We start from the raw sequence: 144,179 nt of genomic DNA, 5'->3' as shown, positions 1-144,179 counted from the left end.
CCTCCCCTCCCCTCCCCTTTTCTGGGTATAGATTTCAACATTAAGTATTTCAGTATGCAGTCAAGTTTCTAAAGTTACCACCAGCTCTTCTTTCCTGTTTCTTCACACCAATAAATGCATGTTCCTGCTAAGCAACTACCATTGCATTTATTACATATTGCATTTTGCTATGTAATATATGACAGATTCAGTGACAGCACAAAATGTAACCCTTCACCTATGCTGCAGGCTGGTGAGGTCAAAAGTATCCCCTGCAGTCTTGATGACTGTATACTTGTATAGCCATACACCACCTGTGCTTATTAGTCCATCCAGCGTGGATGAACCATAATGTAACTTTTAAGGTGAATCTCTATTCATGTGGCTCCTGCTTTGAGTAAAGGGCTGGACCACAAGTTCCCTGAGGGGTCCCATACTATCTAAATAACTCACTGAGTCTATAATGCACTCCAAGAAAAACTACTGCAATGGACTATTGGAAGAGGCTGTGGATGTGGTCTACCTTGATTTCAGTAAGGTGTTTGACACTGTTTCCCACAACATTCTCTTCAGGAAACTGGCTGCTCTTAGCTTGGACTGGTGTACGCTTTGTTGGGTTAGACACAGTCTGGATAGCCAGGCCCAAAGAGTCGTGGTGAATGGAGTCAAATCCAGTTGGAGGCCAGTCACTAGTGGCATTCCCCAGGGCTCGGTACTGGGGCCGGTCCTCTTTAATATCTTCATCAGTGATCTGGACGAGGGCACCCTCAGTTAGTTTGCAGATGACACCAAGTTAGTTGTGTGTGTCAATCTGCTCGAGGGTAGGAAGGCTCTGCAGGAGGATCTGGATAGGCTGGAACGATGGGCTGAGGTCAACTGCATGAAGTTCAACAAGGCCAAGTGCCAGGTCCTGCACCTGGGGCTCAACAACCCCAAGCAGCGTTACAGGCTGGGAGATGAGTGGTTGGAAAGCTGCCTGGCGGAGAAGGACCTGGGAGTATTGGTTGATAGTTGAATATGAGCCAGCAGTGTGCTCAGGTGGCCAAGAAGGCCAATGGCATCCTGGCTTGTATAAGAAACAGCGTGGCCAGCAGGGCTAGGGAAGTGATTGTCCCCCTGTACTCGGCTCTGGTGAGGCCGCACCTTGAGTACTGTGTTCAGTTTTGGGCCCCTCACTACCTTAAAGGGGGCTGTAGCAAGGTGAGGGTTGGTCTGTTCTCCCACGTGCCTGGTGACAGGATGAGGGGGAATGGGCTAAAGTTGTGTCAGGGGAGTTTTAGGTTGGATGTTAGGAAGAACTTCTTTACCGAGAGGATTGTTAGGCATTGGAGTGGGCTGCCCAGGATAGTGGTGGAGTCACCATCCCTGGAGGTCTTTAAAAGACGTTTAGATGTTGAACTTAGAGATATGGTTTAGTGGAGGACTTGTTAGTGTTAGGTCCGAGGTTGGACTCAATGATCTTGAGGTCTCTTCCAACCTAAAAAATTCTGTGATTCTGTGAAAACAACCAGCAAAGCAGGGTTGCCATCAAAAACACTTTTTCAACAGTTGAGTCACAATCATGTGCACCTAGACAAAGTGCATTCAGTAGAAACACCCACCTCCATGGGGAATACTTCAGAGAGTATTTTGTCATTATAAATGCAGTGAGTGAAAAGATATGCCTCCTGTGCCTTTTCATAAAGTCAAAATCAAAATACTAAATATTCTCTAATGTGTTCAAATAGTTTTGACCATTTGATGCATGTACATGTAGAAATAATCTCTTCCCATACTATTGTATAAGAATCTTAAGGGGACATAAATATTTCTTTACATTATTTGATAAAAGGACACTGATGAAGCAAGCCTAAACAAGGTTTACTTGTTAAAGAAAAAAACATTTCTTCTTTTTTCCACCTTCCTCAGGCACAACATATATCAAATATATTTGAAAACAACATTTCATGTGTGCAGAGATAGCCAGAATGATTCTTAAAGAAGATTATTCTGTAGCTATTATCTTGACTCACTCTGCTACATCAACTAAGACAGGTATGGACTATAAATACATAAACATAGCCATATAGATTCATTATGACTGCAGTTCTTACAGAGTTCCCACATAATGCACATATGAATTCATATAGTAATGATTTTATTAAATATATACTGTGAGTTCAAATAAATATAAAAGAGATAGCACTTAGTGATTTACTTGATATCTTTTCAAACTTAATTTGCAATGTTTTCCTTAGATTGTAAACTTTACTGGCTAATTTGGAAGAGTTCTATTATGTTTTCTTGAACCACTGATAAGCAGGTTCTTGACCCTTCTTTCTATTTCTCAATTTAAAATAACTCACGTTTATGAATCATACCCTTGACAATTATAGATGCAAACCACTGACACTTAAGAAATATTGTAGAGCAGAAGTAATGAATGAAAATGGTAGAATATCTTTTGAATATCAATTATATACACAAAGTGTTGAAAAGTACAGATGTCCTCTTATTATACAGATGCTTCCATTGAAATGAGTCAAATATTTCCTCACTTTAAAGAAAAGAAAATGTGCCTAATAGTGACATTTGTAAAATAAATTGCTCCTTGATCTCTGTCTTCATATATGATTCATCTTTGGCTTTAATTTTGGCATACTTACTGAACAAGTGGCACTTAATGAAACAATTTGCTGTGCTGATACAGGATGTCAAAGGGAAAGCACATACTGTTTCTGCATGACCCAGGAAATCATGGCCCATAGCTGCAAAGGCAATCTTGTTCTTTGAAAAGGAAAAGTAACACTTAGTATCTGCACAGTGCTAAACACTTAAAAGGGCTATTTACTTATAAGCCAATGAACCTTTACACACAAAGAGTTATTTAGGGAAATTTTTACTCAGATTTACAGATGGGGAAACTAAGAAACAGAATGAAATAATTTAGTGCTGACAGTACACCAAGTTAGTATTTAAATAAATAAATAAATAAATCTTTTAGATGCCTTGATTTTCCTTTTTTTTTTAATTTTTAAATTCATTTTCCTATTGGACCTGCAGTGTGATCATAGAGTACACATGACAGAAAACTTTCAAGTTCATCTGAACTATGAATGAGATGAGAATTGAAATAACTCCTGTCCAGACTTTATAAATTTAGGATTTATCTCCAGCATTACTAGCCAAAAAGAGTTTAATTACAGATAATGTATTTGCAAAAATCCCCCGTATAAAAACTGCACCCATCACCTACTCAGGATTTAAACAACAAAACAAACAATAAAGCAAGCAAACAAACAAAGGAAAACCTTGTATAAGAAGAAAAATTCAAGTAAATGCTAATGAAATGCTGGTAAAACATCTCTGAATTCCAGCAATGTAAGGTCTTAAGGTTTAATTTTAATCCACAACTACTATTGTATTGACATTCTTCTGCCTGATAGCAGCCTCTTATTGCTCTTCCTCTCTTTAAACACTTGGATTTTCCATCTGATTAAATCCACAGTAGGTGAGAATAGCACAGTCATATTGGAGTCACCTCAGGTAAAAAAACAGGAATGAAGTTGAAAAAGCCAAAAGAAGTTGCTCTCTTCAGCCTAGACTGACAGGCCGTGAGGTCCGTAGAAGTGATTCCAGACAACTAATACATTCAACATTAATTAACCCTAGCACATATTAAGAAATATAAAAGATTACTCTTTCAGTAGAAAGCCCTATGCACTGAGAAAGCCCTCTTTGCACAATGCTGTGTTAGATACTACATACCCTTCCGTGCTAAGCCTATTCATTTTTCTGGGATGTAGACAGAAGTAGTCTATTAGCACTCTAATCCAAGTACTTTTTGGCTTTTATATTCATTATAAATCAATTGATTGCAAGGAAAAAAGAGTTTTTGACCTTTAGCAAACCTCTCAGATTCCTTACACATAAAGCCTGAGTTACGACATCAAGCTAGCCAAGGGATTATCCAATAGCAATAGGAAGTCAAGAGGAACCCTTACTAAATATCCATTCACTAAGCCTTCCATATCACAGATATGGAAGTAGCAACATTCCAGGGACTTTATGATTATTCATTCATTGGGCCATATTCATTTGTTTTGATCATTATCTTTAAAGGATTGATTCAAAAAGAGTTGGCCAAATTTCTGGAAACATAAACACTTATAACATGAATTAATGTTGTTATTACTATGACCCCATGGTCAATAAAACTTATCTTCCTTCTTGTCATGTAAAGAAGTCTCTCTGGAGGCAAGTTGTGTATGTGTGTGCGCTCGCATGTGTGTGTTTGCGTACACGCGTGTGTGTGCGCATGTGCGTGTGTGTGTGTGGTTACTAACCTTAGCTTTCATGACAATCTGAGGCCTGACTGGCTGGGGAGTAGCTTGGTTAGAATGATGAGTTCGTCTTTTTGGTAGAAAGTGAGTTTGGTAGAATGTAAGTCAGCAGCCCTGGCAGCAAAGGTGGCCAAAAACATATTAACACAATTAAAAAAGAGACATCAGTGTGAATTGAAGGTGACTATTCACTTTATTTTACATATAAGAAGGTGAAAGGGAAAAAAAGGCTAGAAGTCAAGGCAATGAAGTGGTGAGGTAGGTAGGAATTCTAGACTGTTTGCATAATTAAAAGCAAGGATCTACTGAACTGTACATCATGCCCCAAAATGTTAGACAGTTTTGATTTTCTTTATGTTGTTTCCTCCTACGGCCGTGGCCATGTAATTATATGTTAAAGAGTGTCTGAGTTCAGTTTCACAGAAGTAACTCAACCTAGTGTGGAGCCTCAGTTCACAGTAACTGTCTTGCAGCCACACCTGACTCATTCTCCTACCTAAATATAGATGGTAAAGTCTATTAGAAATATTCAGATATATCCTACATATAAACATGTGATCATGTTTCCAACAGGTACTTGTTTGTGCCTTTTGCTTACTTATATATTGGTAGCAATATTTATCTTTTATATAAAATCTCAGCCTTCAAGCACCAGTCCTCAAGGGACAGATTTAAAATTTCAGTGTTCTTGTTTATTCTGTGCTTCAAATTGCCCATGACAAGTCAACATGAATTTGATTTCAGCTAGGTCATTTAGACTGACTACCTTTCCAATTGTCAAATATAAAACTTCATTCTCCATTGATAAATTTGTATTTCTACTGTTTCAGTGGTAAACTCTTTTTGTCTTGAATGAATCCAGCTATGAATTTCAGTGACTTAAGTGTGTTGAACATGGACACTTGACCAAATTTTTGGAACTTATCTTGTACATGTACCAAGTTAAAACAATATAACATTCTTATTTCCTAATAACAAGATATGTGACACTGATCATTCTAGAGTCATTGTTACAGGCTAAATCGCTAGGGAGTCTTATACAGAACATCTTTCCCAAGTAAGAAAGTCTTACTGCGTCTGCAGTACTTAATCTAGAAACAATACAAATATGAAATCTTCTTCAGTGTTGAAGAAGATTTACAATGACAATGGCTTCCTTTCACTGTAAGGGTCCAGGCACCCAGCTGGAGTAATTTGGCATGGCCCTGGTGAAGTCAGTGTTGCAATATAAAATTGCATGAGCTTAGGATATGGTTCCTGAGAACAATAGAGAAAACCCAGCTGTACCATATGCAGACTTTTGCAATTGGTTAAGAATAAAATCCTTCACACATGCACAAAAAATAGCCACCCACTGGAAAAACACATTTGCAAGACTGAATTGATTTGTGAATACCATGTGTTACCAATCATAATAATTACATATGTTAGGTAAACTTAATGGGGAAACTCAGCCAATATTTTTTTCATTCATTTGACAAAATATACACTATCTCCTTCCAAAAAGCACTTTAGTATCTCTTGTGATTATTCATAATGATATTCTTTACAGGTTTTTGAATTTTCAAGTTTTTCTATTGTTCTGTCAAGGTGGAAAAAGGGTATATTTGTTTACTGTAAAACTTCGGAGGAAGTAAAATGTAAATAAACCGTGTAACTTCTGAAATAAACTTACTAATGCATTATTTTTTTGGAATGTTTCTCACAATCTGCTTTAGTGGACTAAGCAAAAGATTGGTTCTAAGTTTTACTGTTTATCCTGGCAGTGACTTGAAGAACTTCCATAAGTTATTTAATCAATGGCAGTCATGTGCTTTAAGATCATCAGAGAGGACAATCTTTTTAAGTGCAAAGCATTATTATTGTTCCTATACATGAAAAGGTTTGTTCATATCCATAACATATTAGTGATATCAGTATAAATGATTGTTTTCCTTTCTACTTAAACTTCACATTACATCCATGACCCAAGGAACTTAATGACATATTTTTAGTAATCATCATAATAATAAATCCTAATTTATATGTGTCCAGACCATAGAGCCTCCGAGCATCTCAGCAGAAATAAGAAAACATAAAGTTTCAATAAAAACCTCAAGTACTTGTACACAAAACCACCAATCCCACCCAATAATAAACGCACCCCCCCAAAAACCAACCAACCAAACAAAAAAAAAAAAAAAACACAATATAAAGTATTAAATATAACTCTAACAAAGAAAATAAACTGAAAGGACAGAAAATAGTATTAGAAAGTATATGTTGGATGAAACACTCAGTACATCATGTTGGCCCAAGACGTGATCAGTTTTAATCCAAACATCTCCTCTTTTTTTCTCCTTTTTTTTTTCTTTTTTTTTTTTTCCCTTTTTTGGGGGGTTCATTTTAATAATTAACATTTATATGGCAGTGTGAGTCTGAGCAAGGAAGTTGACAGGTAATATTTTAAGAGATTGTTATCTCAAACTCTATCTGGAACCATAAGCCAGTTTTCTAATATTCTTTCAAATAACAAATGGCTGAAGGATTACTCTGAAGTAAGATATGAACCTTCATATCCAGAGAAGTCCTCCATGTTTCTCAGTACTGCATTGAGATGGAATTAATAGACTTTCATTATTCTATTTGTGCCACATTTGATGGACAGGAAGAATAGTCATATCATAAAGCAACACTGCTGCTGCACACACTTTTATTAACAGTACAGGTATTGTAGCTGAAGAGCTGTAATTCAGGTTAGGCATCCTCTCTTTAAAATACGTGACCATCTTTAATAATAAGTCACCAGTGCTAAAACATACTTATTTAGCTTGCTATTTAGGCATAAGCCATGACTGTGTTTTTGACTGATTGTTCTGTGTGAATATTTGAAATAATTTCAAGGTCAACAGCAAAAATTCTAAGACTTTTAAATGTCTCTCTGTTTTGTATTGTACAAATACTGTGGAGCTAGTTTGGATAGCTTTCCCAAAGCTTGCATCAGGTGACACAAAATGAGAATATGGAAGAGAACAGTCTAAGTGCTTTGAGTCTCAACAATGTAGGTTAGCTCAGGTAGAAAAATGCTGCCATAATACAGCCACTAAATACTAACTAGTAAGGAATAAAAAATTAATATCTGACATAAATGAAAATGTAGCAATGTATAGTAAAAGCAGATACAATTCATTTCCCAATATCTAAGCCCACCATATTAAGTATTTACTTGTACTTTACTTTACTAGGTACAGTGAGTCTGAGTTTTGAATTAATTCACTTTGTAGTGAAGTTTAGACAAATGTGTTGGTGAAATGAGAAATCATTTAAATTTATTTACAAGTAATATACATATTTTGACAGCATCCTTCTGCACTACAATTTGTACAATACATTGCTCTCCCTGAAGAAAAAAATAGTGCACATTACAGAAGCTAATGAATCATTCAGAATCATTCTTCTCCTTTCATCTGTGTCTAATCTTTTCCATTCTGACTTCTTTGTAGCTAAAGTAGCCTTTCTAAAGTAGCCTTTCTCTGGGTGTCTCTAAAGGATGAAATGCAATACAAGCTCAAATTGTGAAACTTTTGACCATTACTGTAAAAGTCATGTTAAAATGTAAAAACTGATTGTCTCAGTTACATATCAAACAGTCCGTCAGCAGAATCAGTACTATAGTTTTTGATAGTTTTGATATATTATACCACTTTTAATTGTTTATTTATTTATTTATTTCCAGGTAGGAAAAGGGTTTTGAAACATCAATACCGAAATATACCATTTAAAGCATTTTGAGAGAAATACTGAAAACAACCATTTGACCTGACAATGATGTTGAAGTGCCTTAGTGACTACATTGCAGCTTGGGAAACTTCTGTGCTTGGCATTTAGCCATAGGTAAAATGCCACTTGCATCTTTTTCTTTGCTGAAATTGTGTTTCTTTGATGCTATATATATGTGTGTGTGTGTGCATGTATTATTTTTTTCTTCTGCATATTCTTTTTGAAATCACAAAGGACAAAAAAACGTGAGTAAAAGCTAAAACATGATGAAGGTTTCAAATGAAATTAAGAAATTTATGAAATAATGATTTGTATCCTCAAGATAATATCATAAACTGGATTAGGGCATGAATAATTGATTGTGTAAGTATACATTTTGTAACTGTTCTTTTTTTTTTCTTCTTGAAGACAGTTGAATCCTCAACTGTAGATTTTGTAAGAAAGCTTTGTTCCTGCAGTCAGATATTCTGACTGTAGTTATGTCATTTCAGTCTAAGTCCATTCATCTCAAATCAGATAAGGTGTTTTGCATTTATGATTACCCCAATTTTTTTCTGTTATAGACAGAAAGTCTATATGCATGCTTCACATACCTCTGACAGAAGCATAACTAGGAAAGCATGACAGGAACATAAAAAAATTGGGAGATAACTACCAAGTGAAGGTTAGGCGCTGCTTCTAGACTACTACAGTGCAGATATAGTAGGAGTAATTAGCTAGTTCTTTGCTTCTTTTCATGCATAGAAATATATGTTTAGTATTCACAGGAGAGGATTAAGATGTGGGGCAAAAATGTGTGGGATGGAAAATAATCTGTTCAGCTCTGATTCCGTCCTGCTTTATCAAAACAGAAAGGGCTGCCAGGAAAAAAGGGAAGAAGTTTATGCATGGATTAGGGATCCATTGGCAAATATCAAGCAATAAGCAAAACAAGATGCTGACTCTCAAAATATCTATTTATTGCCTGCATTTTTTGTGTTCCATTGGTAGTGCATTTATCCAGGTAAAATGGCTTCATCCAAGACTGCCCTGAATTTAAAGGGTAAAAGCAGTTAACAATCCCATCACTGGAAAGAACAGGTCTGATCCTCTCTTCTTCACCTTAAAGGGAAAAAAAAGTAAGAAACAGCCCCCCCACATACACACATTCCCCCCCACACACACATTTCTCTATACCTTGCAAATCCACATAGGAAACTTAGGAAACAATTCTTTGAAAGACAAAGGAAACCTTGCATCAAAATGAAAGAATCAGTATATCAAAACAAAACTGAAACCACAACACTAAATGCTTACCAGGCTCCCACATAGTTGCATGAGCTGTTAAAATCAAAGGTGAAATAAATAGAAGCATCTGGCATCTTCCTCCGAACCTAAAACACTCAGAGTATCCCACTTTAAGATATTCAGATGTTAAACTGTATGGTGACAGAGTATTCCTAGAAAAAGGACTGATAGCTATCTCTGGGGTAATACTGATTGCATCCCTTCTCCCATTAAGATTCCCTCTGAAAGTGGGGAGGGAGTATGTGAAACGGGAGGAAATACTTTGAATTACACTTGAGGCATTTTCTTCAATACATTTTTAGTAGGTAATGCTTTGTTTTGTTATTGGAATTCTTGAATTCTGAAATGTGTTCTATATTCCTTCTCTGGCAATCATAATTTCCAAAAATTGAGTTGTATATCTTGTGAAGACATACCCTTCTGGTCACTAGTCCCTCATTTACTCAGCAATCCCTGAGGTGGTTGACACTTGAATGTCTTTCAAGCTGCAGACCTTACTTTTGAGAGCAAGAGTGTCTTTGAGATTTCATTGTGAAAAAAATATCAGATTAACAGGACACTTAAATAACATAGTAACAACAACAACAACAGTAATAATAATAATAATAACAACAATAATAATGTCTTTAACTTCATTATAGTCATGCAACAACACTCTTTTACCTCCTTCAGCCTGCTGACCATCAGTCTTTGTGTGTCTGGACAAGTCTCCAGTGAACACTCATTTCTCATGAAAAGGCCTTCTTAAAATGCCATGAAGCAATTAGGGAAAACAACTGCCTTTGACTAGCCAGAGCCTGCCAGGATTGTGAGGGTGATGGTAGGAAATTAAGCAATGGGTGCTCCTGCCAGACGGGACATACTGTGAACACGTGGCTACTTTGGATTGCTAACAATGGGGAGAAACAAATGCAAAAGTGTGAGCTTTTATAGCAATTTATACATTATATATTTATTTTACTGGTAAATGAAACCTTATTAAAAAAAAAAAAAAAGGAAGAAAAGAAAATAGTAGGACTGGCGGGCATTGAACTACAACAGCATTAGAGGGGAAGGAAAATAAATATGAAACTGAAGTCTCAGTTACAAATGAAAGGGGAAAAAGTACTGAAATTTGCCAACTGAACCTGCTGGTAATAATTAGATTGAGGTTGCCGAGAAAATGAAACACTATTTTTTTTACTTCAATTTTTAATTCATAAAACAGTTACTAATCTTGTTCATTAGACCTGCCTGCTGGAGCCACGTGCCTGGCTCTTGGTTAGGAGTGCTGTGCTGTCTACATTATGTCTGGGGACTTTTAAAAGTGTCTTCTGGTTTGTGTTCTTAACAGGAGTGGAACTTGGTGTCAAATCACAGGCCAAGGCCAGGCAACTTTGGAAAAGCACAGCTATGGTTCCTGATCTAAGTATTGTAATTAAGTCTACTCCTTAGGATAGGGTTTTGTTGGTGGTAGGTTTTTTGTTTGTTTGTTTGTTTTTCAGATTTTTGATGGTGCAATGACTTTAAAAAGCAAATATTATAACAGTAGCATAGAGACCCATGGAAGAGAACTCTGTTGGAGCAGTTGTGCAACTCATTTAAGGGTTTTATTTGGTGTGAATGTTCAGACTACTCAGCTGGGAGGTTAAGGATCACTGAGATATATTCTAGTCCTTCTTTCAGACAGACTCTTGTTGCTGGTTGCCAAATTTGCTACCACATACTAGTGGCAAGATAGCAGGGTAAGAATTACTGGTCAGATTCAGTTTTTATTGCATTATCAATGTCGTGGTAAAGTATGACCACAGAAATAGAAAAAAAAAAAACAGAATAAAGAATAAATAATACTTAGAGTGGCCAATAATTTACATTTCCACAACATAAAGAATGAGATAATCAATTAGTCTCAAACTCATGGATTTTAATTGCAACATTTATTATGGCATAAGAATCTATTGCCAACAAAAATTTTAAAATTCTAATCACTTATGCTGTCTGTAGGACTGATTTGTCATTTAAGTCATTATTATTTTTTATTTCTTTTTAATTTGAGCCTTAATTTAGCCCCATGTATTTTCAGGAATCATTGAAAAAAAAAATAAAATTTGGAATTATTAAAGTACATTGGATTTAGAAACTACAGAAAGTAACTGCTTGCACTAAAACGAGTTTAAACAGCAGTGGCATTCACACAGGAAAACTGGCATGCAAACTATCCTACTGTTATAACTTGAGCATAAGCTGAAGAGACACCTCCTAGTGTAAGCTCTTTAACCTTTTGTTTCTTTTCACATTTAGGGGGAGATTATATATATATAAATATACATATATATATGAATTTATATGTATATGTATTATACAAATATATATATATAATTCAACTTCTACTGTCGACTTTTGTCTGCATTTCTTTTTACAGTACAAAGTCTTTGACTGATTTGACTGACATGTACTAAGGAGTCATTAGGAGCGGGATTGATTGTTCCTAAACGCAGTTGTCTAAAACAATAAACTATTTACCGAGATTCTATCTATAGTCACTGAAAAAGACATAGACACCTCCAGACTCTGACTCTTCTATCTTAATGTCCTGACTAACCTAACAGAAATGAATCACCTTCTTTGTGAGTTTGTCTCTCTTATTGAGCATAGAGAGTCTCAGAGCAAGCTTCAATCAGATGCTAAATGCAAAGATGGTTACTGGTAAGATTTTCAGAGTCCAAATTATCCTCCCTGGATAGCTGTACTAGGTCTCTTACATATTAGGGGTTTGTAATTTACAAAAGCTGTTTCAAATCCAAATCAATAACCTGGTGTCTAAATAGAGGTATAGTTAGTTAACATTATACAGTCAACGTGGAAAACAGGGCTGCAGTTTAATACCATCATGGGCTGGTTTCAAACTAATTATTCAAAATCAAGTGGATGAAATTCAGTTTAGATGTTCCAAGTCAATCTGTCCATGCCAAGAGTTTGATGTTTATTGTTTCAAAACTCCTGGAGGGCCTAAGACTTGAGGTATTTTCTAATATTACTTACTGAGGGGTAAGAAAACCAGTGCATTCAGTGACTTTGCTTCACATATAATAAATTAGCAAATATTAGATGCTCAGCACACTGGGAATATTGCCTCCATAGAACAAAGAACAATTGTTTGAAGGTTTGTTTGCTAATAAAATCAGTAAAATCCATCATCATTAATCACCTTGTAATTTTGGCTTTCTACTTTCCAGAAAAGACCTGTGGCTGCATTACATTGCTGACAGTTTCAGATATTGATTGAATATACAATATGTATGCATATACATGTGTGTGTCTGTTCGTATGTTTGTATTCCTCTATATATGAAAGTCACCATTTATATGTTGAATCACAAATCAGATTCTTAAAGGTATACACCATAATATTGTCTGCTAAACAATTCAGTCTGCTCTGCATTTAGGTTTACGCTAGATATAGTCCTGATGATATTGCAATTAAAAATCTAAGGCTAAAGAGAAAGGATCTATTTATCTAATATAAATTGAAGACACTTCTTTTGCCAATGGAGACAAAAGTATCTGCAGAGGATAATTAATCCTCACAATTTCTAAAGTGTCAGGAAAGAGAGAGAGCATTTTCTGCAGGTACCTGTCTCTTTTCACTAACTGTAGGGGGTCGCTTCACAGACACTTCAAGTTAGATTATCTGAGGTTGGACTAATTTTTTAAATTCCACAGAAACTGTTCCAGACTTAAAGATCTCAGACTTTTTTTTTTTTTTTAATTATTATTATTTTTCTTTTTTGAGCTTTCTTCTTCTAGCTCATCATTCTGTTTTCTCAGAATGGTAGCACAGGAAGTGTCTTCACATACATCCGTGTTCATCTAACAGAATGGGATCTAAGTTTTGCTGGTACCCCTGGTAGTTCTGGAAAATAAACAATGTTGGAAGGCATGGATCAAAAATCCTTGACCCTGCAGTCAGTGGTTGGTCACAGGACAGTTCCATTGCTGGCTGTTTTTGAGATTCTGGGGTAATGGTTCACAGTTGACTAAAATGGAGGAGTGAGACCTACAGAATGACTAACACTTGGTGTTTTGTTTGGAAATCTGCCAAGTAAACATTCAAGAACAGGCCAGACCTCATCCTGATTAGCTCCTCTGAGGTGGCACTTTAGTGATGCCACAGGCAAAACCAATACCTTTTCCAGCTGCAGCTTGAACATAGACTGCCAGGTAAGACTTCCAGTGCTGAAAACAAAGAATTTGAAAAAACAAAAAATTGCTTGACCCAAAGTAGACTCTTTGTGATAGTGGGTCTGTCAGACTGCAGCCAGTCATTAGAAAACAATCAAGTAGTACACAGACAGGGTAATCGTTCTGGACAGAGTTTCAAACAGGTCTAAGGAAGTGAGTCACTCAGCCTGCCTTGAAAGTGAATGGAAGCTGGAGACCTGTTTCCTGAGAAAACTTTGAAATCCTAGCTTACATTACAGCATGGCTGTTATCCAACCTTAACTTTGGACACGGAAAGCGTTTTCTTTCTCTCTCTCTTTTTTTTTTTTTTTCTTTCTTTCCTATTTATGCCAAATTAAAAGTATGAGGTCCTAAAGTGCATTTACACCAAAGCAACTTTCCACTGACTTAGCCATATAAAGCAGCCTTGTAGTAGGTATAAATATGATTTATAGTTACTTTAAGACTCCTTTCCACCACCTGAGTGGTGTGAAGCAATCTTTGTGAAAATGAGATTCAGCTATCCAATTTCCAGAAAGCAGCCAGTTTGTGTTGCTCAGACCTGCTGCTAAAGAAGCAGAAACTCCTTCTCCAGACACCAGAACTGCCCCACTACCCAAAATGAATAGTTCAGTCTCTCTACATTTTTCATCTTCTATTCTACCTGAAAACATTACTTCACTGTCCAGAAAAACCTTTCCAGTCTTGAAGAAAACTCTTCTGATTCTGATGAACGGAAAGAAATAGAAAAGAGATAGAAGGGACTAGAAAAGGTACTTGGGCAATCTTTCTCAAAAAGTGATAAAAAAAAAATAAAGGAAAGCATAACTCATATAACAGTTAACCTAATTTTCTTAAAATAGTATTTTAAAATGGTGGTAGACTTCTTTAGGAAAATATTCTCAATTCCCATATAATAATTCTTTTTAGGAACACAGGGTGTTTTAGGAAGCATAATAGATCCAAGTTGGGTATGTTACCTCTTCTAAAGGAATGCCATCTGGAATAAAGGAAAAAACTCAGGTTTTAGCTTTGTTTTTAATGGGAAATTACTTTATGTTATGACTCATCAGAACAAGTTAATTTTTTCTTTTATCATGCTTTACCTTTAAGCAATAATTTTATTTTAAAGCCCATAATGATACATCTGGGTTGCATTCTGGAAATGAAGCTGATCTGAAACTATAACCTAAGGCATTTGGACAACAACAACAACAACAAAAAAACCTTTCCCTTGTATTTGAAAGCAATAAACTTCTATGCACTGCCTTGGCCTGTGGTAGTATTATAGAATGCCTATAAGCCATCTCAATAGCATTATCTAATTAATTTTCCCGAAATTTCCAAGATATAGGTAGGAGGTTACTTATTTGACTTTTGCAATTGAATGGTAATTAGAAACAGCTTAAACAACTTCCCCAAAAGGTTGCAAAGCATCATTTGCAGAGACATACTTTAAAATATATATATATTTTTTCTTTTCCTCAGGTTCTAATATAATCACAGATTTTTCTTGTCTCTCTTACAATTATGAAGGAATGTGCCCTTTCAATTGACCTTCTTTCATGAATAAAAATAAATTCTGCAACCTCCTTATGTCTCTGCATCACGCAGATCTTGAAAGTTGTGAGAAAATCACTGTATCTCCACATTTTTTAAAAGATCTCAGCCTGTCACAAGCATGTTTGACCGTTGCCAGTAACCCAGGTACTCAGTGCATCACCTCACTGCCTTCCGGACACACATATAAAAGAGTGTGACTCTATATTTCCTTTTCCAATTACTCACAAACTAATTTAAACTGTTTTGCAAGCACTTTTTTTTATTATTATTTTCCCAAATGACAAGTGTATTAGCTAAGACTGTCAGACTGGCTGCCAGCTCCCCAAAGCAAGCCCAGCACACTGTGACCTCATGCACGCAGCATGCAGGATTGACTATGAGCAGGGGGCTCCTAGGAAATAGATGTGAAGCCTGGGCCCTGTCTCAGCTGCCTTGGTAAGCATGTTTTATGATAAACTTTATCTCATTAGGAGAGAGAAGGGGGAAGTCTTGGTCAAAGTCCAACTCTAGAGCTTATGTTGAGACTGAACTTTTCTGCTCTCCAAGTCTGCCATATCAAATTAGGGAGAATAAAGCCGGCTGCTTGCCTGATTATTTATAACATCACAGGAAACTTGGAATGACTTATTAAGGATGGAAATAGTTCTCTTTCCTCAGAAATGGATCTTTCTTTGCCAAGATACACAGTGACTGACTGTGTGTAAGAGTGGTGTACAAATACCTTCCACGTCGAAGGTTATTAAAATATACCTGGCCTCGTTTATCTGTACTTCCATGGTATGCACTCACCCACACTGTGATACCTAAAAAGAGCTCCAGGGAGCCCTGCTCAATGTTCTGAGGGTCAGGAATAGATTTGAAAATGGAAAAACAAAAATAAAATGAAAACACAGATCAGCATGCTTGTTGCATCATTGATAGAGTCAATGAACCTTTAGCATGGAGCTTGGCAAACATTTCAGTCCAAGTTAATACCCATTGACCACATAGGTTTTTCATTAAAAATAAATCTTTTAAGTCTTTCCCCTTGAATATTACAAGAATAGAACTTGGAAAAGCAGTCCAGCTTCAGGACGTTCAGGACGCAGGAAGTGTAATCTGATGGCCACAGCAGGAAAGTTCATGTTGGATTTCTTTTCTAACTCATTCAGTAACCATAGGGCTATTTATACTACCTCTCTGCACCTCTGTTTCAACACCCTGAAAATAAAGCTAACAAAACTGAAAGAATGTTGCCATGAATGAATCTTTTGCAAGGTTTTTGGTTCAGAGATCTTGAATGTCTCGTTTCTGGACAGGATTTTAAATAGGAAAATAGCACATAGTATTCAAAAGGGAGGTGTGCAGCATGAGTGAGGTGGATTAGAACCTGTGACCTCATGGCCCAGTAATTCCAGTTGCAGTAATTATGTCAGATAATTACAGGAAAAATCTGTGAGATAAAGATAGAAATACAATATAAAATTCATTGATGAAATGAAATACGTTCACCCCTTTCCAAAAATTTCTCACTATATTTTCACTGTTTGCATTTCAAAAACACTATTCCAAAAGACACAGATTTGGACCTATGCACAACTTTGGCCACATGTTAGACTGCAATATAAATTGCAATTTATTTGCAAGCCTATAGAGTTGTAAGGAAGTGAGAGAAAGCAGATACTGACTAGAATATTGGGAAACATATTAACTAAGGATTTTGTGTGTGTGTGTGTGTGTGTGTGTGTGTGTGTGTGTGTGTTACATGTAACTTACCTTTTCTGAGCCATCTGTATAAAATTAGTATTGTTGACTTGTCTTATAACTGCATCCCTTGCTTCATTTGCAGGTGGCTTTGTGAGACAGAAATATTTCTCAGAGATGTCAAGGTCATTGTAATCTTTGTGAATAAAATGAACAAAACTAGGTCTTCATGTTGCTTTGATTTTCCTGTTCCTGCTGAAGGCAGTACAGGCAGGGGAGGCTCACAGAATAGAAGAGGACTGATCCTCTATTTTTATGTTTCATTTGTTAAATGGATATTTTTCTGGGGCTACACAAACTGCTTATGGATGCAGTTCTTCAAAATTAGATGCAAGTCTCAGGAATAGAATTAATGGTGCAGTGTGGGACATCTAAACTTTCAGGTTTGGTGCAGCCCCCAAGCATGATTCATATCAGCCAATATGTTGGGATTGTGGTTGTCTAAGCTCCAGATCAGAAAATGTCAGAGAGAAGCTTTTAAATTTTGTCTTTCTCCTGAATTTAGGCATTTATCCACAGTCCAAATTAGGTTCTGTGGAACTAAGATTTGCAACCAAAATGCTTTGCCTGCACTTCTCTGCCTAAGTCATCTAAGTGTCAGCAAAGACAACTGTCTCCTGCTTCACTTTCAGAAGATCACCAGCAAGAAGGGGGAGGAGGAGGAGGAGGTGATATTGCTAAACACATTTTGCATAAATCTTGCTATGAAAGTACTTGCCGCCTTCTCTTGACCTATTTTCGAATGAAGTGTCTGTGGGAGCTATGCAATGTGCAGAAGTTGATGCTGTCATTATGCATGAAGTAAGCACAGAGCACAGGGCCATTGGGTGGACTTAGCACAAGAACACGTTGTTTTGCATCCCAGATGGACTGGGAGGGGAGGATGTGCATTTAGATATTCCATTCAGCTGAGAGGATGACATATTTGGATGTGTGCAGTGACATATGCAGTTAGGAAACTTAGATGCTTTAGGACCCTCAGATATGTGAGTGAGCAAATGGAGTATTTTAGATCACCCATCTGGATTTCAGTGTTTAAATTGCACTCTAATTGTATGTTAGATGCCTAAGTGCTGTTTTGGATCTCACCTTTGATTGTTATGTACATTACTTCTGCATAAGAGTTTCTGGTGATTTTACTTTTTTGAGTTTCTAAGTAATGTTCAGATGTAACAGAGAGGTAATAAAAAGTCTGATTGGAGAAAATTATTTTTACTCTGTGTTCTCAAGCAGATAAGAAATGTTAAATAAAAATAGATTTTACCCAAAACAACACTTGTGCCTTTTACTTTAAGTTGTTTCTTGTTTATTTTATCCTTTTATTTTTTTTTTTAAATATATTATCAGGAGCTGTACATCATTTGTCTCATTATGTCTTTTAAAAAGGCTATAAGCACAAAGGGTAAATCCATCAGGGTTAACAAGATGGATACCTGGGTAGTAAAAATGAGGCAGACATACATGTAAATCTCTTTCCTAGGAAAAGAATAAGTAATTCTCTTCACTGACAGGTTTCCTTAGTGTAATTGCTGTAATTGAATGAAGATAAACATCTTCATTCAACATGTAAATTCAGTCCATTTTTTAATTTCTGTTTTCTGATTTTCCTCTGTCTGATGTTGAAGTCTAAGCTGAAGCAATGCAATGTCATTAAATGCAATTTGAGTCCCTTGAATTCTTTGTCGTATGGAATTTTCATGTGTTAGATCTCAAAGATATCATTCTTCTCAGCTGATCCCTCGGTTCATGGTTGGTGGTGTCCAGCAGACAGAATACAGCAGATGCTGAGACAATAAGGTGAGAATATGTTATTACAAGCAATTGAGTTATCCTAGTTCAATGAGTCACATTACAAGTAGTAATCACTTGTGATTTTCTGTCTCCGTCATAAGGGAGCTGAATACTAAATACTCATAGGCATGAGGATTATAAAAAGCAGCGAACTAGCAGCTCTGTCCTCTTTGTTGCCTTTTTCTCTTTTTTTTTTTTTTTTTTTTTTTTTTTTTTTTAAGAAGTAGAAGACATGATACATCATAAGCAAGAGAATCAACCTCGAGCTTTTTTAAGGTGTGGCTCTAGTAATCCAATTTGTGGATAATGAGCAATAATCAATTAATCTACAGAAACAGGTGGGGGAGATGGATTGCTTCTGGATTTATTTAAAATTCCTCAAACTTGAAATGAAGACTTGTACAATTTCCTGGAGTTTTTAAGACAGTCTTTAACTGTTAAGAAATTATATAGTGATTTATATGCATATGCATAAATACATATTCATATTTGCTTTTAGTTTTGCATGTTTGAATTCCAGCTGGCCTTAACTTTACTATATCTTGTCCAAACAGAAGAAGTTTCAGAAAGATTTCAGAAAAGTCTGTTCTCACTGCCTTTTCTGAGCAAATCCCCCATGATTCTTTGAGGTACTGCTTGGGTTACAGGGATATTTCCCTTGGCGCACTTCTCTTTCTGCACGGATTATCAGCAGTCTTAATACTGACTCTTGATTACAGATCTTTTAAGATAAACAGCAGATTAGAAAAGCACCAGATTGAACTTAATTTTATTTTTCTTATTTACCATGTAATCCGTTTTTGTAGCCTGAAACTAATAAGTGAGTAGCTACACTGAGGAAATATAAGGAAACAGTATAAAGTTTGATGTTAATCAATACAGTGACACTTCTAAGAAGATTCTATCAATATTTCTATCTATTATATCTATAATATATTTTTTAAATAATAAAATAATGTTTTTATCTATAATATCTAAATATCTAAAATAATTTTTATTTATATTTTCTATTATATCTATACTCATATTTCTTGAAAAAATATATAAATTATTTTCTATCCACAAAATGCTCACTGTCAATAAAATATATATCTTTAAAATAATATATTTAATCACTGCCATTGCATTGCTTTCCAAATTTTTCCACCTTCTGTTGCAGTCATCACACTTTGGCTACTTCTAGAGACAGACAAAGTGAAGATAAACAAGAAGAGATGGAGATCTGTTGATGATGCTGTATGATGACACATTTACACCTTTGTAAGTGTCAAAAAACTTCTTTCTTATTGTCACATTTTTCTTAATAAAGGCAGTGGCTTTGTTGGGAACTGTGTGCATGCTATACCAGGGCTAAATTTGTTTCTAATTATCTGGCACAATTGCCACAGCAGAGCATGCTGCATATGCCAGCACTAGGGAGTTTGTGAGATTGGGAGTTTGTGAGAAGACACATTCTGGATTTAGAATGTGAAAAGCAGCTGAGGAGTTCACCACCAGGCAGGGGTGTGAAAACTTTACTTACAAGTTGTTTTTCCCCACTGTGTCCTCCCTGCAGCTGATAGAGTAATCAAGTTGTAATGGTTTGCTTACAGGCAGTCAATTAGGCACCTAGAGTTACTCCACAGGGTGTAGATTTTACATGAGTGGCTTATTCATAAATAAAAGGAATAACTTCATATTTTGCTCTAATGTTCTCTGTTCATAAACATCAGCACATTATTTATTTCAAATCTTGTCACTCTTATATGGAAAGTCTTTGTTCCCTTGGAACTGGTACAAGAAATACTGAATTGGTATTGTGAATCTTGCAATGTGTGCTTTTGAAGGGATGTCCCTCCCTACTGGAGGTACTTTTAAAGAGAGATCAATGCTTCTGACCATTTGTGAAAAAAGAAATTCAAATACCCTGATACTTTTTTTTTTTTTTTTCATATGTACAAAGAATCAACAATTTATTCAAAAGTAAGGAATGACAGTCAGTGTCCCTACTTTCCTTGGGCAGCTGAACTGAATTTATTTAGTCAGATGTAGTGAGAAAGCAGATACATGACTTACTGGAAACAGAATGTTAACTTTTCTGGTTTATGTACACATGGATACATATGTGAATGTATATATAAAACCATAGCAGTATAAAGATAAAGAACAGGTAAAATATTTAAATATGAAATGACAATCACAAAGAAAATTGGGAAATCACAAATCACTTAACTTCTTAAGTTCCTCCTGCTTTTTTTTTTTTTAATATAATTTTCTCCTGAGCCTCTAAGAAGATTCTTCACATAACAAGCATTAATCCCTCCACATCCCCTCCCACCAATCTATACATTCCAGTCATTGTAATCTCTTATCAACACTTTTTCCTCTTCTCCCCACCCCCATGTCCTTCCCCTCCTTTCTCTCACCCTTAAAGTCACTGTGGACTTTAAGTGGCACGTGGGAGGGATTAAGTTTAAGCGGCCAGCAGACAGACAGCAGGAAAAGGCTGTATATACAAATGTGTCCCAGGTGTCCTGACATGTCCTTGCCCTGCAAATGGTCACACTTGCTGTTGACAGGATGACGAACTTCAGCCCAGAATCAGTGTCCATAATAAGACAATGATGTCACTGACTCAGTCCCTTCGTAGACTGTTCTGGAAGAGTGAACACAGCTATGATGCTAATGCAAATAACTGCAAAAAGCATTTATTTTGTAGGAAGATCTTTTCATGTAAGAGACATATTAATTGTTCTTCTCGTTTTTTCAATATTTAATATATTCTTTCTAAATGGTGTCATTCACTTCTCTACCACCATGTAAATAAACGTGTATCAAAAGCATCTGTTAAATGTTTGATCTGTAAATCAAACGTGTAACAAAGCATCTGTTAATAGTCATTGGGGGATCTATTTAAGGAGTAATAAGCATCTCCAGGTCATAAAAGATTAAATGTCTGGCCAGAAAACTTGTTGGATGTTGACATTCTATGGCTATTGTTATTAGACCTACATTTGCCAGGTTTCATAAAACACTGCCCGTCACTGTACACTCACCCTGCAGTCAGCTTTCCCTCCAAGGATAAGTGAGATTTTATAGCATCCAGTGTACAGCATGGAATACTTATAAGAACTTTGATAAATAGAATTTTGAAAAAAATTCTCTAAATTATTAAAAAAATTATCTATTTATTCTATTAAAAATTTGGAAAGAGTAGTCAGGCATTGGAATGGGCTGCCCAGGGAGGTGGTAGGGTCACGGTCGCTGGGGATGTTTAAGGAAAGGTTGGACATGATGCCTAGAGATATGGTTTAGTGGGTGACATTGGTGGTAGAGAGTTGGTTGGACTAGATGATCTTGGAGGTCTTTTCCAACCTTAATGATTCTATGATTGCTTTTAATTAGTTTGAACACTATTTCATAAAGTTGTTTGTCTGTTTGGTTGTTTTTTTGACTGATCACCATTTATTAACTTCAGGATTCTGCAGCTGGAGAGTTCAGGAGACATGGAGTGGAAAAGGTTAATAGAGCCATACTCCAGTTCAGAAGGAGTAAGCTGGATGTAAGAATTAACATTATTAATGGCCTCCAGGGTCCTTTTGTCTGAGTAAGCTAAAAGAAGCTCAAAGTTGCATTTCATAGCAACTGTACTAGCTATTGTACATAATTTAAATGCACACCTATGATATAATAGCTTTGACTGAATCCCCATGCTATAGCTGCCTGGAATAGAGGGTTTTCATTTCCACAGGCTTCACTGACAAGAGTAGTCTCGTTTTCCTTACAAACATACTTTAAGGCTTTGATTCCTAAGACAGGTCAGTGCTCCTCTGGACCATGTAGAGTTGCTAGTATTTTGGCCACGTGATTCAGGCCAGCCTAGATAAAGATGGAACTGCTATGGCACTTTAAGCCTTTTCCAGAGAAAGGCTTATTATGTGTACCGGTAGCTTAGGAGTGCCATTTCAATAAGTACAGATGTAGCTGGAGCCTGGAAGAGCAAACAGTACTAGCAGGTAACAGGAGTTGTATGGAAAAATAAATTCACTAATCTGCAGAAAAGCAGCATGTAGAGAGATTGTCTGGACACAGCTCTGAACATAGTCACTTAAAGCTCAGAGTCTCTCAAGTGTCGGAGTGATAGGTTTAGAGATGCTATATATGAACAGCTTACATCTTGAAGGTCAGTGCCTTTTTAAGGGCAAAGAAGACAGCAGAATGTACTGGAAACATTTTTTTTTTTCCCCTACAGTAAGTCAAACAAACAAACAAAACAAGAACAAGAGAACAATACAACAAACATCCACCAAACCAAACCAAACTGCCTTTCTGACAGTGCATACTCTTTAAATGTATAGCCCATTCTGTTTTAATATGTAACAACCTTCTACAACTACTGTTGTAGACAGCTTAATACATCTGTACTTGAAGATGATTTACAATCTCAACAACCTTCTGAGCAACCCAGTCCAGCTTGCACAATCCAGAAGAACAGAACTAGCTGCAGTAAAAGGCTAAAGGGCAGTCCTTTCGGCATGTTTGAAATTATTTGCCAGAATTATTTTAGTGTTTAAAGTTATGATAAAATTTCTGTTATCTGTTTTGATAAAGTTTCCATTTTCTATATATTTTACCCACTCTTATAAAGCAACAATAGAATCAAGAATCAATCCAAAATATTTTAGATGAAAACAACCATACAAGCTAAAATTTATTGAATGAGAGGAAGGAATGAGGTTTACCAAAGGTCAGTTATTTATTTATTTATTTAGTTAGTTAGTTAGTTAGTTAGTTAGTTAGTTATATTTTATTGTTCTGTATTTTACTGAACTGGAAAACACATGGAAAGCACTGCTTAGACCACCTCTGTCTCTCAGAGGCGTTCTATATTGCCATCCACTGAAGAAATCATAAGGCAACAGACTGCCAATCTTAATGGATGGCTCTGAATCCAAACTTTTTCACAGAAAAGGAGCTGGACAACTGTGCGTTTTAGATCCAGATTCACTTATTCCATCTTCCCTTAAACTATTTTCCAGTCTATTGTGTTCTGATATAGGAAATCATAACAGATATCCTTTCTGGACAAAAGTCCAAGCAGAACCAGGCTGGCTGACATAATTCATGTTTCCAGTGTACACCAAGCCTTTTACACACCAGTTTCAGTAACAGTTTGGCATGCAGTCAGTGGTGGCATCATTTCAAGGGATGGAGAGTCATCGGAAAGTTTTTGTGCTCTATTCTCTCTCCTGAAATGGATTTGCTTAAGGGACCAGTGTACAGGCTCCCTGGAATTTCCTTTGTTTGTGAAGAGCTATGTTGCAGATACTGAACAGATCAGACCTCAGCAAGACACCAATAACTTTCGTGTTTACCGTGACATTACATTTTATAATTAATAACTTAGCCCACCCATTGTATTTGAATGCTGTGGCTGGGCTATGAGCAATACCTATTCTTAGGCTAAATACAGAGGATGATCAGCATGGACCAGTCAAAGCTCTTTGGCAGCTCAGTTAGCAGCAGCAGGTACTTATGAAACTGGGTGACTGTGGACACATCAGCTGCACCGCAGTTGTGGGTGAATTCAGAACGATCATTTCATTATTCTTCTGCCAATGCTCTAGGCTGACATTGAGCTGACTACTTTATTTATTTAAGTATTTAAACATTTGAGATTATGTTTCAAACCAAAGCTTTGCAATCTTTCTGCAACATTTTGTCAGCTGGCTTCTCTCAGTGCAGTATCATTGGGACAATAATTATGTCAACCAGCTTTAAAACTGCATAAAAGGAAAAGATAAAAAAGGTGAGACAAAAAATATATAAAACAAACAAACAAATAAAAAAGGTAAACCTTTCACCTCTTCAAAGAGCAGGTTTTCATAGAATCATTTCCTGCTCATAACATCATATCCCATTAATAATACCTCAATTGTTTGAGAGAGTTGGCATATATCCATACAAAGATAACCTATATTTACTAGCATCCAGTAGGTCAGATGTGAATTGAAGTACTCACTAGAGATGTAAGGCCCTAATCTTGCTTTTTTCCCCCTTTGATGATCCACCATTAAAGTACTTCAGAATGGTTCTTGTCATAGTTAACTTACCTTTTCCTCTCAAGAGCCCATCATCAGTCCCATGTTTCCAACAAGGTTTCCTCTTGAAAGAGAAAAATGAAGGGAAATACCTTCTTGAAGTTTAAATTCAGTCTGAAAGAGATGACAACAATAATTTTTGTTTTAAGTATTGCTATTTTAAAGACAAACAGTGTCTTTGCAGTATGATTGCTGAATTACACTGACAATGGATCTCTTTAAAACTGTAGAGAAAGCAGAAGGTGAAATGGTGCTATTTTGGCACTGTTAACTGCTCAGTTGTTCATGTGATCTTTCATTGTTCAGCCTAATAAGCAGGACAGAGCTGAAGTGGTGTAATGTTCTGTGGATCTAAAAATGAATTAACAAAATGATCATTGCATAAGTGTACACAGCTATTTGGACCACAGGGCAGGACACCAGAGGGAATTTCCACCTTAGCAGAGTATTGACCTCTTTCTAAAGGACTGCACAAGAGTAGTCTTAGAAAAGACAAACACGTAAGCTGCTACAGCTGCTATGACATCAGTAACACAAAGGCATTGTTGCTCTAATTCCTGTCCTGGGATTGTGCAAGTGACATATGTATTTATCCTAAATCTTAGGGAAACTGCTGTGGTGTAGTTCATATTCATATGCTGCTTTAATGCTTATAACATGGCACTCCCTTGATCTCATTTGCTATTTGTGTATGGATATTTACATGATTTATTTGAATTTACCAATCAGTTACACAAAAATAAGTATTCAGTCTCCCAAAGCAGCAAATCATTTTCAGTGATGTGTTTTTTGTTTGTTTCTTTGTTTGCGTTCTTGTTTTTAAGTAAGAAAAGCCTCAAGGGTTACATACCTATGTAGGAAATGTAATGCACAAACTCCAGTATTAATAATTTTTCTTCAATTCTGAGTTAGGAATATTTCTTCAATACTCTACTTACATATTTATTTTATTTTTATTTTATTTTTTATATATTATCTTTTTTCCTTAAGTAATCGTATGCAGCTCTGTTGGTTTTAGCCTGATTCACTGCTGTTTGGCAAAGCAGTGCCACTTTTAAAACAGACTCCTTCCTGATCAGTAGGATTATATTGTGATGGCTTGCATCAGCAGGAGGAGCTCTTACATTGAGCTGACAGCTGAAGCAGTCAGAAGTTGGCCAGTCATTCCTCTAATAGATGAAGGTGGGGTGGAGTCAGGTGGGGGGGGGGGGGGGGAGGGATGGGAAGTTCTCCAACTTAATATGTTACCTTTTATAATAACGCTATGTTAGTTTTAATCACCCAGAGTATTTGGGGTAGCAGGGTGGCTTTATTTCTGCTATGGCTTTTGTTAAGAGTTCACTCCTGAGAAAGGTTCAATCTGGGGAGCAGATACAGACATTATCTAGAATATGATAGAAAAAGTGATTACTTGTGACCTAATTTTGTTCTGGATATACACATGTGTAAACGAAACGAAAAATTAATGTCGAAGATATATAGCTTAAGGACCACTGTAAAAAAATGTTTCACGGTTAAGGTCACCTGCAAACCAAAAAGTTGTTTCCTGCCAAGAAGTGATATAAGGTTTACTTTGAAATAGTTTTTGCCTTTACAGCAAGTTTTTTTTTTTTTCATTTTTTTCCATTTTTTAATTTCTATATTGGATTAATGTTGGATGCAGCAGCTCTATAAAAGCTGGACATTTGCACTATGCTTAAATACAAAGCAGAAAAAGTGACAAATCTGTGACTTTCATTACACTGTATGTAAAGTTGTCTATAATTTGTTCAGACAAGACTATGCATAAATATGTGACTAGATCACACACCTTTACACATTGGACTTACTGTTTTAATTTGTGATGCAGAGCTATAAACATAAAAAAACTGCTTTTAAATTGTCATCTCATTTCACTTAAATTTAGATTTCTTTTGGTGTAGTAGTTCATTGGCTGCCTGATTTACATTACTGCTCAGATAAGTATTTAAAAGGTTTTCTATTCCCCTTTCAGTTCTGTGATATATGTTTCACATGCTCTCATTCTTTCATGGCTCTAGTGCATTATGGTCCTAACACCTAACACCTCCAAGGAACACCATAATTGACTTCCACTTTACAGAATCATTCCAACATCATCCTAGTGGTATCATTCTGTATCATCACTCACCTGGTTCATGACAAATCATAAAATAGCCATTATTATTACTAGAAGTTCTGTACCTCGTTGTTTGTTAAGCATTTTCCTTTTTCTCAAATTTCTTGTTATGCCCCAGTTAACATAATGCCTAGTATTCTGAACTAGGGTACACAACTTTAACAGAAAAAAAAAATATCTCACAGCAAGTTTTCTTAAATAATTAAATTTATAACAGCATATACAGTGGGAGCAGCCCTGCAGAGAAGGACTTAGGGGTTCTGGTAGAAAAAAACTTGGACATGAACCAGCAGTGCATGCTTGCAGGCCAGAAGGCCAACTGTGTCCTGGGTTGCATCAAAAGAGGAGTAGAGGGAGGTGATTGTCCCCCTCTACTCTGTCCTACTCTGTCTACTCTGTGAGGCCCCAGTTGGAATTCTGTGTCCAGGCCTGGCACACACCGCACAAGAAGGATGTGGATGGATTAGAACAAGTGGTGAACAAAGATGATCAGAGGGCTAGAGCACCACTCCTATGAAGAAAGACTGAGAGAACTGGGGATGTTTTTCCGAAGACACCACTGCAGCTTTTCAATACTTAAAGAGGGCTTATCAAAAAGATGGAGAGAGAGACATTTTGCTCAGGCAGATAATACAGGACAAGGGGGAATGGTTTTAAACTAGAAGAGGGGAGATTTAGATTAGAGGTTAGGAGGAAAAACTTCACTCAGAGGGTGGTGAAGCACTGGCATATGTTGCATGGAAAAGTTGTAGATGCCCCATCCCTGAAGGTGTTCAATACCAGGTTAGATGAGACCCTGTTTTTTTACAAGGTTTATAAGTTTTTTTGTTTGTTTGTTTGTTTTTTGTTTTTTTGTTTTTCCCTCTTTGCATTTTCTTTTACTTACTTCAGCAAAAGTACTTCTTTCAAGTCTGCCTTTATCTCATCATACATCTATGATATAGGCCAATATAGTTTGATCGACCAATTAGGTATAGGACATCTGAGTTTATACTTGCTTTTAAATAAGAGGTACCCCATGATTTCAACATGTCAGTTGATCTCTCTGTGCCTAACTTTTCCTCACTATAAATGTGGGTGATATTATTTACACACTGTAGTATGTTATAAAAGTTATTAATACTTCTAAAGGTATTAAATATTATACTTTTTCAGGTATTGCAGAAATATATTAATTTGCCACGTTTTCATGTGTGGGACATATGGTTCTGTTTAAAAAAAAAAAAAAAGACAAAAAACAACCTTGAGATCCAGCAGCAACGTGGATTCCACGTGTACAGGATCTCAGAACACTCTCTTCGTTGTTTGTTTCCCTGCCTCTAAGAATATGTAATGCCCATCTCTTGTTTAATGTCTCCTCTATTTGATACATTCCTGTTAGATCTGTTTCTACCAAAACGTGCCCCTCTCTTTGATTTGTTTTGTTTCTAGCTTTATTGTACCTTATCAGTAGCTGTGGGTTACCTATGGGCCTATTTTCAAGGAGCAATTATTTTAAAAGAGTTCAATTTATTTGAATGTGGGTTATTCACACAAAAAATTAGTAACTATTTATCCCCTTGACCTTTATCTTTCAATACCTCTGCTAAAACTCTGCATTATTGCTACCTAGGAACACCACAACTGACTTCCACTTTCCAATATCATTCCAAAATGATGTAGTAAAAATTGCTGCCTGTCAGTTCTAGACTGTCTTTCATTATTTTTATGACCTGCTTCAAGCTTTGAGCAGATTTATTATTGTTATTTATATTCAGTATCAGTTCCTTAGTATAATTCTCACATGAGAGGGACTGGAGATTCCTCTTTAGCAGGTCAAATTATTTTTCCTCATCTCCTAAGGGGAAAAAAAATAAAAAATAAAAAGATAAGAAAAGTTTAAACACAATGCTGATTTCTCTCTTTCTTTTCTCATCTACTGAGAATGTTCTCCTGGAATATGCCTATAAACAAACTTGTCATCCTCTTTTAAACTGAGTTTAAAATGTTCCTCTTTAACAAAAAAGAAGCTCAGTGAAGATCGACAAATGTTTTTATTTCAAATTATTTTAAATTTGTTATAAATGACATCTGAACTCAATTTGAATTTAGTAATATTTATAAAAGGAATATTTATAAAAGGAATGTTTATAAAAAGTATAAAAGCTATAAAAGGCAAGTAAATAGCGCTGGGTGTGCAGGGAGTCTACGCTCCACCAACACGCACACACGAACATCAAACATTCTAAATATATAGAACATTGCTTTTACATACTAAACCCGAGTATGCCTATACATACATAAAGTCATGAAAGGTAACAAACAATCCTTTAGGTTATACAATCAGAAAAAGTAACAAACAATCCTTTAAGTTCCATGACTTAACAGTCTCCATTTTTCTGATTACAAACAACAGTCTCCATTTTCCATAATTCCAGGGCTAGTCGTGTGAACAATATGTCTCGCTTTAAGTTGTCAAGCAACTCGGTCTTCGGGCCTTATGTATCCCGTTCTTCCCGGATCGAAGAAAAGCATATCCATCAAGGCCAGTAAGGCCTGGGTCAAAAGGCACGTCCAGGTCAGCAGGGGGCGTAACAGCAAAAGCCTTCGATGGCTGTAGCAGCAGAGGGGCCCATGGCGTAGCAGTCAGATCAGTAAAGGAGCCCGCAGCTCCCTCACTGTCTGGCAAACCACACGTTTCTGACTGTGGTCCCACAGGGCTCTTTAAGGCCTCAGAGACTGCTCGCCAGGTGCCGAGCAATCCCACTGCAACCTTGTCGTTTTTAGTTGCACAGTCCCACACCTTGACCTCAATTTGGTCCCATATTTCAGGATCATAAACTGTCCGATTGTTAAGAAGGAGAATAAGCTGTAAGGTTACCAGGACAGTCTTTATTCCTAAGGACGTATGATAACCCATAATGTGCAACTGCTTACCAGCAAGGGGCAGTTGTGTGCGCGGGTCCACTTAGCTTCTTCGCAGCTCCGGTGCACCTGTTTCCAGCGACTTTCTGTAAGAGCTTCTCTGAGCAGTTTGCTGAGTTTGGCCAAACCCATCTTCATGATGCAATCAATGTGCCTGTTCCCGTCCTGATCTCCGTTCTGCTAGCCTGTTCCTTTTCATTCCTTCTTTCTGCTTCTTTTATTGATGACATAACTTCATCGTGTTGCCTTTTTCTTTCATCTTGAGGGCAGGCTCCCCTCTTCTACCCTTCTCTCCACAGCAGTTCTTTTCAAAACAACTTTTCATTGGTCAAACAACTTTGAATATAGCAACAACAGCAAACACACAAAAACTTCCATGCCTTAACTGCTGGAGAACAAGAAACCTGAGACTGCACGGAGTCTCCTGAATCACCCTTCTTTGTTCCCTCTAAACTCTTTTACATTCCTGATGGCCTCATCGTTAAGAGTCTAATGTTATCATTAACCACGGGGCTTTCCAACCCCCATGGCCACACTCCCAAATCTCCCCCTTCTCTGTTAATATCAACCATTTTCTTGACACGAATTATCACTCCATATATAACAAATTCAAGTTGAGAATTTTCTAGTTGGAATAAGATCCATCTTTTTATCTTTCTCGACCCCTTCAGTAGCTGATAAAAATGTAAGTTTCCTTCAGTTCTCTCATGTCTTTGCATCTGTTGAATTTGCTGCAGTGATGGATTTGCAATTCGTTTTACAACTAGGGTAAGAAGCCATTGCAAAGAATTGGGGCAATCTCAATAGTAATGAAGAAGGGAATAGAGAGATTACCTTCTTCAGAGCCTTATCCTCTTTCTATAAAAGTTCCCTGTTCAGAGGTATGTGAAAGTGAATCTGTGATCTTATCTCAGGTCAGACATCTCAGAGCATGAAAACAGTGCAGATTTTAGACCCAAACAATCCTCTCAGATAATTGTAAATCGCTGATGTCAGGTACAAGTAGAGACTCTACTACTTTGATAAAGAATCAGGAAAATAATCGACAACACTTTCAAACATATTTTTTTTGTCTTTTTTTTTTTTTTTTTTTTTTTACTAGAAGATTTTACTAGTTGAAATTTGTGTCTTCTATATTAGTCTGTTTGCCTCGTGTCTATTAGGAAACAAACAGAAATAACAACTAATGTTACAGAGAAGGTTCAGAAGAACACCCTTGCCTCTCCCTCCCCCAATCCTTCTCTCCTCCCCCACCCCCCACTCCATCCCCCAAATAATTTAATTATTGAAAGGATATGTGGGAAGGGAGATTTGTATAGAAAATGATGAGGTCATGAACGGGAAAAAAAAAAAAAGAAAAAAGATTTCTAAAGTGAGGTCTGAACTGAAAGAAGTCAGAAGAATTCACATATACTGTGGAATGAATCATCCTTACTAATGCACTCTAAACATAACAGCAGCTGGCCCCCATGGATTTTTGGACAAGCTTGACTGACTGAGAGTTATTTCTACCTGCAACATCCTGGGCATTATGGTTACGGTGCACTTACCGAAGAGAAAATATATTTATTGCACAATGTGAAGCCATCTGTTGTAACAAGCCATAGTGCTGGTTTGACAGAGAGGGAAACACGTATGGGACATGTATGGGATGCTAGTATATCGTAATGAAGGACATGAGAGTTAAAACAGTTGAATCCCTAGGATGTACACACCAGATTATTGACTCCTCTTATGTCTGCAGTTAGAAGTATTAATACTGTCAAATTAAAACAAGCCCAGAAAATTTCTGGAAATGAAAGGAAGACAACTGGAGAATAATGGCCAAAACTGTAAAACTCTAAAAGTTAAAACACTTCAGCTATGCTCAGAAAACATCTGCAGGAGCTAAATCTTTTGGATTCCCCAGCTGTATTTTGTCCACTCCTGTCTCTGATAAGTGTTAATAGACATAAGTAGAAATAAAGAAATAAAGGGTGCCAGAAAGCTATCTTGACTTCACTTAGTAGTAAGAGCATCTCAATGGGAAGACAAGGTGATGTAAAAGAGATGTAAAAGGTATCTTGTGTCCAGAATTCTCTGCATACCTATTCCTATGCTAATATCTTCTCTTATCTTGGAAAATACCTACTTTTTTTTTTTTTTTTTTTCGATTTTCTAATTCCTTTCTGTGTAACACTCAGAAAATCTCAGAGTTAATCTGTGATTTAATTTAATTTATTTTTTTTTTCTACAGAGAGGACAGACATAAAAATGGAATCGCACTGACCAGCACATGTTGGATGACCATATCTAATACTTGTAAACTGCTGTGAATGAAAAAAAAAAAAAAGTTGAAAGGAAACTACAATGAACATGGTCCTGTGCCCACTGTACCCAAAGGAAAAATTACCATTTACTTTAATGACACAGAATTAGGTCCTATTTCTCACTGACAACCACTGTTTTAAATGTAAATTTTTTCCATTTTACTCACATGGAAAACTTAAGGGTGGGCTCAGTTACTAGTCATCAAGAAAAGCAAAATCCACACTTTATGTTTAAAATATATTTTTTTCTGTGATTATGTCCCTTTTTTATTCATTTGCCATGAATATTAGAGTTAATAAGTTTCATTAGGAAGAGCATAAATTCAGCACACATTGCAAATTATTTATGAAAAACAGATCTCATTTTCACAGTCTTGATTGTTTACATCATGATTTACATGCATGTGAACTCTTCACCAGAAAGACTGTGAACTTTTTCCAGCTGTATCATTATTCCTTAAGGCATTTTTTCTCCCTATTCTTTACTTATGGCTTTAGATTCCACAGGTAGTCAAATTAATGTGGAGGAGCAGCCTTTTGTCCTTCCAGACAAACAGTTTTGCAGATTGTTTAGAGCTCTGAAATGATCATCAGTTCATCAAAGTTCACTGACAAGTCTTTTGATGCTTCATCATTGATATTTCATGACAAGTTGTTATCATAGGTGTATCATAATAATCCAACTTATTCCATTACCATAGACCCTCTGAACAAGGACTGAAGAACATAGGAGCTTCTAGTATCAACAGGAGCCATTTCTTTGTGCTGAAGACTTGTATTTTCTCTTTAGTAGAATTGACTGTATCTTCTCATGGCTTAATATCTAGAACATGCAAAGAAGTCCAGTCTTATTTTGCTAGGAAAAAGTTTGAATTTGAATTTAAATAGCAGCAGTCACCTTGAAATGCCCTTATGAATGTCATAAAATAATTAATAATAAAAAATACCATTGTATACAGTGGTGAGTTGAGAACAAAAGAAAACAAGATTTAAAAGCTCATTTATAACCTCTGAAAAAAGTTAAAACAATTTACATTGGCTTCCTTGGACATAAGGGCTCTAGGTTGTTGTCCAGCCACATTTCTTGCTAAAAAGTCCTTACCTGAATTCTATAATTTGAGGCTTAGACATTGCTTTTATCACTCATCAGAGACATTCAAAATAATTAAAGTATTTCCAAGGAACCCTAGGCAGACAAACACCAAGTTGTGGAGAATTGAGAGGGAAACTGTTGGAAAATTCCAGTGATTTATCATCAAGTTAATGGGCAAGGGATTTGATTGGCAGTATCCCCAAAAGGTGAGAAATGCAAGAGAAAACAAATGTCATTGCGTGTTAAGTAACAAACATGAAAGTTGTCATATCATAATTTTTCACAGGGATGGGTTTGGCTGCTGCTTGGCATCTGGTATATAGTTAAATCTGCATGTTATTATATCTTAATCAAGCAAATCCAAATGGAAATAAACAAATAGAAATAAACCAATTCCAAATTCTTTAGAAGACTCATTTCACAGAGTTCTGTTTCTTCCTGAACTGAAGATGTCATATTCCTCACTTATTTCCTTGTCCTTACTGATTATTCCAGACCTTTGTATAACCCTCAAAGCCACACAGTTTATAAAACAGAAGTGGCATTACATATTACTCTGTGATGAAAAATATATATAATTTAAAAAAAAAAAAAAAAAAAAAAAGGAAGCAACAATGCTGAGACAATTATTATACCCCAAGAAAACAAAACCAAGTAGAAAGAAGTAATTGCCTAGAAATAACTCATATTTAAATTGTTGTATGCCAGGTATTCTCTGCAATCCTGAATCACACTTTCCATTCATTTTTGTGTTGGTGCAGCTCTCAAAGAAAAACAATATTTCACTTTTCCATGCTGTATTCAAAGTTCATATTGGAAACAAATGTGAACCATCTTTAGAATAACAACCTTCTGTTACTTTTTCCATAAGTTTTTTTTTTTTTTTTCCTTTTCCCTTTTAAGTATGTAATTCCTTCTGTCTGGTTTTATTAAGTGTGTGAAAAGGTAGGCAGGCTGCCCAGATTTTGGAAATGAAAGTTCTCTGAGTAGCTCAGGTGGTTGCATGAAATCCAGAAGCTGAATGGCTAAGAAAGAACATATGACAGTATGATCCCATTTTGTATAGGAAGAAAATGAGGACGTCCTATATGCTGATATCTCTGCAAACTCCATTCTGAGGTCCACTTACCATGGTGATAAAATAAGGAGCAAACTTCATGGCAAAAATTAGATAATCTGTTTAGCATGCAATGGAAAAAGAAAAAAATCATACAAAAATCACAGTATAGCTCTGTTTTCTAAAAATGAGGTTTCTTTGTATGACACTGGAAATATGAATTATGTACACACTATGTCTACATATGTAACATCATGTTCAGTTTCTTTGCTATTCCCAGATACTCTTAAAAATAAGATGGCAAATTAGATAACATTGGCTTAAATTGAAAACACTGGTGACAAAAATCAACAGACCAAACAAATACACCACCAAACTTCTTGTGCCAGGCAAAAGATATAGCACTTTGTGGCAATCAGCCAAAACCAGACCTGCCGTCTCTTCAGTCTACTGCAAACTTTTTGGAAGGAAGGCAATTTTATTTTATTAATTTACAATCATAGAATGTTTTGGATTGGAAGGGACCATTCTTTTTGAGACTGTTCTAATACATCTATGTCCTTTTTGCGCTGGGGCTCCAGAGCTGGCCACAGCTGGGGGTCTCACAGGAGCAGAGTAAATACGAAGTCACCTCCCTTGACATGCTGGCCATGCTTCTTTTGATACAGCCCAGGATACAGTTGGCTTTCTAAGCTGCAAGCACATATTACCTGCTCATGTTGATCTTCTCATAAAACACCACCTCCAAATCCTCTTCCTCAGGGCTGCTCACAATCCATTTTCTGCCCAGCCTGTATTTGTACTTGGGATTGTCATGACCCAGATGAAGGACCTTGCACTTGGCTGTGTTGAACTTTGAGGTTTTCCACAGGTTCGCTTCTCAAGCCTATCAAGGTCCCTCTGGCTGTCATCCCTTCCCTCCAGCATGTCGACCCCACCACACAGCTTGGCAACCTTTCTGAGGGTGCACTCAATCTGACTGTCTGTGTCACCAACGAAGACGTTAAACAGTGCCATTCCCAATACTGACCCCTGAGGAACACCACTTGTTACTGATTTCCACTGGGACATTGAGCCATTGACTGGAACTCTCTGAGTGTGACCATCTAGTCAATTCCTCACCCACTGAGTGGTCCATCTGTCAAATCTACATATCTCTAGTCTAGAGACAAGGATATCATGGGGAACAGTGTCAAAGGCTTTGCCCAAGTCTAGGCAGATGATGTCAGTTGCTCTTTTGTTATCCACCAACACTGTAACCTTATCATAGAAGGCCACCTGATTTGTCAGGCATGATTTGCCCTTACTGAAACCATGTTGGCTGTCACCAGTCACTTCCTTATTTTCTATTTGGTTTAGCATAATTTCCAGGAAGATCTGCTCCATGGTTTTGCCAGGCACAGAGATGAGACTGACTGGCCCGTAGTTCCCTGGGTCTTTTTTCTCTTTTTGAAAATATGGGTTATGTTTCCTCTCTTTGTCTCTCTCTCCATATATATTTACATGCACATATATATAATTGTTTTATTTTATTATCATTTTTTGCCTTTTTATTTCACTTAACTGAATCATAGATTCTAATAATGTTTAACATGTCAAAATTACAAAAGGATTTTTTTAACAAACCACACACACACACACACACAAAAGAAAAAAAAAAGAAAAAAGGAAAAAAAAGCAACACAGTTTAAATAAAACCAAATGCTTGATCAAAAATAATGAAAAATTACCACTTTTTCAGTTCATATTTCTGGGTTACTCTAGTTATTTCTATCTGATTTCTATATCTAAGTAGCTGGGCCATTCACATGTCCAGTTACAGAGTTCTCATAGCCTACATTCTACTGTCATTCTTTCTTGACTTTTGAGGTCTAAGCTGTGGCATTTTACTGGCTCCATCATTGAACTGCAGACCTATCCTGTATTTTTACCATTTCTGTCACAGACTCAGTTAATGAAACTGATGAATAGTATTGAGAATGAAGATAATGGCAACGCAGAATAGCAACACTACTATTGCATATATCATTGTTCATCATTCATCTTACTGAAGATTCTACATTTGAGTTATTTGCTTTTCAAAGATCCTAAAATCAATGAAAGGAATTTTAATTTGCTTCCTCCTCCATCCTTAACACCTTAATTCTATTTGTGATTCAAATAAAAGCTAGCACTATCACTTAACTTCATTTCTCTCCTTATCAAGGCATCCAGGTTCTGAGGTGATTATCCTTATGTAATCTTAATTCATGATATATGACAATGTAGATGTGGTGGATTATTATACAAGTGATTGATACTTTGGTATTCGTTACAGTCCTTCACAGAAACAGAATTAAGTGTTATATATCATCAGAGGAACAGCTGCAGAACTGACCCAAAGCTTCTCTAAGATATCATAATGAAGAGTACCCATCAATGTGGTGACTGAATCCAATGGGAATGAAACATCACCAGAATTTTAACATCATTCAAAGACAAATTTTTAATAGTAAGGGCTCTATGAAATTCATTGTGTTTGTTGTTATGTATTATGTATGGTTCCATAAGGCATGTTCATAGTTCATAAAGATATACCTATTCGTGTACATACATACTAGTCTGATTCTAATAAGACAATAAAACTAGAAACACAGATGTTTTTTGAAAACCTCATCCATGCACTTACAAAATTATTTCAGAAAACAAAACAATATAATCTCTTTATTGATTAATACCTCTCAGCAAGACTCATACATTCCACAGATTGTGAATTCTTGAGGCATTTAACAGACGTCTTTATGTCCACATATCCAGAACTAAAAAAAAACAACTTCATTAATTAACAGTAAGACAATAACAGTAAGTAAATAATAACATTTTTCACATAACTAGAGGTTTCATACTGATTTCTAAAAGAAATATTACAAAAGTTGTTAAAGACCTGAGAGTAATGGAAGAGAGCAACCTACCCCTGTCAGATCTGAAGGTTCAGCAAGGCTAGTGATAAATTTGGATTAAATTTGAAATTACTTTTGGTAGAATCATAATTTTTATGTCTTACAGAAATGTTGCAACAGTTCATTTTGACATTTCCTCAAAAAAGTGTATTGACATTTTTGAGACATTATTATTTTAAAGTCTTGTAACAACAGACAAGGCCAACCAAAGGGAAGATTCACAAACCAACTAGATGAATTAGCCCCTTTTCTATCCAGATACCCGAATCATTAAAGCCATGAGATACACAATGAGGTGGCTTGATGACTTTTTAAAAGATCCTGTCATCTATAAAGGAACATCATGAGTAAAAGTCCAAATATATAGGTTGAAAATCATTACTGGAAAATGATACTGGAATCTCACAGAAGCAAATGACCTAATACTGAGTAGGAGATGTTACACAGGCTGAGAGTTTATTATTAAGGGTTTTGAAAAGCAAAGAAAAATAGGCTGTGTTGGTTTGATAGCAAAATAGCAGCCAAGATACAAGGTGTGACACAGTTAAAACAGGAAGCAAAGATAATTGTCTTTGCAGAAGCCTTTGGATGGAATAATTGTCAATTATATCAGTACACACATACAACCAAAGATTCAACTGTAAAGTGACAGCAATAAGTGATAACTAGTAGAGGCGTGTATTTTCTTAATAAAAAAAGTTTAGTATGGACCGAGAATCATACACAAGCAACATAATTGCATAATTGCATGTTTTCCTCTATTATCAGTGACAGATAACTTTCTTTTCTATCCTTCCATCTTTTTCAGTACTAAATTTAAATACTACTTCCAATAAAACTTTGTGAAAGTGTTTTGAGATTAAATGCCAAAACATGCAATATATACTAAGTTTCAGTATCCATTTTCATTAATACCTACTAATCTGGTTTTAAAATATGTCAAAATTGCAGAAGGTTGGACTGGGATGAAATTACATGCCTTCTAAGTTTGGGGTATTTAAACTTAGTCATGTGCTTTGAGGCATTATATAAAGCCCTAGTGAAATTCAGACACAAGATTTTGTCTAAACTTAATTTCCAGCCCTTGTATCTACTTTCCTTGCTTGAGATCAAGTTAGGTAGAAATTTCCATTTCAGCATCAACAGTGTAGTTAATATGACCAGTTTATGCCACAATAATAATATAACTTCTCCAAACGAAAACTGCAAGCTTAATATTCTTTATTTTCACAGAGGCAAACTTGGCGATTTGCATGGAACTTCACTTACTGCTTTTGTTTGTTTAAGGTTCAAAGCTTGAAGCCAAACTCCAAAGTAGGAAATACCATATGAATCAAAACAAAAGGGAATTTTCATCCCTCCAGACAGAAAATATTGGCTTTTTGGTCAGGTATAATTACAAGGCCTCAATCTCTTTCATTCCCATGAACCGGGAGTAGACAGAAAGATACAGAAAGCTGACAACCTAGATGTATTAAATACTGAATCAGCATGGAGTACATTCAGATAGAAGCTATTTTTATTCCAATGATAATCTTGAAAAGGTAGAATTTCCTGAAAACATTTTTATAACATTTCCTCATAGCAGTACCATGAAATGAGAGAATTCTGTAATTGTAACAAGCTTATTACTTCTGTAAATCTCTTTGTTTTAACTCAAAGCAAGTAAAAATAGTAAATATCATACAGAGATGTTCTATTCTATTTGAAGTCGTGTAAAACTCACTGATCTCAGTAGATGAAAATAATCAAAAACCTTTCTCAATAAGCACAAGCTTTCATTATGAGCCCATTTTGTTAAGTCAATGTGACAATAAAGATTATAAATGGATAATAAAAGATATGGCAAAGCACACAAAAGTAGGCAGAACTTGTATCCAGCAAAACTAATCAATGTCTAACTATTCAGTAGATGAAGACTCGGTTCTTCAGTAAAAAAATAAAAATAAAAATAAATTCAAAAAAAATCAAAACAAAACTAAAAGCTCTCATAAATCCCATTAATAATACAACAGAGAAAACAGCTGATGGATTCCCTTGAAACCATATTAGAATGGGTCAACTCACTCTCCTGAACAAGGCAAGAAAATAGTCACCAGCTGAGTAAAGCCAAGGGTTGACATAATGATGGATGACCAGATGGTCTTACCACAAAAAGAATAACTTGTCCTCAACAGTAGAACACAGTTCTCAAGAATAAATATATTGACCCAGCCTGCAAAAGAAAATGGAGAACAAGCCAGTTTAAATTGAAGGCCCCCACTACTGATATATTCATATATATATACTGATATATTCAGTAATTCTCTCTGAAGAGGATAAAGAGGAAAGAGAATGTGAATAAAAATGAGAGCCATGTAAGTGCTTTTGGAAACATCATTTCCTTTGTTATTTTATTTTATTTTATTTTATTTTATTTTATTTTATTTTATTTTATTTTATTTTATTTTATTTTATTATTTTATTTTTTTCCCACAGATGTATTCATAAATATTCATTTATACTTTATATATTTTTTCTTACATTGACAAGTTTCGTACCAAGCAATGTTCGAGCATCTATCTCCTCTTGAAACAAACATTTTTGTTCCAAATGCAGTTTTGATATAGTTTTGTTTTCTTCTCTCAGGAATACAATCAGTTTTGGGGAAACCATTTTTTCATTAAAAATATATGTATTCCTATTTTGTAGTGAAATATTCTATTTGTGGCAAAGAGATCATCTGAAGTTGATTTCTTAAAGAAATGTTTTCTGCTCATTCCCAAGCCTATTCTTCCATCTATCTAATACTACCACCCTAACAATTTTCGAAACTTTAATTCAGTCCTTATCAAACATGCACAAGAATGGTTCCAGTCCTATGGATATTATGTTACTTATCAGTATAATTGGAATCAGTTAGATGGGTAAAGAAGATGAACATTTTATTTGAGAGAAAAAGTAGTCTGAGTTCAGAAGATCTGCTTAGAATACTGTATCATCAAAAGCAATACCAGAATGATCTGCTTCTTTCCCAGATGATGATTTGATGATGCACAAGGTAAGTCAGGGTGCTGTTGGGAGAGTTAATGGCCTTGTGGAAATGGACTTCAAATGGAGAGAATCAGAAGTTAGAATGAGTGAAGGCATTGAAACTGTCAAGTAGACTGTTTAAGTTATTGCAATAGAGAATTATGTTAAAAAACAAAACAAAACACAAATTCTTAGAAAAGAAGACTTAATTTATTCCTCTGCCCACAGCACATCTTGATCTTCATTATGTTCATTAAAAGAAATAGAAAATACGCAATCTTTTGATGTAATTTGATCTATTTTTACTTTTTTTTTCTGTTCTTTATGAGAATTGAGATGATCCTGAGACAAAAACAAAAACTAAAAAAATTATATGATTGAAATTATTTCACGTAAAAAAGTTAACACTTTTCTCTCTCTCTCTCTCTCTTTTTTTTTTTTTTTTGGTCAAAGTTCCTTTCTGAATTTAATTGTTTTAGACAGAATCCAATCTGAACTTATGTCATCAGAGTAACAGTAGGTTTCAAGTGTTAAATACATGCATATATTCACATAAACATGCATACAATAGACAGGTTTAAAAAATGTATTGAGTTATATTGCATGTCCATATAACTGTCTTCATTGGGCTTTGAAGCTTCTTTATACTATCTGGAATATACTTGTCATTTGAGGTTTTGCCAGGAATCATGAGAAAAGTTCACTAGAGTTCCCATTACCTTCTTGTATCAACCCCCCTTTTTTTTTTCTTTTCAGGTTCCCCAAAGTTCCTCTCCTCTGTCAAATGCTGTTCTCTGTTACTTACTGATTTTTTTTAATTTATTATTATTTTTTTTTTATTTTTCACCAACGGACTCCATTCAGTTTCTTTCATTTACTAATTTTTATCTGCCTGACTTTTTCTTGTGAGTATGCTTTCTAACACATTATGTAGAGATAGAAACTGTGACTAATCTTTATCTCATAGGCTTCACTTAAAACCATCATCGGTATATTCATATTTACGAAAGAACGAAAAGAAAGTGAACCAGGGACTGTTGAGCATGTCTGAGAAGAGGAATTGGCAGCCAGAAGGGAGGATGAAGAGACTACAATAAACTTTTTTTTTTTTTTTTCTCTAAACAAAATCTTTCTGGCAGCCCAGGATGAGAAGAATGTTCTTTAATTACCACAGAAGATGATTGCCTGCTTTAGTGAAGGGCAATTTGACACCATCCAGATAAGGTTTTGATTCCTCTCCCTGAAGCTACAGCAGGGAATTTGTATGCATCAGTCATAACTGGTGATGAAATAAAGCAGAGCATGTTACAGAAGTGTAAATTAGAAAAAGCTTTGTAGTACTTTCAACATGTGCTGAATGTATATTTTGTTTTCTAGGACACAATGGGAGAGAGTAATTAATTAGAACTGTAAGTACCAAATATATGGTAGCCCAACACTGAAACAGTTGCAACCATATCTCTTAATCAAAGACTTGAAGGTGGTTCTTAGACCTTTCTGAGGCCAAGAACAGGTTTTTGCATTGCTAGAAAATAGAGACATTGAAGATAAATTCTCCAAAGAGAAGTAAAGCAAGTTTAGAAAACTTATTTATTAGTTGTTAAATACTACTTATTCTCTGTGGCTGTATGATGAAGATGGCAATCTCCAAATAAATGGATAAAAACAAACAAACAAACAAACAAACAAACAAACAAAAACCTTTGAGATAGGTTACTCTGAAGTACTGCAAGTTTTCTCTGAATATTTCCTAAAATATACTTAGTATATAGACACATTCAGTTGATATTAGAATGCAATTTAGATTTTAATAATATGAACCTAAAGCTACTATTTATATTATTCACAAAATATTCTTTTGTCATCTTTCTTGGAGACATTCTGATTCTGTCTTGTAAAGTTTTCTTCTCAGAATTATCTGTAAGTGAATTACTGAAGTAAATTACTGCAGAGGAGTTGAATACACTCAGCAAGATGTAGAACTCATACCCACTGTCCATGGTTTTAGTAAGGTACACATATTAAATCACAATAGTTTAGAAACCAGAAGATATCTCTGATAGGTTTCAGCTAATGCAAGCTTGATTCCATGCCCATGTTTTTCTTCACTGAAGCAGTAAGCCACTGAACTTTGCTTGAACTCTGTCTCAGAACAGTGCAATACATATTTTATGCAATACATCCTGTTCAGATTTAATTTGTATTTATTTTAATTTTACAAAGTTTATTAACACTTACCACACAGCTAAGCAAGAAAGACTGTGTGTACTGTTGTTTCATCCACAATTTGAACTCTGTCAAGAAATATTCCAGGCGAAGTTATCCGCACAAAATACTCTTCCACCTCCTAGCATTTTCTTCCTACAAACTCTGAAAACCAAGACAAAGACTTCTAAAACGGAAATTTTGTGCAGTGATCAATAATTCATGACTGAAAGGTTATTTCAATAGCAAGACTCATGACATTAGCAAGTGCTAATAATAAGTGCAGTATATTCTTGAGTGTATTACATTTGAATATAACTCTTCATTTACAAATGGATCATATTTATTAAGATCTTAATTTTTTTTTTTTTTCAGAAAATGTATTTTCTGTTCTGATTAAACGATAAAAAGTACAAGGAAATTTGTTCTCATAAGTATCAACTTTATACTTGAACTAACTGGTAAACTCATGCTGCAGTAGGTGTTGACAAACACAACAAATTTGTTATGCAAATTAAAATCATGTGACCTTCTTCCAGGAATTGTATTTCAGGTCACTGAAATCATGCTAAATATGTTTTGCACCTTTAATTGCACTCCACTTTCTTCTTTAATTTCTCATAAGCCGGAGTTGTACAGCATTTTCATTTGTCTGCTGTATTTAGTTTTGTTGTTAATTTCAGTGAAGTGGCTTCCAAAATAAGGTTTTATTCAAACATACAAAATGATGTAGCAAAATGGCATCCATGTTCATCTCAGAAACATACATATGGAAAAAAACAAAAAAACAAAACAAACAAACAAACAAAAAAAACACAACAAAATCTTTGGTTATTGGTCATCACCTTTGATCAATATTTATGGAAGAGCATTGCTTCATACTTTTAGTACTACAGAGATTCAAAGTTCCAAAACCAAATGCAGTCTGGATTGTCCCAAATGCTTATTTGGGAGTGGGCAATAAAACAGCATTATCTGATGAGGTAAATCCATAGAGGAAAATACTTGAAAAAATATTTTATATTACTATATTACTACTTTGACTGGAATGAAATGATACTTTCCAGGAATGGAATTTTTTGTTTTGATTATATATATTGGAAAAAAAAAAAAAAAAAAGTATGTCCTGGCCACCAGGTGACATGATTTTTGCAGTTGATACTTTTTTTTTTTTCTTCCTCTGTGGAAATTTTTCTAGAAAATTACACTCTTTTGGAAGGCAGCAGACAGTCTGAGTTGGAAAACTAATCCATAAAAATAAGCTTAGTCTGACCATTGTCTCTGCTTTTTCCTCTACTGTTCACAGAAGTTGAGAAGCACTAAGTATTTTCACAGAAGTGAAAAAATACAACACTCTTCACCACATATGATTAGCTCTTAAAGTATTATCAGGAAAAATAAAATAATTCCTTTCACCCAATTTTGTAGGTTATTAAAGTGCGCAATTAATCATTTCTGTATTATCATATTAATCTGATATGAACCAGTGAAATACTGTTTCATGCCTTGTATTTGTTATTTTCTGCCATACAGTACGTGCTGCAAAGATCAATGAATAGTATATGCTTGTATTCACTAAATATGACTTTTAAATCTACTGAAAAACAATTCAGTCAAAGAAGCCTTTTAAAATCATGAAGAAGCCTGAGGGGATAAAGAAATTGTTGACACTGTGTTTGAAATGAAATTGGAGATTTTAAAAAGGTGAGTAAAATCAGTGTATGCCTCCTACCACATATTTACTAGGAAGAAAAAAAGTTTCTAATTTTCCAGACAGCGCTATACTTTTAGGCTGTATATAAAAAATCTAGAGTCCTCTACATCTTAAAGCACAGATTCATAGAATTTAAGGCCGGAGAGAACTACTATGATCTTCTTATCTGACCTACAAAATAACTTAACCTATTAAAGGTCACCTCTCATTCCTGCAATAGAGTAATTATTCTTTCCTGCTCTATAAGTGAAAGTCACTAAGCCAAATGTGAATTGCTTTGTTTGTCCTTGGAAAGACCCTCTAGAAAAGGTGTTACTATCTTGCTATAAACCAATTCAATTGATTAAATTCATCTGAGTTGCCTGCTTCCGCATAGAGATCGCTTTCAGCCCTATGAGAGAAAAGGAGCAAAAGGAGAATAGGACCAAAAGCCCTACGAGAGAATAGGAGTTACATCCCAGAAGAGAAAGAAAGCCCATGCAAAACTGGAAATTATCTATCCTATTTCCATCAGACTATCAGCTTGGTGTAGCAGAACCCTGAATCAGGCCTGCAATGTTAGGATTTATCTTCATGTTTTGTGATAGTTTGATGATACTAGGTTAGGAAAAGTTTTTTTCTATTTTTCTATTTTATTTTTCTATTTTCAGACTGCTACTTACAGCAGTTATAGAACTCTACAATACCATCCATAAGTTACACACATGCAAATACATGTATACATACATGCAAATATATGCATAGTTTGGAATACTATGGCAAAACTTTTTTTTTTTTTTTTTTTCTAAATATTTTTAATATCTTAAAACTTAAATATATAGAAGAGAGGACAGAAAGTCCTCGTTATTGCTACATTTATCTTTCTGGAGGAAAAACAAACAAACAAACAAACAAAAACTGTTTAGTCAATTTACCATGTGCTTGGAATATTTGTTCCAGCAAAAACAAGAATCTCAGACTGATAGAACACAAAGTATTTATAAAGGTTGTTGAATTTCCTCAAAGGTTGCTGAGCTTGCATGATGGGCTTGGAAATTAGGAAGAGCTCAATTTTCTTCTTAGAGATTTGAAATTTAACATTCCTGGGTTTACTGTTGAATGTGATAATTTACTTTTTAATGCTACCTTTTAATAAGATGCTCTGGCATATGTATTTTTTCAAGCATGTGAAAGGTGTTACTGATGTCCATGAAAACCTCTGTGCCCTTAAATTCACATTTATGCCACACTGCTTTGCAGCACCAAACTAGATAATTTGGCACAGGATAAGAAGAAGACAAAGGATGATACAGACACTTGATAAACTATTGATATGACATGCTTATTTGTATGGCATGTACGTAAACCCAACCATGTTCCATACACAGACAAAGGGAATTTCCTTTATCTGTTGGCTGTGGTCACTCTACTATAATCTCCTAGCTGAGCTTTCCCAGACAGGACTCTCCAAGGCTGGACACTTACACCATTAACTAACTTGGCCCTGATCCCAAACAGCCAAACTCCCAGGATGCCCTAGTTTCCAACTTAAAAACAAACAAACAAACAAACAAAAAAACATCTCTATAACATATTACGATTGACGATTTCTCTGTTGTAGTGCAGGCAGATGGATATGCAAAATGGTAGCCAAATTTTGTTAATTAGGGAAAAAATGAGTGATCCTAAGAATCCTGATTCATCTTGTATTAACCATCTGTCTCCATTTGGATTTTCTACAGTCTTCTCCTTCATCCTGTAACTGGACCAGCCAACATATTCACCCAGTCAGTCCAAGAAGAACTCTAAGAGTTGTTTTGTACCTGTACTTAGCAGCTTAAAATTTGTGGTGCTGAGAACAATAAATAATCTTCATTTAATGTCTTTCTTTGCTGCACACTAGCTGCAGCACCACAGAATTGTATCATATGGTTTTGTCTAATTTTAAGCTATCCATGTTTTCAGCAATTAATGAAAGAATTTATAATTATGAAGAAGTAATGGTGATTTAAAAACAAAACAAAACAAACAAACAAAAAACAAACAAACATCCAGTGAAAAACCTATTGCAAAGACAAAGGACTATTACTTATTTTTGTCATTTTTGATTGCTGTATGCCACAGAATCCATTTGCCTCACTCAGTAAATAACCTTTTTCACTCTGAATGACAATTACAGTCCAAGTAGGTAAATACCAAATCATTTTGGAATTATAAGTGTTGGCTAAAGAAAACTGAATGATCAGATTAATATAATTTCCACAGTTACAGTTTATCATGGCTGAAGAATAAATAAACTAATGATCTTGTCACCAACCTATCAGCTTTGCCCTCTTAGCTGGTGAAGGGTGAAACAAATCATGTCACTACATACCTTGATTAAAATAAAAGCTCACAAAAATAATATGGTTTATGAAATCAGAGATATATTTGACAGCAACTAGCAATAACATTTTTTATTACATTTATGTTATTTGCAATATTTAGTATTGCTCAAATTTATGTAAAGAATGATTAAACATGAATAACGCAGATGTCTAATTTGATCTCATTTATTTATTTATTGATAACTTACAGTTCCAAAAAACCCTCATATATTGCATGTAGCCACTTACAAAAAGTACTTTGTATTGCAGTGCGAATAGTACCAATAATTATTTTGCACATTAAAAAAACTGGAAGGATGTTTCAGTAATCTGCAATTAATAAAGATGAGTTTAATCCTTCAAATACACTGAAAATAAAGATGACTCTTCTGTTGTTCACAAAAACTTCAATACACATTTTTGTCTGTTCTACTATTGTTTTTCTCACTTTGCTTGTGTCTTTGTCTGGAACACTGACGGAAATTAGCATAGGTCTCTTATTCTATTTCTAAATAATAAAAATGTAGAGGTGTTGGGAAACTGTCTTTAATTTGAAAGATTCAGGCTGATTTTTACACAAAATTTTGAGCGAGTTAGGAATAAATCCAAACTTGGGGTGCTTATCTCTATAGAGCTTCTGCTGGTGCACATTGATACACTTTCAGCTACGAAATTCAATATACTGGAAAAAATACTTCTGAAACTTTTGTTTAAGTAGTCAAAATGTGCATTACTAATCTGTTTGTCAGAAAGTAAAATTATAATTATGATAAATTCAAAAGGACCTGAAACGTGCACAGCTGTCCACAAGCTGGGCTACTCTTGCAAAGTTTTGTTGAATCTTTTTGAAGCAAAAAACCTTAAAAATGGAAAAAAACTGGAAAGGAAAAAAAACTTTCCTAAAAACTGGAAAGGAAAAAAAAATCCTAACTTTGGAAGTACAGCATGAAGTTAGCTCTTACCTCTAATAAGGTATGCTAAGGAGCATACCTCTAATTTTGAAGTGGTGTATATATTCTCTAGAAATGCTGATTACGTAATGTAGCTAAGCAAAATTAATACAATGAAGATGCATTAGAAAAAAATATCATTTCAAATATGAAGTTTCTGAAAATTTTACCTTGTTACAGCAGCTGGGAAAAGTTATAGGAAATTAGAATTTGAGTGACTCCATGACAAAGTTAGTTTTACACTTTCTCCTACACGTTGTTTATTGGAAAAAGATAAAGACTTGCCACTGTAACTCAGGTGATTTCTGGTTTTGTTCCTTAATATAAACTTCCTTTTTGACTTCAAGAGAAGACTTTGATTTCTTTGTGCATCACTTCTCTCTCTGCACAAGCGTACCAAAATTTTGTTTCCTCTAGCCATTGTCTACCTTATTTTTCCTTTTCACCTAGGAAATATTTTGAACAGAGACTCTTACCTACTTTATGAAAAGATACTTGTTTTTCACTTTGAACCTCTATTTCCTTCAACAAGAACAACAACAACCATAATATTAATAATATATCAGGATCTATTATCTTGGTCAGGAGCCAAAGAAGAAAAAGCCTTTTATTCAGTTAATTATCTCCAGAAGGATTTATTCAGTTATTATCTCCAGAAGGATTTCTCCCTGAACTAATTTTTAATAAATTTTGATATATATGTATACACACACACACACACATATATATATATATAAATCATTTCTCTCAGGGATTTTTTTTTTTTTTAAATGAAAAACAATCTGTTTTCTCCCCTACTTTTATACATTTATATAATAATAGTAATAATAAAAGATGTCTTCAGCATCCAAGCTTGCATACAAGTGTGGATAGAATAGATTATCCATTTTTTAGGCTATTATTACACAAACAAACAATCATTCAGCCTGAAGTATTCCACAGCAATTATTTATCATTATAATACCTTCTGGGGAAGCTTCTCCTTCTTTAATAACTTAATTTTTTACACCCTTTCTTATTTGGAAATACTTTTTGACCAACTTAAAAAAAAAAAAAAAAATTAGAAACCAAAATACTATGCCATTGAACTACAGTGTTTAAAAATCTCTGAATAACTAACTCCCTAGATTAAGGCAAGAGTACACAGCTAACAAAGGCCACCAAATAAAAACAAATGACTATCTATACTGTTTCTCAGACACCCCTCTGAAGTTTTTAGTTGGTATTTGGCCATCATGCTTGTTAGGAAGGTGAGCGGGCCTAACAGCACAGGTGCCCCCCATCTGCAAGAGAAATTAGCAGCAGGCACCCAGTTTTAGTTCTGGAAAAGAGCAGAGGAGGTGAGGATGCTGGCTCTAGGAGAGGAGGTGAGGTGAGTGTTGTAGCTGACAGAGGATGATGTAAGGGGCGGGGGACAGTGCAGAGCTGCAGAGCATGGCAGGCCCATCTATGTGCTTTTGTGCTGAGGCTGACTGGGGTCTGTTACTGTGGGGCTGTGTGGTGGCAGGGGGTCCTCCTTGAGGAGGTGCCTGTGCATGCCTGTAGTTTTCAGGAAAAGGGAAATTCTGCTAGCTTTAACGATTTTTTTTTTTTTTGGTGCATTTAGAAAGCTTGTTTGTATGCTAATATTTATCTCTAATATCTACCAATAAAGGTATTTGCTCTGTCTTCTGAATGTAATTTAATGTAGCAATAAACTTTTGCACTTTTGTATAATGTGCAAGGTTATACTGTGTTTTGCTTGGTGTACTTTGTTTTTACTTACAAGTAAGCAAGTTTTCTGGCCTGGTGTTTGTGCCCATAGTGATCACAGTAATTCCTGGAGCAAATTCCTGTGGGTTGCTGTAGGTTTACAAAGGCTGAACTATATTTAAACTGTGGTAGAACACTTCCTTTCTAATCTAAGTCAGTAAAATCATATTTAGAAGTCATATATATATATAAATATATATATATATATATATAATATAATATTATAATATAATATATTTTATATTATAATATACAATATATACATTTAATAATAATATATATTTTAATAATATATATATATATAGAGAGAGAATTCCTTCTCTCTAAATGTTGTGGTTACAATGTCAGTAAGGCTATAATGACAATAATATTAGTAAAGAATCCTCCCACCCACTTTTCATTTTTCTTCATTACCTGTCTTTGAGTAATCCATGCCTCAGCTTCTCTTTCTAAAGCTCCCTCCCTGCCTCGGCTTGGGCAGCATGGCTGTACTGTGGGGCTGTTGATGAGAGAGTTTGCAGGGGCCTCCTATTGTTTGAATAATGGAGGAGACTTGTTAGCATAGCTGTTTCTTGTAGAAATGCTAAGGATGGTTGAGGGCCTGTGAAATATTCTCTGAACAGTCACATAACGTGGGAGGATTGTGTTTTTTGACAGACCTGGTATAACACCACTGAGGTGATGGGGATTTTTGCTACTGGTTAAGGAGAGAAAGCCTTGCATTTCCATGTGAAACAGAACAGTCTATTCAGAAAAGTTCATGTTTGTTGTCTCTAACATATCTGCATCATTGCCCCTTCATTAATTACATAATAATAAGATTTTCTTATTCTAGTATTTGCTTTAATTCTTAAATAATGCTTTCTTTAAGAGCAGTGCTATTTTTGAAACAAATATAATTAATAAAATACAGACAGCATTGAAGTACGATTACATTTATTGGTAAGATTAACTAGTGTAGTATTCTCACAGACTGTAGTTTATGTGTATCAGCATTGTATATACTAAAACAAATTTTGTATACACAATGTTCAAATTATGTATGTATTAAAACAAATTTTAGCAAGATTTCAATGTTGGAATTAAGAGATCTGCTGAAAGCAAGGAAGTCAGCTGTATTTAAGTGGTGTGGATATCTATTTGTATGAATATTTCCCTTCATATGCTTAGCTATTTTTAATATATATTTTCAAAGTACCTTTTCACGAGTCATGTATTTCAAGGACAATGAATCAAAATGAGACAGCTTGAGAAATTAGGTGAATTATTGTTTGTAATGGTGTGTTATGTCTTTTCGCTTGAGACTTTTTTCCTTTTTTTTTTTTTTCTCATATTATAAGCCAGACCAATAGTATAGATATTAAAGAAGGGCCATATGCATAGCTAAAACATATGCCACAGAGGGTTGCACAAAAATAAATGAATGCATCTGCTTACATACCCTTGCAGCAGGCAAGTTGCAATGTACCTAAAGCCATTAATTAAGGAGTTAGGTGTTTTCTCTGAAAAGCATACAAAGTGTTCTCTCTGGATCAAAAGATGCAGGAATTTCAGATTCAATTGCCTTATTATTAGCTTAGAAGCACGATCCCTGGGGTACAGCACTATTTATTAGCCTCCAGTTAGACTTTGTGCCATTGATCACCGCCTTCTGGACCTAGCTGTTTAGCCAGTTTTTAATCTACCTCACTGACTATTCATCCAACCTGTATTTCATCAGCTTCTCTATGAGGCTCTCCTCGAAGAGAGTGGTAAAAGCCTTACTGAAGCTGACCATATCTGTTGCCCTCCCCTCATGTACCAGGCCGGTCATTTTACTGTAGAAGTTTATCAAGTTGCTTAATCATGACTTCCCTTCGGTGCATCTTTGCTGGTCATGTCAGTTTCCCCTTGTTCATATGCCTATAAATGGTTTCCAGCATCAGCTGCTCTATCACCTGCCTGTGGATCAAGGTGAGGCTGATGGCCTGTAGTTTCCTGGGTCTTCCCTCTTGCCCTATCTGAAGATACTGCTTTTGTCCTCAGCCACCTTTCAATCACCAGTTTTTCAAAGATCAAGGGCAGCTATGCAATGAAAGCAGCCTTGGCACTTGTGGATGTATTCCCAGTGTTTTTGCTGCAGTAGGCTTACATACCTATAGTTCTATATGTTTTGATGTGAATTCCTCAGTCTTGCTTCAAACAAGGAAACTATTTGGACATATATTTCTTGTTCCATGACTTAAGTAATTTTTAGATTGTGCAATGGGCTTCACTTACACAATTCTGAGCTGTTAAGCTACCATTGCATGACAGGCTATTCTTAGATGTGCTGAGGCCTGAAACCATTCATCTCTCCCAACTTCAGGTAGTTAGCTGAGGTTCTTAAATTGCGATGGTTGCCACAGTTCTCTCTCTAGATGGTGGAAGCAGGGGAAACGAGCAACCATAGTATGGATCATAATTTCCTCTATTTCTGCCTGTGTCATAGAGAATCTGAGATGACCTGGTTGTAGTTATCCCAGGTGAACATTAATAGGATAGTGTGCTAGTGCAGTTCTTGGTTGACTCTTCAGATCAAAAAGCAGGAATATACTGAAAGAACACGTAGGACACTTGTCCATATTACCAAAGGTGGAATTCATATTTATTTTAATGAAAAATTTGTGGCTAATAACTTAGTCAATAGAGACAAAGTATCTTAACAATGAAGTGAGCCATCCCATCTTGATGGTTCACTGCAGTCCTGATGCTCTTCTGTGAAAAGCAATGAATGCAACATCCTTAATTTCAGTAGGAGTAAAGTTAAGCTTTTAACAACGAATATAGGAAGCAAGAAGCAGTATAATGGTACTCTTACAAAAGAACAAAAATGGAAGGCTAAGAGTAATGCGACTTATTAGGGAAACTGATTAGATTCAGTGAGAAGAATATTAGAAATGTCACCCACTTCAGTTTAGGAAGAAAAAACAATGAGCAGATGGAAGATTTTTTTATTATTATTATTTTTTTTTTTTATGCGTTATTTTCAAACGTAAAGGATATTGCTTTTTTTCTCAATATTTATGGAAAATATATGTAGTCCTGACTGCAAAGGTGTAAGAATCTGAAAATATAATATAAACAATCCTGAGTCTGCTGTATCAGCAAGAATGTACACATGTGAATGCTCATCTTTTTAGAGTGTAATGTCTTTGGCATTACAGATATGACTTGAATGCAAGTACAGGCTTCTGAAGTGTATTCAGAATGGCTACATCAGCATTCAGTGAAGTTCAAGGAAGAGGACTTTGTCAACATGTTTAATGCTGGAGAGCAACACATTTCATTCATGTGATGGGGAGCAAGGCATTGTGCTGTTAATGTGTAAAAGTGAGAAAAGTAATCATTTATGTTAATTAGTTTACACTGATGGGATGTGAACGTAGCTGAAAGAAAAACATGACCATGGCATCAAAGATCTGCTGTAACAATACTCAGCAGATGGATATGAAGCAAATGCATTAGCTGAAACTGGAATTTAGAAACTTGACTGGGGGTTCTGGGACTTCCTCTTTGCCATCCTTAGTTTCTTCTTAAAATTTTTCAGTGGTATGCTGAAAAATAAGAGCTCTACTGGAAATGTAGCCTATCAGTAGTTCATGGCATGTGGTAGAAACTCAATTTAAATTAATACTCTTTGAAAATATTGCAACTGCAGTAAGGGAAGCATGAAATATAGGGAATCTATTAAGGTTGTGTTTATCATACTTACGTTCTTGTAAAAAATATGAAGTATAAATCAAGCAAGGTGTGGTAGGAATCTACTCCAAATTGAAAGGTGTATTTTAAATCTCTAAACTTAGTTTGGTGGTGACACAAGTCCTATCTTAAATCAGAAGACATTTGATTAGGTAGTATCTGCAAAATCCACATCTAATCCAGGTATTCAATGGTCCCATCTGGACCTTATCAAAGCTGATCCCCTTACCTGCTATGTCCACAGCCTTAGCCCAATGACATCCCCTTAATGACGGTGTAAAACCATGTTCTATAACCAGCCAAGCCTGGTCCCATATTCTGACTTATATAATAGCTATCTAATCAGTTTATTCTGAAAAGAACCCTAACACTGGTGAAGTCCTGGTATAATAAGACTCTGGACTATGTTTAAAATTATACTTCCATTTGAAAAGGGACTGAATTTTAGCTAGAATCAGGCTGCATAAACCTCTAGCTTTTGGAATATTAAAAAAAAATAGAGGAAAAAATACATTGTGTTCTAATGCTGTTTTTACTTTTTTTGTTGTTGTTCTTACAATTTACTATATTTTAGTATAATTTTATTTTCCCTACTGAAAAACTATTTAATGTTTTAGGAAGCTCCAAGTCCATAAAAGACCTTATTTTATTGTCAATCTTTAGAGAGAATGACCTAAACTAATTCCTTCTGGTATTTTCATCAGTGGCTTAGTTTTTGGTATATACTTTTCATTTTTATTTCTATATTCAGTCCTCACCTTTATCTTATTCAGGTATCAGGTATATGCTTAGCTAACAGGTACCCTTTGAGAATTTACTTAGTACAAGGCTTCTTTGCATCATATGTCATGTAGAATCCTGAATTAATGCTGTTGGCATACTTCAAAACTAACTAATTTTAACTAATTTTTTAAGTAAGAGAAGCTGACCTTTGTGCTGTTATGCTTTCTTTTCCCTGACACAGTGTCAGAAAGATTCCCCCCACACACAAAAAAAACAAAAACAAAAACACAAAAACAAAACAAAAAAAAAAATCACCAGACAGATAAAAACCTTGCCCCTCCAACCTTCTTGCTTCTTATTTACATGAAGATACTTTCACACCGCATATTGACAACTTTATTTTCCTTCTTTGAGTTGGGCAATAGTCCAGAGGCTCAGACACATCATATGTGAACTTCAATTACTAATGTGGTGAGAAAAGTAAGTAAATGAGTAAAAAATAGTGAGTGGATAGAAGAAATAGTTGTTTGGCATTGGCTCATCTGGCAAGTGTTCATATAATTTGGATATCTGGATGTTTTATTTGGAGTGATACATGTGTAATTACTTAAGCAACAGAGAAATTTTACTGAAGCACAGCTTAAACTTTGTTCATTATGTATTTCAACAAATGACAGGAGATAACTCAAAGGCCTGGGTGAATGCTTCAGACTTGGATACTCACAAAAATCTTCTCTTGTCTGAACTTGCAGAGTTGTTTAAGTGTACTGAGTGCTCATCCTCATGTGCCTGCTGCCTGCTAGGCAAAAAACACTAAGTGCAGGAGTACACCATGCAAGACCACGCGGGGCGGTTTTTTTTTTTTTTTTTTTTTCACAGATATTTAGGATCCTTCATTAAACTCAGTGGGGGCCGGAATTTATGAACATTTAATACTACTCCCAGTTGCTGTTTGATTCCCATATGTTCATGTTTTTTTTCTACAAAAGTCGTTTTGCTCATTACAATGTTTGAGGAATACCTTATTATTCTTCCAATAGTCAGCTTTACAAACAAGCAAGGGTATTCATGTAAATGAAAATATTATTCATGGCTTAGATACTAAAGCAATATGATTTATGTGTTCAATAACAATAAGAAAGTAACTTCTAACAGATTACCTAAATCTTTAATACTTACTTTCAAGGCTGAAATCTGTGTAAAAGGTGCATAAATATTTTCTCTAAACAGCTTTGAGTATGAAGTGGATAAGCAGTAAATAGATTTTAAAACAAAAGTTGATTGGCTATGGTATCAATGATATTCTACCCTAACATTTTCCTTTTGCCTCTGAAAATATCTAGAATTCTCACTATAGTCTGTAGGAGATAACACACAATTACTAAGAAGCAGGTTAATGCTTTAAAAAATGATGATGTCCAGTGAGTTTTATGCCTTCCACAGCATGTGCTGTCTTGGTTGCTCTGATGTTTTCAGAAATTTGTTGACCCTTGGTGAGCATCTTGCCCTGATATCCTGGTATTTGTCCAGTACTTAGTGTAGTATAACAGTAATGATCTTTCTGTTCTGTTCAGTGCATTGCCATCTCTTTGAAATTTCCTTTTTTTTTTGATAGATAGCTGAACAGTAACTCTCCCTGCCCCTCCTCCCCTCCCCCCCCCCCAAAAAAAAAAAAAAATCTCACTTGCATTGTACATGTTTGCTGTCCTCCTACTTCATGATCTTAAACAGTCTACCTAAATCTAGGAAGCAATTTTCTGTATGCCTAAAGTATTTAACTGTCTGCTGAAGTTGCTTTCTGTACAGTATGTGGTGTTAATAAAGAAAAGGTGTGAATCAATCTGACAGTTTTCTAAAATGGCACTGCAGGATTTTATGCTGAAGGGTAAATTTTTGGATCACAGAGGATCTGTGAAGCATTATGTCCTACTCCTCAGGCAGTTCTCCATTGAGTATGTCCCAAAATTAGGGTCACGGGTGACTCAAACAACTTGCCTGGTGAGCTGACTCTAGGGACAAGGAACATGACTTAGATTCTGAAAAAGGCTGTCAAATCCAAAACGTTTTTAAAGAAAACATTTGGGCTCGAAGAATAGTCCTTTGTTTCACTTGGAAGTTTCCAAGGGGTCCAAACAGATACTGACTTATTATGTAATAACTTTAAAAAATGTTCTGAAGACAAGGAAATAAGAACAGTGTCTTAGATTTGTCTTCTCCACTGTGTAATTAAATGACATAGATAATGACTTCAAATAGTAGTAACGAAGGTCAGTGGAACAGGCTGTCTTTTTATGCATTTTTTTGTGTAATGGACAGATGTGCAGCAGACTCAAAACACATACAAAAACAAACAAACAAACAAAAAACACAACGCAACAAAAAAAGAAACAAACCTGTTTAAATGAAAACCCGGCTGGAGAAGTCACAAGAGAAGACTTCCTTGCTGTATCTTTCTTTTTCAGATACAAACTTAAGCGTATGTATTATGAAATACATAATAGAGAAGAACAGTCTGCAAAAAGTGTTGTTCTTATTCTGATGAAAGAAGATGTATGTTACAGCTGCACCTCGCTGTGGCTAAGTTTGCTTGGCAGTGTGTAAGACATAAACCATTATAGCCTCAGTGTGCAGTGCTGTTACCAATAGTATTAGTAAAACGGTAGAGGTTAGGATGTTTGCTTCTAAATTTTATGCAGGTGACCTATATATTTTCAGTCTATTCTGGTTAAATCTGTGGTAACCTGTAACATCCTTTACAGTTGCTCTAGAAAATAGTGGAAATTGGTTCATGAGTCTGACTTCTTGTCCCTTTCTTTGCAACTAGTTGCTCTCACTTGTGTTCTCTCCCTCCACTTTTACTTAAGGAAGTAGGAGACTCTACTTTTTTTTAATCTGGATTGTTTATTTCATTGAGAGGTTAGAACATTGCATACAAAATAGTTAGTAATTAATAGTGATTCTGCAGGCCATACATATATTGTTTGTTTTATGAGGTCTCACCATCGGACTAAGTCTAATGATAATAAATAAATACTTTTAATTTTGCATGCATGGCAGCAGTGAGAATACTGTGATAACCAATTGCACTAGCAGAGAACTCTGATTTTGTAAAATCTTTTAATGCTGTGCTAGCTTTGAAGGGTAAATCAAACTGACAGTTATACTCTGCAAAAGTTTATTACCATTTGTAAACCAAATATTTTATTAGAATCTTTTATCTTTTTTCCTTCCTCGTATTTGATTCAATTGGTCATTCATCAGCAGAGGTGAACATTTCTACCCAGGAGTTAATGACACTGAAAATCTCCTGTGGTGGCTCTGGATGTAATAATTTGAAAGATATTTACATTACTGTGAAAACAAGCAGAAAGAAACCAATGTAAAAAGATGGAGAAGACATGTTTTCTCATCATCTCTACCAGTACTGTGCTGTCTGTCAACTGGAGAAATCTGAAAGCCCTAGCAGTAGTATTAATTTAATCCAGTGGTAATTTATGTGCCATTCAAGGGGTCTTTTTTTTAACATGAAGAAATTACTCTGATTATATAATTGAATGGCAGAATTCATTACTGGGAAATGCCACCTGTGGAGAAAGATTTGCTCTAAATCCATTTCTACTATGGAGTAGCAGATTAGTGCAGCATAAGTCACTCAAGAAGCCATCATGGAAATTATAGATGGAATAGACCCAATAAGCTATGCAATCCATCCCCATCAGGGCATGATTGTTCCCTATAATGTATTTTGTATTGCCAAGGCAAGTTGAAGTGGCTCAGATGATGGGTATTTAGCCACTTTCAAAGGAAATAAATGAAATGACACTATACTGATCACAGGTGCTGACTGTGGCTGCTAGAAAAGTTTTATTAACATTAGCTGGTATTTCTGCGATGTATGGAAGTGCAAGGTATGTTTCAAGTATTCTGTATAATGTTTTCTTAGCCAAAAGGACAAAAGTATTCACTTCTGGATCTTTTCAGGCCAAGTCCACAATTTGAAATGCGAGATCTAGAGACAGGTAAGCATCTGTTTCTACTTGAACTGACAATGCAATTGGACTAGATACCTGTATTCTGCCTGTCCCTTCTCTTATTTATCCTAGACTCCATCCAAAATTGTAAGTAATAGTCATCTGTAGGTGAAATTAGTTACTGTACACAACAATCTAGTGTTGAAAGTACTTGCTTAAAAAGTGTTGGGCGATAAGCTTTGCTTGGTTTAAAAATTATTCTCTGTATCCCCATTGAAAAAAACAAACAGTGAATTACCAAAACCTATATTATAGGTAAGGGCATTTTCGATACTATTTTTTTTGAATAGACTCTATCCCATTAGAAATGTGGGCATCATGGGACAATGACAAGTTGCAAATATGAATTTATTTGCCAAGCTGGCTTGTATACTCACAGGAGGAGATAGGGTGTGTGAGTTTGGGGGTGGTGATGGGGGGAATGATGACAAGAACCAATTATCTAGATTCTTCTTTCTAAGATGTTTGCGTCTTTAACACTGTTATGGTTTCATTGCTGTGTTTTGGATTTTGATGAAAATAGCAGTGATGTAACACACGGTTTTAGCTGTTGCAGAGCAGTGCTTGTTGCAGAGCCAAGGACATTACTGCTTCTCCTGCTACCCTGCCAGTGAGGGGGCTGGGGATGCACCAGGAGCTAGGAGGGGACACAGCCAGGATAGCTGGCTCAGACTGACCAGAGGGATATCCCAAACCATGTGTGTCATCCTCAGCAATAGAAGCTGGGGTAAAGGAAGAGAAAGGGATGGGGATGTTAGGGGTGATGGTGTTTGTCTTCCCAAGAAACCACTGCTTGTGATGAGCCCTGCTTTCCTGGAAGTGACTGAATGTCTTCCTGCTGATGGGAAGTAGAGAACCAATTCTTTGGTTTGCTTTGTTTGTGTGTGTGGCATTTGCTTTACCCAGCAAACTGTCTTTATCTTAGCCCATGAGTTCTTGTATTTTACCTTTCTGATTCTCCCCATTTCAAACAGAGAGAGTGAGTGAGTGGCTGCGTGGTACTGAGCTGTCTGCTGGGGTTAAACCACAACACACACCAGTCCATTAAATGACAGGAGATGAAGAGAAGTCTTACAAGCAAAGAATTTCCAGGTTTCACTATACCTTTTAGCACAAGAGGGCAGATAGGGTTAAAAGCCCCCAAAATGTCATGATAAATAAACATTCCTTGTTTTTTTGGTGCCTCTGCAGTTAGAAATATGGTCAAGTAGGTAGGTTGGATGGTTATCTGTCACGAAGATGTGTTGCAGATGTCTAAACCAAAAATTTGGTCTGATTTGGTTGAGTGGGATTATACCTAAAATGTGCAGAGAACATGTCTACTTAAAAACAAAATAAGCAATTTTTTCCTTTGTTGCCTGTTCTGCTCATCTGATTAAAAACATTCTTCCTGTAAAATTCAATGTATTGATATTTTCATCCAGTTCAGATATCCTGAGAAATGTTAAAAATATTTCTGTATGTATAGTCCAAATACAAAGTAGTACTGCTGCTGTGGGGCTGAGCCAACAAAGCGGAGAAGAGGAGAAAAGAGTATCAGTTTGGTGTACCAAACAGTGCAGACATGGATTTGGCTTAAGGAAAACAAACAAATAAACAAAACAAAACAAAACCATAAAGTGGGAAGACAATGGGAGTATTATGGTATTAATTTTGGACAATAAATTACCTTTACCAAGAGTAGAAGGTAGCAAGAAACAGAAGTAGTTGTGGTTGCAAATTTAAAAAAAATAAAAAATAAAAAAATTCCTCTGTCACTAGGCTTGTTTGTGTGTGGGGATTTACAACTGTTCTATTGTCAGTGCTTTATTTTTCCAACATAACATTAACATTCTAAGGGTATACAAATGTGGGTATTGGCGCAATTTATGAGCATTTATCAGTAGCTGGTAGCTTGCTTGGGAATATTCAGGCAAGTTTTTTCACTACCATATTTGAAAGAAAAACAAACCCCAAAGTAACAAAATACTCTATAGTTGTACCATTGAACAAATACTTCTCCAGCTAGGAATATTATATCTATTAATGTCATTTAAATCTAAAAACTGAAATATCATCTTGAGGTAGTGTGAGCTAACATCTTTCATTTAAAAAAAATAAATGTAAATCTCACTGTAAATCAAAAGTTTGTTCTAAAAATGAAATGTAAGAAACGACAGGAGCTACTTTTGCCAGGGATTAACTTGACTTACTTGACCAAACTGGTTGACAGTTGTTGCCGACGGAAGGAAGACACAGACGCTCAATATGAGTGAACAGTGAACTTCAACTTTAATGGATAGCTCAGTCGCCTTTTATCTAGATCGAACATAATCAACTCATACATATTGCAGAAACTAAGCTCAGGATTGGCTAACATTTCCCGGGCTTTTCAGTCTGGTCCTCCTTCTTTTAGCTACCTGTCCCGCCTTAGGGACTTTCCCGATGGCCCAAGGGCATCGTGTCCTTGAGCCTGATTGGCTCTCAGCCAGCTGTGTACCTGCCCAGGCTCATGTGAGTTGAGTACAGTACTTCACTAGCCCATTGTCTCCCAACTGCTCAACATCCACATGTCCTACTTCACTTAACCATTCCTCCACAGTCTAGCATAATATCCTGTAAGACAGATCATGTCCACGTTAAAATTTTAATTCTGATCAGGAGCGTGTTTTTAAATCTATTTACTGACTATACTTTAGTTCACATCATGACATGATCAAAGAACTTCCACAGCATTCCTATAAATGAAGCCAAGCTGGAAGATGAAGAGGGTACTTCATGCATGCCAACAGCTGACAGGCATTTTGGGACCAGACTAAGGCTAGCACACAGTATGATCTTGGGAATACGTATCATGTAGACACTGGGTCCTCATCACTAGCTGTTTTCAGCCTGAGTCATACTACACTCTGGGGTAAAATGTTAGCTGTAGTCAGTGATCAATATCTTGGTTAAAAAAAAAAAAAAAAAGAAACAAGGCATCTATAGAAGAATGCTTTCCTATGTCCTTTGAATCCATAGGCCTCTCCCAGCAAATTATTGAGCACATACCCATAAACATCCTCAGCCACAATGTTTGTGATATTCTTGAAGTCTATGATGAGATGAGGATTAGTGTGGAGGAATCATTAAGTGAGGCAGGACATGTGAATGTTGAGCAGTTGGGAGACAATGGGCTGGTGAAGCACCGTACTCAACTCACATGAGCCTTGGCATGTACACCGCTGGCTGAGAGCCAATCAGGCTCAAGGACACGATGCCCTTGGGCCATCGGGGAAAGTCCCTAAGGTGGGACAGGTAGCCAAAAGAAGGAGGACCAGACTGAAAAGCCCGGGAAGTGTTAACCAATCCTGAGCTTAGTTTCTGCAATATGTATGAGTTGATTATGTTCAAACTAGATAAAAGACGACTGAGCTATCCATTAAAGTTGAAGTTCACTGATCACTCATATTGAGCGTCTGGGTCTTCCTTCCGTCGGCAACAGATTAGTGTGATCCTTTCTCTTAAGAAGGAAAACAGGTACCTTCACTGATTTTTCCCTTCCAGACTATTAAAATACATTTGGGGGAGATAAACCTTTTTCTTAGTGTAATTGCTGTATTCCTAAACCAGTATAAACTGTTAGTGTATCAAGGAGGAGAGTCTGAACCAATATTTCCCTTGTTTAACTTTATACTTTTATTTATCCTGTTGGACTGAGCCAAAAAAAAAAGTGTGTAGTACCTATGCATAAAAAAATAAAAGCTTGATGGGAAGAAGTGGCATCTTGTGAATAATTTCAGTTAGAAAAACAAAGGAAATGTAGAAATATTGTAGAAATATTGTTTTAACATATGTTGGAATGCTTCATTTAAAAATCATGTTACGTAGTTGTACTCTTCAGTTTAAGTGTGACCCGAATTAAAAAGGAGGCTAAAAAATATTTTGTTCTACATGAAACAAAATTTTTCTGTTTGGAATACTATAAAGCTTCTGTGATACATCTAAAATACTTGTCTGATAGTGTTGTCGTTTGCCCACCTTTGCATAAGCCCTGGTAATTTCAGTTCAGTCCAAAACAAGTTGCTTGTTTGGTCCCTAGTGCTCTTTAACCAGACTGTATAACCCATTAAGAAGCCAACTGTGTAAGTAATTATTTGTTAAACCTTGGCATGTTTTATAAAGATAGTTATCTTGAGTCATGCTGCTTACTCAGAATGGAGGAAAAACGTGATGCATTTTATTGCTTTTCCCTAAATCCCATAACTCTAAGGTACTAATCATTCAAACCCTGCTGTTAAATGCTATTTGTACATTTTACAGATGGGAAAACTGAGGCAGAAGGAAGCAGAGGTTATAGCCTTGTACAGATCAGTGTATATCTTATCTTTGTATAGTGTGAATATACTCCTTAATTTCTTCAGTTTTCCACTGCACATGGGGTGAAAAAAAGTATCAGTCTAAAGCTGCAAACTGTGGCATGAAGCAAAGACAGTAATAGAGGTCAGGTCTCATCAGTCTTGTTACTTTTAAATACTAGATTAAACTACAAAATAAACATTCTTATTTTAAACTGTGTTGCAATGGACAGCTTGAGTCATGAATAAAAAGTTAGGTTTGCTCTTGAGGGTTATATATTGAAAGACTTAAGAAAAGCATCTTGGCAGACAGTTGTATTTTGAATACATTTGCTTATATTATGAGGTGTACAGCCTCAAAACTTGAGATAAATTCAGTAAGGGAAGCAAGTAGTAATGAAAGCCAGTACAGAAAAGTCTGCAAGTTAAAAGCCTTGTTGATTTAAAAATAAATAAATAAATATAAATTATTCTCATCTAGAAATGCAAGAACAATACAATTCTCTTAGTTTGGCTTATGGTAATACCGAGTTTTGGAAACTCACCTGACTTCCCCTCTTTCCTACAAATAGTCATAAAATTTTAGGAATGAAGGAAAGGGAAAGAAGATATTTCTGCTAAAAAATATGCATTTTTTTTTTCTAAAATGGAAGATTTTATAGTGGAAAATAGTTTTATTTTATTCATGAACTTATTTATTTTTAGAAGCCTGATGGAAACTACGAGACCCAAATAAAAGTTTTCAACCTTCTGAAGTTTTGCCTATTACTAGTAAAATGTTGTTCTTTACTTTTGTTGTTGTCACCATGGTAAAAGTTCATATTGCTGACTGTTATGATCATTCAGATCACTTCAGCAATCAAGAAACATTGCTGTAATCTATACCATCAGCTAGTGGAAAAGTCTATGTATTTAATTAGGACCAGGCACTTCAAGTCTTTTTAAAAATAGATTTTTGGCTCATTATCTTCTGCTATGTTTTTGGCAAATGAAACAAACCCACACAAACATTACCTGAAAATCTCTTCATCTGAGAAGAAAGCCACTAAGCTTTCTTAGTTGTTAATTAGTCCAGAAAAGTTTTTTAAAATTTGAGAAGTGCTGGACCCCCACCCAACTCAGATGGTTTGCTAGAATTAAAGGCACTTCCCCAAAGAACCAGATGCTAGGGCTGTCCCTACTCCCAGAATGTGTTACTTGACATAGCAGCAGGGGCACCTGAATTAGGCACTCTCACAGTGTTCCTATGAAGGAGATGCTGGACAATATGCACTCAAAAAGGATGCTTGCAACATTAGGTGGCTTTATAGTCTAAGAATGGTGCCTTTAACAGTAAGGCATACGCACACTCTAATATGCCTACATATATGTGTATGCATATATAAAATTACTGGTACAAAGTAGGCTTCTTCACTTTTTCTAGTGTTACATTAGTCTGATAGTTTATCTTCCTATAGTAAATAGCACTATATAAAACTATTTTTTTTTTTCCTGGCGTAGGTCCATTTTACTGCTTCAAATACTTCCTAGACTTGAAAAACCTTGGTTATGGTGTTGGACAGAGGTGACACCAGCTCCTGATGCAGAAATCTAGCCATGGCTCACTGTTCTTTACAAACCTGAAAGGGGTGAAAGAAAATGGGAATGAAAGGCTGAGACAGACAGAAAATGCAAGGAAACATCAGAAATTGAAAAGACTGGCAAACTTCTGAGGGAATTTGTTGCCTTGTAGTTCTGAATTTAAACAAGTGGAACGAGTGGTTTTAAGGACACTTCAGTGGCTTTCATTGGATGTTTATCGTTTTGTGTCGGGGGGGAGGAAGCATCTGGATTCCCTGTAGAATATTGGCTTCCAGTTGCTTAAAAACGTGTCATTAAAATAATGCCCAGATTCTGAAGCTTAAACTGTAGAAGTTACATATGAAAATTGGCTTTATTTTGCCTTTATTTCACCTTTGAACATAATGAGGGAGTAGTTAGTGTTATGTTGAGGGCAATGAAACCGATTGGGGACCTGAAAGAGGCCCAATCTATATATACATGTATTTATAGATATAATATGCATACATACAGACCTTGTAGAGATGATCTGAACACAGGGTGGCCCTTTAGTGGTTTTGAAGGAACTACTTGCATGTTGGGATTAGAGTAAAAGATAAAGAAAAACAAGAGTGTTTACAGGCTCTAATGGAAAGCTTTCCCACTTGATCAATTTCCAAACCACTATCTACCACTCACTCTGAAGGCTGTGTCTCCCGGAAAATCTGTCAACAAAAGCCAAACATGACGCTACTTTCTCAATTCAGAAGTCCTATTTTTAGTTACTTAAATTTGATATCAATGGAGATAATGGACTGTCTCTGCCTAGCAGATGTCATTAGAGGGGAAAAAGCAAAACAAAACAAAAAAGAACAAGGGAAAGATCTGTAAAACATATAAAAGTTTCCTCCACCCTATCCAGCATGTGTTTATTCTTTCCCCATTGTTTCTTAAGATACTAGTTTTCTAGCTCCTTAGAAGAGGTTTCCTCTTGAGATGTAGATGAAAAATACCCTTTATGGAGAACATAACATGTTTTGTTTATATTTTAAGTTTATAAATATCTATGTACAAAAATGTCTGTTGAAATGAAAATAATTAAAGGTGACTCATGGTTATTCCTGTACTTGACTTGTACTATTGTCCATCAGGATAATTTATATAACTGGAACAGTCTTCTATTTACTTTGATTCTGGATCAGGATTTTGTTTCAGTATTGCCTTCTGTACAAGCTTCCACACTTCTAATATGATCAATTGTTTACTCTCATATTTGTTGATGTCTGTTTGGAGACCAAATTCATTTGTAAATGGTATTAATCTGTAGTAAGTTATGGGGTTATTTTTGGACTCTCTGGGAGTGTTCCCCAGATCAAAATGAAAAGCTTCCTGACTGTGACTTCTCTAGGTCAGCTAGGGGCTGAATGGTTTATCCAGCAGCAGAAGCCACGTGTGGGTTGGTGTTGGAAAGAGACCAATGCTAAGTGGTATTCCAAGTGTGCTCTTAGTCCAAGATCGTACTGACTTGGGATCAGGTTTGGGATCATCCAGCAATGACTCCCTTTCTTTTCTCTCAGTATCCACTTTTCCTTCTTCCAGTCATATTGACAAGTGCTTTTTTTTTTTTTTTTTTTTTTTTTTTTTAATCAATCCACTGCTTCAAACTGACTCAGTTCTCTTGCTTATTATTGCTTTCTCAGTTTTGTAAGGTCCCTGGCTACCCAGTTCTGTTGTCTGATTTTTGGCTTGAAAATATTTCAAATTCTGAGGACAAAGTTAATTTAGTCTAAGTCTGGCCTAAATATATTGCAAAATTTTCCTCACATGTATAGTTTGTCAGACTTGGGTGATCTCATGCCTCTCAGCTATGAACTGCATGAAACTTCAGTCTGTTGCTTCAATGCACAGGAAAAAACAGAATCCATCCTGGGAAAAAAAGGCATTTCCTTAATTCTACTGTAAGAATTAAGACTATACATTTTTAATTGTAGTTTTTCGACAGAGTGTTTTTCCTTGATCAGTGAGGGAAGGCTAGGCATGTTTTTCATCAGAGCAACTGATGAAATTACAGATTGTGCTGTTCCGTAGATCTTGCTTTCCTGTTACACAGTTTTATTCTTTCAAAGTCTTATCTCAGAACACATTCAAGACATAATAAGAGGTCAAGAGAGTGAGAGCCTTCAATCGATGGAGATGTACAGCAGCAACAAGATAAAGTAACACCTTCCTAGCTACTTTAAAAAAATATACAGGAAGTGGTCTCTGAGACCTTTGTTCCTCTGATTGATATGATGCAGGAAGACAAGAGCAGCAGGTCCTGTGAAGTATATATTTTCAAATACTTCTAATGGAAACATTTCATTCAATCTACATAATATTAAGAATGAACTTCCATGAAAGAGTGATGGGAACTCAAACTGTAGTCAGCTTTAGGTCAGGGAGCAAGACTCTAAACAAGTCTCTGTAGGTTTTCATAAACAATACAAGCCTAAGGTTTCAAGTCTGTTTTAGGCTAAGGTGAGGACAGATAACTTCTCAAAGATGCAGAAGCACATTGTATTGTAGCATGGTTTTAACCACTTAGGATGAGTTAACTTTGGTTTTGGACTAAAAATCCTTCACTTTCCAGTTACAAAATGTTAATGAGTATTTTCAGATCTCAGCCACAATTTACATATATCCACAAACTTAAGTATTTATGGAGTGATCTGTCATTTGCACATGAGGGAGAAAGGAAATTAATTCTGTAAATTGGTCTTTTATTTTCTTGTCTTAAGTGTGATTCTGACACCACAATGCTGACCACAGACTCCAGAGAAATGGGTTCTGTGAAGTTATCAATGCAAAAAAGACAGTGCACCAAAGAAAGTGATTGGAAGCAATGATTTTGTGCATGGAGGTAAGACTCTGAAATGAAATTGGGCTGTGGAGGTTGAATCCACCATCTTCCCCTGACCTTGCAGAGGTGTATGGGAGCTACAAATAGACAAGTTATTACTGCAGCCAGTTCAGGAAGAACACTGGTTTCCTGTGATCTGAGGGTAGATGTTAATTGTAGCCTACCAGAGCTCTGTCACGGTTCTGAAGTGTGTGGCTTCACAGCACCGTATTGGAAGCAGTTCACAACCTGGCATGTGTGGAGTGTAAGAAGAAATGCACTGTTTACCTTGCAGATTAGTTTACGTACCTCAGGCAGACTAAATGTAGGGGTACTGTAGCTTGTACAGCTTTTGAGGGGCAGAAAATAAGTCCAGTCCATGCTACTATTCTTTCTTCCACACCTAAACGATTAATATTTAATCCTTTGTCAGTCCTTTAGGTCAAGTATCAGACTTGACTTCTTAGCTGCTGCTGGTCCTGCCAGTCCCACAAGGTAGTAGGGTGTTTGGTCTTCCCTTACATGGGAAAGGATGTGTATGCACACATGAAGAACTAAACTGCTGATTGTTTCATGTTGACCGCAAGGAGATGGTATCAGATTCATAAGAGCTTATACCGGCTTCCTATTTCCTATAGGAGAGGAGAGTTCATGGCAATTTGAAGGATGAGGAAATCATAGGAAAGGACAGGGAGCAAATTATAGCGATTTGATCAGGGTTTGTGTTTAAAAGCACAAAATCAGAATTTTAGTGTCAAATGCAGTCTTTGCCATCTATGCTACCTCATATTGTTTGTGTCAGTGAATACTGAAGTACTCTATGTTTTGGGATTTTCAGCTTAGATGTTTAAGCAAGATAGTCTGAAAGTTATTTCTTGTTTACCTTTTGATAATTCACAAGAGAACTTGGTGGCATAAATACCTGTAGAAAATGGAGACCAAAAAAAGTGCAAATCCTTAAGTGAATTATTTGTACATTCAAATATGTGTAGAAAGATCTTTGCACTGTCACCTACTTCATCTGATTTTCTGGTGCTTATCCAAAGCATGTATAAGGTCATGGAAAGAATTTGGTTGAATTCAGCTGGCATGGCATCAGGGTTTTTAGTTATTATCCTTATCCTTTGAAGCTCGTAAGAAATTCTTCTCTGTGTGGAACTTTGAAGTCTTTTTTAATTGAACAAGGACCTCTATGCATTCCTAACAAAGCCTACAAGTCTGCATGTAGCAGGATGTGAACTGATTTCCTGTCTCTCAGGTTCAGGCCCTCAGACTGTCAGTGTCACAAGAGAAACCACTACTCAACAGCTGCCAACAGGAAGCTCTGAATACCAGCTTTAATTAACTTCATTTTTAAGCCCAGTGTAAAGATTATGTACATAGTAAATAATTCTTTTCGCTGACTTCTGTATCAGAAGATGTATATTTGTTTTCTATACTGAAGTCTTAAGAGAATGTAAGTTTTTGATGCAGGTGCAGTGTTAGAACTCTCCAAAATAGTAAATTCAGCCAAGACCCCTTCATTAAGACAACGAACAATGCTGTAAGTAATTTCTTAGAAAAGTTATGTCTAAGAGCACTAAAAAATGCATTGCTTTCTAGTAGTGATAATCTAAGCTGAAAATGCCTAAAGCACAGGATCTCATCAGAAAGAAGCTACAGAAAGCACTAATGAGTTTTGGGACTTGTACAACAGCAAGCAGCTTAATGAATCATGTGGACAAAGATGTAGTTAAGTACATTGCAAGTCAACTGCTGTGTGAACAACATGAGGATCTGTCAGACACAGTGCAAAGCTACCTGAAATTGAGAACACTTCCCGGGGAACCAGGAACAATGGTAGCTTTTGAGACAGCTTATGACATTCATATGACATAATACCTTCTTATGGAGTTCTGGCTTGCAGTAAGATGATTCTCATATTTCCCCTACTCCTTTTGTCTGCTATTGAGTGAGAATTGTTATGACTGCAACTACTTTCTCAGGTTTCATCTCTGTTTGAATATAAAACATGAAATAATAACCATAAGATGAAAAAAACAATTATTTTTCTAATTGGCATTTTTGACAGTGTATACCTGATTCACTTACAGGAAACCTTACAGATGTTTCATTGATTCCATCACTGATTGGTGCTAGTCTGTAGGAAATTGGATGTCTCATAGTCCATGCTTTTCTTTTTATGTCTTAATTTATTTAAAATATTTCAGGGAATAGAAAAACAATCTTAAAGTATTTGCTAACTGTGTTTATTAACCATGTAATATGTGTAAATGTTGGGGCATGCTATGACAGCCAAATTTTAAAGGTAGATTTTTCAGTATAACTGCAGTGGAGTGAAAAGCTGGAACATATGAATACTGTAATAGAGTTTAAAATGTTAGGTAACCACTAATTTTGTTCATGCATCCAATATTTCTGCATGAAGTGATTGGAACCTCTTAAGCAAAAAAACTTAAATCCACTGATAATTAGCTCTTTGCTTTCAAAACATGAGTGCTTTGATGTAGTCATATCTTCCTGGAACTTCAGTAAAGAACTGTATGACTATAAAGTCATATCAGGCTGATTGGGCTAAGCTGATATAATTGTTTGATCATACTGAGAAGAAGCAATATGGTTTATTGATATAAAGCAGTGATTTAACAAGGCTTAATGTACATTGCCATCATCAAATCTTTTAAGTCACACTTGTTATTTACTGCATAGAGGATAGGGTAAGTCTGGTGCATCAGGGAGACCTTCCTGTGGAGTCACGAGGTTCAGAGAGGACTCCCTTGCTTTCTAAACTCCTCCTTAGAGGAGTCACAAAGAATTGTATCGTATGAATTTTGGCGAATATCAAGGGTTATGCGTTCTAGCAGTTTTAAAAGCTGCAGTCTATCTTTGTTCTGCAGTAACTGCATTAATGGAGTACCAGAAATGAGTGCTGCATCAGGACTGGGGCCTCATTGCAACATCAATGAGAAATACATTGTTCCACTGACTTCAGGGCTGGGGCTGAGAGAGGAGTAAATCAGCAATGTCAGAGCAGTAACAACTGTAGGAGGTTGGGAGTCAAGAGTTATATTCTTCTTACTCCTTCCTGGCCTATCAAAAAAAAGCATTTGGTGCTGTCTTATGCTAGCAAATTAGTTTGTCACTAGGTTGCTTTTGCTCTCTAAGGAATGAATCTGGGAACCAGAGCACACACCAGTATGCTATTTGCTCTTGTTTCTACTGTGTGCTCCAAGCTCTGTGCATTTAAGGCGGGTGCTTTGTGGCAGCTTTCCCTTGTCACAGAATCAAGTGACTGTTCAGTATAGCAGCAAACGTGATCCTACGGTACCTCATATGTCTGCTGCAGACTTGCGCATTCTCACATCCCAGCATCCCGCTTAAGTTAATGCCTAATAAATCTTAGAGAAATATCCCCACACATTCTGTTTATAGTTTAATGCCCACATCTTTGGTAGTAATCTCCAGGCAAACATCTGTATTCTAAGTGGCAGACAATGAATAGTTTTTTAGGAACAGATTGCTCTCTTTTCACACATTTGTGAACACTTTTCCCTTAGGTTAATATCTTGTCAACACTTCTTTAGATACCTGCCAAGACTCTTTACCCAACAGTGATCTTCATATTTATTTTTAATTTCCTTTAAAACTAAATTCCCTTCACCTGTCAACAGATTCACATATTGTTCTTTTAATTGAGTTTCACTTGTGTTATGAGATTATTAATAGTTTTCTTAGACACTAGCTGTTGAATACTTTCTCTTTTCCTTTTCTCTTTTTTTTGTCAAAACAAGAAAAAATATTCAGAATCTCCTGCTGCCACTGTATTACTTCCCATACACTACTCAGTCTGCTGAAAATGTTATTTTCTTTTGGTATTTATCACTCCAGGAGTAGTGTTCTGTCCCTAAGCCACCAAAAAAAAAAAATTATGAGAAGGAAACTGGGATATGTCTTAAACACTAAAGAAGTGTAAACACATCTCATACAACTAGTTTGGATCAGCAAGATGGAATTCTGGAACTTCATGATAAACATCTAGAAAACTCAATCCATTTTTGGTGTGTAAACTGACTTTTTCAATCTTCTCAAAGACCTTGCTATACAAAGCCAGGTAAAACATAAATCTGTTCTCATCTTTCCTGCAAAAAATACCATTTTTCTATGTCCAAAATTCCTTTGCCTTAACTGAAATGTATAACAGAAGTTCAGATAAAGAGCTTGTGGACCAAGGCTTTTGGTAGCAGATCTTGCTACTTTCATTCATCGGGCACTTTGTAGTCAGTAGAGACTGAGATTAGATACTGGGCTGGCTGAGTCTAGATATGCCTCCTGCTAATACCCAGATAAATGCTTTTTGGACAAGCAACTTTTATAAAACTGTACCAGACTCTTCAAGGCACTGGCTATTTCTATTGAAAGAGCTCTTGAAGCTCTCTGCTATTAAAGTGCATGACTGTGAATGCGGGGGGGGGGGGGGGAGGAGGAATGAATGTTATCAAAATAAATGCATACACTAAATCAGAAGTATTAAAGTTCACATTTTTAAATTTTGGCATGTGCTTAAGGAGTCTACTGCTTTGTGACTATTACAGTTGTCATCCTTTCTCCTGTCTTATTCTCCTACAGATTCTGAAATGTCAGCGTACTCTTATCTGTAAGAGGAAACATAAGGATGCAAACCTGTAAGCGTGGGCTGGACATTCTCAGCTCTAGCTTCATCTGTACACTTCACACACGTGTGTGCACAAAGAAACAACGCAATTATATATTACCAGTCCTCAGAGAGATGGGAAATGCGAAATCTTGTCTTTTCACAGAAGCCTTTATCATATTTTAATAATTTTTTTTTTACTTTAGACCAAAGTTAAGATGCATTTACAGTGCTCTCAGAAGGAAGTTGCTGTGCAGCCTCCGCTCTGTCATATTGCACGGAGTGCATGTCTCATGTGCTGCATGGTTGATGGAAGGGCTGCATCTCTCAACCATTTCCAACACATGCACTTCCCTGAATTCAAATTTGCAGTTCACCGGGACCAAATAAGTTGTGTGTGTATGTATATTTAAAAAAAAATAAAAAGGAATAAAGTATTAGTGGAAAACACTTAAAAATATTTATTTTGACTATGATTTTCCTTTTCCAACTTCTACCACTTAAGTATGTAGAAGGAACATAGTATAATATATATGAACTTACATTCTTGTGTTAGTAGGGTTTTTAAACTTAAAATTAATTTTGTTAATGATATATGACATTTGTTCATGATATAGCTGAAATAAGTAAAAGTGTTGTCATTTTCTATTACATTCACTAGACCAGCTGCATCTTCAGCAAAGACAATCATACATATTAAAAACATCACAAGAATTTTTAAAATCAATTTGAGCAGCTAGTATGTTGTGAATCAGAAATACTAGTCTAATAAGAATTCATAATATGTCTAAAAATATAAAATATGTCTAAAAATAAATATAAAATATGTCTAAAAATAAAAATATTTCAGGGGGGTGAAAATTCAGTCTCATAAAGCTAATTTCACATGTAATTTCTTCAAAATCTTTTTTTGTCTGAAATCCAAACCAAGCCTTTTTATATGTTTTATCTTTTATCTATGTTTTTATCTTCACTGAAAAGTTGTCTGAAACTATTGGTTAAAAAATAGAAATAAGATTATACGTTTGTCAAAACGCATACCAAATCCCTTACCGCTGTTTAGTGCTATGTTATATAGTGAGCTGTAAATTAGCATGTAGATGCTGGTGTTACCGTGACTCTCCAGTTAAGACCAAAGATACATTTCTTGAGTCTTCTATTACTTTTGTACAAGTTTGCAGTAATTTGCCAATAGTAGACAAAGTCTCACAGATATACTAGCTAAAAAATTTAATATGAGAACAAAAGTTTTCCAAGTGCTTATCTCCTAGTTCCAATTTACAGGTCCAGTAAAGATATAGGTAATTTAGTTACAGTGTTTCAGAGTATTTGTTTGCACCTAAAATATCACAGATGCTTAAATTCAAATATTCCTTTCCATAGTCTTTTTAGTGACATCCAGCTGGAGGCAGAGAGTACATCTGTTCTCTGAGAGCATCCTTCACCTCTCCATTTCTTACTTGAATAGTGTGTTGTTTTAGAAAATACCTATATGCTGATCTTTCCAGAAATCTGATTATCCACAATACTGTACTTATTCTTAAAGTCAGACAGCAGGAGTATTATTTGGGTTTAGTTCAGCTAAGCTTAGAAGAGCTTTAAGAGCATACAGTGTATGACAAAGATGATGCAGTCTTTGGACAGGAACAGTGAGTTCTTGGTAAGCTTCTGTTCAACATTCATCTCCTGCTATCCATTCCAGCAAGGCTTTTCTCCACTCCTTCCTTACTCATTTTTATTTTCTGAAATGCCCTAGATGTTGAAAAGGTAAATAAATTAAAAAAAGAGTTTTTACAGATGTGTGAAAGCCTGTGAAAAGGAAAAAAAAGGTGAAAAATTGGAAGGGAAATAGGCTTCAGTGTTAAAAAGAGAATTGGAAACTGACACTGAGAAATTGAGACAGGAGATGTGGGACTGTAACAGGAGGGTTGAAACAGGGCATTAGTCATATTTTCCCTTTGTGTACTCTGTGTATGAACAGATGCCTTTGCTCTTCAGGACTATGTTTCAAGTATTAATCCCATCAGTTTGGATGGATTCTGTCTGGACTTGCAAATTATGTTACTGGAGAGCATTCCTCTGTTTTTCTTGCTTATTTACTTTGCAATTTACTCTTTGAAAGATGCATACAGATTCCCTTGTGCAATCTTCTAGCTAAAATCGAAGGCAGCCCTAAAGTAGTGCAAAGATGCAATAAAGCTTTGCTCAACAATTCCTGTTCTCACAATTACAGTGCATTTTCATTAAACGGTTCTCCTGAGACAACTTCTCCAGGTGCAAGATTGCTGTAGGTTTCTGGCTCTCAGAGGTACTGAAAGTCTGTACCTCTTTATTGTTCTCTGCATCACATTACACTGTACAGCAATTCTGACTCATCTTCCAAGTCAGCCTCAGGAAGGAAGGAGCCGCCAGTTTAACAAGAATACTAACCACACACGGGAAAATGAATAGCTTACATTCCTGAGGCATTGAAATATTTTTATTATGAATGTTCCAGTATAGAATAATCATCCTTAGAGAGAAAACGACTTTTCCTGAAAAGACAATGAGGCATAATACCTATTATGTTCATTAAGTTAGGGAGTTGAAGTAGTCTCTGAAGAAAAAGGAAACCTTTCTGAAAAGCATAGAGGTCTCTTGCAACCTGAACTATTCTAAGATGATCTGGTCCAACCTTTAACCTACTACTGAAGTACACCACTAAACCATACTACTAAGATCTAAATCTACACATTTATTGAAGGCCTCTAGAGATGGTGACTCAACCATTTCTCTGAGTAGTCTGTTCCAGTATTTACAACTCCTCCAGCAAATAAATTCTCCTAATATCCAACCTAAACCTCCTCTGATGTAACTTGAGGCCATTTCCCCTCATCTTACCGCTTGGTGCTTGGAAGAACAGCCCAATCCCCACCTTGCTACAACCTCCTTTAAGGTAATTGTAAAGGACAATAAGGTCTCCACTGAGCCTTAATTATCTAAGCTGAACAACCCCAGCTCCCTCAGCTGCTCCTCATAAGACTTGTTTTCCAGACCCGTCATCAACTTCTTTACCCTTCTTCAGACATGCTCCATTGCCTGAATGTCCTTGTAGGGAAGGGCCCAAAACTGAACACACATTTAAGGTGTGGCCTCACCAGAGTGCAGTACAGGGGGACAGTCACTTTTCTAGTCCTGCTGATCACACTTTCTGATACAAGCCAGGATGCTTGGCTCATATTCAGATGGCTATTGAACAACAGCCCCAGGCCCTTTCTGCTAGGTGGCTTTCCAACCACTCACTCTTCTGCCAACTTTCTTCTGTAGAGTTGTGTTGGGGTTCTTGTGCCCCAAGTGTTTGACCTGGTACTTAGGCGTGTTGAACTTCATACAGATGGTATGAGATACCCCATATATCGGTCCAGCCTATCCAGATCCCTCTTCAGAACCCTTCTGCCTGTGAGCAGATCAACACTCACACCTAACTTGGTGCTTTATGCAGGCTTACTAATGGTGCAAATTTTCATTGTCTAACTCAGAATAAGAATGAATGGGGGCAAGTGAATAAACTGTCATTTTCTGATCTGAAGCCCATTTCCAACACAAACCAAAGTAACCATACTGTCATGCTGTACGTAAGGATTTGACATTTATGCCAGTAAACGTGTTCCACTGTAGAATTCTGTTGTTACAGTGGCCTGATAAAAAAAGGAATGTTTACCAGAGAATGGATTTGCTCTTCCAGTGACACAATTTAACTATCTTGGCTTCAGCTTGTGTCCCTTCTAAAATTCATTTCATGCTCAATAAGTGCAGTGAGTGGTTTTAATTTACTCTTTTTGTTTGTTTTTGTGGAGATTGAGCAAAGCTTTTTTCATTCAGGACTGAACAACAGTGTGAGGTGGTGACTTAACTTTATTTTTCTCCCAGGCAAGAGCATCAGAATTATACTTTGGCAAATATTGATTCTATTTGTATGTGTGTTAAAGGCTTAAATGGAATTTGCAAGCAGATGTATGTAAAACTTTAAACCTCCCAACTTTTGCAGGGTGTCTTTAAAATAATAAAGAGAAGGCATTTCAGGCAATAGTTTTTAGTATGGGCTAATAATTTTGACTTAGTGTTGTTTTCTTCTGCAGTAGTTTTTTAATAGGTTAAATACTTATTTCAATACTAGATAGTGTGCATTCTTTTCTTAACTTGTGGTTAGATAAATCACTATTTTTACAGACTTTTACGTTCATATATCAGTGTCAAAAATGCATGAGGAAAAGGGATCTAACTAATCTGCCTCTTCTTCATAACTAGACCAATCTTGAGTTTCAGATATCAGAACAATGTAAATGTTTGGAGACAACTTACTGGCTGACACAAATTTGGGAATTATTTAGTGTCATACTGTAATCAGTATCTATGTAGTTAGCAATATAAGTAAGTTTACTAATTTACTTTGTCCAGATCAAACAGCAAGCCTTCATAGGTACACTGAATGCAAGATAAAATTACCTTTAATTTATTTTATGGAGAGGATTGTGCCCATAGAATAAAGAAAGACACCCTGATTCCTGAACTAAGCAAATGCTGCGTGTCAGTAAATATACAGTAGTAACAATGTGTTTTTTTGTTTGTTTGTTTGTTTGTTTGTTTTTTTTTAAAAAAAAGCCACTTATAAATCTTTGTTTTTTGAACAGATGGAACAAGGAAGAAGAACTAAAACTGTAAGATAGGTTTAGAGTGGCTCTTGGAGTCGTCATCTTACTTAAGGAAAGTTCATAATTTTGGCTTACAGTGGTTTTATGTGGTTTTATCATGGAGTACAGGGGTGTATAGTCCAAAAATAACTATAGGAAAGGTGTGTAATCTGTTCATTGATACCTTTATGCAGGATATTAGAAGATAACTGTTCATCAGAACACTGTTCCCGTAATAGTCTCTTAGTAGGAACAGTGGGGACAAAACTTCTCCAGCTTTAAGGCCTGTGATTAGCATGGGTGAACCTGGTGATCCCTGAGGTTCCTGCTATGGTTTGGCTAGTACACCAATGAGCTGGCTTGTGTTTAGGGACAAAATAATGAAATTACACAGAATGCTGTCGCTTAATCACCCAAATTAGCACAACAGATATCAGCAAATATTTGTGTTTAGCACTTCATTAACAGCATCATGGAGGAAGTTAAAGTATTGTCAGTGACTTTTCCTCTGGTCAATCCTGAAGAGGCTTAAGGTCTTAAATGACAAGAACAAGACACCTTCTGCCAGCCTGTGATATACGAAGTGTCATAAATGTTCTCTCCAAGTGCTATATTTCTACATGTGTGAAATACATGTAGAAATTAGGAATGTGTGAATTCCTAAAAAATACAGAAACAATCCCAAAGGAAGAGGGATCCTAGATTCTTTTTCAATTATTTGCTGCATGATTGGAAGGAACAGATAGGCCTTGTAGAAATCACAGAATCACAGAATCACAGAATCACAGAATTTCTAGGTTGGAAGAGACCTCAAGATCATCGAGTCCAACCTCTAACCTAACACGAACAGTCCCCACTAAACCATATCCCTAAGCTCTACATCTAAACGCCTTTTGAAGACTTCCAGGGATGGTGACTCTACCACCTCCCTGTGCAGCCTGTTCCAATGCCTCACAACCCTTTCAGTAAAGAAGTTCTTCCTAACATCCAACCTAAAACTCCCCTGGCGCAACTTTAGCCCGTTCCCCCTCGTCCTGTCACCAGGCACGTGGAAGAACAGGCCAACCCCCACCTCGCTACAGCCTCCTTTAAGGTATCTGTAGAGAGCAATAAGGTCTCCCCTGAGCCTCCTCTTCTCCAGGCTGAACAAGCCCAGCTCCCTCAGCCGCTCCTCGTAGGACTTGTTCTCCAGACCCCTCACCAGCTTCGTTGCCCTTCTCTGGACCCGCTCAAGCACCTCGATGTCCTTCTTGTAGCGAGGGGCCCAAAACTGAACACAGTACTCGAGGTGCGGCCTCACCAGAGCCGAGTACAGGGGGACGCTCACCTCCCTAGCCCTGCTGGTCACACTGTTTCTGATACAAGCCAGGATGCCGTTGGCCTTCTTGGCCACCTGAGCACACTGCTGGCTCATATTCAGCCGACTGTCTAGAGCGTTGCCCAGTCCTGTATGAATATGGGAGATGCCAAGAGCTTTCAAAAGAACAGCCTTGAGAAGGAGAAGAAGAGTCAGTGTACATAGAGACACAGGGCAAAAAATTATTTAAATGATCTAAGTGTGTGAATTTAAAATACGTTAGTTTAAAAATAACATGAAGAGACTCTCTGAAAATAAAGATCACCTACATCTGATTTGACATAATTTACTTCCAAGATAAATTAAGATAAACTCAATTAAGGTTGTAATTCTGAACTATGGTGTTTACACAGCTATATAATAAGATACAAGTAGTCTAGTTAATTGTGATTAATTTCCTGAAGTACCCTGATGTAAAAAGTCCAAAAACTCTGTGTTTTGTGGGATGTGTTGAACTAAGCTTTTCTTTCTAACACTGTCTTAAGGACCTATAATGTATTCAGCACACACAGAAGACCCAGTATGTTAAGGAAGACAAGGAGGGTAGACTAAGAATGTAATATATTAGCAAAGGTTTTTCTCCTCCAAAACAAAACAAACAAACAAAATAAAAAAGATTAAAAAACCACAAACAAACAATGAACAAACAAACAAACAAACAAACAAAAAGGCAAGCAAGCAAAAGGACACCAACCAGTTCCAACCAGTTATTTCTTTTAATATAGGTGTGCAAAAACTGAGGTAGAAAAAAGATGGAAAAGGAGACATTAATTTCCAAGACAATCACAGAACCAAAACCAGATAGTTATGATAAAGATAAGAAAAATAAGAAAAATGATTTGACCAGTTAAGACTTGTGAGTTATTCTTAAGCAGTTAGATTTTTCCAAACTGTGTATGGTAAGAAGGGCACAAATCTCAAAGAATGTGTATTACAGTGATCAATATGGAAAGATACTTCCATTCAGCTTCATGCATTCCTGAAGGATAGAATAAATCCCTTAATCTCATTCAGGTATTAATAGCCTATTAAGATCACATTGCAAAAGCTTTTCTAAATTATATCAATGTGAGAAGGAAACTCTAATTATGAATTGTTTTAAAACATTACAGCAGGATTTTGTCAGTTATGAATTTTATCATGCAAGAGAACTTGTTCTGATCTCTTCTAAACCTTCCTCTATCGCTAAATACTGTATTAAATCAATGAGACTTGGAGCCTCAAATTATTGTATAATTTGGGCTTGTGAGATTAGTGTTATGTGTTTATATTATTATTTCTCAAGACAGTCCATTATTTCTGATTAATTTTAATTAAGCCAGCAAATGGCCTTTTATTGCTGTACTTTCAGTAGCTGCTCTGTGCTAACATTTGTTTGAGTTTACATTTAATAAATATCTCCTGCTTAACCCTTCAGCAGCAGCTTGAACCGGAGTGCTGGTAATGAAGATGTATGGAAATAAAGACAGGAGAAAAGCATTAGAATGAAATGGATTAAGTTGGCTCTGAGAAGTCTGAAAGGCTTACATAACAAATGATACTATAAGCACGTCAAGGCTGAATAAATATCAGATAGGTTTAATTGGGTTACTTCTTCAAGGTCACACCTAAGAGATTATATATTTGTGTTAGGCCACACAACTTGTATGCTTCACTAATACAAATAAAAGCAATGCACTGGAGGAAAAGGGAAGGTACTGCTAACCTTCCACACAATGGTATCACTTACTATTGGGCATTATGCGACTTATGTTTTAAAAAAACAATAGATTTTCAAAATCCTGTGTTAAGTGACTAAACTCTTGTAATACCCTGCAGGAATTACACATCAGCCACCATCTGTCCCCCAGATAAATGTCTGGAAGAAAGCCATTTGTTGAAGTCTAGCTACTGATGACCCAAGTTTATGCATTGTGTAGTGGCATGATGAGTTGCTTCAATTGACTCTGAAAAGTGATTTGAAAGTAGGAGCAGTTTAATAATAAGGATGTCATCTTCCTTATTTTTGACTGATATTTTACATTTCCTGTAGTCACAACTGTAGCCCAATGAGAATCAGTGCAGCTACTTTATAAAGGTTTGGTTTCTTGGATACTGAAAAGTGTAATGCTCAGCAGTACTTAACTATTTCTTCAAAATTTGTCTAACTGATTAGTAACTGATTAGTATTTTTATTAGTAAAATGATTTTGATACTCAATTGTTGCATCTAAAACTATCATGTGACTTTAAGTTATAGTTGATTACAATACTTAAGAAGTGCATAAATTAAGTATACTGGAAATTGTATGCAAGCTTTGGGCTTTGATTTTTTTTTTTTTTTTTTTTTTTTTTTTTTTGTAGGAAGTAGTGTTTCAAATGGAAAAAGTTTTAACCTAGCCTTAAAATTCACTGGGAGATATCTTAAATTCAAAGGAATTTAACTTCAGCCAAAGTACTTCCTCAGATTAGAACTACTTTACTAGATGTAAGTAAACAATATCTTCTTCACTGCTCATTTTATTAGCAGGGGCCATTTATGATGAGAGTACAGTATCTGGTATCCTTGATCAAATGCCTGTTCAGTATCTCCTTGGTTGTTTGAACCTTTGAAAATGTGTGGAGTTCAGTGAAAGTCATCCCTTGGAGTACAACATTTTTTTAAAGTTGTGTAGATAATCGGAATGCGTTTAAACAAATACCGTTTTTCCGTGTTTTTTTTTTTTTTTTTTTCCACTTAAGAGGTTTAATGCACCCAGTGGTGTTTTGCTGGCATTGTGAAAATATTCAAAGTCTGAATATACAGAAACTTTTACTTACTGGTTATGTTTGATAGGTGGTGATTTTGTGGTTTGGTTGTATTTGATGGTGGAAAACAGAATGGATACTTGTGTAAAACGTCTGATTAGACTGAAAAGAGAGATTGATTTATGTGGCAAATACAGTGGGCTTTTCTGTATGAGTTGCAAGTATATGCTGTTTTCTTTGTAACTATTTTTACCCATGCAAAGGCAGCTACAGATGTCTTGAAATGAGTGAAGGGATACAATATTTCACAGCATGTAGTGAGGATTATTCAGCCAATAGTGAGGTAAGGGGCAGGAATTAAACTACCTTCTAGAAAAGACTGCATGTTTAACTCTTTGAAAGAATTGCTCCCTTGCTCATTACCTAAATATTCTTTTTACTGCAGCTATGAAGCTAGCAGGTGTTTACAGGTCCCTTTTTCTTAAAAGATCAAAATATTTATTTTCAAATTTGATAAGCAAAACAGTGCTTGAAATCTCAGTCACAAGGCAAACTTGCATTTGAGATAAACTGATCTGACTCGGTTGATGTCCATGGAGTTAAATCAATTATCACTCAATACAAACATGTCAGTGGTTCATCTAGTCTTATGTTTGCATAACTGGTTAATAATATATTGGTAAGAGCCACAATAAGATTTTTATGTTGGTAATTAGAAGTGAAGTCCACAAGATACTAATAAAACATCAAGATTATTAATGAGTTTCTTACCTTATTAAGATTTTGACATATGCCTCATTTAGGTAGTTATGTCTGTTTAAGACAAACAAACAAAAAAAACCCACACCATGCCATGATATAAGTTTGTGTATTTTTTTGTTGTATAATGTGGTGGTTTCACACTGATAATCATCTAAGCTCCATCTGGATCTCACCCTATACGGGCTTCCAACAGGCAGCAGCTCTTCAAGAACTGCTCCGTACTATGGGGTCCGTCTGTCAGGAGCAAACTCCTCCAGGACAGGTCCCCTACATCCCCACATGTGGGCGTCAGCTCCTCCCAGACCCCCTGCTCCTGCATGGACTCCTCTCCACGGGCTGCAGCTCTGGCCCAGGGGCTCTCCATGGGCTGCAGCTGCTTCCAGGCCACATCCACCTGCTCCACCAGGGGCTCCTCCATGGGCTACAGTGTGGAGATCTGCTCTGTGTGGGACCCATGAACTGCAGGTGGACAGCCTGGTCCATGATGGGCCTCTCTACAGGCCACAGGGGAATTTCTGCTCTGACATCTGGATCACCTCCTGCCCTCCTTCTGCACTGGCCTTGGTGTCTTCAGGGCTGTTTCTTGCCCCTTGCTCTCCCAGCTGCTGTTGCACTACACTTTTTTTTTTTTTTCCCCTTTCTTAAATCTGCTCTCACAACCAGCGTCGCTCACTGGTTCGACTTTGGCCAGCAGCAGGTCCCTTTGGAGCCAGCTGAAATTGGCCCTTATCTAACATGGGGCAGCTGCTGGGCTCTTCTCACAGAGGCCACCCCTGCACCTCCCCCACCCCCCACTACCAAAACCTTCCCATGCAAACCCAATGTGTATATTATATATAACCAGTGAACCCTAGAAAAAAAAGGTTTTGCTATCAGTATTCCTCCTCAGCAATGGGAACTGTTACTAGGTGGTGGGTAGATGTCAGTGCTGTCAGCTGTATAATGAGCAAGAATGCCTTGATGATCCTTATAGGTCCCTTCCAACTCAGGATATTCTATTATTCTATGACACAAGGATGCTCCAGCAATCTGTCTCCTGCCAGTCAAGGAAAGCATTCCTTTCCTCTCTGGTTCTTCTGTGACTCTGTGCTAAAAGTTTCTATTACAATGGGTCATTGGATGACTGGAATCAGATGATGATAACAATAATGGACATTTGCCTTGAACAGACTGCAATTATGAATCCTTTTTTTTTTTTTTTTTTTTTTTTTTTTCCATTAAAAAAAAATAATTGTGGTGCCTTGGTTCTTTAATGTATATCTATCTTGTAGGGTCTAAACAGGATTGCAGACTCGGAAAGCTTAGGCAAGTGTGACAAAACATAGGACAGAAGGGGGAATAACTTTTGTTACCATGTAAGTCCATCTGGTATATGAATTCAATGACGAAAATGTAGTTTGAAGTCTGCTTTATTTAAAAAGAAGGGATTGTTTCTGGTGCTGATAACAATTTAGTTAGAAATTCACAGTTTGTTTCACATTTCATACAATACCTTTGTTGTTTTATGGTTTTGTTTTTTAAATTTAAAAAAAAACACTTGACTTCTCCTGACAGTTTTTGCTTTGGAAGCTGTGCTGTGTAGAAACATGCTAGAGAGATCACCTGTCCCACATATGACAAAACTTAAAACTAAGATAAGATGCTACTGCAATTGATTGCATTAACTGCCATTAACTCAACTGCATTCCTCCATAAAGTTTTCCAGTTTCGGTCCAATCTGCTTTCACTCATTAAAGGTTCTTTGATTTTTCCAGAAGCAAAATTCTAAGCGTCATGGCACTCACTGTCAGATTTCTTTTCCATAATGTTTAGTTTGTATTTTTGAAACTTCTCTCACAAAACTTCTTTCACGTGACCCCTGGAACTGCTGTATTTTAATTTCTTCCTTACCCAGTCCTCTTAGATATTGCCTATGTTACTAACATACTGTCAATGTTAGTACAGAAATACTGTAGTTGAGAAAGGATTTTTTGTACTTCATAACAACCACGTGTGTGTATATTATTTACTATGATATTACTATTTAATATGATTTACTATGCTGATGCATCTTATATTGTGACTGAGGACTTCTGAAGTGAAGTGTAAGAACTTAGCTTTCTATACGAGCCTTTAATTGCCCTGTACATTTACTGTATGCCTGGGAATTGGTAGGCAAAGGCAGAACATCATTTGTGAGACTAGAAGGCAAACTTTTTTTTCCTGAATTAATGAAGTCTTGCCACCGTGTTCACACTCCGGAAAAGAAAAAATTCTTCACAAGCCTGCAAGGATTTCTGAACTGCATTTGTTACACTGCAAACGGTGCTTGTGCCATTTGGCACTGAAAATGTTTCCTTCTTTAGCTCTATGCCAGTTATAATCAATAATTAGCATAGGTTGCCCTGCAAAGTTGTTATACCTATTAAGACTTTTATAAAGGAATTTAATAAGTAAGATAGATTTTACCACTTCTTGCTTGAAGCCAGTAGGCTGTAGAGTTCAAATGGTCACAAATATGTATGTCCTCAGAGCTGTTTCATCTGTCATGCAAATTATCCTGTCATACAATACTCTAGGGAATATTGGAATAGGTATAATTTCTATAATAATTCTAGAAAGTACTTTGTGATTGTGACTATGGAATTTGTACTCTGCTGGGCTCTTCAGCACTAACTAGAGCTTAGAACATATCATGGGTGATGGAATGCGTTCATAAATACCATGTATTAAAATGCAGATGCATGGTTTTTTATTCACAATGTATCAGGATCCAGCCACATTTACTAAGGCCATGATATGGATGTTAATTTCTCTTTTTGATTATATATGCCAAAAAAAATGTATATAGAAGAGAAAATATGATCCCTTTCACACAAGTAAAACAGAGGCTTCACTGAGAAATCCAAGTGTCAATGGGGCACCAGTCCTGTTAATGATTTCAAGCATTTGGAATGTCAACTTCCAGGCTGTTAGAATCAGATCTCAAGTTTTTCAAGTATCTGTATCAGTCCCAAAGATCCCAGAAGAATAATGTTAATTGTAATTATGCCTCTGTTAACGCTCATTTGCTCTTGCTGTAGCAATGAAGTGAGATACGAATACAATTCATTCATTTCCAGCCAAATATGACTCTGTGTGTCTACTTTCAACTTGTTATTCTTTTGTTGTAAAAGTCACAGCATGAGTACATGTAGTGGTAGTACATGACCAGCTAGGACAATCATGGGGCCTGAACTACAGGAAAACAGTTCAGGTTTGTAACGACAACAGCATTGTGCTTTTTGATAGCAGAGTTTATGGTTAGTTCTGACATTCTGTCCTGTTTGAGCATGGAAGAGGAGGAAAAACTTAAAAAGCAGTGAGGGCAAAGGAGAGAGGTGGTGTCATATTACCAGAAAGCCTTGGGCAGAAACCTCTTTCACCAAAATCAATGAGTACTTGCACCAAGTCCTTTGATCTGAGGATCAGATACCTCAGCACTTGTTTGAGCACACCACCCCACTTGCATCTGAACTTCATGAAACAGGATTACAAAAAAGTGTATTCCTTTTATAAATGAGCATTTTGTTGTATTAAGCCTATCACATATAAATACACGAATATATAGCAGCATTAGAAAATAATCAAAGGAGCTATGGCTTTTGGTTGACTTTTCCTACTTTTAAAAATTGCTATTTTAAGATAGGTTCTTTTCTGTTTTAGTTTGCAAGTATCCCCCTATAGCTGCTCTTTCTCTCAATATCATTACAGAGCAGCGTCTTCTGAACATTTAACAGCCAGCAGCTTCAGCATTAAAATTCTTGCTTAATGTCCTGATCGGTGAAAGCTCTATTTGGTTTACACGAACACAGGTATGTCTTGGCTTTTTGGGTGTGTTAGGATACTAGAGTCATCCTAGGGGGCTGACGGATGCCACGTGATGAGATGTAGGGAAGGTCCACGCATTTCTTAAGTGGTAGCTGAAGTCGAGTGAGACACTCCTGGGCCATTCAAATGACACTTGACACAAGCTCTCCAAGAATCTGTTCCTTTGCACAGAAAGTGTGGGGGCTGGTTTCCAGTTTCTAGAAACAATGGTATACATAGTTTCTGGTTTGGTGCTCTCCCTACTCAGTACTGTTTTGCTATGCCCTGTTGTAATGGGAGTGGAGGTGGTGATGACAAAGGTGCCTCATTCTGCCACAAAATTCAATTTTCTATATGTTGTCCAAAAGCCTTGAGAAACATCTTATAGCTGTTTTATAGAGACATGGTATTTGCTGTTGGTAGAGAACAACTATCAGACTCCTACAAAGTAGATGTTGCTATATAGGGCATATAACATTTCAAAAGAATTATTATTTTTAGAATAAGCATATTTTTCTAGAGCTAGTCTGTTAAAATTACTAAAATTATTAGTTCTATCATAGATTAAAATAGTCTCAGCCTGAAATAAAACCCTGAATCCCAAACCCCATTTGTATCCTGCTGAAAGCTCTTCTACTATACAAAGTTACAGCCAGAGCACAGTTTTGTGTTTGAGTAACCACAAAAACCCTTTAGTACAATTTAAAACACTGCTGATGCTACTGCACAGTCCTGAATCCAATGTCCAGGCATTTCCATAATAGTAAATAATCCCAGATGTAAAACCAGTTAGGTCATCATTATTGTTATCACCCTACAACAAATACCAGAAGAATTAGTAATGACCAGCCACTTGCTGTAAAGTGTTAGAGAAATATGTCTTCTATACTATGCATGCAATAAATGATGTGGCTGGAATGTAGGGGAACATTGGTTTGATTCCCTGCACCTGGAGGCTTGGGGCTGTTTATGTCTTTCTCCTTTCAGGTCAAATGTGGGTGTCCTGATTCAGTTTCTTTTTTATTTATTTATTTTTACGATGTGTGCTTTTTCAGTTTTTATTTAGCCTTTGCATAGGCGAGGGCATTTAAAGTAATACCTCATTCTCTTTGCGCTTATTTATGCGTATGACATACACTTACACCATAGCTGTGACTGTCTGGAGAATAACGATTCAATGCATGAAAGCTCTCAATGTCTGACATTTGCTTTTAGTCTGCATGGGAACTAAACCAAAACAATCCTGATTTTTTTTTTTCTAAGAAAAATGTCAAAACAGATGTTTTAAGGGCAGGGTGGGGAATGTTTTTAGCTTTTCTTTGTTTCTATTTGTATCGGCAAAAACTATTGGAGAAATATGCATACATGAAGGATTGTCTCCATAAAAGATCACTGAAATTAAAGCAATTCCAGTAAAATATGCTGGTTTTAGGAATCAATAGGTCAATAACAGTATTATCTCAGTGTCCCTATTAGCTATGTCTATAAACGTTTCAGAACACACCTTCATACGTTTCCCCTACAGCAGATCTAACGCGTATCTATTTCAGAATAAACACATTAAGCCGTTCACAGAAACATAAATATATTTGTGAGCACAAGACAGTCATTTACACTTTAGTTTACATACAACTTTAACACACACATAATAGCAGCTATAAAGCAATTCATCACTTTACTTTCTTTTTCCCAACAGACATGTTTTTCACACCTTGTGTGGCTGGAATAGGAATCAGCTCAAGGGTGTAAGGCAGAGGTACAATAGCAATATGGAGGTCAGCAAAAACAAAGAGCAGCAAAATATATCCCAGTATTTCATGAGTACTTAATCTGATCAATACCATAAGTGAGAATCATATAAAAGACATCTGTTATTTTAATAAACTATAGACTTTGAAGAGATCCATTTCTTCATTACCGCCCCATATCCAGATCATGTCTTTATGAAACAGTATTCAGACACATTCTCTGCAAGGATTTTACTATCTCATTTTTTCCATATAACTAGAGAGTTTGTCATCTGTAGCAAAAACTAGAGGGGTAGGTCAGGTTTATAGCTAGTCTACAATGTTTTTAAGGACACTATTCTTCCCTGGAGCTTGCTCTTAAGGAGCTGCCTTTCTACAGAAGTGGTGGGAAAGAGAATGGTATCCTATTTTGGTAGTTTGGGGTAACTAGAAACGAGCCTTCTCATGCACAGCTGAACAACAGACTGCTCAAACAGCAGTCTGAGCAGTTAAAAATTAAAAAATCGCACTGTCTATGGTGAACTAGAGTTCCTGGTTGGGGTAGAAGTAAAATATTAAAGGAAATTCCACAAGAAAATTGTTGTATTTGGAAGTTAAAATCTGTTCTAAATGAAACTTTTGTGCTGGTAAAAATGCAGTTGGCTATGATTTTTTTTTTTTTTTTTTTTTTAATCTTTTAAACTGAGATGTATGCAATTATGTGCTTACTTATATCGGTTCTACTCTATGGAGAAGAATAAATGAACTATACCAGTGACAGCAATTTCATACCATTATGCCAGCAAATCATAGCCACACTTAAGGGATTGCACTACATAAGTCTTCTGATATAGTCATAACAGTTCAACTCTTGTGTGTAAACAGATCCTTTTAGAATATGGAAAGTATCCTGCTGATCTGTGCTTCTTACTAGAATTACTGGCCTCCTGTGAAAGAGCCAGAATATTTCTAATATTTCTACTTGCATTTTATTGCTTCCTGTTCCCATCGCAGCTAAGTAGAGAAGTTTAAGGAAGAAGGCTTTATAAATAATGAAATTAATTATCTAGTAAGCATACTTTAACTTTATAAATGCTGATTTGCTTTTTGTTGAAGATTTTGGTGAATAGTGAAGGAATTAGTTGTATAAACAGGGAGGCAGACTCTAGACATAGCTGAAACAGTTCACACGTTACTCCTCTGTACTTTTACGAGCAGAGGAAATTCTTTCATTTTTGTATTGCTTGAGTTCCCCTCTTTAATCTTCTTCTGTGTAGTCTATAATTTATTTGCTTTTATGGGGAAGACAAAAGATGTATGTTCTTCTGCCTAATAAACTGAGCATAAATTCAAATCTAGTTTCCACAGTGATGTAAGAAAAAAAAATTAAAAAAATCACACTTTACAGAGCATACTTGACTATTTCATAAATGTCTAAACAGACTGTTTATTATTATGGACACACAGACTTGTCTGCGTAAAAGTCAATTATGACAGAAGCACCATTCCACCACTTGTTTTTTCCATCTGTCTTTTGACTTCTACCCCTTAAGCAATGGTAAAGGCATCACATTCAACACTGTTTATAACAGTTGGGTCTTTCTGTCAATCAGTTTAAGTAAAAAAATAAAAATAAAATAAAATGAAATTGACATTATAAAAAGCAGGCGCTTGATAACGTTAACCAGTACAGGAACCTAAACCTTTGTGATCTGTTGTAGCAATTAATTATACTGTATTCTCAGGCTGCATATACTCAAAACACAAGCTAGTAAATTGACAAGTTGTCTGGGACTTCTTTGTGTGTGTTAATGTACTTTGTATCGACCTTTTATTAAGCAGAATTACTGTTTTTTTTTTTTTTTTTTTTTTTTTTTTTGTAAGAGATTCTTTGATTTGTACGTAATTTTTTTGAATTATCATGCTGCTTCCAAGGCTCCCATTTAAAGCCAACAAGCAAAGTCACAACTAAGCTTGATGGCACCTCAAGCTTGATGGCTAAAAGTAAAGAAAAAAGGATGCACAGTGGAAAGGCTAGACAATGTTTTATACCTCAAGCATCTTGAGCCTGGGTGCTTCATTTCTGATGAAGGCTAGTTATGAATAACTGAAAACTGGTACCAGTTTTGTAGTCTTCATGTTGCATGGAATGAAGAGGTTTAAGGTTCTGTTTCTTTGTTTGTTAATCTCATCAGAGAAGCAAAAAATTATGTAGACTGTTGAGAGTTGCAGGTTCTTAGTGGTAAGGTACAGTTTGAGTTGCCTTTGTGAATAAATCCAACATGATCACTGCCAGAAAAAAAAAAAAAGTGTAGCCTGCATGGCAACTTTTAAGATCATGTACTTTTGTTTCAACATTGTAAAAGTCTAGGAGATTTTATATGGAAAGATGGAATACCGTAGCAGTTGAAGAGAGGATGTAAGCAGTGCATTTTTAAAAACAAAAAAAAACAAAACAAAAAAAAAAACAAAAAAAAAACAAAAAAACCAACACTGTTGTCTGACTACCTGCCATTCTGGAGAGTTAAAAAAATAAGTGTTCTATATAGAGAAAACAATAAAGACAAAAATAAACTTGATTTCTTTCTTGGAAACGAAAGCAGACAAATACAGTTTCTTCTGAATTACCACGTTAAAAAAAAAAGGAAAACTCTTTTTTCTCATCCTTATGAAGGAGAAAATTTCCATGAGAAATTGAACTTATAATCTGGGTGGTATCCTAGAATTTTCATCAGTAACTTATTAGAAGCAGGTTTTCACCTCTAGTAAGAAAATGACATTTTCCTGTAGTAGTGCTAATGAAAAATAATTGTTTCCATTGCAAATTTTATGATTTTGAGAGATATACAACACTGTTGAAATATGAGTGTTTTTAGCTGTCCTTAAATGTTTCATGATGGTGTTTGGTTTTGGATTTTGTGAGACTGGAAGGTTCGAAGCTTTTTATTTTGTCATAAATACAATTAAAAATGTTTCTCTGTGTAGTAAGAGCTCTTTGTTCTGCACTTTCTGCAACTTAGAGTGGTCTTCTGTTCTCTTTCTCCTTAGCAGGCTCCTCATCGTGTTGTAGAACAAAGAGTTTTGACTAAATTTTTATGAAAGTCCAAAAGCAAAACAAAAGCAGCTATTAAAAAAACAAGAGTTTGCAGATGGATAAAATAATCAATAACATTCCCCACAATGTGAATAAAATTCCTAGTAGAGTCAAGTAAATGAAACTACTAGGATAAAAAACATTGCTTTAGGTGCAAGGGAAAAAAAGTGCATTTAAAAGTATTAGCTGAAAAAGAAAACAATAAGAGAAAGTAAAACATATTAAACAATGAAAAAGGTAGCGTTTAATAAATCTCTCTCATACTTGTTTTGAAAGCATAGAAGTGATAGAGTGATGAACTACTCTACGTTAGCAGTTGACGACTGATGGTCTTCTTGAACAGGGAATTGACTGAATGTCTCGCCCATTCGTGGTAATTACCAATGTGTTTTATAATACCAAGGACATTGTAGAAACTTAAGTATTTGTTACAATTTTCCAAATGGGCAGTCAAGTCGACCAAAGCAACTGTAGGCTCATTAGACAAACTTCAGGCTGACACAGCCTTCTACCAATTACAAGAAAAGAATTAACGTTGGTCAGTGTACAGTGTGTAAATAAATCTTACCAAATAAGCCCGAATCATTCTGTAATCAAATTACGGATTTGTTTCATATGTGAGTTGATAAAATATGCTTAGACATGCTTAGGTATGCATTTGATATCATATCATATATGATCCTTTACCTGCAAGGATAAAGCATAGAATATATGCTGTCTAGCTGAGGCACCTTAGAACATAGATAAGGTATAACAATTGAGTGCAGGTGTTTTAACAGGGCTGTCATAGAAGCAGTAATAGTAGGGTTGACCCGCTTCAATATTTTTATCAGTGACCTTGGGGTAAAGTTAAAATAACAACTGATAAAATTAAATCATGATTGAACTAAAGCAACTAAATAATTACGGTTGCTATAGTACTTATATGGGTCCATCTGGAGCCATTGTCTGATAAATTGGAACTATTCAGACAAAATCGATTTTAATGGAGTTTAGTGTGTAAATTTAAATTGAGAAATTCATAGCGCTGCTGTAGTTGTTGACTAATTTTTTCAAGCTAAGTTCCTTAGAAGAGTGTTGAGAACGGTAAAAGCTTCTCATGAACTCCTGTGCTATGTGTCTACTAGCGAACTAACCAGGACTAAGGTTTTGCCTTAAACATATCATTTAATTGTGAAGTGATTGCCTAGAACATCTATGTTATGGCACCATCTGAGGTAAAGCTTAGTCTTAGCTACCTTTTCAGTTGAATTCATAATATATGTGACGCCATACTAAATATTTTTGAAAGCCAGATAATATAGATCTGTTGCATTTTGTTTGTGTAATGATCAGTCAGATTAAAGGAACTCCACATACACAGGTAATTTTTTTTCCAGCAGAACCTCTAATACTGTAGCTGTTGTTCTTTACATCAGCAGAGTAACTGACTGAAATCATATGTGAAGCACCCTTCAAAAAGATGTTAAATAAGGCCTTTCTACAGTGGGAGGGGAAAGTGAAATGGGTGTTGGCCTAAAGATGTACTGCTGCAGCATTACAAGCTAAATGTTTTATATGATTTGAAAGGAGTGACATGCTATTTCAGCCTTTTCAGTAACCACTTTGGAGTATCTGTACTATTTCCTTTGGGTAATGTTCTGAGCTGCAATGAGTTCCTTAAAGTGCTGTTCCTGCTGATTTGTGCAGGAGGTCAGTGAAGGCAGAAACCACCTTTTAAAAGCCTATCAAGTTTCATTAGTGCTAGTTCTTTCCTTACTCTTAACTGTTTGGAAACCTGTTCAGTGGATTTTGAATCACAGATATGTAGTTTGAAGATGTTCTAATGTATCATTTAATGTCCCTTTAAGAAGACAAAAATTAAGTACTGAAAGCATAGGTGATATTTGCAGTTTGTAAAGCGTAGCTCAGCATTAATGGCTTACTGGAGAAAGTTGACTTCAAGTTACAACCAGTAATTCTCCAAAGTACAGTGAAATGAACTTCATTTAAAACTTCTCTTGTGTATGCAGGCAAAAGTGAACCGTGGTTTACAATCAAGATTAGTACAGCCCTCTACAGACGAGGCAAGGAAATCATGTACATTTGTATCCCTGAAGATGTTGGGTCAACAGAGACCTTTCTCAAGAATCTCTCATTTCTTAAATGAAATAAGATCTAATCTACCTTCATATTGCTGTCTTCTTTTATCTATCGCCACCCTGGATAGAAGATTTTTTCAGTCATTTGATAAAAATGTAAGAGTTGCTTGTTCTATTTTTATATTTTTAATGATACAATAATTCAAAAATTTTTTTAATTTTGACTCAAAAAATGGGGAGGAGGAATGAAGTAAATTTGTAAAGCTCACGTCTTTTATCATGCAAAGATTTGGTCAGTTCGTTTAGATCCCTGAAATTTGCAAAGTTTTAAATCAAGGGCTTTATCTTAAATTAACCTCAATAGCAAGTTTTCATTGGAATGGTTGAGATTTGGCTATTCTTCAATACTAAAAGGTCAGTATTCAATTAAAATAATTCAACTTGAGCAACTATATCAAAATAACTTTTATTGGGGTATTTTAAGAATTGCTTGCAATTTCTGTTTGGATGGATTTTTTTCTTTAAATATAGGTTCTCTATATTTTTGACATACTGGCATCAAAATTCAATCTAAATCAAGGGATTTACAAATGAATACACAGTGTAAAAAAAAAAAAAAAAGCCTATGGATATGTTCATAACTATTGACTTTTAAAACTCAATGAAAATTTTACGTGTTTTGGAATAAACAGTTCTGGATTCACTTTGTCCCCAGTTACAGGTCAAGAATTGTCTACTTTACTTAAATCAGTTATTCATTCCTACAAAATAGCATGAGTGCAAATTAATTCTGGGCGTTACATATTTCTCTTTATGCATGCCGCAAGTAATGGAAATGGTTCTGTGAATTTAAAAGCACTGTTGTCCTCACAGGGAGTGATTCTGTGCAGGTCTCTTGATGCTGAATAGCTCAGAGGAGGTTGTTATAATACATTTCAAGAGCAGCCTGGATTTAAGCTTTGGACTCAAAGACTTGGAGGTATTTTAGCCATCTTTACCCAATTACCAACATCTGATCTTACGATCAGACATCTTTTTTGAACCAGCTTTATACACAGATACTATATAGTTATACTGATGTAACTTCTAATGTAAACAATGTTCTACTGATTTTACAGGGCTTTTACATACTAATATTACATTATATCCTCACATAAAGAAGCTATATTCCAGCCTGTTTTACCACAACATGGACATTGTGTTGTTTAAATTACACAGGTAGAATTAAAATAATATTAAAACAGTAGAAATTTTAATGTACCTGAGCTCAGAAGAAAAAGGTCAGAACATTTAACTTTTTTTTTTTTTTTTCTTCCTACATCTGCTAGTAATATGTTGAAGGACTCAGGACAAATCATTTTTACCAAATCATCTAAAGTCTGAATGCAATTATTTTTAATTTTTATTAAAAAGTAAGAGAAGTAAGATTTTGCATTATTTACTTAAAGATTACAAATCATTAGGAGAGACAGCTTTTGAAATGGTAAAATTAACATTGATTTTTCTTTTTGACATTATTCACCGGAATTAACAGAAACATGACATGTCAAAATGCAAAATCATAAAATAGTGAAATTTATCTTCAATTTCAAGCATATTTCTTTTATCATTTTTATTATTAAAATTAGCTCAGCTTGGAATGTGCTTGTTCAAAGGCCAACATATCCGTTAGTTGAACAGATAAGCAGTAACAAGCATAAGGAATTCAAGGTGGATTTATTGGGACAGCTGGAAAGTGAGAACCATCTTAAAATACTTTAAAAAATGACAAAGTTATATGAGTGAAAGGTGGGAGGTGAGAGTGGAGAAAAAAAAGAGACTGCAATTGGCCCCGGGTAAAGACAGGAAAATGGAATCATAAATCATGTAAGACAGCTGTGTTCTTTTATCCATGCATCCAGATGTTCTCACTAAATGTGTAACAACTTCAGAATTATTTTACAAGGAGGAGAGGGACTGTGAATATTCCATTTCTCTCTTTCTTAAACAATACTTGCTGGGAATGTTTGATGCCAAGTAGAAACTTTGACCTATGTTTGCAGGAGACCAAAATCTGAACAGCGTTCATAAACATAATTCCTAATTGACCTGGATTATGATATGATTTAAGCAGTCAGTGCTGAAAGGCTGAAGTTGTATTTAATCTTTAGTTAATCTTTTTGAAAACAGAGACTAGAATCTCTGTGTGGAGTATCTGGATATACAAGGCCAGATACCCTCACTCACTAGGAATTTCGAAATGCTAACCAGTGTCTTTGAATGATGGAGTTCTTTTAGAATTAGAATCAGTTGCATATTGAATTTGGAAGTAGATGAATTTTAGGTAGCAAAAAAATGAAATTATGAGTTACTTCAGATACGTTTTGAGATGGCAGCACTGGAGTAAGCATGACAAAAGATATCGAAATAACTCCCAAATGGAAATTGATTTTCCTCCCTCCTCTCTGATTCATCTTTAAAACATAATAGTTGGTCATAAAACAACTTTCTATTTTGCTTGGGAAAAAAAAAAAAAAGAAAAAGTAAAACATTTCCCATTCTTGCAAATGTTTCTTTATAACCTAGAAGTAATAGGTAATCATATTTTTTTTTCTTTATGTTTATTTTCCCTTTACAATCTAGTTTTGAAGCTTAAAGATGACTCCTTGGAGCTATTCTATAGCCATCTGGAAAGATACTTTATGCTCGTAATTTAAAAAAAAAGGCAATCTACTGGGTATTATTAGGTTATTTCTGTAATTACAACTCCATGACTGAAGGCAGCTATTAAGTGATTATCACACCGTTGTTTGCTACAGAGGGGAGAGGAGGATGAGTCTCCATTAAATTGTCAAAGATCTGTGAATGTTCTTAAAAAGGTGCAGATATTATATTTTCTTTTTAATTTGGTTCACAGGGACCTGAACCACTATTCTTAATTTAGCTCAGTGCAGAAATATAGAGAAAAAGGCAGATTACCTCTGCATTCAGAATTTACTATTGAAGTCACAGATAAATAACTGCATCTCCAGTGAAAAATACAGAAGCTGATTCTTTGTATTGAAGAAACATGATCTTTTGCTTAAAAATTATATGACTTGCCTAGTGTTACATTCCACAAAAACCTGAGTCCCCATAAACTAGAGTATTTTTCTCAACTTTGTTCTCTATAGTTAAGAGCATGATAAAATTGAAGGTGATATTTGGTCTCTATAGATTATTTCTGTGTCTTTACATAAAAGCAGCCACTTCACAGTAGTAGAGATTCTTGCAAGATTTATCATGGACTGAGATGTGAGCATTTTAAAATATGTTAGAAGACACTAGGGTCCATCGTGCATTCTTTGGCAGATTTTTCTTTTTTATTATTATTTTCTTTCAGTGAAAATAGTTGTTTCTCAATTTGACAGGTCTCTACTATATAGAATATTCTGCACTTTGTGCTGTTACATAAACCTAGTTAAGAAAACATTTTTACATTTTTAAGGTTATTTTTTTTCCTCTCCCTCCCTCTCCTCTCCTTTCCTTGTCTATGAAACGGTTTACAAATTCTCCCTCAGCTTGTATGTTGCATTCCATTCTTATGTGGAAAGGACTTAAAATTCATCATCTTCAGTCTTTAATCACATTTTTGTTGCCTTTTCAAGGTATGATCAACGTGCCAGTGATTACTTGATGCATCTTGTGAAAAGGCATTGGATTACTCCAAAGAAAAAAACAGATGTGGTAATTAGGAAAGTTAATGAGTATCTCCAAAAGCTGAGGCAACTTGCTTAGTCTTGAGTGAGTAGTGGAGAGGTAAAGACCTTTCCTATGGGAAAGATGGGAAATGCAAAAGGTAATGCACAGGAAGAATGTACAGTGGGAGGAGTGAACCAGGGTGCAATATTTTAAAAATAAAATGTGCTTATGTAATTGAGAGGATGAAATAGCTTAAATCAGTCTAACGAGGATGTAGCCACCTGTTTTACTACCATCCATAATACAAACAATATATGATGGAGATGAAAAAACAAATATACTTAAATATAAATGAGTTCGGCTTGAGATGATTCTCTTTCTCTAATGTAAGATGAACACTTTGAGAAGGAAAAAAAAGTTCAATAATTTGAAGTGCTAGTTACTGGCGAGTTATGGGAATAAAAGACAACATTGAGGAACCACTAAGAGTACATAAAACAAACTTGAAAATTAGAGGGAAAGAAGTCTAGAACAGAAATAATACTAAAAAGGTAGAGAAAAACTCATTAAACCTAAGGTGGGGGAGGCTGATGGAGACAACAGAAAACTGTTGGAAAGAGTCTTTAATAAAACAAGGACCCTGAGATTAAGTTGCACAATGACATGTGAGGTTCATTTACTTCATTCAGATTTAGGACTATCCAAAAATTGACACACTTTCAGGAACAGATGTTGCTAATAAACGAAATTTCATACACAAAAGTGCAGGGTATCAAAGGAATACCTTTCATGGGCAGTGACTCATGGTATGACTAAACTGAATATACTCGACAAGATCTTAGATGGTACAAATCAGTGTAATTCAATTGACTATTTTAGTAGTCCCTGCAGTAGCTAAAATCTGCCTATACATGTCATATTTGAAACTTATCTAATTTTTCTCCCATAAAAAGATCTGTCTTTCCCAGAATTGGTTGTACTATGACAATTATTCCTAAGCTGGTGATGCCAAAGATTGACCCATATTCATCAAAAAAAAAAAAAAAAAAAGAATTAGATGCATTTGAAGGAATTTGTGTAATTGTAATTAATTGCTCTGCTACAATTACACTTTTTTAAAAAAAAAAAGTGAAATCTTCCTGAAAACAGCAGTGTCATATGGAATCACCCCTGAAGTGACCTTTGGTCACTGACCTTCAGTGACCAAATTTCACTGAAGCTGTCAGGCTTTAACTTTGAAAGATTTAGCATAAATATGGGTAAAATCTTCTGAAAATCTGGAACCAGCTTTTTTACCCTGTTTCCAGTACTTGGCTTTGAATTTCTAGAATATATGACAAACGTCTGCTGTTTCAACCTTTGCTGACTCACACTGCTGATGAACAAAAAGATGAGGGACTTTTTACCTCTAGGCAACGCATGTTTTTCTGATTGAAGTTGGCAATCAATCAAACAGCTGTGGAAGGCATTCCATATGGACAGAATGATGACTGGTTGCTGAATGTGAAACTGTCACAGTGTTTTCTTAAGCAATGAATGAATGTTATACTTTTTTTAAACCTCACAAAAACATGATTTACTAGAGTTTGAAATGATCTTGGATGAAAACATGACCATACTGAGACTATCTAAGAATTCTGTTAATGCCTGTGGTCTCACAATTTACACTTTTGATAAAAGGAATCTCAAAGATCTTTGAGATTTTTGGCGGCCTTTTTTGTTTGTTTTTCTTCCAAAATTCCTCATAAACTCTTCATAGTATTTGGTGAAGTTTAAATGCTAACGGGACAAATTCATTTGTTCAGAATATAAATAGTCATCTTTGGGGAATAGCCCGTCTATATTTTCCGTTTTGGAAGCACCAAACTTCATGGGTTTCTATATTGGGAATGCCAGGCTGCAGCTGTGTTGGTGGCTTGGGAGAATCGGGAAAGTAAATCTAATTCTTTGCTGCCTTAAGTATCATAATTGTCCTTAGGAGAATGAAGGGACTTAGCACCTCTGAGGCTTCCAGTTTAATGCTACTGTATTGTTCTAATTTTTATTAAGAAAGCAAACAAAATTGTTGCCAAAATATGTATTCTATGAGAATGAGAAAACAAAAAAGATTTTTTTTTTTTTTTTAATCCTTGGATTCCATTCAATACATTTATTTTCCTCTAGCAAGGACCAGGTGTTGGGACCCATTTCATTAGTCCTTTCATGCAAATGCAGGAAACTTCTGACCCTGCTGTATATAATTGGCAAGCTGAGTAATTACATGTTATATAATTATATGTTTAGTTCTTTGGAAATGGACCCAGGCAACAGCTTTCAAGCAAAAAAAAAAATAAAAAAAAATCCAAAGCAACCAAACAAAAAAAAAAATCTCATGTACTCAGCGATATTTCTTTCCTCTGTTTGTATTTTATGTATGAATGAGTCTCTTTTATTTATTTTTTTCTGCTTTTTTGTATTGTATGCAAATATTACAAATATTTGTATACAAAATTTTTTGTATACAAATTATTTGTAATTATTTATATTACAAATATTTGTATACAAAAATATACAAATATTGGAGAGTGAGGCTTTAAAATAAGACCATCAGGAACCTAAATATTTTCTGCTGTTGTCAGTATCACCAGCCCAGGAGAAACATATTTTATTTCCTCTCCCTTCTCTTTCCTCCCCCCTGCCCAGTCCCTTGACTGATCTCCATGTTGCTTACCCGTTGCACTCTTTTGCATGCTTTAGAATGATTTATTAAAATCTGGAACAGTAGTTTTTAATTAAGATCTTGGAAACACATGAAATGTAGGGCTGATGAAGGACAGTATTATCTGAAGAAAAATAATATGCAAAGACAGGGGCAGTGGAGACAAAAGACATTGGCATATTGAGTTAAGTGGTGGTGTAGCTATGCAAAAAGAAGAGGGTGAATATACTGCAGTTTTGGTTCAATCTGGGAGCAGTTTTCTTTTGTGTGTGTTTTGGTTCTAAATGCAAATTACTAGTACTTTATTATTCCAGGGTTTCCTAGTGGCATCAGAAATTCAAAAAATTTCTTCTACATACAACAGTACCTCCTTCTGTCTCCACATCACACAGTGCAAATATGATATTCAGATAGCGACCAGAAGAAGTTGGTTATATGGACTTCCTTGTGACGTGAATCCTTAGCCTCTCCTTCAGGGTAGATGTAGATTTGTCGTGGATCACATTGCCAACAGAGTGAGAGAGAGAGAGAGAAAAAAAAAAAAAAAAAAAAGGAGGAAAATAGGGTGTGCCCCAAGGGGTGAGAAGACATGGCTAATCAGATCAAATCTGAATATAAATAGGATGTAAAGAGACGCTATAGGGCACTTTAGAGTGCAAGTATGTAGAAAAAAACTACACACACACGCAAAACACACAAAAAAACAACCAACTGACCAAACAAAAAAACACTTTCCCACGCAGGAGCAGATATAGCTTGTGTACGTGGTATTGATTGCATGACCACTTAATGGAAAATCTGCTTCACCAGTATCAGGTGGTAGAACTGAAGTTTTTGAACTCTCACTATGTTTCTTAGTATGAAATGCTGAGTAGAGAATACAGTCAAATACTGGATGACTCTGCAGGGACCAGATTTCTTCCATTGTTACCATGGAAAGTTTAGAAGAATTCCTTCAGTTCACAGGCTTAATTATTGTACTTTTTTTTTTTTTAACTGTTACTTTTTTGACCTGAGGCAGGTCTCATAATTGCCATGTTTGGAAAAGGTTAATTGTCTGTTTAGACACGGAATAGAAAGAGAATATTTAATTCTACAGTTACATCATTCACTGTAAATATTCTGGATCAAGGACTTTGTGGGTTTCATTTGTTCAGTGCCCAGCACAATAGTTCCCTTGATTGAGCTCCTGAAGTATTACTGAAATAGAATGAATTGATGAATAAATGAATAAATAAATACCTAACCCAATGTTTCAGAGGCATGAAATCCTTTTTATACATCTGAATGTGTATAGTATCATCTATATAGAGAAAAAAATCTTGCTAATACCATATGACAATCATTTCAAAATAGGAAGCTTTGTAATCCTCACAGGCTTCATCTTAATGTATAATTGCAAATGCCACCAAAATACAATAATAATAAATAATTATTGTATTAAAAAAAATTTGTCAAATTCATTTTAATTGTATCTCATAAGCAGTAATTCCACAGGTTAATGGAGTAGGGGATAAAATAAGAAGAAAGAAGGAACAGTTAAACAAAAGCAGGCGAAACAAATTGGAGTGAGAGAAATAATGATTAGTGTGTATAATAACTCCCTGCATTTTTTCCCTGAATTTTCTCAATTATCTCAATATGTTCATAGTGTTTCCTATTCCTGTGGGATCTTTGCTAAATTAGACCTATTTGAGAATCCAGAACCACATGCAAATGAAGCCTGCTGATTTTGCAGTTTTCAGATATACCTTTGAATAGTAACACAGCTGTGCTGCATCAAAGCAGCGGATGTTATTCCTTTGGCAACAGGAGCTGGTACACCATCAGAAATTTGGGATGATTTTCTGAAGTCATTCCAAACTTTCTGGTCCAGATTCTTAGTCTTTCTGTGACTGCTTAGGGCTATTCTGGCAGTTCAAAGCAAATGTAAGTTCAGCATTTCCATCCCCTTAGGAAGAATGAACATTTTAGCCTTCACAACTAGTCTGATTATTTGAAGAGAACAGGTCTTTTGTGAGTTTTTTGACACTCTGTTTATGGCTCCATAAAGAGACTGAGCCAGAGAAAAGAAAATACCTGAACAGTAGTTAAATACGCGTGCATCTTGGCAAATATTCTGTATTCTGTCAATTGAAGATATGAGGGAAGGGTTGGTAGAGCAATGCCTACATATTTCTAAATCATTTGATACACTACACAGTCGTCAATGCATAAGCTGCTTTGAAATTCAAATGGCAACCATAGGTATTTGGAAAAGGTTCCCTGAGTAGCTTGATTCTACTTGAACTATAGGCATGGTGAAAGTAAGCAGAAACCTCTCATAAATTACTACTAGGGATTCCCTGCAGCATGGTAGTTCTGAATGTCAGCCCACTCACATGCTATGACTTTTTCCCTGAGCACAGGAGATGAATTGGCTGTGGGAAAGGTGAAAGTATGGCACGTTTTGCTTCACCTATTCCCAAAGATTCCTTTGGAACCACTGCTACGTAATAAAATAATTCCCCATTTGCTTAACTGTAGATAGGGATGAACATGCACTCGAGTGTCACTTTCTACTTTTAGCTCTTACACTCTGTTGTGTCCTGACTGGTGAAAAAAGAGTTTTCATTATAGTTGATCACACTCCCATCACAGTCTGGGGTTTCCAAACCTATAATGGAAGAAAGCAACAGATCCTTTCTTACGGTTTTAATTCATGGTGTCTAGGCTGCAGGCTGAACATCTCTCATTCAGAACATTAATGGCAAAATGCCTTCTTCCTGTCTGCTTTTTAATCCCACAAAAAGCATGTTCTGGCAAAAAGGAAGCTTGGGGGTGGTGGCAGTGGAAGGGGTAGAGATTCTAAATGTGCAGTGTAGCAGCCTGCCTTCAGCAAGTGACACAGCACATGGAAGCAGGATAGGAATCATAGACCTTGGATATGACCCTGAATGGACCTTTTTCTTCACCTTATATTTCCCTATTGGATGTATTTATTGTTTTTTTTTGTTGTTGTTGTTTGTTTTGTTTTGTTTTAACTTTCTCTTGAGACATACATTTAAGTTAGTTATTTTTGACCATATTGCTGTTTAATCCTATGAGGGATGGAAAGGAAAACAATTTATAAGGTTTTTAGTGACCTTGAAAGCAGAAACAGCTGTCAAGGTCATGTTCAGCCTGTTAACTGAGTTCAGCAGGGATCTTTCAGGTTGACCAGTTTTGCCCCTGCTAAAGGTATCACATCAGTCAATGGAAATCCCAGAGAGAAAATGGGCTAGACAATTCTCCCTTTTAAGACAAAGATATGTTTATACATACTGTCCTGGTTTCAGTTAGGACAGAGTTAATTTTCTTCCTAGTAGCTGGTAGAATGCTATGTTTTGGCTTAGGATGAGAAGAGTGCTGATAACACGCCGATGTTTTAATTGTTGCAGAGCAGTGCTTATGCCAAGCCAAGGACGTCTCAGCTTCTTGCTCTGTCCTGCCAACGGGCAGGCTAGGGGTGCAGCAGGAGCTGTGAGGGGACAGACCCTGGACAGCAGACCCAAACTAGCTAAAGGGGTATTCCATACCATCTGATGTCATCCTGAACAGTATATAGGGGTGGCTAGCCGGGGGAGGGGGGCCAGACTGCTCGGGGTTAGGCTGGGCATCGGTCAGCGGGTGGTGAGCAATTGCATTGTGCATCACTTGTTTGTACACATTATTAGTAGTAGTGCTATTATTGTCATTATTGTTATTATTATTATTGTTATTATTATTTTCCTGTCTTAATAAACAGTTTTTATCTCAACTCACGGGCTTCACTTTCCTGTTTCTCTCCCCCATCCCAGAGAGGGAGTGGGGAGGGTGAGCGAATGGCTGTGTGGTGTTTAGCTGCCGGCTAGGTTAAACCACAACACATACATATATTTGAATCTACATATGATGTATGTTGCAAATCATGAGGGATATGTGGATTGCAAATACATTCTTACCTTTAAAAGTTGGCTTTTAAAGCAGCTTTGATCAGCTATGTATTTCTGGGAGAGGGCAGTAAGCTTATTTCTTTCTCTAATCCAGAGATTGACAGCACAAAAGAATCAGGAAAAATGCTTTATAAAATGGCGCCATGGGAGTTCTTTCAGTCTCTTTGCTATCAAATTTGTTCTTTTTTTTTTTTTTTTTAGGGAAAAATCAAGGGGGTTCCAGCTCCCCACCTCCCAATTCCTTTCACATCTTGAGCCTTGAAACTTAATTGAGATTGTGAAAAGTGTCAGTGTTCTTTGTGATTGGTCGTTCTTGCAGTTAGAATGCAAATGATTATTTTTCTGGTGATGAATAATCCAGTTTATCCTTCTGTTTGTCTTATTAGGTCTGTAGTAGAAAAAAAATAATTCAGTGTGCCAGAAAAGGAAGATGACACGTCTATAAGAAAAACACAAAATATTGTTCAAATTTTCTTTTCTCACTATGTTTTGCATTCATGAATAATTCCAAGCTATATTTTTTCAATCTTGTGTGCTGCTCTACATAATTAAGATTTGGACTGTAAGGGCAGGAAAAATGGAATGTGTGGAAGGTTTGTGCAGAAGGTTTACAAATTTATTGTATACAGAAATAACCAGTTCAGAGAGAGCTCTTTATTTAACAGTGCACAGTGTCTGGGAACAAAAGGACAAGGGTAGGCAGTGGAAGAAAAACTCAGAAAAAGTCTATTTTCAAGCATTTAATATTTTTGTGGCTCTTGGATGATTTACATCTTTAGGATCTCCTGTGATCTCCTTGTTACTCCTTCACCCTAGTGGTTGGGTCATGACCTAACTCCAGGTATAAAACTGTTATTTGATCATTCTTGGTTCCAGCTGAGACTTTTCTTTATCCAGAATAAAATGTAAAAGGAAGTCATGAAAAAAGCAGTCATCTGCTGATTAGTATACAGTGTCATAAACATATTTAATGAAAAAGTGTCTTTTTAGGCTTTAGAACTGCTGTTGCTGTTATGTTTGTCAGAGCTCTGGTGACTGAGCAATTTGGAGGTAGTTGTATATTTGCTATAGTTTTGTTTCTCTTGTGAGATTGTAGTTTCTGCATTTACATGTGGCTAAACTGAGCCTTTTCCTTCTTTCCAGATAAAAAGCAGTAAGATCTTTTTTCTGTAATAAAATAGAATCTCTAAAACCATAACATTCTTTCAAATTTTCACATTTATTTCAGGAAATCTATATTATAAAAACTGCAACCATCATAATGCCTCTCTGATTAATACATCACAGCCCTTTATCTTCTCTGTCTGTAACTCTGTACTTTCAAGGCTGAATTACTTCAAGCTTCCAAATTATTTTACACACTCTAAGTCTTTACACAGATTTTAGCAGTTAAAGTTTCATAAGGCTTATAAATGTGGTTTGCTCTGATGGGAACCAAACATAAATTCCTCACAGTATTGATTTCTAAGTCATGGTTTGTAGTTGAAGGCTAATACAAGAATATTGACTTAAATGTTTCAGTCTTTGGTAATAGAGACTCACATCATCCAGCCTGGACGTTCTTTCCTTTATGTCCTTTAAACCACTATGGACACCCACTAGACAGCTCTCTTCTAGCTTAAATGCTTTGGCAAGTCTCAGAACACCTCTGGTGAATATAGCATTGGTCTTGAACTTGAATCATTCTGCCTAAAGTCTGTATGAGCTTGGAAAGCCAATTAGTATCTCTGTATCTGTAAAACATAGATATTATCTTCACTTCCAATCTACAGAATTGAAGTTAAGTACCTTCAAGACATTAAGGAGTTCAATAAAGAAAAAGAGGGGGGGGAGGGGGGGGGGGAGTGTTTAAGTAGCAAAGACAGATACAATGAATAGGTAGTCTTCCCATGAAGAAAATAAAACAAGGGTGCAAAATTGCCCCTTCCCAAAGAAGACAGTTTAAATACTCAACAAACATTGATCTTTTCTCTTAAACACTCTCTTTAAAAATATTTATAGTTTAAAAGACATGGAAGACAATAAACAGGAGCAACAGAAGAAAGTATTCATTATTATTTTGATGCTCTACCTGGGGATTTTATTCTTCAGGCAATTAAATCAATTATAGCTTCTAAAGAAAGTTCATTTTCACTTCATAAACAGTTTGTGGCTTGTATTCTGCTTAAAAAATATAGAAGAATATTAACACTAGACATTTTAACTATGATTGAAAACAATAAAGGCTATGTAGCCTCAGAAACACAAGGTAACTGCAGCAGTAAGTTATCCTTTGGATAAAAATTCACATCCTACCACTGTACACCTGAAATATCTATTGGCCACAACTGTCATTAACTAGCCTAAGAGGTGCAACTTTATGTATGTAGGTAGCTGCCAAATAATTGTTCTAGTTTCTCTCTGTGCCTGAACTGGAGGCAGTGTTGTCCAGCCTTTGAGACCAGAGTAAATCCTACATTTCTAACAAATGGAATTTGTGGTGTACAGCCTTATCAGTCACTTTATTACACCTCCAGTCGTATGGTGGATATGTGAATATTCCACATTTTGATCTGTCAAGAATACCTTCTTCTATTACGTGAGTAGAATGAACTCAGTGTTAGAGTGGATATGTGTATTTTGGCTGTATAATAATACATCTGTTCATATGTTGAGAGAGATAATTCAAATTTCCAAAAAACCTCAAACTTAAAAAAAAAAAAAAAAAAAAGGAGAGACCAGGGATAAAATCACCTGTCTTGTGATTTGCTCCATACTTACCACGTCCCTGGAGAGCAATGGAAGAATTATACTGATGGAGGAGATTGAACTTGCATGTCCTAGCATGATGGAAAGGTTATAGCTTTATCTCTCTCTAGGCACTCAAGTCAGGTTATAACTGTTCTAAACATCCCTCATGCATTGGCCAAGATAGAAACCACAGTCCTCAAGTACTTGGTGGAGTCAATCATATATGAGGCCTACTGAATATATTGTGTCTATACCTATGAATTATACCTAGTCATAATATGTCACGGATGAAATTTTCTCATGAAGACTAGGAAAATAAACACACATGCTGAACAGCTTTGAAAAATGTACTCAAACTTTTGATGAGTAGTACATTGCTATAAGTTCATTCTAAACCTATTCCTTTCCTCGTGTGTATCCAGTGAAACCAGAGATGATATTTGATAATATGTGTTGGTGTATACTTATTTTATGCACAATTGCTGTCAATAACATAATTGTTTTTCTTATCTATTAAAATGCTTTAGTAGCATGGGATATATTTGTAACTTGTAGTGAGAGGAAATTAATTAAAAATAGTGTATCCACATAGACTTGTTTTATTTTGCAATAGTTCATACCTTCTCATTCTAACTTTCCACAATAATTCTACAAAGTAAGATCTTTTGAGACATTTAAGTGATGTAAACTGATTAAACTGATAATGACTTTATCAAAGATTTAAATCGTAGTCCACTGTGAAATAGAATAATCACAGCTTATATATGACAAATTAATTTGAAGATCATTTCAATAAATGAATATTTACAAAGTGTGAGAATTTCCTGATTTGTGTTTTTATGTATCCAAGTTGGCCTTACAGCTCAATTGTCTTCCTCAGTAGGGGTGTTTTTTTCACAATTTAAAAGTGGGCCACAGAATAGTTTGTTGTTAATTTCTTAGATATATGCAGCTTTGATCAATTGGATATGCTGCTATTCAAGTCATCTGGATTCACAGAAGCAATGTCCTTGCTGAAAACTAAACTAAGAGGACATGCTGCAACTTTTGGAAGTGATAGAGAAATTTTAAGACATTAAATGTACTCTCTAAGTGTTTAGGAAGTACTTTGAAAGGGATTCAGTAACAAATACTGCAATAAATCCTTTTTATGAGGTCAAGAGGTTGTATCAGAGGAACAGAAGTTGGAAAATAAGACAGTTATGCTTCCCTGTTTAAAGCACCAAGGCAGTCAGTGCAGTATGATTGTGGAACAATTGCAGTGCATGCTTTCTCAGCTCTGGATTCCCCAGAGGTCAAATTCTAAAAATAAGAATATCTTAGTAAGTGTCACAGCCAGAATAGTTTAAAGTTTTTGAGAGACTCTGATATGCATTCCAAATTATGAAATGGAGCAGTTACCCTCTTTTACATCTCTTGCATAGAGAAAAGGAATATGGACATCAATTGCTTGTGTAAACTCTCAGTGTTTCATTCATTTCATTCTTTCTGTATTCCATTCACTGTGCATATCTGGAGGACCAGCTGAGTACTAGTTCTATATTGAATGTGACTGTGCTACAGCTTTTAGCAGGATAACAGAAATTAACCCTGGCTAAGACTAGCATTTGCAAGTTTTCAGAAACTCACCAGGACCATCTCTCAGAAGAGTAATTGTTCTTTTTGCTCCCAATGAACTCTCTTCAGCCACCCTTCTAATAGCAGAGAGCTCTTAGTCTACATTTCTACATTTCTTCTTCCTATTCCTGTTCTTATTTCAGGGCAGGAGAGGTAGTGTGTGGTATTGGATTGTTTCATGCTGAAGCCAGTTCTTGTTCCATCACTGCTGTGCTTCTCTGGTTTCGTCAAAATTCATTCGTCATCCTTCTGGGTGATTCTTACTGTCATACCATTGATATGGCATATAGTAACCACAGTAGGGATGATATACAGCATTATATAGCAATTAGCATCACACAATTCAAATTCTGGGCTATTCTCACCCAATATCAAATCCCCTTGAGGTACATACTGAACTTCCCAAACCTTCCACATTACCCAAGTACACCCAGATCCTTGAGCAAAAACAATCCCTCAGATGGGTTTACCTTTGTCTGAGGCAGGAATAACTCAGAATGTCTTTCTCAGCTTGTTTTAACTTTGTGCTTACTAACCAGGTGGCCTATATTAAATGTGTATCCCAGCATCCATCGCTCTCAGTATAGAATTTAAGTCTATTACATTTAATTTTCCCAGAGGCTGGTGCGTGATAGGGAATGTGATATATCCAATCAATTACATGTTTTTTGGCCCAGGTGTCTATGAGGTTGTTTTGGAAATGAGACCTGTTGTCTGATTCAGTTCTTTTCAGGGTGCCGTAAGACTTGCTTTTCAAGGTGGCATGGGGCACAAGATATGTTTCCAGCCATCCAGTGGTTGTTTCCACCATTACAAGTACGTGGTGCTTGCTGTGGCAGGTTTGTGGGAGCACAATATCATCAATCTGCTAGGCCTCACCATGTTTATATTCCAGACATTTTCTTGCATCATCATTTTCCTGCATACCAGAGAGGCTTAACCATTTGACTTGCTTGATTGCAAGTTTCACAGTCCTGGATAACCTGTGCAATAGAGTCCATTGTCGCGTCCACTTATTGATCATGAGGGCACATTGCTGGCTCATGGTTAACCTGCTGTTCACCAGCACTCCCTGGTCTTTCTCCATAGAGCTGCTTTCCAGCAGGAAACCCCCAGCCTGTACTAGTACATGGGGTTATTCCTCCATAGGTGCAGGACCCTGCACTTGCCGTTGTTGCTCTTCATGAGGTTCCATTCTGCCCAGGTCCCTCTGAATGGCAGTGCAGCTGCCAGGGGTATCAGCCACTCCTCCTAGTTTTGTATCATCACCAAACTTGCAGAGGGTGCACTCTGTCCTTTCATCCAGGTCACTGATGAGTAAGTTGAACAAGACTGGACCCAGTACTGACCCACTACTGATTACAACCTCTGAGTTCTGCCATTCAGCCGTGCTAATCACAAATGATAAGTATAGCTCCGTATCAAATACTTCTAAGATGTGTGAAGTCCTTGTTCAGGAGAGTGCAGTGAAACAACTTTTATCAAAGGCAAGTTAAGCCAAACTGCCTTTCTTAGGAATAAAGTGTAGTCCTTGATTTTACTATAGTTAGACATTTTTTTGCAACAGGATAAAACATAGTTATAGTGAAAATAAGATCTCCATATTGACCTCTAGCTGGGAGAATTTGTGTTTTCCCTTTTTTTAGTGTTGTGTTAACAACAGTAAAAATATCCAAGCACAGAAATCTGAGGCATATTCTACTAAACACAAAAATGTTTCCAGATTCATCTAATTTTTTTTTTTGACTCATCTAATTTTTTTTATTTTTTTTTTTTTCTTGTGGAATGGTACTTTTGTATCTGAATAAGACAGAATGTAATTTCAGGAATTAGTTCAGATAAGAATTTTGATTAATCTATAAAATAACTTGCTGGCCTAGACTTCAAATGCTAAAAGTTCCAGGCTGGATAGTAACAAGAATTTTGTAACAAGATAAAAACAAAAACAAACAAACAAAACAGAAGACTCAACATGAAAAAGCAGCATCTCCATTTTGAATTATTCATTATTTTCCAAGTTGTGTAGATGAGATGATACCTGCCATGAAAGATTTTCAATTCAGTAAAGTGGTTTTGTTTTGTTTTGTTTTGTTTTGAGGGAGGTCTAGATATGATGACAAGATTATGTTCAAAGCGTCCTCTTTTGGGGCTATGAAGAAGAGTGTGATAGGTGGTATATTTTTGTTTACTGTTTCCTGCATGGTTTCTGCATGCAGCATGATACAGTCTGTTAGAAAGGCCATTCCAGAGCACTGGAGCAGAAGGTGGACTGTTTGCTTTATCCTGGCTGCAAAGTGGATGAGCAACTACATTTTCCTAAGAGCAATTCGTCAACAGTGTTCAGCTGTGGGGGAGCCTTATGGACAGGGATAGAAAGGGAGATAATGAGATGAGACAAAAGAGGTACATGGTTGCAAATCTGAGGTAATGAAAGATACCCTAGAAATTTTGTTGATGTACTGGGTCTGGCTGGGATAGAGCTAACATTTTTCAGGGAGGCACTGATCTCTTCACTCTGGTGACCAGTGGTAGGACCTGAGGAAACAGTATGAAGCTGTATCAGTGGAGGTTCAGGATGGGTCTTAAGAAAAGATAAGGGTGGTTGAGCACTGGACCAGGGTCCCCAGGTCACAGCACTGAGCCTTCTGGTGTTCAAGAAGTGTTTGGACAACTCTGTCATACATAGGGTCTGATTTTTGGGTGGTGCTGCGTGGAGCCAGGATTTGGACACAATGAGCCTTGTGAGTCCCTTCCAAGTCAGGATATTCTGTGATTATTTGACACTATGTATGGAGCTGTGTTTCCCAGCTATTGCTGACCAGTGCTTGCACAGCTTTCTCTTTCCCACTCTGCACTGCCCCTCTCCCACTGCTCAGCAGGTAATATGGGATTGGGTGAGGGGTTGTGATGGCACACAGACAGGACAACTAACCTGAATTGACAAGAGACATTTCATACCATGTGATGTCCTGCTCAGCAATAAAAGCTCATAAAAAGGAGGTTGTGGGGACGCTCATGGTTATGGTGTCTGTTTCTCCAAGCAGCTATTACATGTGCTGAGGCCCTGCTTTCAGAAAGTAGCTAAACATCTGCCTGCACATGAGAATTAGCGAATAAATTCCTTCTTTGCTTTGCTTGCATGCACAGTTTTTGCTTCTATTAAACAGTCTTCATCTCAGTCCACAACTCTTCTCGTCTTCCTTCTATTTTCTCCCTGTCCCAGGGGGAAGGAGAGTGAATAAGAGACAGTGAGTATTCAGATGCTATCTGGAGTTAACCCACAACAATGGATCATATTACAGTAAAAAAACAACAACAACAACAAAACAAACAAAAAAAACAGCAGTGACATGTCCTGCATGGATTTTGATTCTGGAAGAAAGATATACAGCATCATCTTTCATGTGGTGGTTGTTTCTGTTTCTTTGTTTTTTAAATCTCTGCTGGACACAATATTATAGCATATTCTCTTTAAAAGTTTATATTCCAATAAAATCTGCTTCAGATATTCAAAGTTATTTTGATCTTTGTAGCATGCTCACTTAAGGGAAAGATCAAGGCAGGCACATCTCAAGTCCATGACCAAACTGCAGGATGGCAGAAAAAAATAACTACTGGTTCCAGGAAAAAGGTAGAAAATCAAGGAATACCAGCCCTTATGTTCTAGGCCAGGAGCATTCCAACCTCTGTACTGCCCCACTGGAGCTGACAGCTTTTGATATCTTCAAGGGGGATTCTCTGAACAAAATATACGACCATTTATATCACACAGTCCATGCTAAGTGCTGATCTTCCGACGATGGTTAAGTGGCTGACCATACAGTTCTCTTTCATTGTCCCAGTTCTGACAGCACTAATTCATCTTGCCAGGTAACCTGGCAAGAACTGTACAGAGCATGGATCCTGGACCAGATTTTCATCCTGGAAGTGGCTAGTGTGAACTGAATTTATTGGTGCCTCAGTACAGAGGATGTATTATAGGCCCTGCTAACGTTCCATCTACCTTCTGGAAAGGTAGGTGGCCCACTATCTTCCGTGTTTTCAATGTGGTCTGTTTTACTGACTTTTAAAATTCAGATTGGCTGAGAGAATGTAGCTGACTTGATTTGCCTTGATTTGTATCAATCCCTAGGACAAAGTAGATACTCAAGTGTGTTCTTTGTGACTGACTTTTTAAAACTCAGGCTTTTTAAAACTCAGGGAAGTGTTTGCTAACTTTTATGTTATGAAGAGTGAAGACTGCCTTAAGACATAGCAAGCTTGTGAAAAATCATTTGGTGGAATGCCCTAATTATCTAAAACAACATTAACAAGACCTCAATAATAATATTAATAATAATAAAATAATAATGACAGAGAGGGAGAAGAGGGGAAGGAGGGGTAAAGGAGGGAAGAAGGGATGGTGGGAAGAAGGGAGAGAGAGAGTTTATGGGAAGGAGGTTCAGAAGGACAGAGAAAATGGTCAGCTACGGGTACAACTGAATCTTGTATCTGTCTAGTGATAGCACTTCACGTGTGTAAACACATCCCTGCCATGAGGTAGAACTTATTTAGAACTATTCACAGTCAAATATAAGATGAGACAAATTATTACAGGAGAATTTGACACACAGACTGAAAGAGTGCCTAGTATGGCAGGATAATGTCCATAAAGTATGTAATCATTGATGCTTTTTTGTTTTGTTTTGTTTTGTTTGTTTCTTTCTTTTTGTTTGTTTGTTTTTACACTTTTAAAAATATTCTCTTTGTGTCTAGTTGATCAGTGCTCTTTTTCTTGCTTTACTTCTCTTCACCTGTTCACTGTCTAATTAAACACTGATAAAATGGAATCTTGGTGTATAGATATAGCCTGTTGGGATGGGAAATCAATAAGGAGCTATGCTTTTAAAATTTGCACATGTACCAATGCTGTAGAAAATCAAACAGAATACATGATGGGATTGCCATTCCATCAGAGAGAAAGCAAACCAAAATAAAAAAGCAACCCATAAATGAAAGCAACTTACTTTCAGCTTAGATTTCCATATTATGCTTGACTGAGAATAGCAGCCCTTCTCTCTTCCATAAATGGCCCAGAATCACAGAATCTCTAGGTTGGAAGAGACCTCAAGATCATCAAGTCCAACCTCTGACCTAACACTAACAGTCCCCACTAAACCATATCCCTAAGCTCTACATCTAAATGTCTTTTAAAGACTTCCAGGGATGGTGGAACAAACAGCATAAATTCCAGGAGCTGTCTCAACCACCCAGGGAGCAGGGTTCAAAGGCAGGAGTGACAGAGTGAGCAGCAAGGATCCATAACAGGAGCTATAGTCAGTGGCTATATTCATTAGATCTAAATAATGACATCACAAGACAAGAGAACTTCGTGGTTCAGCACTTTGAATATTCCTTCTTTCGCAAACATTGGTTAGCAGCATTTTTCTTAGAAAAACTGAGTTTATTAATATTGAGTATAGTAATATACATAAATAATATAATAAATGTTATATGCATGATGGACTGAAGAGATGTTCTATTTGCCACTCCTTTTGTTTATATTTGGGAAACAGTAATCAGTAGATTTAGAGTCAGTTTCAATGTAAGAATGATAAACTCATCAAGAGCTTTCTCGTAATGGTATTCCCTCTAGAAATACGATTTATCCAGGAGCATCCATCCAGTAGGCATGAATATCACAAAACAAAAACTGAAGACTTGTGTTTGTTTTTTCTTTTTTCCTATAAATGCTTTAGGGCAAGAAAAATGACACAGTGAACCCAATGTTTTTCTTCATTGTATGATTCTATACATGTATCTTGGAGGTTTATAATTTCCAATTACAATAAAAGACGACTTCACTTTTGTCAGTTTTGAAAAGCTTTGAAATTTTTCTGTCTGCATGGTATAATATTTGTATTGTATTTCCTGCTAAAGTCCAGAAAACATGATTACTGGAAACGAAATCAGGTATTCAATATCAAATATTTAAATGCATTTCTTCAGTTTCCTGAAAAACTGCTTAGACTTACAGAAAATTACTAACAAATTTTACATCTAGCAGCAAGAAAACATCTTTTTCCTTTATACCATGGCAATGAGCCTCAAATCAACCTCAGAGTATAGCAAAGGATAGGTGAATAAGTCATAACATACAGTTGAAGTAGAAATATAAAATAAAAGTGTGTTAATTTATAAATTCAATGAGATACCATAATATTTGTCTGTATGATAATTGAGCTTCAGCTTTTATTTGTTTTTAGGCAGGAGTAGTGGAAATTAAAATTGGCTGACCAAATCATTCAAGTTCTTAGAGAAGCTATTTGCAACAGATTGCATCTTCAGCTTTCTATTTTTTTTTTTTCTTTTTTTTTCTTTTAAATTCAACAATGGGAAAAGTGTTTTATACCATAACTGAGTTTAAAAGACTTGTTACTGAGGTTATTATTGACTATTTTGAAAAGTAAATCTCCATATCTCCTGTAGTGTAATCATCCAGCACCTCAGTAGGGTAGTAGGTTTACTATGCAAATATATTTAGAGTGTAGGCACTCCACAAAATAATCTTTTTATTATTGAAAAGTGAGTATTAAGAACGGACACCCACTGATAATGTTACTAGCTGTTAACTGTTTGCAAGATATTTGTTAGAGTTGGAGGCAATTTCATTCAGTTGAATGGCTGTTTAGATCACGGCTAGTTGTTGAACCTGTGGTTAAAATTTTCCTGTAAATTGTTTCCACCTCTGTGAAAATGATCCTCCAGACACTTTTTCATCCTCTCTGAAAGCCATGCTACCTTAGCTATAGTGTGCATATGGTACCCTGTGCTCAGTTTGTCAGAAAGCTATGCGTGTAGGGTGGGTGGCTATTCCTTCCTGGCTCTGCAGCCCTAGCCTGCCCACACATTCCTTGGCTTCTGCCCCAAACTAAGCAACAGCAAAAAAAGAAACTCTGGCATTTGATATGGTAAAATAATCTTTGTAGGGCAGATCTGGATGTAAGCCAAGCTGACACATCCCGAAATACTGAATGCTGTGAAGCAGTTTCAGTTCAAAATCCACAATACTTACATTCATCTCAGCATCATAGCAAAAAATAAACTTACTTGAAATAAGATTTTTTTCTAAAATGCCTTAGTGAAAAAGTCCAGTCAGATCACTGCAGAAACTTCTGTGTTTTTCTTGATTTCAAACCAATCTACAATTCTGCCTCCCTTCTTACTGTAGGAAACAGTTACTCTTAGATCTAAGAAGTCATTCTTAGAAGAGCTTCAGTTAGGGCTTCACAGAATCATAGAATGGTTTGGGTTAGAGGGGGCCATAAAGATCATCTAGTTCCAACCCCCCTGCCATGGGCAGGGACACCTTCCACTAGACCAGGTTGCTCAAAGCCCCATCCAGCCTGGCCACAGGCACAATCCTCCAGGCACAATCTGCAATATAACAGCCTAAACAAAGCCCGTACAATAAATCCTATTTAAAGCTAACATGGTAATAGAATTTACACCTGATTAATCTTTACAGAATCCATCCTTTCCTTAATCTCTTTTGAAAAGAGATTAGGAAACTCTTCCTTTCATTTTTAACAAGCTGCTATCAGGGACCTCAGTAAACTAAAGCCATTTATATGCACCAAGGGTGTCCTTTGAATTTTAGGGTGACGATTAGCCAAAAGTGCCTATTAGTCATATTGGTAACTAGACCCATCTCCTTGCTTTCTGTTTCCCCTCCTCCTAAACTCTTTTTCCAGGCTACTTGAACATGATATCCTATCTCATCATATGATTAGAATGTTTAAAATTTTAATTAAAGTGACATTTATGGACTGATTTCACTCAATAAATATTCAGTTAACACTTGCTTGTGTTTGCTTATGTCAAAATGAATATTGACACCTGTGTCTAGTTTCTTTCTTACCTTATTCTTTCTTACACTTATTCTAAAGCAAATGAAAGATGCATGACTAAACATGAAGAAAGCAAGAGCAGTTCTATGTTGAAGTTTATTCATACAAATTCCATCTCTAGGGTTTCTACTTTCCACTTCTTAGTTATATTAAAACCTTCATCCCAGACTAGTTTAGACTTTACTTAGTTAAATGTATTTTCTTACTCCTGTAGTCTCTCTTGCAATATAGTATTGATGTCTTCACACTCTGTATGCGTTATTGGCAATTAAGTAAACATCTTGAATTATTGATGAAATCTAGGCCTAGGTATAACCAATTAAAGGTATCGTTAGCCCACAACTGACATCCTTCCCCTACAAACACTACTGACTTCTAAAGTACTGTGTCAGTTCAAAAACATCAGCAATGTTCCTTCTTGATCCCTAGTACATATCTTTTTACACCCTGAAGCATGAAATTCACTTACACTTTTTCCCTTTTTTTTTTTCCTTTTTTTTTTTTTCAGTGCTTGGGAGCTACAAACAGAAGTACTATAATGAACAACATTGTGTTCCAATTCCTTCTTAAATCCATGCTTTCTGACATATTCTTGCAATGAATTCCAAAGGTATAGTCTGATGCCCAGAAATATAATTGCTAATACATAAAGCTGTAGACCACCACAACAACTTTTGCTCCATGTGCAAATTAATAGCAAAACAGCAGTTGACCTCAATGGCAAACTGCTGATACACAGTGGAAAACATTTACTGTTGCTGTAAAATCATTAGAGACCAATAGGATATAATTGGTTCAGAAAAAAAAAATCTCTATATGGGTTAAGTGAAGAATGTAGGTTTATTAACATTAACCAAAACATTGAAGATTGTTGTATTAATAATTACTGGAATGCTGATATGTTTCAGGAGCAAAAGCCTATGTCTGGAAAAGATGTTAAACATTTAGAAACAATTCTTGCTGCATTACTCTCTGTAAATAAATTCTACTGAGGTATCATTTTTGTATAATATTATTCATTCTCCTTGTCTAAACATTTGTTTAGTGTTGTCATGTACTGCTAAACAGCTGCCACGTTTGATTTTGGGCATAGCTTTGTTTCAGTGATGAGTGAAAAGACTTATTTAAAAGCCACAAAATTTGGCATGTTTTATTTTATACAGCCCTGCAATACAATTTCCAGGGCTGTATAGACATACAATTTCAATTATTACTATTAACAAAGAGCTTGGGAATGGCTGCCTAAGCATTGGAAACTTCTCATTTTGTGTTTTATAAACTTTTACTATGAGATGTTAAACCTGATAGTAATTTTCAAGCAGACCTCTATGATACACAAACAGTTCATTTGTATCACTTGTCAGAGTTTTAAGACACTTTTTCAGGAGCTCTTTTTTACTCTCAACAGGTGTTCTTAAGGTGTTCAGTCTCTAAGGTCAGCTCCAGACCTATGAGGCTTCTGGGTCGGAAGAAAGAAACCAACCCTTCTGTCATGAAGAGGAACGGCACTCTCTTCTGCTTCAGATTTTCCTGTCATGGATTTTCCTTTTTCATATTTAGAAAAAAGCCATTTTCACTTCTTACAGAGTAGTCCTGCATAACCTGTCTAACAGTGCAAAGGAAATATATGTGTATGAGAAAATGCATACCCTCTCTCTCTTCAAATAAATACAAAGTATACGTCATAGCTGCACTAGTACTCCAACATAAAACCATGGGATATTTAGTTTTTCAACACTTATTTCTTTTTAGATGAATTCGTCACTAGGAATCTTGACTAAGTAAGAAATGCGATACTGAAGGAGAGGATTAAGTCAAAATGTGTTTGAAAATGAATGTAGAAGTAGATGTGAGAGTTGTTCTTAGGGACCCTCATCTAGATCACATCTGGGTTTTTAAACAGTGTGACCTCTTGATAACCACCTTTTACTTCACTGCTAGTATGATATTGTATGTTTATACAGGGGATCATTAACAGTACAGCTGCAATGTAATTGAATGCAGAATTCAATAACAACATTGAAGTTAAAATACCATAGGAATATAAAATTCCTTTTCTATCTTTCTCAGCCTAATTGGGGGCTTTTCGCTATTCTCTCTTTCTCTCTCTATCTCTTTCTCTCTCTATCTCTCTTTCTCTCTCTTTTTCTTTCTTTCTCTTTCTCTCTCTATCTCTCTTTCTTTCTCTCTCTATCTCTCTTTCTCTCTCTATCTCTCTCTTTCTTTCTTTCTTTCTTTTCAGTAGTCTACTATTTCACTTAGCCTAATGGCAGGGAAGAGGGGCAGCAGAAAAGGTTTATTTTGATAGCAGTCTTGTTCACATGGAAGAAGATTGCATTACATGCAGCTCCATCCCCAGATAAGAAAGTGCTCAAAGAAACAGCAGCAGACCCCAATTATAATGAGCTTCCAGCCTTCAATCTAAAATGGAGTGGGACTGTTTATTTAAGGTGAGGGCTTTTTTGTAAATGAGTCATGTTAGGGGAATGATGCCCAATTAACTAATTGCTCTGAAAGGAACCTGAACCCTCTCATAAAAGGAAGAGGTCACTTTGGAAATTCGTGCCTTTTCCTGTTATGATCATCCTAATTAGCTTGTGATAAAACTGAGAAGTGAGGTGGGGAGTAGAAGTGAAAGATTTTTGTTCTTGATGAACTCATGTGGGAAATAAAGAAGCACTAGGGACATGATTAGTTGGAACATGTCAAATGTTTGAACCCAAGGTGTGTCTGCTTTTATTTCATATAAGTGTCATGATTTGGGCAGGTATTTTAATGGAAATATACCAAATATATCCAGGATCCTCTGTGTGGACTGGAGACTTAACAATTGATTTTCATTAACAATTATTTTAAACAATATTACAAAAGATTATTCTTTAGTTCATTGTATGTATCCCCAAGATAGCTATTGAGGGAAAGAAAGCCATAATTCCAAGATTGTCAGGTGGCTTAATCATTCATTTCATTTGTTTGGGTTTTATGAAAAAAAGCCTATCTATAAATTTGATTATTACATTCCATATAAATTATGATTGTTTTCTAAACCCTGGCCATTGCAAATAGTACACATACATGCCAGTTCCAGTAGCTTGGAAATATGGCTAAAAATGGCCATATTTGGTTGGACAATCAAAAAAAAAAAAAACAAGAACACTGTTCATAAAGGAAGATAACTGTTAACAATGAACTGAGAGCTAAGAAGTTTTACCAGGGAGAAAGCAAGAGGAGCTACAAAGTGCTTTCAGCTGTTGTTGAAATATACAAGAGTTAGGTGGTTTAAGCACATCAAAGGAGGTATAAGGTTATGATTGCAAGGTTCTGGTGGTCCCATTTCACAACAGTAGTATCACTCTTCGTAGTGTCGTGTGATGACCCTGATGATCAAATGCTGAAATTTCGTCCTAGTGCTTATGCACAAGTTTGAAAGCCAAGACAGGCAAATAGGTTAGTACAAAAAAATCATATGCAGGTCCATGACCTCAGAAAATTTGCTAACTAGTGTGTTCACTTCAACAGATTTTTTAAAGCTTTAATTTATATTACAAAAATGTTTCTTTCCCTTGTTTTTTAAAGCATATCAATATCTTCAAGTGTTGTGGGAATAAATATATATAAATAATAAATTTATGATAAATATGGACATAATGCTATAGATTTTTTTTTTTTTTTTGGTGTTGTATCATTTTTGAAGTTCAGCTGCGTTCTATCTTTTGAGAGAATAGTGCTAAAAATATGGTCGGCAGGACTCTGAGCAGGATAGACTGACTGCAACATTACCATGGAAGATTTTTCTCTGCATCTTCAACTCAGCAATGCTTTGCAATAAAAGACTCAGGCATAATTTCACAGAAGTATGAAAAAGTGCTTTCCCTTATAATGAAGCTTACTTTTAAGGTATGTGGCGTCTTTACTTTGGCATCACTCTTATGGCTGCAACATGTTATTTCAGCTTTTGTTCTTCAATATTAAACTGAAATTATTTTTGTCAGTTTATCGAAGAGTAGTTTTCCTTTACCATTCTCTTTAATGGACCTGGAAAACTGTTTTATACTTCAGGATTTTCAAAACTTATGTTCCTGTACAAGTGTTTAAGTTTATACTTAAGGCTATCCTGCAAATGGCAATAATTGTCACAAACCATGTTCTTTTCCTCCCTTATTCACTCTATAAAAACACTTCTTTCTATAGGGAGGGAAGTCACTAAATTGCTCCTGAAAATTAAATGCACACTGAAACTGAGGGATTAAAGTTATGTTGTTTGAAGTGTAATGTATAAAGTACACTAGTATATGTTTACATTTTGCCTTAGAAATGAAAGATACTGACTTTCAATATACAACTATTTGCTTTGGTCTGGAGTTGAAGAAGCTGGTAGAAAGAGTTAGTGCATTTGATTCTCACTGTAGACTAAATTGAAAAGGTCTCTGTTTATTTCCCAGCCTTTTACTCTTATCCTTCCAACCAACTTTGGAAAAGCCAACATAGTATGTTTAACAGCTAATAAGGGGCCTTGACCTGAAATACGAGAACAGAAGAAGAAGTTTTGGGTCAACAGGAAGGTGATTAGAAGGAACTGAAAGACAAGGTAACCCTGTCACCCTCTCCCTCCCTTGTAATAGTAGAAGAATGATAATTTTTCTGATTCTTTCAGTATCAGCAGCTCCTTCATCACCACCCTGTGACTCTATCATCCTCCTTTCATCCTTAATCCTGTTTTCTGCTTCTAGATAATTTAAAAAGGGAAACAAGAAGCATTCTCTCCAGCTTCATTAATTACATGGGAGGATAGGCAAATATGACTCAGATCTTTGCTACTTAAAAATCAGTAAATCACTCTGTCTGGATCCTAAAACTGTGCTAGTAACTTTGTATATACAATCCATATTAAACTGTAATTATTAGAGCTATGAAAAACTCAGCTGTACCTTTTTCACAAACTGGCAACGTATGTAATCTGATTTTCATTTATGTATGCTGTATATTCCCCAAATTGTTGTGTCATTAGTATGAACAGAGATAGTGTCTCAAAGCAAAACTCTATCAAGAAAATGTGTAAACTTGCCTAGCAACAGCCACAGTGCATCTGATGAACAGCCCATCATAGCTCCAAGTGTAACTATGATTTAAGCAGCATTTACATCGAAAAAAAAATAGCACCACTAAAAATAGATTATTCTAGGTTCAATTTAATCACTGAGCCCTTAACTGATTTATAGATTTGAGATTTCATTATTACACAATTCCTCTGGAATGGAATTACAGAAACTGGGAAGTCTTGTCAGAGGAATAAAAAGAAATTAATAAGCAGGCAACAACAAAACTAAAGGTATTCTGTTTCTTCTGTCCACTCTATGCTTACCAGTGTTAGAATTGTTAATCTGCACCACAAGATATGTTTGTGAATCAGAAGGAATTTAAAACTTGTTAGTCAGGACCAAGTAGAAATCTGTTTTTCTGATTATCTGTTTTTCCAGAGTATCTTCAGAGTGTCATTTTACCTTCAGTATTCAGTACTTCGGAGTTAATGGGCAGCCCATACTAATTCTGTAATGCATAGCCAGGAGCAAACAGGCCCCACCTAGGGCAGTTTCTCCTATTGGAAAATAATAGGAATATGCAGATTTGTCCTTCTTTAATCAATGGGCATGAGGGATATTAGACACTTGCTAATGACATAACTGAAACATGGAATAGTCAATGGCCCATTAAATGCTAAATACAACCATTTAATGTCTGTGCATTTTTAATCGTAATTAGTACGTGCTAATGTGTCTGAATATTCATTGCCCAAAAGTATGTTATAAGATCTTATTGTTAATGTCTAGAACCGATACAACTTTAACTCAGAAATATCAGACTTGTATATGTCTCTGGAATAAAATGTCTTCTATGCTACTTTTACAACAAGTAACAAAAGTCTCCAGGAGCAAAAGCCAATCATTGGCAGTGATAAATAAATAAATAGAACTACATAGGGTCATAGGGTTCAAAAAAAAAAAAAAAGTTCTTTCTTTACACCTCGAAAGTTATTTCATGAACTATATGAATGTCACCTAGCTCTATAATTATTTATACATATAACAATACATTTGTACAAATTTATACAAATACAATACATTTAATACTGGTGAATGCTACCTTATAAACTGAGTTAGAACATCTTGATATACATATATTGAGAAAGAATAACTTAGTTCTTTCTTCTGAATCTTTTATGCAAATGCTTAAGAAAGATTCTAGCTTCCTGACAGTATCAAGCATAAATCTCTCAAAGTAGAAACATGCATATTTGTATTTTGAGTGTAAAACAGAACGTGGGTAACAGAGAACAAAATTTTCAATGGGGGATTCCATATTAAATAAATGTCCTTTATTTAGGAGTTCATTATTTGCTTTAATCCATTAGATATATACCCAGAGTTGTCATCTGGAGAGGGCAAAAGAAATAACTGCTTTGCTTCCACAAGATAAGTGTTAAAGTCTTGTTTTCTATTTTTAAATGGTAAAAGAACCATAACTGAAAATTTTATTGTTTTCATGTCCGCTTCCTGCAAGCATTAGCTCAGGAAGTGATAAAGCTGGCACAATTACCTACAGCCTTTTCAGTGACTAATGCCAAGTGATTTCCTGGCTAGTTATAAACAATGGATTAGGAAATAAGCCTCGTGACCAGGAAAGTCTAATTATTTTAATAGTTTTTTTCTTAAAGCTAACTGGCGTAAAGCAATAGTCACATGAATTAAGTAAAAACACATGAATACAATACCTATAACTAGTGATGAACAAACAAATGTCTGAAGTATCATTTTTAATGGAGTTTTCCTTCTGGTATAGATAATAGTGATATTATTTACTTATTTTTCCTTTCTCTCTAAAACTATTTTTTTAAGGTTTTGTTCAAACTAAACTAATATGTTTGAATGCCTTAAAATATATATTTAAAAATAAACTGGGGCCAGAATCTCAGCTAAAGTCTTGTATTCTTCAAATGATCTTTTAGCTACTTCAATTCTTAACGGAAGTGGGGAAAACAGACCTGGGAAAAAAAGTTAAGAAAATATTTTTAATGATTTTTACATGCTACAATTTGCTTTAGAATTGTTTTAAATTTAATTTTCCATCATTTGTACCTTTCTTGATTGCATAATGCAGTTTATTCTTTAAAATCCTTCCAAATTGTGTACATTGACAGAGAAGGAAGATGGACTTCATCTAAGTGGTTGTAAGAAATTCTAACCTTACATAAGCCAATGCAAATATTCTGCTGATTCAAATGGCAAAAGGAATGGATATTAACACAGCACCAGGCAGTGGAGTTTCTTTTAAGAAGTCTGAAGATATAAGAAGACATTTTTTCCCCAGAGTTGGTAAAATTCTGGGTCTGGGTCCTGCAGGACTTAAAGGATAAATTATCACTGAGAACAGTCAGCAAAATAGCCTCAGAATAAGATAAAGAAACAGAAAGCCTTTTTCATTTCCAAGGAATGAAAAACCCAAAATATTTGGCAATTGGGTGGTTGGGCTCCCTTACCTCAGTTTCCCTTAGGAAGGCTTTTATGACATTGGACGTTCTTAGTTTTGTTTTTTGAAAAATATTTTGAATTGTTTATATTGAATGATTACATAGAAATGCAAAATGATATGTCTTTTGGACAGATGCATTGTTGGCAGAACCCAGATGAGAGGGTTTTTGTTTGTTTGTTTGTTTGTTTGTTTTAGCATTTGGCTTGGTTTTAATTTGTTTGTATAATATTTTGCTCATTGTAAGTTTGAAGGCATTGCTGCTGACTGACTGGTCTCTATTGGAAATCTGATGGAGGAAGAAATTGAAGAAATCAACATGTATAAAAATCCTTCACCCTCCCACAAAGAAAAGAAAAATTGTGAAACTATTACTAAAGTAGTTGTGGTTTTCCTAGTGTTTAATCTCATAAAAACAAACAAACAAAAAACAACAACAACAACAACAACAACAACAAAAAAACACTTAAAAGGCACATGAGTAATTCTTTATCTGATCTTTCTACCTCATTCCTTGCTGCCACTTGTCCTAAAATCCATGGTAATACAAGAAATAGATAGCAACCAGAAATTAAAATGTAAAGCCGAGACTTCCAGTGACATTAGAGAAGAAAGAAAATATATTAGCAAAGAACTTGGGCCTTGGGTGAAGATGTGCTTTTTTTTTTTTCCCTTAAGTAAACAGGTATGTCTATATATAGCTACTTGTTTGTACTGTTAATTTTAGAACTTATTTGACACATGGAATTTCTGTAAAGAGAAATAAATACTATATTCCTAGAGAACATATATTTTTACATATATACATATACACATGATATTATTTGTCTTGAAGATGTTACATGTATATATTTTAGCTTCAAGATGAATAACATTGTAAAGAACTGAATTTATATAATTAAAATTTAATACATCTCTCACACTAAATTTAAAGCTTCTTGTGCATTTGTATTTAATAATAAAATTTATTATTTTCTAAGAGCCTTGTGGGCTTGTGATTGGAGAAAAAGAGGATGGACTCCTGGATTTCCAGGTGCCAAAGGTGAGATGGGCGTCATGGGAGCCCCTGGGCCTCCAGGCCCCCCAGGAACTCCTGGAAGAAATGGCCTTCCTGGCTCAAAAGGTAATGTTTGTTTTATTTTACACTAAAGAGAATACAGAATGTCCTGTGTGGAAAAAGCTTCATAATGCTATAATGCTAATATCTACAATTAATTACTGGGATCCACAGGCACTATCTTCTCAACAGTACTGATATTCGTAATTCCTTTGCAGTTTTAACGCATAGCACCCTCCGTGAAGGTGACGGAGCATTGGAACAGGCTGCCTAGGGAGGCTGTGGAGTCTCCTTCTCTGGAGATATTCAAGGCCTACCTGGGCAGCCTGCTCTGAGGAACCTGCTTTGGCAGGGGTGTTGGACCCGATGATCTTTCGAGGTCCTTTCCAACCCCTACAGTTATTCTGTGATTCTGTGACTATGTCCAGGAAAGTACAGTAAACAGTGCTTAAGAAAGGACCAGCTGCTTCAAAAGTTGCAGTTCCTGTTATTGACACTACAGGGTAATTACAGAGACTAATTAATTGGAATCTTTAATTAATGCTCATAGAAAGAGAATGGATAAGGGAGTAAATAGTGAAGTCACCTGAGGAATGTATTACAGAAACGTTTTTATAGAGAAGTAAGGGTGTGCAGCAGTGGAAGAGAATATTTCATGTTACTATGACAATGGTGTGGACAAGGAGGTTGAATGAAAACAAAGTCATAGGAAGGAATTTCCTATCTTCTGTAGGAACCAAAATACAGTACCTAGTACCATAAACAGCAGCACTATTGAAGACTAGTATCTTGTACTTAGATTGCATTGGCACCTGATAGAGTACAAGCTCCAGTTGAAGTTCATTCTATTTTTAAAATATACAGTATGATGTTTCTCTATGTATGTTCTGTAGTACCTTTTTTAGATTGACAAAGCAAGTCAAGTCAATCTTATATTTTTTTTTTAATATGTTCAGTGTCTACAGAATAAGTAGTTGAGGCCTCATTACCTCTGTCAAAGTAGTCTCTTTGCCCAGCATATTTAAGCATTGTTGGACAGAGGTTAGAGATGACAGAGGAGAAGGAGTATGATCTCATTTCCTTCAGAAACCAGACCAGAAATGACAAAACCTTTTATAAACACTATATCGGCTTGCTTAAATCTAAAGAGGGATCAAGATCTAGTCAAAGCTCTTGGCTGGATGCTATTTATTTTGAATTACCCCACTCATTTTTTAACGTTGCTTTGAAACAGAAATTACTATGATAAAACCTGTGCAACAATTCCCAGGACTAAGCTTCCCCAGGGTTAAAGTTTCCATGGTCTTGAGAAAAATATTTAAATGTTCAGCACTGCTGTCAGCACAATGCGTCAATTAAAGGTCCAAACTGTCAGTTGCACTTGTTTATTTCATTTTTTATACTTATCTTTTCCTGGATTTCAAGTACCTTCTGATCAGCTTTCTTATCCTATGAAAACATCTGTACAGAGTTCTTTCAAATGAAGAGAAACTCAGTGCAATATCTGTTCAGCTGTCAGACAATCAAGGTCATAAAAGGTGCAAAAATCCTTATCTATATAAGAACAGGCTAAAGTTAGCCCTTATGTAACCTCACTGACTCCAATTACAACTTAGTTTTCAGTGGGGAAATGACTTGGAACTTGCACTGGATTTTTAAAAACCGTATTTTCCAAGACCATTGGCCATTGTGCAGACAGGAATGCATGCTTTAAAGGAGATCGCATATAAGTAGTGGTTCCTTAGCTTGATGGTTTATGCATTTTACACGAGTTTTAGTTCTTTAGTACAATATGCTTGTCCAAAGACTAATCCAAAGACTAGACGGGATTTAGTGTTTTTTATCAGCTTTACTGTCAGATGTGTAATCATTTCTGAGACCAGAGATCAGAACCAGGAACTCAAACCTTCGCTCCCTCCCTACAAATGACCTATAAACTAAATTCAGTTTAGATTTCAGGTCTGCATGGATCTGCAGGATATACTGTATCACGTATGGGTAAACATTGCGATATTGAGGGCTTCTTTAGCATCTTCACAATATTTAGTGGTAAGTGTCTAAATAACTTTTACAGGTGGATTGTAGCATCTACATTGATAAGGTGCATTTTAAAATTGCACCTTAAGAACACACTTCTGTTTAGAAGATAAACAGAATTCTAAAACTAGAAGGATCAATATACAGGCTGGTAGATAACATGTAAATCCATACTGTGAGGCATGTGCATCCTGAAATGTTCTTACCTCAGCTATTCACAATGCAGGAGCACCCTACATCTCCCTTCTATTATTTTAAGGATTTTCTTCAAGAGCACAGGACAGACATGTACCCAGTCTAATACTTACTTACCTGAGCAGCGTATGACCCAGAACGCTGGACCTGGTGTTTACTATGGTCATATGAACTTAAAAAGCTCAGTTTGCATTCAGTTGGTTTTCAAAAACATGAAGAAATTTCCTTTGAAATTAGGAGGATTTTGAAAGAAGAACTAATACCAGAGAGGAAAAAAGGTATGCAAAACTGTGGAGATTATTTCAGATTGCATTAGATTAGCTAATTAATAATTCAAATGCCTCCAAAATATACGAGTTAGAACATCTGTTTCAATGCAGGATGTTTGAAGTTTACATGTTATAGACGTGACATATTCCTGTAATAAAAAAGAACTTTTATCACACAACCAATTTGAATTATTCCAGTTACCTTATATGTTTACATCTACAGACGTTTTAGCAAGCATAAGTGCATATGAAAAAAGCTGCATGGACAAAACTACAAAAAATAAATACTTGCAAAAATTAAGAAAGTTTCCAAATAATTTGATAGAACTTAAATTTTGTGCTTTCTTAAAAATCACACAAATGAAGCCTTGATCATCCCTCCCCCGTTTATTTACTGGCATTCTACTTCTATGTTAAACAATCTTGATTACTGCATCTATAAAACAGGAATATAAAAGTTCAGACTTGATTAGAGAGTAATTGAATTTTGCCTGCCAGAAAAATACTTTTAAAAAATCCCAAACCAAAACAGTGACAAAATCTAAACCTAGCATACAAATATTCACGTATAATAGTATGCAGTCTTAACCTCCTGTAGATACTGCAACTGAGTTACATGGCCTCGAGCCACCAAAAAATAAAAAGAAATAAAAAGCATCTTATATGCCAAAAAAGATAACTCAACTTTTTTTTTTTTTTTTTTTTTTTTTTTTTTTCCCAGCTTTCTTGTAGTGTGAGAATTTAGAAACTCATACATGGATTAAAAGAAGTTGTTATGGAACAATTCAGATGAGACCCTTTCTTTCCTGGAAGCTTTTCCAATTTTCTCTACCCTTGTAAATTTAGACTGTACTATCCAGTTTCTCACACAAAATGCTTGTTCTTAGATATACAGTTCATCTTTTTATATGACTTCCTGGTCATTTAAACAGTTTTTCAGTTGTAGAACTAATTCAGAGTCCCTGAAGATATTCCCATTGTATTTATTACTACTCAGTTATTTGCCAGCTTCTATGATTTACGTTTTACATCACTGCTTATACACTTTTCAGTCTCTCAACACTATTGACATGAGAATCTAATTCTCTACACATTGCATGTATCATTCCTAATTTTGTTTATTCTCTCTTTTTAAAGGAAAAGAGAAGACACTGGCAAAATCAGGCAAATTAAAAGGACATTCAGAGATGGATGCAACACATTGTCTAAAATCTGTTGCTTCCCTTCTCAGTTACGGAAGTTATCTCAGTTATCTTCTTCCCTTCTCAATTATCTTGCATTTATCTAACTTTTATTTTTAAGGCCTATCATTTTTTTTCATCTTTTCCAGATTAAGGACCCACTTAGTGTTTGATATTTTCAAAAATAAGAACCTAGGAAGGTAGTTATAGACCTCAATATAATCGCAATTCGTCTTTTAGATAACAGAAATAAAGTGCTTCAAGTCTCTCACTCTCAGGCAATTCTTCTCTCAGAAAAGGCTGTGGTTGCTTCTATACTTTGACCTATGTTTAAAATCAGTCCAAAATATGAGAGTTATCCATGTGATAAAAACCCCAAATTAAACTCCAGCTTAATTTGACTGTAAACCCTAGTCAGGGGGTTACAAAGATTCGCATTTTTCTAGACACAGTTCTGATGTAAATTCCTAATGATTCAACAACTTAAGAAAACGTATTCCTGTCCTGTAATTTACATCTAATCCCTACCTTGCTTGCTTAGGTGCAAGATAATACACACTAAATAGTTTAGCTATGGGAGCTTTCTCAGTGCAGTTTCTTTAGTTTAGGCATTTTTCCCATTTACAACAGCTTCAGATACTAGATCTAATTTAGGACCTTGTATGCTTCCAAAGGGAGAAACAAATCTAAGTCCAGCAACAAGGTCCAGCATGATTCTAATCCTTTGGCTTGAATTCATAGAGTCTGAGGACTCTATAGTTGCCAGAAACAGTTTTAGATACTGAGAAAATGAATAAAGGGAAAAGCTATAAAAAGAAGTGTTGTTCTTGGTTAAGTTTTTATACATTCAGCATTCATAATAATTAGAGTAAAATTATGCTTAGAGTAAATTATTATTAATTATTATTATCTTTTTCTGAGGTTACTATACTTGAGTACAGATTTTAGTAAGCCAGTGATCCAGTTTGAAAAGTACACAGGGTATGAATGTTGCAAAGCTTTTAAACTTGACTGAAGAATTTTCAGAGAATTATTACTATTTTAGAATAAGCATCTAATTTTGCAATGACTTTCAAAAAACAAAATAGTGGTGTGATGAAAGAGGAAAGCCTCTGTCAGAGACAGCCAGCAGTAACAAATGATACTGCAGACTCTCATTAGGTGAGGTTCATTATTTAATGGAGTTCAAGTCCTAGCTCTGATTTGTTTGTAATCTACTTGGTCTACCCTTACTGAAGAGAGATAAGAAAGTAAATAATTGCAGGTCAAATCACAGGTAGAAATGGGAGTATTTTTATGTTTAGGGTCTGGGAAGACTTGTTGACAAATTTGTTTTGTTGAAAAGAGAGGAAGTATATGGGAGTGTCTGCACATTGAAACAAAGAAGAAATATTGATAAAAACATGGGAATCTATGCAAAAACTTTTGTGAGGGAAATGTTATTTCATGTCAGAAATGAAGTTGAGAAGTAATGAAAGTTTTTGGATAACTAAACCTTTTATTTGAACTTGCCAAACATATAAAACATATATATATGTTTAATTTTAAAAATAGTGTTGTTATAATGACAAAGTCAAACAAAACATCAGATAACCAAATGCAAGAGAAATAAGGCACGACTTCATATATGTTCTCTGTTTGAGTTCAAGAAATGTTTGGACAACACTCTCAGAAATATGGTTTGATTTTTGTTTCTGTGTGGAACAAAGAGTTGGACTCAATGATCCTTTTGGGTCTCTTGCAACTCACAATAATCTATTACAATATTATAGTTCTCACCTTTATACACTATTTACATGTAAGTGGGGTTTATCCTCAATATGGATGTCCACTTATTAACACTGAAAATAAAAAAATTATCATAAACAAACCATTCATAAACACTTATACTGTACATAGCTTTTAAATGGGCATGCTTCTGTTTTCCCTGACAGACTTTAATTTTAGAGTATTCTAAGACAACAACCATTCTGTTAAGCAGTATCTTAAATTAGCTAGGGAAACATATGGTGTGCTCTCCTATGGAGGCAATACTTTAGCTATTGCCTTCTTATCTAGGCTTATTGCATACAATATCAGCCCAAAGACATGTAAGGTCTTTAAATGAAATATGAGTATTTGTTAGTAGTAGTGATTTGCAGCAGTGTCTGATTAGATATTAGGCTTATTATTATTTTTTAATATATATATTTATCTTGGAAAGTGTTATTTCTTGTATAAAAAAACAAAGAAATGTAATGTCTTTGCTGGAGGAAGGATAAATTTTTGTGAGGTGGAGTTAATAGAAGATGAAGCATGCAGGTGAGGTAAGTGGTATTTGACAGAACCCAAGGCATTTTGAAAAATATTCACACTTCATATAATATCTTCTCCTGTGAGCATGTTTACTTGTATTTCCATACAGCTGTGAGGTGGCTGCAGTGGTTTTATATAGCAAAATGGAGGCAACTGGAGCAACATATGTGCAGGTACTTAAGCAGAGAGGTTTGTTCATGCTTCAGTTCTTGCCAAAATCAACACTTTATTTCCAGTTTACAGTATTATAATGCCCAACTGTTTCTTGCTTTAGAAGAAATCACAGTGCTTGTACATCTTCCCTGCTGTCCTACAGCAATAAAACATTATGAGTAATTGAGTACTTTGTACGTGACTTATTCCACTCATTATTCACTGCTGCTGCATACAACTTTCATGTCATCTTCTGCTCAACTCGCAATTAGCACTAGCTAGAATGAGAATGTAGCTCCTGCTGATTGCTGTAGAAAGTATCCAGAAACTGGAACACATCATGCCTCAGCCAGTACTGCTTACTTCTACTGATGACTTTGTCAGTGCCTCACTTCACAGCTTGATAAAAATCATTTTCAGTTCATCAGAAAAAGGTCTGCTAGAATATGCATATTCCACAGTGAGGCTGTGATGCTTAATGTTAGTGTGTGAAGTACTTGGGATCTTTGTAGTGGCAGTGATGCTAAAACATTTCCACAAGGTGTTTCTTGACCTACTATGTAACAATTTTGAATCTTGTTAGAAGTTGCATCTGTAGTCAGACTGTTCCTTCAGCAGTACTTAGAAAGCAGCCATGTCAAGAGTACTAGACAAATTAAAAAGCAAAAGAGCAAGCAAAGGCATTAGATTTCATTTGGAAGTACTCATCTAGCATTTTCATGAGTTTCTTGAAGGGAGAAGGAAGTTGACTTTTCTAGAAAGACAGAGAAAGACTCAAGTGCTGATAACAGCCAGATATTCTGAACTAAGCAAACAGCTTTAGCTATGAGAAGAGGTGACATTATCTGTTTACATGGATCTTTGGATCCTCTCATTTAATGCTTCAGTACTATCTTACTTTATTAGTGCTTGTGTATGCTGTCTCTTAACCCCTATCAGAATAAGTGAAAAGTATTGCCAGCTGCCTAAATTAAAAGGAAAAAGATATTTTCTGCTGCTGAAATTGTGTGAGGTATAAGCATATAATTATACACAAAGACAAACCTACATAAATGTACTTCATTTTTGCTGTTTATATTTGACTTTTCCACTGCACTTAAATTTGTTCCTGATTTGCTGTAGGACCTTGAGATATCTTAGTCTGGTGAGACATCTCAGACACTGAAATTGCTGTTTGGTTTATACACTTTGCAGTCCTATAATGCAATAATGCATCCTTTAAATCTCTTCAGTATTCCACCTTGGGGCTTAATCCACTTGGATTGCATGCAGGGCATTAATTGACATTGTCTGTTTTCATGACCCAGTCAATTGTTTTACAATAATTACAATGAACAATGTGAACTTGCTGCATAAGCGTAATCTGTAGCAGTGTCATGAATAGTGGCTGTTGCCTTTTAGAGTCTTCTAGGACAATAGTGACAGACATTTTTGTCCAGTAACTGATACTTCTCATCAGCAGCTGACTATCTTGTGATCATATTCAAACACTTTCACTCTGCTAAATTTTATTTTCAGTGTATTTTCACTATTGATATTTCTGCATTCATTTAATGCATGCAAATAAAAATGAAAGTCTGAAAGTGATTTGTGTCTAGCTACTGCTGCTACGTGTATAATGTCTGAATGAAATTGATATGTTTTAGTTCCACCCATGATAGTCCAACCAGAATGGTTTAGCAGTGGTCATTGGAAGAAAAGTTGCTTTCACATGGTAATTTCTTAAACAGCAGCTGTAAGTATTGCTATCTTAAATACATTTGAAAAATACAATTTGGTAACTGAATCATTTAATCAGATTGCTGTATTAGTAAAAATACTTCCTTCTGCTACATCAAATTGAATCTCAAGGTTTTATTTATTTATGTATTAGGTACAAGAACATAAATCCAACCTGACCATCTTTGAATGACTTTTCTTGATAGGTGGAAAGGACGGTGAGGTAGATCCATGTTTTATATGAAAATCTATGGAACTATAGTTCATTGCTGGCTTCTCCTGGTATGTTTTGTTAGTATTCTAACTTTAGTTACAAAGTTGATAGCAAAAAGTTTCAGAACTTTTTTTTTTTTAAAAAAAAAAGGTTAATTTTGAAAGTCTTTGTACTGACATACTTCATTAGGTATTTCATCAAAAGTTCAAAATGATCCAAAATCTTTTCCAGCTAATTTTCCTGGGATGAAATAGAGGAAATTTTAAAGATCTTCAGCATTTCAATATAAAATCCTCCTGTATGCCAGGGGAAAATGCATTTTTCTATTAAAAGTATTTTTTACAGGAATCTTTTCTGTCCTAAATAAAAAAGTTAAGCATAAACACCATGCAGGACAAAGGAATTGCTATTTTCACTTTTTATAGTCTTCATGATTATATTTCTATTAACAGAATATACACTCTATAAGGAAAAATGATCTATTTTCATACAAGAGAACTGCATTAGTTCTTCAGGAACTGTGTCTACAGTCTTGCAGTTTTTAAAAGCTGGCCTTGACTTACATTGTAATGTGCTTGGACAAAAGTGATATCGTAATTAAAGAGTTTCTGAGTTTACCATTTCAGATTGCTAGTGGAAATAAGTGCTCCCTCTGGCCTTGGATAGGTACAGTGCTGGCAGCTTGATGTTGCTATTGTAGAGCATGTGCAGCGGAAACTGCAGTTAGATCTTGAACCAGCTCTGAAGGATTCTGAAGGTCACACTTTAGCAGCTGTTTTCCTACTTTTTTATGTAAGGTTTAACTCTTCTTTAGCAAGAATGTAGTCAGTATGATGGAACCATCAAATACTACTAGAAAAATTATTGCCAATGCAAGGTCTTATTTCTTATCAAAACCTTTTAGAAAGAGAACTGAGAACTCTTGGAGGAAAAAAAAAAAAAAAAGTGTAATATTCCAACTATCCAATGAAAACAGGTCTAGCTCAGCTGTTCATATGCCTTAGAAGAAAAGTTTCTTACCTTGTACATTTCACCCATAAGTGTAATTACAGAAGACAAAGTAACTTTCATTCTGTAGTAAAGCATACTGTCAGTTACAGAGTGTCTTGTGCTCACACAGCACATAACATATAATACACTAGAATTTGTTTCTGGATGTTGATAACTTCATGAAGATTACATGAAGGCACATACTATAGACCACTGTATGAATAATTTATCTTACTACTCTAGCAGATAGATAAACCGGGAAGGGAAGGGAAGGGAAGGGAAGGGAAGGGAAGGGAAGGGAAGGGAAGGGAAGGGAAGGGAAGGGAAGGGAAGGGAAGGGAAGGGAAGGGAAGGGAAGGGAAGGGAAGGGAAGGGAAGGGAAGGGAAGGGAAGGGAAGGGAAGGGAAGGGAAGGGAAAAAAGGAGTTTTACTGTAGATGGAAAGGTTATAACACGGGCAATTAGCAGGTGAAGGACATATACTTAACCTTCTTCACTGTTTCCCTCAGCCTTCCATGTTTCCCTCAACACACATTTCTCCTAGGCTTTTATTTCTTCCATTGACTATGGTAACATTTTCACAGTAAAAAAGAAAACTACCTGCTAAACACATAAATTTGCCCTAACTTGCCCATGCTTATGGATAAAGAATGTTCCTCTTTAGTTAGGATAACTAAAACTCATGCAAAAGTACTGCATAGGAAATAGTACACGGTCTTTTTGAAACCTACAGATGGAAAGAAAGGAACTGACCTAGAAGCACCTCAGCAGAATGGTTTAGGCTCTAAGCTAAGTTGATGAGGGTAGGAATGGTTTTATTAAGGCATTAAATTTGTCATAGGAGAGAAGGCAAATAAAGATTTGGACCTTTGCTGCCAATACCATTTTATGACATGCATGCCCATCTTAGTCTTCAGATATTGCTATTTTCCTAAAGCTGTGGAACTTCACAGCCTCTCCACTTTCTTGTTATTCAGATGGCTTTCCTTTCAAATTAGGTTTCCATCTTCCTCAAGTACTTGGATTTTCTAACTATCCTATCCTGTATTAACTTAAAATTTATTATTGGCAAGTATTTCTTTCTTACTTTCTTCAGTCTCAGACCACATTTTCCTGTGGGAACAATTTACCAGTTGAGATAAAAAGTTTTTGAATTGATAATGTCTGTCATACAGGAGCAAGCAAAATCATCCCCTAGAGCAATTTGTTCTGATAAGGTTTATTTGCACTTCAGCAGGCATGACAGTTGCTTTTCTTATCAATCACATCCTGTCCCTAGAAGCCCAAGAACTTACTAAAATTAGTACTTATATGGATCTTAGTTCCTATAATTAGTACTTATATGGATTGTGTAATTAGTATTTATATGGACCTTAGTTCCATAGTATCCATAAGATACTGTGTATCTTATGAATAGAATATGCACTTTAACATGAGGGTGTTGAAAAGATTTAACTAGGGATACAAGGATACAAAAAGTCTTGGTGCAGACTGCAATATCAGTGATTGACTGAACTGTTGGATACCTACTTCAGCTTGGGTACTATGTTTTAAGCTAACAGAAACCGGATGTATTAACTAAAAATAAATCTAGTAAAGGAAGACAAATCAATTTACTTGTTAGGATTTGAAGGGTGTTTGTCAAGATGAAATATTATTATTTCCTAACAACAGACAAGAGGATGACCTCACAGCATTATGGTTTGTGAGATATAAAGCCTGAAATGTGGGGTCCACAGCTGCAGTCTACAGCTATTCTTAAGTCATAGACACAGGCAGGAACATTTCCACATGAGAACCTCAATGCAGGAATATATGGTTAAATATCCCATGACACTAGCTGTTCATTTGCAAATTGAGGTTGTTAACTTCCTGATAAGTTAACCCATAGCAAATGTTTGCTTAAAAATGTAGGTTTGAGAAGCAAAATAAAACTCTCAATCAATCTGAGCTTTGAATTTCAAGACATCCATGTCCAAGATTACAAACTGACTACTTACTTAGGTAAACATAGCATTTTGGCAGAGCCCAGCTATGTGCTTTGATCTTTTATAGAACACCACCACATTCTCATGCATTTCATACTTAATGAGCTTTTCCTCAAAATTCTAGCTTCTTCTGCAGGTGAATACACCTTTTGATATTAAAGGTGTCGTACACACGAAAATGTCAAAATATTTATGTAGTTGCATACATTAGAAGGGGCAATTGCAGCAGATTAATCCATATTGTTCCCTCTCTCCTTAAGATTTGACCACTGCCATGTTGAAGAATTTAGCTTCAATCTCTTCTTGCATCAATACCTCTGAAGTGAATTATTCATACTTGTAAGGTCAAAAAAGGAAAGTTCACACTTATTTGCTTGGGCTAAGGAAATTGTTTATTTTTAAATCTCAGGAAAATTTCTCTATGAATAATTTGTTATTTCATAAGTTACTTTCTACCTGTTTCCAATCAGATATAGAGTTTATTTTTGCCATGTTGCCAGCAGGAGAACTGTTTGTTTTGGGAGGTTGGATCATGGTTTATAAGATGAAAGACCTATGTGCCTAAAAAAGAAGAAATTAGTTTTGATCAACTCGGGGAGGGGATAAGTAAATAAATAAAAGAGTATGAATTACTGTCATCTTGCTAGGAATTTATAATTTGAGCAAAAAAGAAACAGAAAATTATCTTAAATATATAAATATGCCATTTTGATGACTTCAGTATCTTTTTGTTTGGGTTTTGTTTTATAATGAAAAACTGTGATGGTCATATTCTAAAATCCCACAGAAATCTCTAGAGTGCATCTGTGTTTGGATTGTCTTATTATTGTTCAATATAGCCCCACAGTGGAGACTGCAGTTCATATTTCTGTTGATGTCATTCATTCAACAAAATGCATAACCAAATTTGTCTCGTTAATGGCGTTAATGGGGGAAATAACTTGAGCGTACTGAATCACAACAATCCATCACCCAGTGAGATCCTACAAGAACAGGGCAGGATGAAGCATTAATGATGATTTAGCCTTATTTTTTTTTTGCTTGTTTTAACTTTTTTTTTTTCTTTTTTTTTTTGAGAGAAATATCCAAATATCCTTACCTAACCGTAAAACTTGAGATCTGAGCCCTGATGAACTTCACAAGTGAATTCAAAGGGGTAGCGTCCATGTGGAAAGCTCAGAACTAGGACTAGAAAGTTATAATTATTTTCCATTTCTGTATTTATTATGTGATGGGCAATGAGCAAGCTTGTAAGATGACACGTTCATAGTTTACCCTTATTCAGTAACTAAAGACAAGCAGACACACTCTCCAGACAAAATTTAACAAAAGGAACAAGTACGACCAAGATGTGTTCATATCTTGCTAGTTCCCATAGATGACAAAGTTATCCCTATGACTCCAAAGTGTTAAAGTAGATTTAAAAACAAACAACAAAAGAAAAGCACCACCACCACAAAAATCTGTTATCTCTATCTTGTTCTTAAACTCATGGATTTTTATTTTAAATCTAGCTTCACACCTCATCTTTCTTCCACTGACCCATTAGTGAGATAACTTTGGTCTGGGGTACTGCACTACTGTCAGTACACCTCTATTCATCATTCAATAAACCAAGAATGACAGGCACACCTAATGCATTGAGAGATTTGTTAGTGTTTGTACTTTTTAAAAAAAGCACACTTGGGCCTGTTTCTCGTCTGAAGCACTCAACTTCATGGTTCATATTTCAGACAGTAAATAGGCCTTAGAATAAGTTACTTGCACTTTGATATTCATTTGGAAAGTATAATCAAATAATAATGAAATTAAGGGATTCACAGCCTTTTTTTTTTTTTTCTTTTCTCCTCACTCTACTGTGCAACAGTGCAGTATGTTTGCTCAATAGAGTTGTTTGTGTATTAGTCTTAGCTATAACTTCCTTACACTCTTCCATAGTCTCCAAAAAGGAGAGTATCCCTTACATGAAAAACAAAATATATTACTGTTTTTAAACATATTTGAAAACAGAAATAATCCCATAATTATATAAAATGACATCAAACACTATTCACAGGTTACTCTAGTATAATTCAATTTAATATTTACTGTGCAAAACAACTCCTTTTGAAGTGTAGTTAAAAGATACGGTGTAAAAGGAAAGAAGAAACCTTTTGTTGTCTTATAAAGCTTTGGTGTTTGAAAAGTGAGAACAAACTTGTGCTTGCACATATAAAGAGTTTGTGTGCATATCTTATTTTTATGGCTTTGCTACACTGAAAATACATTGGTTTAAAATTGTAATGGAAAGAGTAGTAAAAGTGAGCTGGTCTGCAAGAGAAATCAGACCAGGAACTAATGATAGCATCAAGACAGCAGGCACAGAGACCTCACATACAAAGGATGCAGTCCTGCTATATCTGAGCCAGATGAGCTTTGCAGGTCTAGTGAACACTAAGCCTGCTTATAGGGCAAGAACAGCAAAGTGCAAGGCAAGGCTCAAACCTGCAACATATCTCAGACAAGGGAAAAGGGATGGCCTATAGCCTGAACTTAAATGAAGTCAGTGGATAAAGTATGTGTGGGTGGGAGCCCAGATGAGGTTAGTCAGGGTAATTAGAGTCTCCTGGTGTTCTCAGAGCCTTGAAAGGAAGTACATAATTGATTAATAGGTGGTGTTTGTAGTTAGGAAATATATTTAAGGAATACTTGCTGTACAGATCCTATATGACTTACTGTGTATCTTAGTAAAACCAGCTAAGCAACCAATATGATATGATCTTATGTAGATAAACAGTTAACCCACCTACATAATTACTCTGTAGTTATTTTTATGGTTTCCAGTAAACCCGATTCATAATAATACATCAAAGTATTTTACAAATTTTCAGCAATGCAACTTTAGTAAGTTACAACTGTGTTTACAAATACAGGTTATAAATGAAATTATTACCCAAAGATGCATATGCTCTGATCCAATTTATTAAATGTCAAAATAGTATGACTCATATGTCCACAGAGAATATCTTTATCCAAGTATTGATCTATACACCAACCAGTATTCCTTGCATACATTGGCTCAATTCATAAAACAGCAGCTTGTTACAGAGGCAAATATCATAAGCACAAACAAATCAATAAACCTTATGCATCAACCAATAGAAGGTGTATATACGTATATACAACTCATCCTTGCACAAGAAAAAATTATTGAACAAGACTCATTTCTCTTTCTCTCTTTTTAAATTTCTATAGCTTATGCAGCAATCTAATATTGGCAGGATTTATACTAATTATTATTTTGATTATTTTTATTACCAACATAACTTCCAGAACAGTGAAAATAGAGTAGAGCGCCCTTCACGCTTAGAGATTTCTGATTCAAATCTGGCCAATGTCAGCAGTGGTCAAAATCTCTGTTGATTTTACTAAGAATTTGTTTAGTTGTGGACCTATGCCAGACTTAGATACACATTGTTACTCTGCCTTTTTAAACTTTGGTGAGTTACTTTGCTCATCTGTTCTCATATTCTTATTGATAATTCTTTCATCTCCCAGCTTCTATTTGTTCAATATTGTAGGCTATTTAGGTCAGAAGGTGCTTAGGACTTAAGGGTGTAATTGCTTGCTCAACTGACCAGTCAGTGTACTTATCTAGTAAAATCAGAGTGCACTCCCCACCACCACCTCAAAACAAATAAAACAAACAAAAATCAACCCAATTATTGTAACCTGTGGTCTCTAATTCTCACTTTATTTGACTTCTTTTGGAAAAGCCAAGAATCAAGAAGGTGAACATGAAATTCTGGTCATGAAAAAGAATTCATGACCAGCAAAAAAATAATTGTTCCATATGAAAAATAATCGTTCCATATGAAGAATGGTAATTACTGGCCAATACTATGTATATGATATTTTCCTACTCTATACTGCTGAATTTGTATAGCTATTGATCCAGAATTTTCACTGAGGCAAATTACATCATCACCATCTATAAGAAACCTCTATGATATGTGATACAAACCATGGGATTATTTTTCCTACACACACATATAAAATATACTAAATGTGTATTATCTTTCTTGTGTATTTTTACGTTTACCTGTATCTATATATTTATATATAGATATTGCAAAGGTTAATCCTAAGGTTGTAAATTATACTACTATTCAGTTTTATCTTTTGTAGTTTTCTTCTGCCATCTTTGTTTCATCAGTGCCTACCTGAGAGCAGTATTGCTGATTTTGCTACTCCTGCTACAGCCATTTGTAATTCTTTCTCACGGTATGATAAGCTCAGCTGTCACAGGTGTATTTAGTACTCTGATGGTCCTCAGACTAATAAATACATCAGGCTTCAGACGCTACCTTCCCTTTGGACTATTTAAAGAACCAGTCAACCGTAAAAAATGACATTAACCTTTATTTTAATTTCCCCTCTCTGGTACTGCAGGAGGTTTTCAGGAGTTTGCTGTCATGAGCTGTAGTTAGTGTAACACTTCTATGAACTGATACAGGAATAGCAATGGCATGATGTGGTCAGTGTCTAGTTACATGAAACAAAGGTGAACAGTTACTTCTAGTGAAAAATTCACCATGAATACCTACTTGAATGTTGTAACATGTTTAACTTTTAATGATTTATATTTACATAGGGTGACTGAGTCACCCTGACAGAACAGGTGCTGTTGGGGTAGCTCTGAAGAGGCTGACAGAGCACTGATAATGCCATCCAGAGATATTAGCACACTGCTTGAATGTTTTAGCATAGTACTATGCCTAAACCATACTGTGTCATAAATGAGATGAAATGCTTTCCTTTAGTAAACAGAGATACTAATTTCTTCAAGTAATCAGTTTTACATTTTTTCTTCCAAGTCAGGCCCATGAGGGCACCCACCACAGGCTTTGCTGTTACTGCCCAGCCCTCAGCGTTCCCCCACCCTGCTGTGGCCCAGGACATCTGTCAGACCCTGCCCCACTGAGACCACAGCAGGGCTGGTCTCCAGATCCCTATGGCCCTGCCCTGCCTTGCCATGGTCCCCACCGAGCAGGGCCTGTACCCTGGCCTTGGCGTGTCCACATCTCCAGGGAGGTGCTCAGTGCTGAGGCTGCCCCAGTATCCCCAGATACCCTGCTCCTGGCTGGGGCAGTAAGACAGGCACTGAATGCTAGGCCCTCCTGTGCCCTGCCAGGAGCCCCCAGCCAGCACCCTGACAGATGATAAATATTGTCTTTCAGACCTTTGTTGCTCTTCACTGGGCAGATATGAAACAGCAAAGGAAAAAAGAAAAAGAAAAAGAAAAAGAAAAAGAAAAAGAAAAAGAAAAAGAAAAAGAAAAAGAAAAAAAAGACTTTTAAAAACGTACATATATCCTGATAATAGTGATATATAAAGAGAATCTCATAAGGTTCATCATCTAAAATGTCTACAATTCATGCTTTTCTTACCCCTACTTAGCTTTCTTCCCCTTCATTTGGGAAGGCTACATCATTTGTGTTGTTGTTAATGACTTGGAGCACTGAAATAGTCACTCATAAAATATAAGGAAAATTTCATATTAAAATTTGTTTGAAAAATATAAATAAATGCCAAGGGCATGGTAGAACTACAGAATAATCTGTTTGTTGGCTTGAATATGTGATAAATGAATATTAAGATAAAATAGTTAAAAAAAACACAACAATATATTAAAAAGCCCTTAATTTCAGAAGTGAAAACTCTATATAAAATGTAAACAAATATAATAAATAGTTATGATGACAGTGGTAAAAAAAATATAGTTTAATATTGTGGACTTAAAAAGTATTTGCTGGAAGAAGAAATTGGTGCTATCAAAGTATATCTTTGAAATCATCACTTCAACAGGATAAAACATATACATGAAAAGGAATAAAACAACAAAAATATTATTAATGGTAGTTGTTCTGATTTACAAGCCTTTAGACATCAGCACTTTGAGCCTCAAACTCTAGCTGTTTTTAATTTCTTTAGTCCCGTTGCTCAGACTTCTACCTCAGTGTTTATACTGTTCTTTTTTCTTTCTTCTGCAGTTTTATGCTTTGTCTGCAGACACACAGACTCACAGCACCCACAGCCTATGCTGTGACCCTGCATTTACTCTATCAGCCACTAGAGAAAATGAGTTAAACCTAGTTGCTCAGTTGCTGTTTAAGGCTTGCCTTGTGCATCAGCTTTTAATGATTACTCCTATATCATATCTGAATAAAGGGCAGTGGTTAGGTCTGCAAAGTTCACCGTGGCTGTGTGTAAATTCCTAGATTAGTCTCTGAATCTGAAAGCATATTTCTGTTTAAAAGAGGTGAATTTAGTTTGGTGTTTTAATAAAATCTCTCAGCATCCACCAAATTAGAATCAGAGTGGTTTAAGTTGAAAGGGACCATAAAGATCACCTAGTTTTGAACCCCCTGCCATGGGCATGAATACCTTCCGCTAGACCAGTTTGCTCAGAGCCCCATCCACCTGTCCTTGAACGCTTTAGAGATGGGGCATCTGGATCTTTTCTGGGCAACCTGTTCCTGTGACTCACCACCCTCATGGTAAAAAACTCATTCCTTATATCTAATCTAAATCTACCCCTTTTTTAGTCATTACCTCTTGTCCTGTCACTATGCTCTCTGACAAGAGTCCCTCCCCAGCTTTCTCTTTAGTTACTGGAAGGCTGTTGTAAGTTCTCCCCAGAGCCTTCTCTTCTCCAGGCTGAACAACCCCAAATCCCTCAGCCTGTCCTCACACAGTAAGTTTGCTTGATCATCCTTGTGGCCCTCCTTTGGACTCAGTCCAGCAGGTCCGTGGACATGCTGGGGGCCTCACAGCTGAACACAGTACTACAGGTGAGGTCTCACAAGAGCAGGGTAGAGGGGGAGAATCATTTCCCTCGACTTTCTGGCCACACTTTTTTTTGATGCAGCTCAGAATACAGTTGGCTTTCTGGGCTGCAAGTGCACATTACTGGTTCATACTGAGTTTCCCATCAATCAACCTACCCCCCAGGTCCTTCTCCTCAGAGCTGCTCTCAATCCATTTCCTGACCAGCCTGTATTTGTGCTTGGGATAACCCTGACTCAGATGCAGGACCTTGCACTTGGCCTCCAGCATGTCAACCACACCACACAGTGTGGTGTCATCAGCAAACTGACAGTGTGCACTCAGTTCCACTGTCCATGTTGTTGACAATGGCGTTAATAGTGCTGGTCCTATTAGCAACCCTGGATGAATACAACTCTTTTACTAAAAGGGAAAGTATTAGAAGAGAATTTAGGAAACAAACAAAACAAATAATCCTCTCATATAGTTGTAATTATTTGAAAATTTGTGGTAATGAAGCAATAGAATAAAACAGTATTATGATTTGTACACTGTAATAAAGTTATGTTTCTCATAGTCAGGTGTGAAAGAAATGAAGGTTCCAAAGTAGTGTTGTGTCTCTTTATATCATATCCATTCAACTAGCATTTGAAAGATTAAGTACGATGATAACAAGTTCCCAGTTCAGCTTGGACAGACAACTTCTCATAAATATGTTTTCAATACGAATTTCCAAAGAGGTATAAATCCCATCATATCCAATTTCTCTTATCCTTTTCAATAAAATCTTTCTAACTTTCCAGAACTCAGCTCCCCAGATTTAATGTGATTGTCTAGGACAAAAGAAAGTGAACATAGCCACGTATGCTTTCTACTGAGTGGAAAAAGGATCAAGAACTTCAGCTTTTCAATTTATCTCTTACTCCCTTTCCTATCCCCAAATCAAAGCAAGCTCTGTAGAAAGTTGGATCATGGTCCTACTGTGCAGAATATGATTAGTCACAACAGCTTTATGAGTCTTAAACAGACATTGGTACGTAGACATTGGTAAACTAAATATAACTCTTCCCAGGTCTCCCTGATTATATGTTACTGGATTTTTCCAGCAAATCATAATTCATTCCATGAGAAAAAAATACTATCATTACAGACTTAAATACCTAACACCTGCTAAATGGGTAATTCATTTTATCATGTCTGACATAACAGAATTACTAGCTGTTATTATGCCACCCTTAAAAGAGTAGCCAAGGGAGCAGCTGAACACTGATATGCTTCAAGCTCTGTTCACTTCTTAACTACAGAAGGCCATTTTAGGCAATCTGCATATTGATTGCAGAAATACTGGCAGGTGGTTTGACTGATTCGGCTGAGGGGTGTCATAACCTTCAAAAAAGGCTGTAAGACATTTGAAATAGATATTTCTTGAGCTGAGACTATCAGCGGTAACAAATCTTATCCTATATGTATTAAAGCTGAAATTTAACATTAAGTATTAAATGTGGAAAATAACATCATGATAATTTAGAATTTTGCACTATTGTAATACAGTCCCCTACATAAAGCTACGATGTTTGTGATTTAACAGCTTCCCATGTCATGTTGCTTTTTAGAAGGTATGTTAGAGCTGTTGAAGTCACACAGTTTCCATAAATGACCATTAACTAACCCAATGCAGTCTTCCAGCTGAATATAATGTACACTTTGATCATTACCTGCTGTTTCCAAAAAGTGTTTTCTGTCAATGGATAGGAGTATTTGACCTTATATATTTAATTTTACATTAATATATTTTCTTTGAAAATAGATACAACTTCTGAAAAGACATCCAGTAGGTGAAAGTAGCAATTGATAAGGGACCAAGTTCTCTTTTGTTAAGGTAAGGCAAAGAGTGCTTTTAAATTAAATCCCATCATTGTCATTCATCCTTTTTATAAAAGGTAAGTGAGAATGATAAGGATCAGCATGAAGAGATTATTTCACGAGGTTTTACTGGCAATGATGCAGAGAGATGGAAGTAATTTTATAACCATTTCATAAGGGATAGAAAAAGTTAACTTCAGCTATTTCAGACCATACAAAACCTTTTAATGCAGATCTGTTTTTCTCCAAGCTAAACCAGATTTGCCTTATAAAATGGTTAAAATGATGTTGATCTTCTAATTCTTACTTTTAAAAAACTCTAATTTATTATTAAGAGATCTGAATAATTTATATGCTGTTTATAAAGATGTATAAAATCTGAGGTAAACTTTGAGCTAAATTTTTGCTTTACAAGCTGTTTGTTTAGATGAGGGTGTTGTTTTTTTGCTTTAATTTGCTTTCCCTTGAAATGGGAATCTGTACTTCAATAACCAACAAGCATTTCACTTTCTTGATTGTTTTTATTGTTGTTAGTTTTGTTAGTTCCTTTATTTGTTGCTTAGAGAAAAACTTTGATGCTATTTTATATTTGAATTCCCTTCAGTGTTTGTTAAATGCCTCTGTTATGGCATTCTAAGGTTGAGTAGTTGAGCACCTAATTTGTTCTAAATTTTTAATGCTTAGAAGAATGCCATAGTTACAGAGGCAATTACATCCACCACCAATCCTACCAAACAAAAATTAAACTATGTCAAATAATTCTGAGTTATTTAAGTAGTTAACTTTGTGTTTGAGTAGGTGTCTGAGAGATCTAGTAGTTATCAAGTTACTCCTATCCTTATGCATTCACCCCAAACACACCTCCTTTATTTTAAATAATAAGTTTATTTTAATGATGAAGTTTGACACAATAGAAAATGCTCAAATCTTCCTAAATAGCCTGAAAAGTGTAGTATCTCAATACTACTCATATTTATTTATTTTTTTTTCCACCAAGTTTCTTTGAGCCAAAATGGATGGGAAATTACAATACTTGGCAGTAGACAAAAATATATGAAGTTGCTGTGAAGCTCTCTCAGTGAGGGGCCAAACTATGTTAAAATGCACTGTAGAATCAAGTTAAATCAATCTGTTCATTTCAATTGCATCAGTGTAACCATAGTATTTGGTGGATGAATTTTTTCAAGGCTCTGCATTATACAGAATATGGTTACATGCTTAAAGTTTACTTAATGTATCATGAGGGAAAGGAGAAGTGAAGAAAGGTGCGTGTTTTTTTTTTTTTTTTTTTTTTTTTTCTGATCTTATGGCATATAAAGTAAGCACTATCAAAAAGCATGTACAAAAGTAGAAAGTAGTATAACTTCAGTTACTAATGTGAAGTTAAGCTAAAAGATAACAACAGTTTAAAACAATGACTGACAAATTCAAAGAGGAAAAAATCAATAAGCATTTTTAATACAGTGGTATGACTTCTGGTTTAGAATGTCCCTAGAGCAAGTTGGTAGACTTACTGGGGGATAAATATATAAAGCATAGATTAATATTTTCTTGAACGTACTTCTCTCTAAATATTTTTTATTTAAATTGCAGCACAATTCTCAGTTATGTGGACCTTTGGTGTGGCCATATTTATTGTGTCCAGGACAGGAGCAGGAATGTGTTTTAAAATGAGTTCCTTCTTCTTCCAAATAACAGACTACTATAGAGCAACATATATTTATTCTGTTGGCAGTTGACAGAAGTCTGAAAACAATGCTATAACTGTGCTAACAAAAAGGTTGTTGTTTAGACATCTTTGTACTAAATATGGCTCTGTATCAACTTTGGATGACTTTTAATGGGGGGGGGGGTATACAAAGAATAAAGGAACAGATAGTGTCCGTGACACTGCCATGTAGTTCTGAGATTGTGTTTGTATGCATGGCATATTTATTTGGTTATTTGGTGTGCAACATCAAGATGCATATATAGCAAAACATTTTCATTTTTGAAAATGGTAAAATCTTGTGAAAATATTTCCTGTTTACACTGGAAACCACATGGTATAACAGGTTCCTCTCTGATCCTCCTATAAATAAAAATATTAGCAAAAGCT

General features: G+C 35.8%; 1 long non-coding RNA gene across 1 annotated transcript; it reads left to right on the top strand.

Annotated features, from left to right (window-relative positions):
* Positions 1–60,921: 60,921 nt before the first annotated feature.
* LOC113843899 (uncharacterized) lies at positions 60,922–122,317 on the top strand. The gene is made up of 4 exons (XR_003497819.3): positions 60,922–61,112; positions 114,299–114,400; positions 115,199–117,687; positions 118,233–122,317. It is a non-coding gene; the product is annotated as an uncharacterized lncRNA (long non-coding RNA).
* Positions 122,318–144,179: the final 21,862 nt, after the last annotated feature.

This window comes from Anas platyrhynchos, chromosome 5 (assembly GCF_047663525.1).
Source record: "Anas platyrhynchos isolate ZD024472 breed Pekin duck chromosome 5, IASCAAS_PekinDuck_T2T, whole genome shotgun sequence".
Classification (NCBI taxonomy): Eukaryota; Metazoa; Chordata; class Aves; order Anseriformes; family Anatidae; genus Anas; species Anas platyrhynchos.
Note: the sequence above shows the minus strand (reverse complement) of the source record. Positions and strands in the feature narration are given on the sequence as shown.